This window comes from Verticillium nonalfalfae (assembly GCF_003724135.2).
Source record: "Verticillium nonalfalfae strain VnAa140/NRRL 66861 chromosome Unknown scaffold_80, whole genome shotgun sequence".
NCBI classification, from domain to species: Eukaryota; Fungi; Ascomycota; class Sordariomycetes; order Glomerellales; family Plectosphaerellaceae; genus Verticillium; species Verticillium nonalfalfae.
Window position 1 is genome coordinate 1 of NW_021167305.1, and position 134,586 is coordinate 134,586.

The 134,586-nt window shown below is 54.4% G+C and overlaps 43 protein-coding genes and 1 non-coding gene across 44 annotated transcripts; 25 read left to right on the forward strand and 19 right to left on the reverse strand.

The window, feature by feature from the left end:
* Positions 1-119: 119 nt before the first annotated feature.
* On the forward strand, positions 120-3,096 carry D7B24_008737 (uncharacterized protein; the record flags this gene model as incomplete). Its single annotated transcript, XM_028642822.1, has 2 exons — positions 120-674; positions 1,403-3,096. Coding segments are annotated over 2 exons (2,249 nt in total), but the record flags the coding sequence as incomplete, so codon positions are not given.
* Positions 3,097-3,267: 171 nt separating this feature from the next.
* On the reverse strand, positions 3,268-5,071 carry D7B24_008738 (uncharacterized protein; the record flags this gene model as incomplete). Its single annotated transcript, XM_028642823.1, has 2 exons — positions 3,268-3,419; positions 3,469-5,071. The coding sequence occupies 2 exons, from the start codon at positions 5,069-5,071 to the stop codon at positions 3,268-3,270; spliced, it is 1,755 nt and encodes a 584-aa protein (XP_028493466.1).
* Positions 5,072-6,430: 1,359 nt separating this feature from the next.
* Positions 6,431-7,412, forward strand: MAM33 (Mitochondrial acidic protein mam33; the record flags this gene model as incomplete). The annotated part of the gene is made up of 2 exons (XM_028642824.1): positions 6,431-6,783; positions 6,842-7,412. The coding sequence occupies 2 exons, from the start codon at positions 6,431-6,433 to the stop codon at positions 7,410-7,412; spliced, it is 924 nt and encodes a 307-aa protein (XP_028493467.1).
* A 1,242-nt stretch (positions 7,413-8,654) lies between these two features.
* Positions 8,655-11,122, reverse strand: D7B24_008740 (uncharacterized protein; the record flags this gene model as incomplete). Its single annotated transcript, XM_028642825.1, has 5 exons — positions 8,655-9,044; positions 9,116-9,799; positions 9,876-10,122; positions 10,307-10,467; positions 11,120-11,122. 5 exons carry the CDS (start codon positions 11,120-11,122, stop codon positions 8,655-8,657), a joined length of 1,485 nt encoding a protein of 494 aa, XP_028493468.1.
* An 8,795-nt stretch (positions 11,123-19,917) lies between these two features.
* D7B24_008741 (uncharacterized protein) lies at positions 19,918-22,564 on the forward strand (the record flags this gene model as incomplete). The annotated part of the gene is made up of 3 exons (XM_028642826.1): positions 19,918-19,931; positions 20,093-20,242; positions 20,317-22,564. The coding sequence occupies 3 exons, from the start codon at positions 19,918-19,920 to the stop codon at positions 22,562-22,564; spliced, it is 2,412 nt and encodes an 803-aa protein (XP_028493469.1).
* A 7,258-nt stretch (positions 22,565-29,822) lies between these two features.
* Positions 29,823-31,511, forward strand: NOP56 (snoRNP complex protein nop56; the record flags this gene model as incomplete). Its single annotated transcript, XM_028642827.1, has 3 exons — positions 29,823-29,992; positions 30,094-31,216; positions 31,272-31,511. The coding sequence occupies 3 exons, from the start codon at positions 29,823-29,825 to the stop codon at positions 31,509-31,511; spliced, it is 1,533 nt and encodes a 510-aa protein (XP_028493470.1).
* A 610-nt stretch (positions 31,512-32,121) lies between these two features.
* On the reverse strand, positions 32,122-33,517 carry VPS4 (Vacuolar protein sorting-associated protein 4; the record flags this gene model as incomplete). The annotated part of the gene is made up of 3 exons (XM_028642828.1): positions 32,122-32,343; positions 32,397-32,847; positions 32,898-33,517. 3 exons carry the CDS (start codon positions 33,515-33,517, stop codon positions 32,122-32,124), a joined length of 1,293 nt encoding a protein of 430 aa, XP_028493471.1.
* An 861-nt stretch (positions 33,518-34,378) lies between these two features.
* On the forward strand, positions 34,379-34,907 carry D7B24_008744 (uncharacterized protein; the record flags this gene model as incomplete). The annotated part of the gene is made up of 4 exons (XM_028642829.1): positions 34,379-34,433; positions 34,487-34,557; positions 34,608-34,732; positions 34,787-34,907. The coding sequence occupies 4 exons, from the start codon at positions 34,379-34,381 to the stop codon at positions 34,905-34,907; spliced, it is 372 nt and encodes a 123-aa protein (XP_028493472.1).
* A 158-nt stretch (positions 34,908-35,065) lies between these two features.
* On the reverse strand, positions 35,066-35,736 carry D7B24_008745 (uncharacterized protein; the record flags this gene model as incomplete). Its single annotated transcript, XM_028642830.1, has 2 exons — positions 35,066-35,675; positions 35,729-35,736. The coding sequence occupies 2 exons, from the start codon at positions 35,734-35,736 to the stop codon at positions 35,066-35,068; spliced, it is 618 nt and encodes a 205-aa protein (XP_028493473.1).
* Positions 35,737-36,909: 1,173 nt separating this feature from the next.
* Positions 36,910-38,666, forward strand: D7B24_008746 (uncharacterized protein; the record flags this gene model as incomplete). Its single annotated transcript, XM_028642831.1, has 3 exons — positions 36,910-37,047; positions 37,098-38,431; positions 38,483-38,666. 3 exons carry the CDS (start codon positions 36,910-36,912, stop codon positions 38,664-38,666), a joined length of 1,656 nt encoding a protein of 551 aa, XP_028493474.1.
* A 1,972-nt stretch (positions 38,667-40,638) lies between these two features.
* Positions 40,639-43,136, forward strand: D7B24_008747 (uncharacterized protein; the record flags this gene model as incomplete). The annotated part of the gene is made up of 2 exons (XM_028642832.1): positions 40,639-41,008; positions 41,065-43,136. 2 exons carry the CDS (start codon positions 40,639-40,641, stop codon positions 43,134-43,136), a joined length of 2,442 nt encoding a protein of 813 aa, XP_028493475.1.
* Positions 43,137-43,264: 128 nt separating this feature from the next.
* D7B24_008748 (uncharacterized protein) lies at positions 43,265-44,911 on the reverse strand (the record flags this gene model as incomplete). Its single annotated transcript, XM_028642833.1, has 1 exon — positions 43,265-44,911. The coding sequence occupies one exon, from the start codon at positions 44,909-44,911 to the stop codon at positions 43,265-43,267; it is 1,647 nt and encodes a 548-aa protein (XP_028493476.1).
* A 1,383-nt stretch (positions 44,912-46,294) lies between these two features.
* Positions 46,295-47,824, reverse strand: D7B24_008749 (uncharacterized protein; the record flags this gene model as incomplete). Its single annotated transcript, XM_028642834.1, has 1 exon — positions 46,295-47,824. One exon carries the CDS (start codon positions 47,822-47,824, stop codon positions 46,295-46,297), a length of 1,530 nt encoding a protein of 509 aa, XP_028493477.1.
* A 719-nt stretch (positions 47,825-48,543) lies between these two features.
* Positions 48,544-50,548, forward strand: D7B24_008750 (uncharacterized protein; the record flags this gene model as incomplete). Its single annotated transcript, XM_028642835.1, has 6 exons — positions 48,544-48,739; positions 48,821-49,319; positions 49,373-49,494; positions 49,645-50,184; positions 50,241-50,288; positions 50,493-50,548. The coding sequence occupies 6 exons, from the start codon at positions 48,544-48,546 to the stop codon at positions 50,546-50,548; spliced, it is 1,461 nt and encodes a 486-aa protein (XP_028493478.1).
* Positions 50,549-54,324: 3,776 nt separating this feature from the next.
* Positions 54,325-56,219, reverse strand: D7B24_008751 (uncharacterized protein; the record flags this gene model as incomplete). Its single annotated transcript, XM_028642836.1, has 2 exons — positions 54,325-55,068; positions 55,164-56,219. 2 exons carry the CDS (start codon positions 56,217-56,219, stop codon positions 54,325-54,327), a joined length of 1,800 nt encoding a protein of 599 aa, XP_028493479.1.
* Positions 56,220-58,720: 2,501 nt separating this feature from the next.
* Positions 58,721-60,469, forward strand: D7B24_008752 (uncharacterized protein; the record flags this gene model as incomplete). The annotated part of the gene is made up of 3 exons (XM_028642837.1): positions 58,721-59,658; positions 59,711-60,000; positions 60,066-60,469. The coding sequence occupies 3 exons, from the start codon at positions 58,721-58,723 to the stop codon at positions 60,467-60,469; spliced, it is 1,632 nt and encodes a 543-aa protein (XP_028493480.1).
* An 816-nt stretch (positions 60,470-61,285) lies between these two features.
* D7B24_008753 (uncharacterized protein) lies at positions 61,286-62,995 on the forward strand (the record flags this gene model as incomplete). The annotated part of the gene is made up of 1 exon (XM_028642838.1): positions 61,286-62,995. One exon carries the CDS (start codon positions 61,286-61,288, stop codon positions 62,993-62,995), a length of 1,710 nt encoding a protein of 569 aa, XP_028493481.1.
* Positions 62,996-64,242: 1,247 nt separating this feature from the next.
* D7B24_008754 (uncharacterized protein) lies at positions 64,243-65,763 on the forward strand (the record flags this gene model as incomplete). Its single annotated transcript, XM_028642839.1, has 2 exons — positions 64,243-65,289; positions 65,404-65,763. The coding sequence occupies 2 exons, from the start codon at positions 64,243-64,245 to the stop codon at positions 65,761-65,763; spliced, it is 1,407 nt and encodes a 468-aa protein (XP_028493482.1).
* An 891-nt stretch (positions 65,764-66,654) lies between these two features.
* On the forward strand, positions 66,655-68,889 carry D7B24_008755 (uncharacterized protein; the record flags this gene model as incomplete). The annotated part of the gene is made up of 1 exon (XM_028642840.1): positions 66,655-68,889. One exon carries the CDS (start codon positions 66,655-66,657, stop codon positions 68,887-68,889), a length of 2,235 nt encoding a protein of 744 aa, XP_028493483.1.
* Positions 68,890-69,377: 488 nt separating this feature from the next.
* D7B24_008756 (uncharacterized protein) lies at positions 69,378-70,150 on the reverse strand (the record flags this gene model as incomplete). The annotated part of the gene is made up of 2 exons (XM_028642841.1): positions 69,378-69,931; positions 69,994-70,150. 2 exons carry the CDS (start codon positions 70,148-70,150, stop codon positions 69,378-69,380), a joined length of 711 nt encoding a protein of 236 aa, XP_028493484.1.
* Positions 70,151-71,747: 1,597 nt separating this feature from the next.
* Positions 71,748-72,568, reverse strand: D7B24_008757 (uncharacterized protein; the record flags this gene model as incomplete). The annotated part of the gene is made up of 2 exons (XM_028642842.1): positions 71,748-72,447; positions 72,516-72,568. 2 exons carry the CDS (start codon positions 72,566-72,568, stop codon positions 71,748-71,750), a joined length of 753 nt encoding a protein of 250 aa, XP_028493485.1.
* Positions 72,569-73,341: 773 nt separating this feature from the next.
* Positions 73,342-74,867, forward strand: D7B24_008758 (uncharacterized protein; the record flags this gene model as incomplete). The annotated part of the gene is made up of 2 exons (XM_028642843.1): positions 73,342-73,624; positions 73,693-74,867. 2 exons carry the CDS (start codon positions 73,342-73,344, stop codon positions 74,865-74,867), a joined length of 1,458 nt encoding a protein of 485 aa, XP_028493486.1.
* A 762-nt stretch (positions 74,868-75,629) lies between these two features.
* D7B24_008759 (uncharacterized protein) lies at positions 75,630-76,438 on the forward strand (the record flags this gene model as incomplete). Its single annotated transcript, XM_028642844.1, has 4 exons — positions 75,630-75,952; positions 76,007-76,116; positions 76,169-76,339; positions 76,410-76,438. 4 exons carry the CDS (start codon positions 75,630-75,632, stop codon positions 76,436-76,438), a joined length of 633 nt encoding a protein of 210 aa, XP_028493487.1.
* Positions 76,439-76,829: 391 nt separating this feature from the next.
* D7B24_008760 (uncharacterized protein) lies at positions 76,830-80,559 on the forward strand (the record flags this gene model as incomplete). Its single annotated transcript, XM_028642845.1, has 4 exons — positions 76,830-77,053; positions 77,112-77,817; positions 77,902-78,503; positions 78,996-80,559. The coding sequence occupies 4 exons, from the start codon at positions 76,830-76,832 to the stop codon at positions 80,557-80,559; spliced, it is 3,096 nt and encodes a 1,031-aa protein (XP_028493488.1).
* Positions 80,560-80,771: 212 nt separating this feature from the next.
* D7B24_008761 lies at positions 80,772-80,844 on the reverse strand. Its single transcript has one exon. It is a non-coding gene; the product is annotated as a tRNA-Lys (tRNA).
* Positions 80,845-81,233: 389 nt separating this feature from the next.
* On the reverse strand, positions 81,234-82,049 carry D7B24_008762 (uncharacterized protein; the record flags this gene model as incomplete). Its single annotated transcript, XM_028642846.1, has 2 exons — positions 81,234-81,939; positions 81,997-82,049. The coding sequence occupies 2 exons, from the start codon at positions 82,047-82,049 to the stop codon at positions 81,234-81,236; spliced, it is 759 nt and encodes a 252-aa protein (XP_028493489.1).
* A 462-nt stretch (positions 82,050-82,511) lies between these two features.
* D7B24_008763 (uncharacterized protein) lies at positions 82,512-83,429 on the reverse strand (the record flags this gene model as incomplete). Its single annotated transcript, XM_028642847.1, has 2 exons — positions 82,512-83,087; positions 83,139-83,429. 2 exons carry the CDS (start codon positions 83,427-83,429, stop codon positions 82,512-82,514), a joined length of 867 nt encoding a protein of 288 aa, XP_028493490.1.
* A 589-nt stretch (positions 83,430-84,018) lies between these two features.
* On the forward strand, positions 84,019-85,247 carry COQ1 (coq1 putative hexaprenyl diphosphate synthase; the record flags this gene model as incomplete). The annotated part of the gene is made up of 2 exons (XM_028642848.1): positions 84,019-85,017; positions 85,086-85,247. 2 exons carry the CDS (start codon positions 84,019-84,021, stop codon positions 85,245-85,247), a joined length of 1,161 nt encoding a protein of 386 aa, XP_028493491.1.
* Positions 85,248-87,615: 2,368 nt separating this feature from the next.
* Positions 87,616-89,313, forward strand: D7B24_008765 (uncharacterized protein; the record flags this gene model as incomplete). The annotated part of the gene is made up of 2 exons (XM_028642849.1): positions 87,616-88,137; positions 88,189-89,313. The coding sequence occupies 2 exons, from the start codon at positions 87,616-87,618 to the stop codon at positions 89,311-89,313; spliced, it is 1,647 nt and encodes a 548-aa protein (XP_028493492.1).
* Positions 89,314-89,396: 83 nt separating this feature from the next.
* D7B24_008766 (uncharacterized protein) lies at positions 89,397-92,278 on the reverse strand (the record flags this gene model as incomplete). Its single annotated transcript, XM_028642850.1, has 6 exons — positions 89,397-89,420; positions 89,621-90,190; positions 90,271-90,504; positions 90,554-91,484; positions 91,537-91,856; positions 92,246-92,278. 6 exons carry the CDS (start codon positions 92,276-92,278, stop codon positions 89,397-89,399), a joined length of 2,112 nt encoding a protein of 703 aa, XP_028493493.1.
* Positions 92,279-92,661: 383 nt separating this feature from the next.
* Positions 92,662-93,859, forward strand: D7B24_008767 (uncharacterized protein; the record flags this gene model as incomplete). The annotated part of the gene is made up of 4 exons (XM_028642851.1): positions 92,662-92,872; positions 92,958-93,137; positions 93,184-93,349; positions 93,559-93,859. The coding sequence occupies 4 exons, from the start codon at positions 92,662-92,664 to the stop codon at positions 93,857-93,859; spliced, it is 858 nt and encodes a 285-aa protein (XP_028493494.1).
* Positions 93,860-93,934: 75 nt separating this feature from the next.
* D7B24_008768 (uncharacterized protein) lies at positions 93,935-94,384 on the forward strand (the record flags this gene model as incomplete). The annotated part of the gene is made up of 1 exon (XM_028642852.1): positions 93,935-94,384. One exon carries the CDS (start codon positions 93,935-93,937, stop codon positions 94,382-94,384), a length of 450 nt encoding a protein of 149 aa, XP_028493495.1.
* Positions 94,385-94,562: 178 nt separating this feature from the next.
* D7B24_008769 (uncharacterized protein) lies at positions 94,563-96,467 on the forward strand (the record flags this gene model as incomplete). The annotated part of the gene is made up of 6 exons (XM_028642853.1): positions 94,563-94,591; positions 94,645-94,654; positions 94,793-95,186; positions 95,236-95,350; positions 96,364-96,369; positions 96,431-96,467. 6 exons carry the CDS (start codon positions 94,563-94,565, stop codon positions 96,465-96,467), a joined length of 591 nt encoding a protein of 196 aa, XP_028493496.1.
* A 282-nt stretch (positions 96,468-96,749) lies between these two features.
* D7B24_008770 (uncharacterized protein) lies at positions 96,750-98,211 on the reverse strand (the record flags this gene model as incomplete). The annotated part of the gene is made up of 2 exons (XM_028642854.1): positions 96,750-97,569; positions 97,625-98,211. The coding sequence occupies 2 exons, from the start codon at positions 98,209-98,211 to the stop codon at positions 96,750-96,752; spliced, it is 1,407 nt and encodes a 468-aa protein (XP_028493497.1).
* Positions 98,212-100,331: 2,120 nt separating this feature from the next.
* Positions 100,332-102,520, forward strand: D7B24_008771 (uncharacterized protein; the record flags this gene model as incomplete). Its single annotated transcript, XM_028642855.1, has 7 exons — positions 100,332-100,562; positions 100,616-100,687; positions 100,728-100,859; positions 100,924-100,982; positions 101,058-102,103; positions 102,168-102,304; positions 102,359-102,520. The coding sequence occupies 7 exons, from the start codon at positions 100,332-100,334 to the stop codon at positions 102,518-102,520; spliced, it is 1,839 nt and encodes a 612-aa protein (XP_028493498.1).
* Positions 102,521-103,311: 791 nt separating this feature from the next.
* On the reverse strand, positions 103,312-104,989 carry BIO2 (biotin synthase; the record flags this gene model as incomplete). The annotated part of the gene is made up of 3 exons (XM_028642856.1): positions 103,312-104,235; positions 104,293-104,635; positions 104,907-104,989. 3 exons carry the CDS (start codon positions 104,987-104,989, stop codon positions 103,312-103,314), a joined length of 1,350 nt encoding a protein of 449 aa, XP_028493499.1.
* Positions 104,990-105,285: 296 nt separating this feature from the next.
* On the forward strand, positions 105,286-106,398 carry D7B24_008773 (uncharacterized protein; the record flags this gene model as incomplete). Its single annotated transcript, XM_028642857.1, has 1 exon — positions 105,286-106,398. The coding sequence occupies one exon, from the start codon at positions 105,286-105,288 to the stop codon at positions 106,396-106,398; it is 1,113 nt and encodes a 370-aa protein (XP_028493500.1).
* Positions 106,399-106,568: 170 nt separating this feature from the next.
* D7B24_008774 (uncharacterized protein) lies at positions 106,569-109,362 on the reverse strand (the record flags this gene model as incomplete). Its single annotated transcript, XM_028642858.1, has 8 exons — positions 106,569-107,189; positions 107,266-107,441; positions 107,504-107,777; positions 107,842-108,570; positions 108,730-108,779; positions 108,865-108,938; positions 109,001-109,123; positions 109,310-109,362. 8 exons carry the CDS (start codon positions 109,360-109,362, stop codon positions 106,569-106,571), a joined length of 2,100 nt encoding a protein of 699 aa, XP_028493501.1.
* A 4,016-nt stretch (positions 109,363-113,378) lies between these two features.
* D7B24_008775 (uncharacterized protein) lies at positions 113,379-114,267 on the reverse strand (the record flags this gene model as incomplete). Its single annotated transcript, XM_028642859.1, has 2 exons — positions 113,379-113,791; positions 113,856-114,267. The coding sequence occupies 2 exons, from the start codon at positions 114,265-114,267 to the stop codon at positions 113,379-113,381; spliced, it is 825 nt and encodes a 274-aa protein (XP_028493502.1).
* Positions 114,268-114,684: 417 nt separating this feature from the next.
* D7B24_008776 (uncharacterized protein) lies at positions 114,685-117,694 on the forward strand (the record flags this gene model as incomplete). Its single annotated transcript, XM_028642860.1, has 7 exons — positions 114,685-114,750; positions 115,053-115,523; positions 115,753-116,066; positions 116,132-116,990; positions 117,039-117,167; positions 117,218-117,309; positions 117,367-117,694. 7 exons carry the CDS (start codon positions 114,685-114,687, stop codon positions 117,692-117,694), a joined length of 2,259 nt encoding a protein of 752 aa, XP_028493503.1.
* A 133-nt stretch (positions 117,695-117,827) lies between these two features.
* On the reverse strand, positions 117,828-119,118 carry D7B24_008777 (uncharacterized protein; the record flags this gene model as incomplete). The annotated part of the gene is made up of 4 exons (XM_028642861.1): positions 117,828-118,406; positions 118,472-118,649; positions 118,726-118,790; positions 118,894-119,118. The coding sequence occupies 4 exons, from the start codon at positions 119,116-119,118 to the stop codon at positions 117,828-117,830; spliced, it is 1,047 nt and encodes a 348-aa protein (XP_028493504.1).
* A 2,477-nt stretch (positions 119,119-121,595) lies between these two features.
* D7B24_008778 (uncharacterized protein) lies at positions 121,596-123,296 on the forward strand (the record flags this gene model as incomplete). The annotated part of the gene is made up of 1 exon (XM_028642862.1): positions 121,596-123,296. One exon carries the CDS (start codon positions 121,596-121,598, stop codon positions 123,294-123,296), a length of 1,701 nt encoding a protein of 566 aa, XP_028493505.1.
* A 1,507-nt stretch (positions 123,297-124,803) lies between these two features.
* Positions 124,804-125,388, reverse strand: D7B24_008779 (uncharacterized protein; the record flags this gene model as incomplete). Its single annotated transcript, XM_028642863.1, has 1 exon — positions 124,804-125,388. The coding sequence occupies one exon, from the start codon at positions 125,386-125,388 to the stop codon at positions 124,804-124,806; it is 585 nt and encodes a 194-aa protein (XP_028493506.1).
* A 638-nt stretch (positions 125,389-126,026) lies between these two features.
* D7B24_008780 (uncharacterized protein) lies at positions 126,027-126,971 on the forward strand (the record flags this gene model as incomplete). Its single annotated transcript, XM_028642864.1, has 1 exon — positions 126,027-126,971. One exon carries the CDS (start codon positions 126,027-126,029, stop codon positions 126,969-126,971), a length of 945 nt encoding a protein of 314 aa, XP_028493507.1.
* Positions 126,972-134,586: the final 7,615 nt, after the last annotated feature.

Sequence of the window (134,586 nt, forward strand, 5' to 3'; positions counted from 1 at the left end):
GGCGAGGCGTAATATGAGCTAACATCCGTTTAGAAGCGGGGACGCATTTGGCATGTTGACGCCAAATATTGCATCCTATCAGGATAATTGGCCTCAGCTTCGCCCACTGCCTCTCACAGACGACGAGCTGGATCCCACCGGCAAGGACCTTGATCCCCTGGCGGCAGAGGATACCGCATGGCACGGTAACAACACGAGCTACATCCCCGGTCTGCTGCGTCTCAGCGACATATTCTGGGTCTGGCACGAGGCTCAAACTATCCCGGCAGCCATGCTTGGCGGGGCCGAGGCCGCTTTGGCGCGGTACTTGGCCCAAGTGCAGCAGGTGATCGACTCCTTACCACCGGAGCTCCGATGGCGCGGCGGGCTGTCAAGGCCGGCGCATGTCACCGAGGGACACGATGCTCAAGTAGTCAACATCTTCATCACGTCTTTGCATATAAGGTCCAACTTGCTGGAGAAATTCGGATCGACGTCCGGCAGTCACGAGGAGCATCAGAGGATCGTGGATGATCTGCTCGAGATACTGTATCATCTTCCCCAGGCCGTGTTCGACGCCAACGGGAGTAGTTTGGTGCCCAAGATTCGTGATATAGGGGCTTCGTACTTGGAGCAGGCTCAGAAGATCCAGGGAATGGGAGATGATGTCAAGGAGAAGATGGAGCGTTTGTCACGTAGGCTGCACGATCTTGACTGCTGGCCAGGCCATCCGACTGGGTATTAGCCACGACAACACGAAGATACGAGTCCAGACAAGCATCATGATTATCTTGATTCGCACACACACGGTGCTCGCTTTCGCAAAGTCGCCCAGCAGAACATGGCATAATGCAGACTAAATGAGCCGATAGCCGCGCATTCGTCCTCCTCTCGAACCACATTTCACAGCAGTGGGGAATGCCATGTGGCTCGGCTCTAAGCTGGAGACATGGTGGTTTTGTAGTTTCTGCGAAGTATTTGCGGCGCCAACCACATCAGGAAAAGGACGGTGGGTTCGACGTCGGGAGGCGGCTGTCGATCAGACCACGCGGACAGCCATGGCCAAAGGTGCCGGAGGCACTCGAGCCCTGCTTCCGATGATCTTGGCCGACAACGCAGATATGCGGAGACCTCGTTCGGACGTGGGGTTGTGAACCCGCCAGTTTTGGGGAAATTTAGAGTCAGCTCCGAAGTTTGTTCGAAGACGCACTTTGGTGTTCTCGGCGTCGGCGAAACATGCCCATTGCATTTATCATCTTCTTCTAGTCACGATAGCTTAAAACTGTGCGTCTCTTCTTGACTTTCAGACCTCGTAACAAGACAACATCTCTTCCCTTCTCTTGCTTTTTCTCCCAATCTCTCACGCCTCTCCTGTCATCTCTTGTATTGTATGCCATCTACAACATCATGACGGCCTTCGAAGATACACCCGTTATCCGGGCCCCAAGCCTGTCCTCCGACAAGCTTCCTCACTTGCGCCGCTCTGAGAACGGCAATACAAATCTCATTGTCAACGGCAAACCCTTCCTCATGCTCGCTGGCGAGCTTGGAAACTCTGCGCTCAGTTCGGCCCGCTACATGTCAGAGGTATGGCCCGCCATGAGGGCGCAGTCTATCAACACCCTCCTTGGCTCTGTGACGTGGGAAGACATCGAGCCTCGCGAGGGCCACTTCGACTTCTCCGAGCTTGATCGGGTCCTAGCTGGCGCCCGTGAGCACAACATGCACCTCGTCTTGCTATGGTTCGGTACCTACAAGAACGGTATCTCCACGTATGCACCGTCATGGGTCAAGCGCGATGTTAAGCGTTTCCCCCGTGTTCAGGTTCTTCAGGCTGGCGGCGTGAAGAAGACGATCGAAATGGTGTCGCCCTTCAGCGAAGAGGCTTGTGCGGCGGACTGCCGCGCCTTTTCAGAGCTCATGCGTCACCTTGCCCAGGTCGACGCTGAGCACAACACAGTCCTCATGGTCCAGGTTGAGAACGAGACGGGTCTCCTGGGCGATTCGCGCGACCGTTCGCATCGCGCAAACGCGGCTTTCGAGAAGCCTGTCCCGGAGTCGCTGCTGAAGCACCTCTCGACCGTTGATACCCATCCGACCTTCAAGGCCCGTTACAGCAATATTCCCTCATCGGGAGATCACTCGTGGTCCTCTGTTTTTGGCGCGGGCAACAACGCCAACGAAGCCTTCATGGCCCACCATATCTCCACCTACGTCGGTCGCGTCGCCGCCGCCGGCAAGCAGCACTACAACATCCCTTTCTACACAAACTGCTGGCTCAACTTCGACGACCCCTCTGAGCTGGACACGCGGGACTTTCCCATCGTCGTCGGTGGAGGTGCCGCGCCGGGAGACTACCCGTCCGGCGGGCCTTGCCCCCACGTCCTCGACATCTGGCGCCACAACACCCCAGCGCTCGATTTCCTGGCGCCGGACCTCTACTTCCACCACTACGAGTCCGTGTGCAAGGACTACACGCAGCAGGGCAACCCGCTTTTCATCCCCGAGCAGCGCCGCGACGCCAACGGCGCGCGCAGGTCCTGGCTCGCGTTTGCGACCTACGGCGCCCTCGGCACCGGCCCGTTCGGCATCGACACGGGCGCCGAGGCATTCGGCCGCGAGTACAAGCTTCTGGCGCAGACGCAGGAGCACCTCCTCGCCGCGGGGCCGGCCGACCGCTTCGGCTTCTTCTTCGACGAAGAGCCGTCGCCCGGCAGCACGGAGCGGTGGACCAAGGTCATTGGCGATTTTGAGGTCATCGTAGAGCGGTGCTTTGTCTTCGGTAAGCAGAGCTCCGGCGCCGGCATGGTTATTCACAAGGGCAAAGGCAAGTTCCTCGCCGTCGGACGAGGCTTCCACGTCTACTTCAAGAGCGTGAGGCCCGAGGCGACGTTCACCGGCATCCTGCGTGCCGAGGAGAAGGAGGTCACAGAGACGGGCGAGCTGAGGACACTGAGAGTGTTCAATGGTGATGAGACAAGGAGCGGGGAATTCCTCATGATGCCGAATGACGACCCTGACTATGGCGGTTTCCCTATCGCGGTGACGATTCCTGCGCGGACGTGCATTGCCGAGCTGGAAGCTTACTGGATTGCCGAGGCTGAAGAAGACAGGTAAAGAGCATGCCAAAAGTATCGATAGTTTTAAAGAGTTATATGCACAGCGGCCTCTTTTTTCAGAACACTGCCTCACATTAGCTCGCAATATTTCACGGAATGCAATCTGGCTCTGAAAGATCTCCATTACGCGCTCCACACCAACATCCGCAGAAGTCCTGGCAGCCATGCCTCACGCCCTCCCAGGGAGCGGATGCTCATCGGCAGGCACGAACACGTTGTCGGAAATGAGCTGAGCAATTGGCTCGTACCGCCATCGACTCACGTATGCCGGCGTCAGGTTGTCGCCCCCGTTGCTCGTAGCATACGCTCCCACGAGGGTTCCTATCATGCTTGATTAGCACAAGAGCCTGTTGTGTGAGACATGACGCACCCATGAACTGCCCCGAACCACCACTCATGAACCACGCGCTGACACTGCCGAGAACGATCTTGTCGCTCTCCTTGCCGTCCGACTCTACGGATGCAGCGTTGAACACGTAGTGCGTCTCGTTGACTGCTGAAATCTGCAGCCTGACCGGCTTACCCAGCCAGGCGCACGGGACCTTGTGGAGCGCCGGCTCTGGCTCCGAGGCGAGTGGCTCTCCTTCGTACCCCTCTTTGCCGGAAAGTTCATGCTTGAAACGGAGATACATGGCAAGACGACCATCGGGTGCTTTGAGGCGGACGTATCCCAGATCAACATGCTGGAACTGCGTCAAAAAGAGCGTAACGCCCGCTTCTTCGTTCTCTTCACTAGGGTGAAAAGTTAGGTCAACACTAAAGTTGAAGATGGTATGAGACTGCTTTCGCGCAATGAAAGTCAGGGGGTGAATGCCGGCGTTGGGGTCCCCGATGAGTTCAGGAGGTACAGCGGAGTCAAGAGAGTACTTTGTTGGCGTGAGTCGTAGCATGTTGGCATGATCTTCGGGAGAAACAGTGAATCGCTCGGTTCTGTTTTGCTGAATTCGCCAGTGGATGAGGTTTCTCGGGATGGAAGACCCGGGCGCAAAGTCATACTCGTCACCGTCCGACAACCAGGGCCCTTCGCCAGCTACATCGAGGTTCTTCGGTGGTAGAGGCCCCGACATGCGACCGCGGACCGGTGCGAGGACTGGCCATTCGCCTTCATCCCATGTCATCGGATACAAATGAGACTCTCGGCCCATGGGGTAAATCTGCCACTCGGGACCCGAGCGACAGGCCAAAGCGACACCCCACCAATTTCCTTCGACGTCTTGGAAGAAGTCGGCATGCCCAACGCATTGAATGTATTCGTCTGTGTTCTTGTTGGTTAAGATGGGATTGTTTTCATAACCCTCAAACGGTCCCTCAGGGCCTTTTCCGCGGGCAATGGTGACAGTGTGATTAGTCTCAGTACCACCCTCCGAGACGAGTAGGTAGTACCATCCATCCTTCTTATAGATGTGTGGCCCTTCTGGGTTACGACCACCGGTGCCGCTCCAAAGGCGAATAGGCTCGCTCGTCTCGCCAGTGACCATATTAAACCTGGATTGCACAATTCTATCGCCTGCTGACATGGACACGTACAGCGTCCCATTGTCTATGAAGAAGTCAGGGTCGATGGAGTTGGTAGGGTTGTCCATCCAGATCGGGTCGGTCCATGAATCAGTATCAAAAGGGTCGGCTGTCGAGACGACGAATATCTGCTGGAACCAGGTGTTGAACAGAATGTAAGGTGAAATGATATAGAGCCGACCTTCATGGTAACGCAAAGTCGGGGCCCAAATGCCCTGATGTTGAATCGAGCCGTCGGTAAGAAGCTCGGGCAACTGCGTTTCGCGAATCAAAGCATGGCTGACAAGCTTCCAGTTGATCAGGTCCTTGCTTGCATAAATTGGAATGCCGGGGAATGTCAGAAACGACGAAAAGGCGCAGAAGTGTGTATTGTCGAGTTCTGGGACGAATGTACAGGTAGGATCCGTGTGCCAGCCAGGAAAGACCGGATTATAAAATGTGGTGTTTTCAACAGCCATTGTGGCTCTGAGTGTCGTCAGGACCACGAGGCCAATGAATTGGAGGCGCATTTTGCAACTCATTCAAGAGACTGGGGTCTTATCACCTCTCACCTTGCATCCAGGGCTTGCCACGGACTATTTGAGAAGATCGTTGCAGCAAGCTCTGTTTTATACTTGAGGCCAACAATGGGCTCGCACAACGGAATTGGAGATTTTGAGCCGCTGTTCCCGCCAATTGCACTTCACACTTGCCAGTACGATCGGCACAATCCAGATGCCGGGCGGGCTTCGGAAAGCAACTCGCGAAGGTCTTTGCGTCACGCTGCGTCTTGGTCTGGCGAACTGGTCGACGGACTTGGGTGTCCGTAACGTTGCTGCATTTGAGAGGTCAGGATGTCAATGGGAGCCGAATCATTGACTTGAATACCAGACGAACACTAGAGTTTTGCAATAGTCCGAAACCTTCGGGGCGGAGTTTCTCGGTATGTCGCACTGTAAGGTTGGTCCGCCCGAACATATTACCCCGGATACTGAGGTGAGGTCCTCGTCCTCCAAAAGCGGTCGAATTGGAAGACTCCAAAGCCGATGAACTCCACCCATCCTCATTGTCAGATGCTTGCTGGTCAACGATGACCCCTCACGAACGAACGAGGGGCCCTGGCCAAGGCTCCGCGGCTAAAGAAGAGATCGCCCGAAGCAAGAGCCTAACAGCTTATCGACAGAGGTGTCATGCCTGAGAGGGCGCCAGACCTGTGAGGACTTGCAGGTCGTCCTCGTATTTCGTACCTGCGGAGGAACTAAAAACTGTTGTACGAGGCGTTGGCCAACTGAGTGACCGAGGCCGTCACATGGCTATATCTGCCTCACACAGACTTCAGAGGAGGACTGGGGCAAAGTGGGAGTAAAGTGACAGGAAGGCTTTGCTTCTGAATTGGGTTTACCCAGTTTCAATCATCGTACCAGTGACGAGGTAAAAGTGAGGGGGAACAAAAGAGAATATTCCTCAAGACCCCTTGAGTATTTCATCTCAAGCGGTGCTGCTCGAACTTGGTAGCACAAAATGCACATCGCTGGCAGGACAGGATAATGAAATGGATGGAAACAAACAGCAGGAGCAGGTCGCGGGAAGACTGGTCGAGAACAGAGTGGGGCTCGGTGAAGCTATGCCTTTGGGGTCGGTGAGCACTCAGCGATAAGAATGCTCGGAGACGGATTATCTTTCTGCCGGCCTTATCATGCATGAAATTTTGACAGCGGCATTGTTCGACAGCTACTTGCATCGCGAAGCTGTACCTTCTAGCTTTGTACATCCCGTCGCTTCACCAATACATCCATAATCATCCTTCCCACCTCATCACCGTTTCCCACTCCTCAAATATGCTCTCCATCAGAACCGCCGCGCGCTCTGCGCCCCGCGCCCTCGGCCGCCTGGCCAGGCAAACCCCCGTCGCCCGCCCCAACACCCTCTTCAAGACTTCCTCCCCCCTGAGCGCCGCGCTCCGCACACAACGCGCCTCCGCCTTTTCCACAACCGTCTTCCGCCGTGCCGCCGAGTCGGATGAGGAGCTCGCGGCAAAGCTCGAGAGCGAGCTTCAGTTTGAGGAGGAGGTCAAGCAGAACGAGCAGCTGCCCGCCAGCGTCAAGGACTTCCTTGACAACAGCCCCTTTGAGCTGCACGACACCCCCGGCAAGGAGGACGTCAAGCTGACGCGCACTTTTGGTGACGAGAAGTACGTGTGCTCACAGACGCATCTCGTCGACACGTTCAAAGAGACTAACCAATGCCAGGATCACCATCACCTTCTCCATCGCCGACCTCGCCAACTACGATCCCGACATGTACGAGCAGGACCGCGCCCTCGAGGATGAGGACGACATCGACGCCTCGGACATCCAGAACGCCAACAAGCAGGCCAACGTGCCCGCCACGGGTGGCGCCCGCTCGGCGCAGGCCGAGGAGGATCTCGAGGTCGAGGAGGAGGAGGACCTCGACGACGACGCCGCGCCCCCGACGCGCCTGTCCATCGTCGTCGAGAAGCCCGGCCGCTCCCCCGGCGCCCTCAACATCGACGCCGTCGACCAGGACGGCTCCATCATTGTCGAGAACATGTTCTACTACGAGGACGCCGCCCTCGCCACGCCCACCACCCCCGAGGGCGCCCAGAAGAAGGCCGACGTCTACCCCGGCCCTCCCTTCGGCAGCCTCGACGAGGACCTGCAGATCCTGATGGAGCGCTACCTCGAGGAGCGCGGCGTCACCCAGGCGCTGGCCGTCTTCGCGCCCGACTACGTCGACGTCAAGGAGCAGAAGGAGTACGTGCGCTGGCTCAGCAACGTCAAGGGCTTCATCAGCGCTTGATCTGGCACTTCCGGCGAAGCGAGGCGAACAAAAACAGAAGTTAGAAAATGTACGATGGCGGATAATGCGGGGGGGAGGGACGCAAGTGTATGATTGACGGAACTCATCTTTGAGGATTCTCACGGATGTCTTAACAAGCCTTTTCCACTCATTGTTGTACCATAGACCAGGACCTAATGTCCAACGACGGCTTGTCCGTAGCGAGAATACCAGACAATTCTCTGTACCCGCCATGCAGAACGGTGTCTAGATTGCTCCCTGTCATGGGAAGCAGCGACTCAGGACTGCCTCATCAGTGATATCATACTAAATAAAAGTCCAGCAGCTATACACGCGATACATGGTGATCGGTCGGCTGGCTAGAGTTCATCAATCGTCATTCATCATGCGTTCGCGGCCCCAGTTACTCAGGTTGGTCTGGCTGGACATCGCAACAGTTCCCGCTCGAAGCGTCACGAAGGTTCGCAAACGCGAGCTTCGAGTCCTACCTTCTCACTCGAGAACACCAATGACCTCGGTGGATGGTATCAACAGTGATAGGGATCCTGTGAATCAACATCGACCACCATGAAATCGCTCCCCGTTTCAGAACGACGTATAATCCGTCTCGAAGCTCCGGGCTGTCACGCTTCAAAGCGCTCCCAGCTTCCACAGCTTGCACATCAGTTCTAAATTGCCTCATATCAGGATCATCGATTGGCAGCCCAGATGCATAATTGGGCCGGTAAGGCAGGGCATTGCAACCCAGGAGTAACAATATACACCAAACGCCTGGGCGTGTCTTCTCATCCCCCGATCCCCTTCCCACACACAGCCTCACGTGTCCAGCGAAGAAGAAGAAAAAGCAGAACCATCGATGGAAACACAATGCCAATGTGGTAGTACCCCGTGTGCAAAGGGGTGGGGGGGCCTCTCCCCAAATCGCCATCTACTCAAAACGAGAGACAATAATCAGAACCTCAGCAATGCAACCAACTACACCATCGTTCCCCCGCCCAAACTTTCCCCTTCTATCCCAAGCCCTGAAGAATCAACAAATCGTGACATCCGCACTCGAATGAGACTGGCACCCCGCGCGACTTGATCGTCCAAATGAGCATCCCTCCCTGATAAATAAAAAAAGAGAGGGCAGAAAACGAAAGGCCGTGAGCTTATAACCAACCCTCTCGTCCGCTCTCACTCGTCCCCGCTAACCCCTACATGCATCAAACCCAAACACGCTGGAACAGATTCACTCTCGCTTCAGGCGGCGGCCGGAGTGGCGGCCGGAGCGGCGCCGACGACATCGTCAATGTTCCACTCAGCCTGCTGCGCCCGCTTCAGCACCTCCCTGCCCTTGTCCGTGAGCACTGGCTGGCCCCCGTTGCCCGTGACCTGCTGGAAGAAGACGGGCTGCCAGGTTGTGCCGGCAGCCTCGCGCTCGCGCGCCTTCTCGCGCTGCCTCTCCTCGAGCTCCTGCTTGACCTGCGTCGCCTTGCCAAACTGCTTGGCGTGGATGGCCTCGGTGACGCCGCCCCAGAGCGAGAGCGACTCGTACTCTTGCTGCCTGTCGGCAGGGGGCACGACTTTGGGGGCCACATTAAGTGGGAGGAGGTCGATGATGGTGAAGCGCGCCTCGGGTGGGTGGGAGTCCTGCGGTTACACGTTGGGTTAGACGTCTGCTCTGGTAGGAAGAAAAGAGTTTGACAGGGAATAGCACATACGATAGGCTTGGGTCCGAGGGTGAACTCAATCTTTTCCCTCCACGGCCCGCCGAGACGCGCCACAATGTCCGCTTCTGGCACATCCTTGATTGTCGTCTTGTTGTCATTCTCCGGGTCGTAGCGGAAGATGATGCCCTCGACACGGTTCGTCGACCTGCCGAGCCAGCCCGCCTCGATGTAGTGCAGGATGGTCTTGAGCTTCGTCTTGGGGCAGGTGATGTAGGCCATCTCGCTGACGCTGACGCTCAGCGTGCCTCGCAGGATGCCGCCGAGCGAGGCGGCCGGGTGGGTGAGCTGGTACGTCTCGTTGCCGCGCTTCTCAATGTCGATGAAGATGCCGAGATTGTGCTCGCCGGGCAGGACGCGGACGCTGGTGCCGGTGAACTTGGCGGAGATCTGATCAAAGCCGCGCGCGGAGAGACCGCGGTCTGGGCAGATGACGGCGTATGCACTGACGGGTGGGTGGTGGGACGTCTGCTCGGTCAGGTACGAGATGCGGACGGGGCGGCCGTCGGGGGTAGCCAGGCCGTGTTTTGGAACGGTCAGCGAGAGGGAATTTGTAGAGGCATTCTTGTCAGCCTTGACAGAGCGGATGCTCGAGGCGCTGCTGACGTTGCCGCTCGTGGGACCCTTGAGGGCGGTTGTATTGATCTTGGGCGCATTGTCCTCGGTTTCCCAGTTGCACTGCGGGGCAGTCAAGTCAGTACGCTGGCGACGAGACGTGGCTCGGGCTGGCACGATTTCGGCATGATCAACGTACGCGGAAGAACTCGCCGAGGCACGAGTTGTAGGGCTTGCAGGGCCTACCCTTGACGTATTTGAGGTCTTTGGTGAACCAGAAGCGGCATACCTCAAGCATGCGGTCGAGTGGCTCGTCGGCGGTGCCGATGGCGACGAAGGCGTTGGGTGCATCGAGGTAGGTCCAGTACTCGAGGTTCGGGGTCGGCTCGAGAAGCTGAGAGGGCAGCGAAAAGCGAACGGCAGCAAGGTCTGCGACGCCCATGAACCTGCAAGCCGAAAAGAGGTCAGCGCCGTGTTGCGATGTTGCGCTATCGCGATGCGATCTTGGAGTGTCATGAAGACGGGCACAAAGAGCCCCGTTGAGGAGAGGGCCAGGGATGGTACCCCTCATCCGCACGTCTCGCAGCACCTAGGCTCGGCGCCAGGACGGAAAAAGAAAGGGCGACTTACTTCCTCAGGATGCCGATAAACGTCTTCAGCTTGGAGGTGTCGCTTGGAGGCTCCTCGGGGGCGTCCACGACGGCGGTTGGCGGCGCTGCTGAAGCCATGACGATGTCGGAGGCGGGGCTGAGCTTGCTCGCTGGGCAGTGTGATGTAGGTATGGTAAGGTACTTGGGTCGTCGTCAAGAGTAGGTGGCAAGGGTAGAGGCTGGTAGAGAGTGCGTACGTTGGCGGCTGGCTCGCGGGAAGCGGACGGTGCTGCAACAAAGGAGGGGCAAGGCTATCTCGCGAGAGTTTCGGACAGGATTTGGGTTTTTCTGTTTCTGCCGCACGGCTGGGTGCGTCCGAGGCCGATGTTTGATGTTCAAGTGTCCGTGTTCGAGGGCAAAGTTTGGGATAGGGCGGTGGGAGAGACGAACCCCCGAGGCTGCTGCAGGCTGCGGGCCGCGGGCTGTGGGCCAGATGATGATGATGCTGCGGCAGCTCCCACTGCTGGTTCTTCAGGGCGCCGTGCGCTGTGGTGCGCGCTGGGACAACTACCTAGCCTGGGGCCTGGGGCCTTGGGCGGAGCCTGGGGCCTTGGGCCGGGCCTTGGGAGGGGGCAGCGTGGGCCAGGCTCTGGGAAACTGCTGAATGGTGACGTGAGGGCGCCACTTTTTTATTTTTTGACGGGCCGGCCGGTGGGGGACTTCGCCGCTGATAAGGTCCCCCAACTCTTTTGGATAAGCCGTTTGTTTCGTCACCGACTTCTTCCTTTTGCTGGGAGCGATGATGGAGGCATGAGCAGATCGTGCGAAGCCTTCACTTTGCTACGTCGTTTACCATGCGATGCTTCGAGCCCAAAGGAATATCTATGAGAGGGATGTCCGACCTCCTTCCTGATATCCAAATACACACACCGCGTCACTCACCTCGGCATCTGGGACCCCTCAACTGAGAACTCGTTGCTTCACCCATCTCTCCCACGAACCAATCATCCCGCCCACATGTGCCATACACCTGCGTCGACATGTCCGACTTGAGCCTTGCCGCAGGCGCTAACTCTTGCGTCCCCCTTTCCGTCAGAAACCTGTCAGCTGCACTGCGTTCGCTCGTTCTGGACCCAGCGCGTTTCCTGCAAGCCACCATCGCTGGCCTTTCGTGGCACAACGTGCCTCTCTGCTTCTGTGTCTCCCTGTCTCTCTGCCTCAGGTGTGCGCAACACTCTTGTAAACCGTGCCAGGCACTGACTGACCGACATGCTGAACATGGCCAGATGACAAGGCGCCATGACAGCCTGGCGATCGGACTTGTGACCCTCATGACTCCTATGTCGACATGCTTCCACCATGAGCGTCATCAATGTGAACGTTACAAATGCCGTTGTGTACGGCTGCTGTTCTGTTATTCGGGATAAACCTAGCCGAAGCCGACGAGGCAAGCCCCCTGGCAGGCAAGCATCAAAGCTGTCATGGTGTTGATCCATCCCTCAAATCGCACAAGGTACACCTCCAAAGTATCACAACTTTTGATACCTTTTTCCAAAGTACACTCCTTTCCAGAGGTACCTTCGTCGATACTTCATCTGGAAATAGAAACATGGGAGCCAGCATCATCCACTACCCTCGCATGGATATGTAATCGTCCCGCCCAGCGAGTGACCCCCTGAGCCAACTTTTCCATCTAGACAAACGCCAGTCGACGTCAGAATAGGCCCCCAAAACAAAAAGTACTCAGGGGAATAGAGCAGAAATCCGCATAAGCTTTTTTTCCCCTTCCCAATATTCGATAGCTTGTGGTGGGTAAAATGGCACCTTACCACCCGTCAAAGCTCGTATTGCCTCAGGGTCCACGAGCATCTTGGTCGATCACTTCCTACAACAGCACCGTCCTTGTTCAGGGTCCTGAGGCTGTGCAAGCCATCTCACCAGCTATGTCGCACCGAGCGAACCACGACTGTGTCCGGCCGGGTCCCCCCTCCGCGATCAGGGTCTTCGGGGCTTGAGCCACCTACCGCACCGCGCCGAAGCGTCACGCCTACCCACCCAACCACCCCCTTCTGTACGTCTGCCGCTCTGTGAACTGTGAACTGGGACGTCAGAGGAGGAGGGTCCCCCCTTGCCCCGGCACCGGTGCACCGCCCGACGCCGGGCTGCCGCCACTTTGCTTCGGTGGCGAACAACCTCCCGGGATCGAGGGCCGTAGTCACGGTGGTTTGTCGCCTCCCTTCCTGAGGAGAGACGAAAACGTCCACCCACAAGAGCCGTGGCGTGCTCGGCAGGCCTCCTGCCCACCTGACCACCGTCGATGACTCCCCTCGACCCAAGCATCCGGCTCCCGAGTAAGTCATTTGCATGAAGATGCTGTCTAGCCTCGTGTCATCGAGTCCAAGGGGGTCGGCCAGCAGCCACCCAAAAAGTCCCAACCCATCAGGACTGCAACAATGACCCTCCTCGAGAGCAACACCAGCAACGACACGAAGTCCCCCTCGCTTAGTACGCAGACCCAGGACCCAGAACTCAGGCTTTCGAACCCATGATCTCCTCCGGCATCACCTCCCATCCAGAGCAAAGATCGCCGCTTCTCCATGCTCGCGTGTGTTTGTCGATAGTCAGGCACAGCCGACCCGAGACACTTCTTGATTTACCGGGAAATCTACCCTCCCCCCCCTGGAGATAGGGGTAGAATGGACAAGAGGCAACGGGAGGGGTCCCCCTTTTCTTCGGTCCCCACCATCCGAACCACCGAAACCTTCTGTCGAAGCGAAGGGGACCAGAAAAAATTCTGCGGCACGTCCGGCGGCGGCGGCGGCGCGCCGAGAGGGGTCGGAGAGGCCACGGACCCCCCGTCAGGATGACTTCATGATCGCCGTTGCGGCTGCTCTCTTCGGCGAGCTTGGCCGCCAATAATTGAGTATAGCCGCGTGGACAGGCCCCCCCCCCTTCGTTCTTCTTTCCCCTAACGCCAGTATCGACTCACAATCCCGGTATGCGATCTTCCCAAGAAGATGCACGGTAAGGGTGCTGTTGTTGTTCCCCTGAAAAAAGAGGGGAGCCACAGAATACTTCCATTCATTCCATCGTACTCTTGTCGGCCGCGTGGTCAGCCAGAGGGGGACCTATGTTATCATGATTTTGAACCCCCCTCCGCTACATGCAGACCCCAGAACGAACCAACCCGGCTCGAGTCTTCGCGGTGGGCACACGATTGACAGGGCTACACATGCCCGCCCACACTTCTGTCTCCGGGTGAGAAGGCTCGCGGAGGCGGCACTTTGCATCACCAACAGACTGGGGGTATCTCGAGTCATGATCCCATCGATAGCACAGCATGGTAAAGGGATAGTTGTTCCAATAGAACCAATTCACCAGCTTGTGATTTGCGGCTCGGTCTCCGCTGAGGCGCAGACCTCAGCATATACTGACGCCATTGTGACCTGCACGCGGCTCCTGATTGTGTATTTTTTTTCTCGAATGGGCCAGCACTCACGTCCCATTCATCGTGGGGTATGGGAGGCATGCGGTAGCTCAATGGTGCCCTGTCGGCCGCTGAGTTGAGTTTGATGGCCCGCGCCTCAATCATGCTGCTTTTGCCTCTCTCAGATATCCTCCGCACGCCATCCTCATTCATGCAAGGGACCTACGAGTCATTCGCCGCATCATCGTATCTGACATGGCAGACAATGCCAGGCGCGTGCACTTCTCTTTGCGATGCCAGCCCATATGCCGTGAAGAGGGGGATGTCGACATCGAGATGGCGGTCCCGGTTGAACATCCCTGGTAGCTGGGAGAATGGGGCGTTGCCTGTGTTGGCCTGTGGCGGCGGTACTGCCCCAAAGCAGGCTGGTGCGCGGCGCCTCGACCGAACACGTACCCTGAATCACACTTTGACAGGCAAAAATATGGCTTACCCAACGGCTTACTGGAACCGTCAGCCATCAAATCGACCGCTCCTTACCACTGATCGCTCTGGCTCTCTTCAAGGGGAGGGACCCTGGCGCTTGAGCGCGACCGTTGGCACCAATAAAGCGTCCAGAACCAGTTAGCATCCCGATAGGGTTGCCGCGGGCAAGGCGGGGAATACCACCTCAGCAATCCTACCAGCACCCCCCGTAGCCACATCTTGCGCCTGTCTTTGTGCGATACAAGTCGATATGGACAAGCTTTCGAATCGCCTGCTCGCCTCAAGCTCGAAGCCATGCGACGCAACACGGGGCGGCGTAGCTACCGATGGGCCGATTCCACCCCAGTGGCTGTCCACGGAAGTGAACTTCTTGACCGCCAGAAGCGGCTCGACGAGGAGCCTTGAGTGCCTCGGGAGCCAACAGACTGCGTACTAGATGGTCGGCTTGTACCTGCCTTCGTGGGCACAGACGTGACATCGTGTGCTCACCTCCGCCAGAAATTCTTGGCGCCCATGGAGCCCCCATCACGCGTCGCTGCATGCCGAGCCTGACCTGGCCTCGTCGAGGAATTGCGGCGCCGACATCACGCCATGTTCCTCCACCGCCCAGGGCTCTCTGTTGGGCGAAAGGACGCCCGAGGAGGTCACCACAGGTTTGGCCGAGCGGCCGCTGTTGTGCAGATGGTTGATGTGCCTAGGCAGCCAGGCAGCTTGTGCAAATGGCGTGCGTGGGAGTGACAACAAGATACCCCGAAAGTGACGTTGTCGACGCTAAGGGAGGCATTCAGAGACCCCTCCTACAGAAAAACAACCCACATGACCCTTATGGATGGGCTCTGTTTCAGAGAAGAGTTGACACTAGAGCTGGCGATTGGTTGACGGCACAAGATCTCTCGCCTGGGTAAGCGTATGTTTCAAGGTGGTGAGTTGATGTCCTTCCTGAAGACATGGCAGCCATTGTTTCCCTTTCTGTGCCATACGGTATGGCCACGAGGCGAAACCGGTGCTTCATCGTGCACCATTATGACATGGTGTTAGTCTTGTAAGGATGTGGCTCGAGGGCCAAGGGTTTAGCTATCCCACCCCGAGACGCAGGGTACCTACCTACCTACCATACCTGATCCGAGTAGGAGCTTACGTAGATAGGTAGTCACATGGAGGGAGAGGAAAGACCCAGACCCAAGTGTGTCGCGCGCGAGGCTCGACCCGCCTGCCCCGCGCTGGCGCGCTTGGTTGAGTCACGAGATTGCTACCTGCAGTAACTCCTGTTGGGGTTAGCAGACACGCTGACGGATTTTGCATTGTGCCATCATGAGCACCCATCAGAACGGCATCCTTTCACAAGCGGCCGTGGGTTGAGAGGCCCAAGGTTTGCGGTGGAGATCTTTAGCTCCAAGCCATCTATCTCCCCTGGCCCGTGCCCACAACGACCCTTGTCTTTGTCGTGAAGGTATCCCAGGGCTTGCTTGCGATGGCCTATGACGTCATACCGTGACACTGGGTTCAAGGCTCAGTGAAGGTCGGAAAAGCTGCGTGGGAATGTGCTTCAGGATGCATACGCGGGACGCGGAAGGCGGCTGTGGGTCATGGTCAAGCCTCGACGTTGCAGTGACCGACCTCCTCTCTCCAGGTTCTGGATCGGAGGACCATCTGGCTCAAGGGGTTCGTCTTGTGGCCATGTCCGTGCTCGAGCGTTGTGTCTCATCTCGGATTGCGACTCTAATCTTCGGTAGCGAGCCTGTGAGCGTCGCAAGCTCAGAAGTCCCAACACACCCCATTCCCAAAGGGCAGATGCCGGTATCGCTATGCCTGTCTTAACTTGGGCGGTATTGATGAAATCTAGGGTCGGATATGGCAGCCGTTTACGAGCCATTAACGCGATGGGTGGGAATAGTGTGCGCTCGATATTGCTCCCCAAGGGCACGATGGCTGACTCGCACCTGACCATGTGCCGCGCCGGCTCAAGGTTCCTTTGACACACGTGAAAATGGACAAGTGAGGATAGAGCAGCGGCTGTTCCCTTACGTGTCTGTGCTGAAGAGATTGCACCACGTTTTAGAGTAAGCCAGATAATGACGTCAAGTCGCTACTGAGCTCAGTCCGTGATGAGTCGGTCGCGGAGGAGGGCTCCGAAAGATAAGGATTGGAGATTTAAGGGGGGTTCAAGCGGTGTCGCCGAGTGTTGAACACAAGATGATCGTTCAACCCTCGCTCGCCCTGTTGTTACATCGTGAGTCGCGTTCGTAGATCGAGGGGCCGGGCGACGCAACATGATCGCGATTTGATGATAAAAATAAAGCTGATGATGATCTGTGGTTGAGCCTGTGGTTGAGCCGAACACTTTGCACAAAGTAGGCCAACACAATGGTGATCTCGGGGTGCCCTAGGGTGGTTCGCCCCCCCGTTCCTTGGCAAGTTGTCGCTAAGCCACTGCTCGAGCGAACGACAAGCCGCCAGCCGAATAGAAGGGTCGTTCTAGAGCACACGATTCCACAGGCAGGTCAGCGAAAGGCAGAAGCACGCCAACAGCTCCAACGCCACGTGCATCGAGACGACTAGCGCTGGGAGATTGAAGAGGAGCAAAGCCGGCGAAACGGCGCGTGAGCTAGAGGGAATTCAAGGCTGGCGTGCCTCGACAGCTGCTCCTTCATTTCCTCCACCAATTTCGTGTGGAAGCAGTCAACTGGTAGCTTGGGCTTACCGCCGGAAGCCTGTGGCCGAGCTGATGCGGCAGGCTCTGGGCACGGGCATCATGTTCCTCAAACACACATTGATCTTCCTCGTCTGATCGTGATTCTCGCGGGTAATAGCATGCAAATGGTACAGTTAACCTCGACACCAAGCCAGCTGGTGGCTAACCATAATGAGATGGATACCTGGTGGAAACTCGTGATCCATTCACAACTCTAGCAGCCAGGGCGTTAGGTCGCAGATGCGACCAAAGTGCGAGGTGAGGATATCGTCGTTTGATGGACCAGCAGTAAAATATGGCGCATTACCCTCTCCTGTCATGGGGTTGGGCATTTGGAGTTTGCCATCAATAACTTGTGCACAGCCACACGGGCATGGCCGCCCTGCGTAGGAGGCTTGTGAAGATCAACGTCCCTGAATTTAGTTTGTCCTCATTGTGGTCACCATGTGCAATGCTGTTTGGCCATGTTGTGTGCTCGTCCGTATCCAGTTGTTGGCTTCCGAAACGGGTGCTTGGGGTCCTGCCATGTTGGGAAACTGCAGAGGAGCGGCTAGGACAGGGCGATTGAACATCGAGGCACCTCGGGGAGTAAGGGTCGTGGCAGCGAGGGAAGAGACATCTGTCGCACGCCAGATTGAGAGTCCCTGCCTCGGGGTAAACTCCGAAAGGTCAAAAGACAACATCACTTTGTGTAGTTGGAATGGGAAAAAAAGCAAAGCGTCCTTTGCTGTCATTGCCGAAAGCCACGAGTCGGGCCAGAGGACAAGTGCTAGCCTCCACAGGGGCTGTGGTGCATCTCTCCGTCCTTGATAGCCGATGACGAGCCCAAGTTCCGATGGAGAGGTGAACGTTCGTGTGCTCAGTGTCAGGATGGGGCCTGTTCGAACATGTGGAATACCCGGCTCAATGGGACAGGAATGGGTGTCGCGCGAGGTCTCGACAGCGCGCTGGCGAGGGGTAGCCTGCCTCTCGTCGTTTTCCCTTTGATCTCCATCTCCGCGTCCATCTCCATCGACTGCAGGCCCTGTTGCGTTGGTTTACCGCCTCAGACGACGAGGGCCTCGAGTGTGTCGGTTGATTTGCCATCATTGATCCGTCTGTTGCCGTGCCGCACCGCGGTAGGGTGGGGGGGGGGGGGGGGGGGGGGCTCGAGACCTGACGTGTACGAAGTCTTGGTAAGATTGGGGAGACCGCCGACGACAGTCTGGACCAGACAGGCACAAAGGCGCAACGACAGACTGAAGGGCTTTGGTGAGCCAGTGGACCGACCTACCGAGTCTTGAGCCCCGTGGTGGAACAGTGGGTTGGTGGGCAGCAAGCATCGCAGACAGTGCAGCTTGTGCTTAAGTCCATCGACTTGCCAATTCAGCATCCTGGGGCCTTGCTGCTTCACGCCCACGGTGTGAGTGTAAACACAGCGCCCCCGAGAAGGGGGGGTTCTCGCAGCTCATTTTGTGGCGAGGGTACTGTACTAACAATTTCCGTGGTTGGATTGCAAGGGGCTGGTGGGGTGGCTTGCCCAGCGCGCGCTCTGCTCATGAGGGGTGGGGAGGGGGGTCTATGCAGGAAGGGGTACATGTACCTGCCTGACTGTATGGGAGTTCCTACCCCCGCTCACTTGCCTCAAGGCTTCCTCCTGCCTGCACTTCGTCGGTCGCGTCTGCCCTTACTTGTTCGGCCAGCCAGCAAACAAGTGATGGATGGGCAGGTGCCTAGGTAAGGTAGGTTGGCAACCAGGCAGATACCTCGGTGCGTGATTGTGAAAATGGGCGGGGGGGGGGGGAGGGAGCGTTTTGGTTAGGCCCTTCTCAGTCGGCACAGGGGATGCGCTACAAGTGAGCAAGCCCGACCCGAATCGTTGTGACCCCCCGGGGTCCAAGGTACAAGTACAAGTGGGCTTCCATTTGTGCCCTTTTCCCCTTCCAGGCTCCACCGTCCCTTCTCTGTCCGCTCATCCTTTCTTCGTCGGGAATCGATGCCACCTAGACCCTCCTCTTTCAACGTCGACAGTACAAGCCCAAGTAGCCTTCTCAGTAGAGGTACAAGGACGCGAAGAACCTGGGTCCAAAGTACAGACCCAACGACGAGTACTTGCTTGGCGAAGGCCTCCTGCGACGGGCAAATACCTATTCGACAACGTGAAAGACAGGACGACGGCACAACAGGACGAACCGCCGATCCGACCTGCCAGCCTGCCTCGTGGGGTACATTACCGCAGCCATCCTTCAACCCTCGACCACCAATCTGGCCAGCTGCCGATTGCCTTTCTGTCTCGTCAGATACACGACAACGCCGTCTCGTCCGTCTTGCTCTCTCAGCCTCTTAATTATCATCAGGGCAGACCGTATACGTCTCCCCTCAAGCCCAGACGAAGCACAGGCCCTCGCCCGCCATTTTCTGTTCACTTGGGTCTTCATCTTCCACTAATCTGACCCCGAACCCCCCGAGAGAAGCGCCCACCCCCCCCGGAGAGCACGACAAGTACGCCAACCCGGTCTTCTCCACCACAAGAGGCAGCGCCAGAGCCACCAGAGGTCCCACACCATCCTCTCTGTCCTTCTTCATAATAATACACGCTCCCACCCGAGCCACCCCTCGCCAACAGCCTCTTCCCGCTCTACATAACTGTCTCTTCTTACTCTTACACTCCCCACATCTTCTGCCCTCGCGGACAATCTCCTGTCACTTTGACAGCTACTCTTCGACCGTACTGCGCATCGTACTCGTCGCACCCCGACGTCTCGTCCATTCGTTTGCTCACCGCGACACGCCCTCTCATACCGTATTGAGCATCACCAGCCTAACCCCCCTCCCCCCACACTCGAGCTACGCTCCTTCAAGAAAGAAAGAAGCCCAGCCAGAACTTAGGCGTCGCAAGCTACCGCAACACACGCACGACGGCTCTCTTTCAGCTCCCATTTTCTCGCCCACAGAATTTGGACAGGCGAGGGAAATCGAATCGGCTCCCGCAAGGCCCATTCTTGGACTCTAATTTTGCGCTCGAAACCGAAATCGCTGTCACCGGACAGCACAGCCACTCGCTCTGATGTTTCGCCAAAGGTACAAGGACCCTTCGCGCTGCCAGTGCCACCCACGCAAAACGCATCGCATCGCATCACCCACGCATGCGTGGGCGCACGCGACTTGCTGCATCTCGCGCAAGGCAATATTTATACTCGTTCCCGCAATCAACTTAACTGACACTTTGCGCTTTCTACCAGGACGAGCACCCAGAAGCCTGGGGACGAGTTTCTGGCCAATTTCAGACAGCAGTTTCCCGAAGCTGCGGTCGGCGCATCGTCTGCGCAAGCCCAACCCGCCCATACAACAACCACTGACAATACCGCTGTTGCCGCCCCAGCGCTTGAGAGGTACCTGCCCACAACACCCTGATGCTCAGGGGCACCGCGCCCTCTTTGTTGATCTTGACCACCTTCTAATGCAGCCATAGTGCCCACCATGAAGCTTTCCGCGACCAAGATCCCACGCCGAGAGCACAGCATGAGCCCTGGCGGTTCACGCCATCCCTGTTAGATCCTAACTCGTTCTCCTTCTCCAGCTTCGCCAATGCGCCGCCCGGATACTACACCCCTACCCCCGGCGGTACCAACACCATCTATCATCCCCAGGCCGGAGACCTGCACACGCCTACCATGGGTCTCGGTATGGGCCTGGGAACACCGCTGTCAATGCCGACGTCCGAGGGTGCATCCATGCCCCCATCCTCTACCATGATGGAGATGGCGGGCTTTCAGGCCTTGCAGCCTCACCAGTTTCACCATTTCAACCCCTTCATCCAGGCTCCTCCGCCTCAGCAACAATCCTTTGCGCCGTCGACGTTTGTGCATCAGGACACCGGTTACGAGACGATGGACCATGACGGCTCGCCAATGGATTCGGATCCGTCAGACGAACGTATGGTTTCCTTGGACGGCACATTACACCATGGGTCTCCGTTGGTCGGTTTCCAGCCCCAGCAGCATCCGCAACAGCGACAATTTACCGGCATGTCAATGGCCGTCCCTCTGCCGGCCTCGGCAGAGAAGTTTCGGTTCCACGCGACTCTGAACGCTCCGACCGCCATGATCAAACATGCAGACGAGATTCCAGTGACGTATCTCAACAAAGGCCAGGCCTATTCACTCTCCATCGTTGATACCAATGCGGCGCTTCCTCTTCTTCCCGGCACGAGATATCGGACATTTGTGCGCATTTCTTTCGAAGACGAGCAACAACGACTGAAACCCGGCGTTTGTTGGAGCTTGTGGAAAGAGGGGAGGGGCACGAACGAAGCTCATCAGCGTGGAGGGAAATTGCAGGCCGTTGAGTATGTCGAGACAAAAGATGCTGCACACGAAGGCGATGACAGGCGACCCCGCATCGAGCTGGATACCTCTTCATTCGACGGCTTCTCGGTCATATGGACACCCGGAGCGAATGGCGGGCCTGAATGCAATATTGCCGTTCGATTCAACTTCCTGTCGACCGACTTTAGCCACTCCAAGGGCGTCAAGGGCATACCCGTGAGACTCTGCGCCAAGACCGACCTATTACCCGCCGACTCTGCACAGCCTGCACCCGATGCGACACCTGAGATATGCTTCTGCAAGGTCAAACTGTTCCGAGACCATGGTGCCGAGCGCAAGCTTTCCAACGACGTGGCTCATGTCAAGAAGACTATCGACAAGCTGAAGCAGCAAATCGCTCAAGCAGAGAGCGGATTGAAGGACTTTGGGAAGCGAAAGCGGTCTTCGGCAGTACACATCAAGTCCACAGGATCAGAAAGGCCCGGTAAAGTCCAAAAGCATAAGCGAACCTGGTCCATGTCTTCGGCGAGTTCGGCAGGTGGCGGTGGAGGACGTCCTCCCGTTGAAGAGGAACTCCACTTTAAACTGCAGTCGCTACAGGATATGTTCACCAGCACTCGACCTGTCAGTGTCCTCTATCTTCGCGGCGAGGACCTCGATGACCCGGATGCGCACCCCGTCTCGCTACCTCAAGATTCTGCTGATCTCACCAAGGTGGAATCGAGAGACAGTGCTCAGTGGCAGATGCGTAGCGGACGCAGCTCCGTTGCGGGCTCATCGATGGTCTCGCCCTCGCCAAGTTCCCTCTCACTCGCATCTCAAGCTTCGGCGGTACCCAACCGACAGTGGTCGGGCTTCGACAGCGAGGGCACGGGCAGCGGGTCTCGCCAGGACAGCAACCAGCCAACAAGGGTCGCTAAGACAGACGACACAGGTGGCCTGAGCGGCTGGATCGAGGCTCTCGGTGTCGATCCTTCTTACAGACCGCCGCCGGAACGCGTCACCAAGCCCGTCGCTTGCTTCTACGTCGCGCAGAAGAAACCTACCGGCACTGAACGACGCGAACTTCACAAGGCCATCTACCTCGGCCAACGCACGCTCAAAGATTTCAATTTCCGAGTAGCCTCAAAATGGAACCTACAACCCTCAAGAGTCCTACGAACAATCCACGTCCTGCAACAAGGACTCGAGGTTGAAATCGATGACGATGTGATCCAGGAACTCAAAGAGGGCCAAGACATGACCCTGGAGGTTGTCGAAATTGGCCCAGAGGCTGCAGTCCAGGTTAAGCGTGAATGGGAAATGGCTGTCGACCAGAACGACAACGATACAGCAGCCTCGTCAACCCCACCTCAGGGCGGATATGAACTTCGACTATCATTCTGATGCAATACGACAAGCGAGGCTTTCCCTTTCTACCTACAGCAAATTAAGCACAGCGCGAGGTCCGCAACGGACCTCGTTCATGCCCCGTTCCTTATACCGCCATGTGGACTTTCCCGGCTGCAGATACACGTAATACCTACTTGCACATAGGTCGGTGGGACACGATTGATCACGGCGTTGCTCCCCATTTCATTCTTCTTTTCCCAAGATACCAAGTCCCGCCAGGGGCATTTATTCTTCTTTTCTAAGCGTCCTACGGGACTTTTTTCCTCGGAGTCGATACACTAGACGGACAACCATACTGCGGCTTTCTTTTTCCACCTTGATTATGGTTGGATAAGCACGGATGTCAGCTTATCAGAGCGTGAGCACAAGGCGATGGATGAGATGAGAGGACCTGGCAGAGACCTGGAAGTCGTGGACGGACATCTGATGCTAACTTTGCTGAGCTGCTGGGCAACATCAGGCGGTTCGGCGGCCGTCATATCCCTTGTTGTCACGAGCCTCTTGCATTTTTTGATTCCGATTTTTGGACACAATTATTTCATGTTTTCGTTCCTTTTGTATTACGAAGCAATCCGATATTCGATTTCTCGCTGAACATGATGGGAAACTGGGCGGAGACTCACTGGCAGACACGGCGGGGGCGTGGCCAACTGGTTGTCCGGTACATTTTCACGTTTGTATCTTTGGCATTAGGGGCAGTATACCCAGAAAGAGCGCGAGAGAACAAAAATGAGGTTTATTGAGTCGAAAAAGGATGCGCCTCCCCAGCAATGTGTGACTACGTGCATCAAACGGTCCGGGCCAGTGCTACGTGGTCCGTGATGGCGTCCTTTCCTCCGCACCAGCACGGGGCATCTTCTACTTAGATACCTTACCTCGAAATGCAGTGTGGGAAGGGGCGGGGGTATGTCTGGTTCGTGGCGCATTTCTCGACGAACGTTTGATGGAGAGTACAGTAAAGCGAGAGAGATTTGGCCGCTTCCTCCCATGGCTAATCTCGCGTGGGACGCACTGTTGCCAGGGTGCTTCACGATCGTGATTCGCTCCCGCAGGAGATATGTCCTGGCCTTACAGATAAATCCGGCATCAACATCTCCTTCACCCCCCTCTTCGCTTCAACGGCACGCGAAATCGGCGCAACCCCCCTTGTAGAGTCCGTTAGGCTGGGTTCGCACTTGCAACGTCGCGGGCAGAAATTTACCTCAGTCATTTCGTCGTCTAGGCCGTCGTTTTTCGGGGGGGCTAGGCCGGGGGGTGGTGGTTGGATGTTGTGTTTCTGCATGTGGAGGATGTTTCCGTGAGACCGGCTCGGCGGGTAGGGTAGAGAGGGGGGGTGCAGTTTTGGGGGAGGAGATTTGGGGCCTCGGAGGGCTAGGTAGGGGGCGGCTAGGTACAGCTAAGGTAGGGAAGGGTAGGTACCGTTGTCAGGTTGCATTCTAGATTCAAATGTGGCGCGCGCAACGTCTTTGTCTCACTTGCCACGCTACGAAGAAGGCCTGGGTCTGAGGGGGGGGGGGGGGGGGTCCCTCGGGTGCTTGTCTCCATGCTTCCTTCCTCTGCGGTCCGTCTCTTGTCTGTCTTTCTCTGAAGCGCACTGGCTAAATCAGTTTTCTGTGGGCTGAGGGAGGATTGCAATGGGATGGTTTACGGGATGACCGGACCTTGGCGACGAGATGCAGCCGGCGCTTGGGGAGGCAAGGGGAGTGAGCATGCTTGCGCCGAGGGATTGTTGATGTCAGTGACTGGTTGTCATGGTGGGGGCGGCTAAGCCACACTAGCTGTGGCGAGTGCTTGCGCGTCTGGCCAACAGCGCTACCATCTAGCTCGCTGTAGGATTGGAGATTGGCGCTATTCCCCTGAAATCAAGAGGTACTTTCGGCCATGTATTCGGCTCTAGCGAAGGTACGAAGCAATGGTCTTGGGATCTCGACCCCCGTGGGGACGCGCAAGCCACATATGTGGCTCAAAGATGTGGTCGGTTGGTCCCCTTCAGCCGAAGATGATTGGCGCCACATCTTTGACTAGCAAGTGTGGCTGATGACATCGGGAGCAAAATTCCAACGTCAGTCAGGCACCTGTGTAGATCACCAGGTAGGTCGGTTGTCTGCATGCTGTCGTCAAACTCACTGTTCGCGCACAAGAGGGAACGACGATCCCTATGCACAATTCGAGACTTGTCTAGCAATCACGACTTGGGCGGCCTCCCGATCGCCCTAAACATCATGTCGGTGATCATCGCTTGCTGCTTCGCAAAGAGACCGACCGAGACTGCCGGATCTTCGCGGTGACGCAGAACCACAGTGTTCCTCCGTTGAGTATCTTGTCCATCACAGAATCAGTGCGCCTGTAGTCGCAATGGCGGTGCCCCCTGTGTCTCAAGCTACATGTACGCAGTTGCTTTGGTTCACAGGTCGCGCAGTGCGTAGCAGGCTGACTATGCGTGTAGCGAGTACAAACTTTGAATACTAGCCAGCGATTCCATGCCGTGTCTCACATTCGCAATGCGGTGGCCTATGGGTATCATCCCTTAATGGGAGCCAAGGACGGGGCATATTACGACCCCGAGAAGACGGATAACAGCCATGCCTCGAACACGAACGATCCTCCTAGCGTCGGCGTGGGGCTCTTGGGCCCTTGATGGCCCTATACCAGTGTTAAAGGGCTAACTGGGGTTACCAGCGCACCGATCGCACACCATGTCGCACTGGTTGAGGGAGGTCTTCACGGATGGCGTGTGCAGATATGCAGCCCTGAACTTGGCCGGTCGTGGGCACGTAGAAATGAGCCACAGAGCCGACATTTGTACTGGTACTTCGGCCTTCGTGCGGGAGACACTCGCCACAATGCGGAGGGGTTTGGGGGGGCCACAAGCACAAGAAGGGAGGGGTTCATCGTGGCTTGACTGGACTGACTACAGTGACTTATGCTGGCGCAACGTCCAGTGGCGTCCCGATGCGGATATACAACTGCCGATCACCCTCACACAGGCGTCATCCCGCACAGCACCAACATATCACCGTCGCATCATGAGATGTGGTCACAAGATGAGAGGACGGCTAGGGAGCGAGATCACAGGCCGTTCGCTTCGTGCTGGCCGCTACGCGAGAAGACGATCATCACGCTCTCCGAGGTCCAGAACCTCCAACTGACATGGCCTTACGTGACACATGTGCGACTGTTTTCGGTCGTACTGGGCACTAGGCCAGTAGCGGCGAGCCGGAGCCTCACCGTTCATGATCATCCTCGGGCCTGGAGAGGCACAGCCACGCGTAACTTCCAGGGGAACAAGCCAATAGAAGTCGCGAAGTCACTATTTTCAGCTCTTCAGGGGCCCCGTCAGTTACATTGGCGTAGCATGGCGCCATGACAGATGGCGACGTACGAAACGTTGGGTTTCTTCGCCACAGCAGACGACGATCCTCGCACCTGATGTGGCTCACGCACCTCGCCACATGTCGGATCGAGACGATGGGAGAAAAGGGGGCCACAGAACAGCCGTGGCTGAACCCAATGGGCGCCGTCAACACGGCTTTCTGATTTACGCTTTCCTTCTTTGTGGAGGGAGCTCTCGAGAGGAGAGCCTTCTCTTCTCCAGCGGCTCCAGCCGCAGGCAGGTACTCGCCACAGAGCCCACAGGAGGGGTGTGTGTGCAGGGAGGGGGTACGGTTTCGAGCGGCAGCCAAGGAAGCAATGTCACTGTCTATCTCTACCAGCCCAAAGCCACTCATTGGAGCTCTGGGACCCCCGGCGCGTCCAGACTTTCGGGACGGACCTAGAGATAGGGGGGTGCCGCCCGCAGGTGGGCCGTGATCTTGGTTCCTGGCGAGCCACAGCCTGGCCAAGGGGGGGTGCTTTCGTCCCTGGGCGAGGAGAGGCTGAACAGGATAAAGAGACTCGATGTCCTCTCATCGACGGCATGTCGACTTGCTTGACGTCGGTCGCTGAGATGGCCTGCACGCGTCCCGACGCCTCGCCCCTCTCAATTTCACAGCTGCTCCCGATGCTGTTGGGCTCGAATGTCCTCCCCTATCCCCCTTCTATGCCCTTTCAACTTGGGAAGCCACGCGCCGACATAGTTCACCAGTCGATCGAGTTCTGTGACTTCAGCCACACCCACGCAAGACCCCTTGCCAGTCACCGGGGGATATGAGGCTTCACTGGAACCTCAACGGTGAACCAATGGCAGCGTCTACTGCATCTCGTCGCTTTCCCGATGCGGTAGTGAAGGGACTCGCCACACTGCCGTGAATGTATCGAAACGACAAGGTCGAGACGGTCAGTCAGACTCGAGGCAAAATTCCAGGAGGTTCGTGGTGGCGAAAGTTCCGTCCGTCACAAAGCGGGTAGCAGAGCACCCTGGGTCCTTCAGGGCTCTTACGGCTCCCGATGTGCTGGGATCACGCTCTCTGTTCCCTCGAGCCAGCGATTCCTGGCGGTGGAAGCCGTCAGAAGGCTGGCATGAGGGGGAGAATGCAGGATGTGGCGTCCTGTCCTGGGGCTGCAGGCTTCAGAGCACTTCTCGATCGGCAGTCTCCATCACGCAAAGGAGTACCATGGTTTTCTTCACGACGCCTCCGGAAAAGTCTCGCCTTCGGCCATCGAGTGATGTCTCTCGAATTTGTGAACTTTTCTTCACAACAAGCCTGAGGATGCTATATCGTCGCAAGATCTCCGCCATCCATTACCCGTCTGGGCCTCCATTGGACAATGGACGCTTCAGAGCTCTCGGGAAGAGCAGCGATCATCGCAAGCTCCAGTGAGCTGTCCCAATTGCTGCTGTATCAGGTCGTGGTGGCGAGAGACAATGCTCCAAATGGATGGGATTTGCGATTTTTCTAAGGCGGGGAAACGGGCAATCAGACGTGCCGGCCAAAAGTGCTTGGGATTTATGCGGTCGGGGATTGGACACGAGAGTCCACTGCCAGCTGCTTCACTGGCCATGTCAGTGGCGAAAGAGCATATGTTTTCCCTGGGAGCTGCCTCGCAGTTCCAATTCACAGGGCAAATTGGGCACACTGCATCAGTTTTGAGCCATGTTTGTGAGCACTCAGGGCAACTTGGCGGCCGCTGCTATGGGGTGGGTGTGGGAAGCGATGACGGCATGATTGGCGCCGATCGGCGCCGTCCGCCCATTCTGCGGTTCTTGAACCACGGCCGATGATGGTGATAACGATACGCAATTGAATTAAAGCTGTCCCGTCCCTCCAACATGTCCTCGGAAGTTGAAATGTTATACAGCGGCTGGCAGGCGAGGGATCATGGAATTTTGATTGTGGCCCAGCTACGGTTGTCCAATGTCGAATCAAGCGACCGCACCTTGGCATGGCCGGCGGCGTGGTGGTTCAGTATTCATAGCCCCCTAGCCGTAGGCTTCCTTGAGCTTTAATTCTTAGCATTCGAACATTCAGGTCTTAATAACTCTCTCATCTATTTTTCTCGACTCGTATCCATATCCTCATCAGTGGAGAAGGCATCACCCGCGAACCTGCCGTGAGGAATTACAATGATGCAAAGTTAACTCTGCACGCAATGCGTGCCCGAAAGATTCGAATGCACGTACATGTTCTCGGAAATTCTTCTCCCAAGTTATACCATGCGGATGAGTTATGGTCCATTTACCAAGTCACGCCCAAGTGTCGGGGGACATAGCTCCTGTACAGGCACCCAGCGTTCTGTGGCATGACCCAGCTTGCAGCGGAACGAACCACAAAATAGATCGTCTGGAAGCCTTCTGGTGAGCCTTCGGATCGAGAGTTCAAGAAACTTGGCACATACAATGGCGCTTCTTTGAGGCGACCTCTGAGGGGAAGCAGACAGACAAAAAACCCGACTACACAGACTATGGGCGTGTTTCATGCCAGTGCGATTCAATGATGTGCCCGTAAGTTAAAGACTCAGCCTTCCAATGAGACTGTATGAAGCCAATGTCGGAAGAAGTAGTAGATATCTACCTCGGGGACGTACTCAATGTCTTCACATTTGCGGTGTGACTTGCGGTTGTGAACAGACTTCATGGGAAAAGAAATGGCATGACCGGTTCTGCCGACTATCTTGTCAAGAACCATATCTTTAGGGTTTCAAAAAGTTTCATCGTGCTCGTCATTGTATTGATAGGCTAGAGCTCTGCTTCCAGCTCTCTGCTACCTTCCAGAGCGCGGGAGAGAGGCATCGCACGAGCGGGTTAGCTGCACGTGCCGACGAGCATGTGGCATTGTTGTTGAAAAATATGCTGAAATGAAAGGTTATCTATTCGCTACTTCATTTGGTTGCGCTTTTGGAAAAGTCTTTCACATGGAGGGCAAGTGAACAAAACTGGCCATAAGCATCCACCGATGTCCTCAAGCACTGATTGTGAAGATCTCACGAAACTTAAATCATGGTAAGACTGCCAACAGCCTCATTGGCAATGGGAAACGCTCGGATTATTCAGATCATAAAATCCGTACATATTCTTCAAAAAAAAAAAACATTAGTCTCCGATTGAACCGGTTTTTGGGGAAGCCGCCAGTAACCTCCAAGTGACGGTTGGAGACTGATCGTGGCCGTCTCCTGAATGGAGGGATGCTCGTGTGCGACCGCAACCAGCAGCATCGTCACGGAAAAGACAGATTGGGATTGCGAGCGACGGGAAGAAGTCGGGAAACTGGGTCATCGATGTTGTGGACTACCTGTCTACGGTAGATAATTCATGTCCTAAGAAGTATTCGGCCACTGCCACCTAGCCGGTTTGATGCTGCATTCTCGACAGCACTGCGAGTTGGGCGGTTCATGTAGCTTCCTCAAGAAGAAGAGAGGTTTGGATTTTCTTTCAGATGACGATAGATTTGGGGGGTGTAATTTCAATTCCAGCATGGTAACATGAGTTATTGCGGTGCGGTGGGCAATTCATGATGGCCTGCACTTAACTTGCGGGCCTGCCGTACGCAGCAGACGAACGACTAAGTGAAGCCCATTCTGTGGTCATTGTGTCTGCAGATTGAGTTGAGTCAGCAACTGGAGAAACAAGTGGCTTGCTCCTGTGGCTTGAAGGTATGGCTTGATCAGCACGTGACTCGGTGGGGGCAGTTCGCCAATTGCAGCATGGACCGTGCGTCGCGTGCAGCTTTTGGAGCTCCAGGAAAAAACTTCCCAGTCAGTGGGGGAAAATTCAGAAAAATCGACATCGTCGGCGCCCCCAAGTCCAAAGGTCGAGATCGGAACACAACGAATCCGCCAATCCACCACCTACAGCGCGAAGTCCGTCACAATCACAATGGCGAGCGTCAACTACGTGCTTTACGAAGCCCCTATGGGCTATGGTGTCTTCCAGGTCGAGCACCAGGCTGACAGCATTGGTCTTCGCTCCAAGGAGACCCAGGAGGCCATCAACGACCTGTCGCGCTTCGGCAAGATGATCAAGCTCCTCAACTTCACCCCCTTCCAGTAAGAGACGCTCCAAGGATCAATGCGCACCGCTGCATGCCATTGAGCACGCGGCAAGTGCGTTGGCGGAGAACTACAAGTCGGCTAACCCAGCGGAACAGCACTGGTAAGGAAGCGCTCAGCGAGATCAACATGATCTCTGAGGGTGTCATGTCCGACAACCTCAAGTCGATCCTCGAGCTCAACCTCCCCAAGACCAGCGGCAAGAAGAGCAAGGTCGTCCTGGCCGTCGCCGAGAAGAACCTCGCCAGCAGCATCAAGTCTTCTTTCACTGGTGTCGATTGCGAGACGGGCGAGACCTCTGAGGTCGCCGCCGACTTCCTCCGTGGTGTCCGCCTCCACGCCGATAAGCTCCTGAAGGGCCTGCAGACCGGTGAGACAGCACAGGCTGGTCTTGGTCTCGGCCACGCCTACTCCCGTAGCAAGGTTAAGTTCAACACCACCAAGAACGACAACCACATCATCCAGGCCAGCGCCACCATCGACTTCCAGGACAAGGGCGTCAACCAGTTCTTCATGCGTGTGCGCGAATGGTACGGCTGGCACTTCCCCGAGCTCATCAAGATCGTCTCCGACAACCTGACCTACGCCCGCCTGGTCATTGCCATTGGCGACAAGAGCACCCTCACCAACGATAGGCTGCACGACATCGCCGCTCTCGTCGAGGAGGATGGCGAGAAGGCCCAGGCAATCATTGATGCTGCCAAGGTTTCCATGGGTCTCCAGATCACCGCCCAGGATCTCGAGATTGTCAAGGGCTTCGCCCAGGCCGTCGTTCAGCAGGCCGAGGCGAGGCGTTCCACCTCCAGCTACCTCGAGAAGAAGATGGGTATCGTCGCCCCCAACCTGCAGTGCCTCATTGGCACTCCCGTCGCCGCCCGCCTCATCTCTCACGCCGGCTCCCTCACCAGCTTGTCCAAGTACCCTGCCTCTACCCTCCAGATTCTCGGTGCCGAGAAGGCCCTCTTCCGTGCCCTCAAGACCAAGAGCAACACCCCCAAGTACGGTCTCATCTACCACAGCAGCTTCATCGGCAAGGCCGGTGTCCGCAACAAGGGCCGCATCTCCAGGTATCTCGCCAACAAGTGCTCCATCGCGAGCCGTATCGACAACTTCTCCGAGGAGCCTTCAGTCAAGTTCGGCCAGGTCCTGCGCCAGCAGGTCGAGGACCGTCTGGAGTTCTACGCCTCCGGCAAGAAGCCTGCCAAGAACGCCGATGTCATGGTACGTACATGTGCCCTGCTTTTGTCATCGGTACACATTGCTAACTATTTCCAAGGCCTCTGTCCTGGACATTGTTGAGGGCGACGACATGCAGCTCGATGAGTCCATGATGGCCGCTCCCGTGGCTGACGAGGTCGAGAAGGACAAGAAGAAGTCTAAGAAGGAGAAGAAGGACAAGTCTGACAAGAAGGAGAAGAAGCGCAAGCGCGAGTCCGAGGTCGGTGCCGCTGAGCCCGCGCCGGTCGAGGACGGCGAGAAGAAGAAGAAGAAGAAGAAATCCAAGCACGATGATTAGGAAGGCATCAGCTGCTGAAAACGGGCGGACTTGCTCTTTTTCTTCTTTTTGGCGCCGCTGGGGAGTTTGCTGTTACGGACCTGCAGGGTAAACGGTCCGGCGGCTCTCTACTCCATTCGGCTTGTCTGTCTGTTGTCTGGATCCTGGAGTTCAAATGGTTTTTCGGCATGGGAGTTTGAGGGCAATGTTTGCATTGTGTCGTGTATGTACAGTCTGACGAAGGTTCATACCATATCAACGAGTTCAGAAACTTCGGTCGCGCCCCTCTCTTCGTTCGTGTGCTCTGTGTACAGTGATTTGATTTGCACCATTCGAGAGCTGGAAAATCGCAGTAAAGAACATACATACAGGGCCCTGCGCGACACGCAGTCGCGATGCAAGTTGCTAATACCAAGGCACCTCCCGCAGACAAGTAACGCCCCAAGACGCCGTCCTCTGCCCATATGCTGACACCATCTCAACGCGACTTGTGATGATGACCTACCTAGACTGAAATCAAAGTGTCTCGCACTAGCGGGCCCAATCAGGTTTGTCGTGAAAGCTTGAGATGCTCGTATTTCATGTGGTCAAAACCACAGCTGGCCCGACCCTCGATGAGCTGCGTGCCACATCATGCGCCCTCGCTTCCTAGCTCCTGCGTCCATTTCGTATGCGCAACAACATCTGTCATAGAGACGGTTGGTGGCGTCTCTTTCAGGGCATTCTTGAAGTCCTTAACATCCACTGATGGCGCCTCAAGCTCCTCCGACTGTACGTCATGCCAGCTCATCTCCTTCGCCGCTGGGTCTCCGGGTGAACATGGTGTCAGTTTCCTTACACCGTTGACCATGATCTGGATGGGTGTTAGTATATAATGATTATCGGTTGCGCTTCGTCTAAACATACCTCCTTGTAGTGCGTCGCCTGCACAATCTTCGCCACTGGTCTCATCAACGCATGCTGTACCACGTTCGCAATGTCACTGCCCGAGTATCCCTCACTCGACTTGGCCAACTCATTGTAGTCATTTGCCGTCAAGTCTGTTTCTGTATCGCCAACTGAAATTTTGAACATGCTCGCGCGGCCTGGTGCGTCGGGAAGACCGATGTGAATACGTCGCTGGAATCGTCGTCGAATAGCAGAGTCGAGCTGCCAGGGAATGTTGGTCGCGCCTAGGACTAGAACACCCTTGCTGTCCTTACCGACGCCGTCCATTTGGACGAGCAGCTCTGTCTTGATACGCCTCGATGCCTCGGAATCGCCTTCGCCACGAGGCGAGCAGAGGGCGTCGATTTCGTCAATGAAGATGACGGCCGGCTTGTTCTCGCGAGCCATGGCGAAGAGGGTCTTGACAAGCCTGGCAACTTGATTAGCATCGTTGCTCACACGTGGTCATGGATGACCTACCGTTCACTCTCGCCCATCCATTTACTGATGAGATCAGAACTGCTGACACTGAAGAAGGTGCTGTTCGCCTCCGTCGCAACCGCCTTGGCCAAATAACTCTTACCGGTTCCTGGTGGCCCATATAGCAGGATACCTTTCCACGGCTGCCTCTTGCCCTGGAACAAACTGGGGAAGCGGATCGGTATGACAACGGCCTCCTTGAGAGTCTCTTTCGCTGCCTCCAGGCCGGCGACATCCTCCCAGCGCACGTTGGGGCGCTCTTGGAGGATGGCGCCGCTCAACGCGTTCTTCAGCTTCTTGTCCTCGCCATCCTCGCCGTCCTTGTCCTCCTTGCCCTTGCCATTGGCGCCAACGGCGCCTTTGCCCCCTGATGCTTTTTTGGCTTCTGCTTCGTTGAGGTGATTTTTCAGCTTTTCGGCGCGGTCCATGTACTCGGCGGTCTTGGCACGGATGAGGTCCTTGGACTTTGCATTCTTCTCGTACTTGATGGCGAGGACGAAGACCTCAAGGGACTGCTTGTAGAGGTTGAAGGCCTTCTCGTACTCGCCCGCATTGTCAGCCTCAATGGCCTGCTTGACGGTATTGACAGCGCGGCCAAGAAAGTCGACGTTGTTCGACATCGTGCGTTCGTGGGGGGTGTGGTGTGGGCGTGTTGAGGGGTCGTCGTGTCGATATGAGGGGGAGGTCTAGCGCGGGGAAGTCGATCACGCACAGCTGCCCGGCGGTTTGTCGCTCAGCGTAGGCGTCGTTTTCGGCGAGAAATGAGGATGCGTAGCAGGTTCACCGAAAGACCGATTCCCTCCGTAGGCTTCAATCCGAATAGGCTCGAGGCAGCGCAAGACAGACCAGAGCGAAAGATGGGGGAAGGGCCGAGGTGGGGGTGTGCTGCCTGTTGGGCAAAAGAGGCAGAAGCAAGGCGGGATGGGGATCGTCGATGCCTGTGAGTGACGTTCGTTGCCTGGACAAACCAATGGGCCCAGTCCAGATTCGCGGGGGAAATACATGCATGTATGCCATAATCGCTTACACGGGATTATGCTATCACTGAGTAAGCCTCATTGAGCACATTTTGTATTCCTTGGCCTCCCTGAGGAAGAACGCAATTTTTCAAGAAAAAGTAGTAGGATCGCCTAGATAATTCTATCCTTTTCTTTGTTGCAATAGGTGGTAGGTTCTGGCTGTACACGGTGTAATTTAAATCTACCATTAAGGTGAGGTAACGATTTTCGGGGGACTTGCTCTTAGGCGGTTTGGTGGGGCAATCCCTCTGCTGGCGAGAAGCCGCCATGAACACAAGAGTCAGTCAGGCTTGGTCGCTCTGATCTCACCTAACAACTCCAGAAGTGAAGTATCAAGCCGAATCAAATTCGGGAGCCGATTTCAGATCCAACACATCATCTGGGAAGTACTTTCAGGCCCAATATCTGGTTATCACAATATTCTTCTCCTCATCTGTGAGATTTTCTCACTCTCCCCTCATAATGGCTCAGGCTCGACTGCAAGCCTTGTCGGAGGAGTTCCAGAAACTCCAAGCTGGCAAGTGACGCATTTATCCTTCATGAAAACACCGCTGACTGACTGAGAGACAGAGCTGCAGACGTCAGTATCTGCCCGCCAGAAGCTCGAGGCCCAAAAGCAGGAAAACCTCGGCGTGCAACAGGTAGGGTCGCCAAAGTACGCATGCACAGCTCGATAATAACTCGGCGTTAGGAGTTCGACGGGCTCAAGGAGGGCGAGCGGATATATAAGCTCGTCGGACCCATTCTGTTACAGCAGGATAAGTTTGAGGCGGAAGGCACAGTGAAGGGCCGCCTGGATTTCATTGATAAGGAGATGTTAGTGCCCTCACGGAACAGTTGCGTGTCGATGATCTAATGAGCAAGTAACAGTGACAGGCACGAAACCTCCATCAAGGACATTCAGAGCAAACTGGATAAGAAGAAGGGTGAAATCATTCAAATACAGGCGAGCGCCCAAGGCCAACAGCAACAAGCAAACGCGGCGGCGTGAGGTCGGCGATGAGCCGACGTCAAAGAAGAGCATGACTAGTTGGTTGTATTACAGCTCGCATTAGGACAAATTCTATACCCAGTGTCCCCCAAGCGCCATGGTCGTGCCCCCCCTTTCGTACTACAGCATGTCTCGTTAACACCGTCAAGTCCTCCGTCTCAGTTCAACGCGAGGATCGTGAAACCCCAAGGCAGTCCCATGTTCCTCGAGGGCAATTCGGATGCCCACTCAATCGCAGCCTGATCATCCTCTCCGAGACCAAGGCTCGCCGTGTCGGGGCCATCTTCAACAGCCTGGCAGATCACGTCTGCAAGCTGGCTCTTTGCGTAGCAGCGTGAGAAAACCTTGCTCTCTTCAATCTTCGCAGTGATCCTTCTGCACTGATCACTCTTGGCGAAATGCTGTACTTGATGATCGAAGACCTCCTGTGTGATCTCACCACGGCATGCAGACAGGTGCTCAAAGACGGCAACGACACCGGCGACGGCCCTGGCGAGCAGGCGCGCCTTGGCCGGACCGTTTAGAGAGTCGTCCAGAACATCGAGGTTTTCGGAGTGGCGGTCCAAGAAAGCTTGAGCCTCACGGTCAAAGGTGGTGTTCAGTATGCTCTTGAGACCAGCCTGACAAGCAAGGACACCATGGGAGTCTTGGAGGTTATATGTTTGGTTGATGTGGGAGTATGACCGGAGAAGTGTCTTCCACAAGGACGGCGATGTGATGGCGGCTTGGCCCATGCTTACTGTGAAGTAAGGCATGACGCTCTCCACGCTGTCTGCATGATAATTAGCTTCGCCAGACGAGAGATCGATCGGGCACCGTACTTCGACATGTTTGCGACATCATCCTGAAAAAAATGCGATGGGATTGGAATGCAGCTGCTGAGCGAGATTTGAACAAAGGATGGAGATCAATGGAGAAGGAGGGCTGTACATTGAGCAGCGGTGGGAGCGTATGTCCAGAACCTTTTAATATTTTCTGCCGGCAGGCATGGCGTTGAGGCCTTGCGGCCTCATCAGGAGATTGCCTGTATTCAGGGATGGTGGCAAGACCAGCAATGACACGTAGGTGGCCATGGCTTCCTCCCGCCATGCAGGAATAACGCCGTGATTGCCCAACGCAGCTCACATTCAACGGGGGTGTTTGATCACTCATGCATGACAGCTTCCGTCACATCCCTTCGAAGCGCACGATATACTGTAAATGAAGGTGACGTCCCTAACAAGACCGCGTGGCATGCTGCAGATGCAACTGAATCAAGACAGAAGATCCTCTTTTCACAGCAATGTGGTGGTTGGGTGACCGGCAGAGCGGTTGCAATGTTGTCCATGGGCGAGAGGAAGGGCGGACCGTCCCCCGATTGATGGAATCCATCGTTCCGGGTTCTCCCGGTAGGCGGCTGGTACGAGTCGGGTTGTAAACAGACCACTCGAGGATTCCGTCGTTGTCAACAGTACCCTCCGCAGAGCCAAGCCTCAAAGTGACTGGTGAATGGAATCAGAAGGGCGGTCTTATTATCTGGTGATGAACGGACGCTTCTCGGACATGATACAAGCGGCTCTTCCCGCAGTTCATTCAAGTCACCAAGGAAAATAAGATGTCATGGCAGCCAATGGAAGTGTACCTTAGCTTCGCAGCCAAAGTCACGTGCTGCTTCTTGTCATGTGACTGCCCCGCGATCGCGGGGTCATGTCTGAGGTGGAGACCAGGACCCAAGGGTGTTGGAGCTGTGTGCATGGCGCATTGAGCTTCGTCATATTCGCCAGGCTTCCATTTCCTGATATGTACCCTGCCAAACTTTGCCTCACCAATCCATCCCGCATCTTCGGATCCCTAGTAAGAAGGCGGGTACGACGCTCACCGTTTCCGTTTATCCACATGACTCTTAACTACCATGTTCCAAGTTTCTCGAGATACAACATTCTAGATCTGTTCCCGAGTGCACTTCCTAGATCTTCGCCAACAAACCAACAGCGCGCGTCGAAGTTGTGTCCTAATACCAGCCATGAACGGGACACCAGCACCGCGGCCTTCGCGGCCGACCAACACGAAGGAGCTTGCCGCAATGGGCGACAACTTCGAATTCCAACCTACAGTTCCCTTCAAGCACTGGGCTCGTTCAGCTGACGTCCTGTATCAAGAGGTTCGTCTTTCGTCATCAGTTCCGAAGATCGCGTAGCTCATCTTATCCAGGCAGGATTCGCCATGCAGGACCACGACTACAGGAAAGCATACGTCATGCTCTGGCGACACTCATCGCTTGTGCTGAAACACCTCGACACGCACCCTGACGCCAAACTTCCGGAAAACAAGGCCTTCACGAAGGCCTTACGGAAGCGGCAGGCGAATGAGGTCTTCAGGCGTCTCGAACAACTCAAACCCCTCATCGACAGTGAATACGACGAGTGGGCGCGGATGACCGCTGCGTCTAAGAAGGCCGACATCGAGCAAGAAGTCTCGAAACCCACGACCTACAATGATTTTGCAGCTCGTGACCCCTCTCTTGGTGGGAGAGCAAGAGTTCTGGACGCAGGCGACAACCAGGACTTCGCGGTCGACTTGGCGCAACGAGATTTCGTCCGGCGGGACACAATAAAGAGGGGAATCCGTCGTGCTGGTGTTTCGGTGGAGCAGGAGCAAGAGCGCCGGAGAGGTGGTGCATGGGATGACTGGCAAGGCGGACAGCCGGATACCACGAACGACGCCGAAGAATTGAGAAGACAAATGGAAGCCACTCGACAAAGGCTTGATGACAATCAGGGCGGGTACCAGAGAGTCGAAGACGCTTTCAGCCACACAGGCGTCTCACGACCACATCCACCATCGCCTCCTCCCAAAATACCGACCCAGCCGTACCACTACCCTTCCGTGTCGAAACCGAAGCCAGTGCACTGGGATTCTGCCCCACTGGAGCCTCGAAGGCCGGATGTCGCGGCACCATCAAAGCCTCCAAAAGAATTGGACATTCCGCCCTACAAACACGACGTTGTGCCGCCCTCTAGGCCGCTCAAGGAGTCTCTCCCGACGTACAAACGACTCCCTACACCTGAACCAGCAGCAGCAGCTGCCCCCACTCGGCCTCCAAAGGAACAGGAGGTGGAGGCACCGGCCAAAGAGCAGCGCGTTGCATTCCGCCCTGCCGCGTACTTGGAGAATGGGGATCCTATCCGGCCCGTTTTCATTCCCAGCGAACTGCGTCATAAGTTCCTTGAGATTGCTTCAGGAAACACGCGCAAGGGCTTAGAGATGTGTGGCATTCTGTGCGGAAGGCCGATTAATAACGCACTTTTCATCAGCTGTCTCCTTATCCCCGAGCAGAAATGCACATCGGACACTTGCGAGACGGAGAATGAGTCTGCGCAACTCGAGTATTGTATCAACGAGGATCTCTTAGTTCTCGGCTGGATTCATACACACCCAACACAGACCTGCTTCATGAGTTCGCGTGATCTCCACACACAGGCGGGGTACCAGATCATGATGCCTGAGAGTATTGCGATCGTCTGTGCCCCGCAACACCAGCCGTCGTAAGTTTGCCTCTCTCTGATCTTACATCATGTATGCTAACGTTGCTCCAGGCACGGCATCTTCCGCCTGACGAATCCGCCTGGCCTCCCGCATATTCTCAATTGCAACCAGGCGGCGATGTTCCACCAACATCACATTGACAACATTTACACTAAGGCCAGCAACCCTCCTGGACACGTGTTTCAGTCAGACAAGCTGCATTGGTACGTCAAGGACTTGCGACCCAAAAATTAGGATTCGAGAGGAGAACAGGTCCCGACGCAGCTGCGTCGCTCAAAGAGGATCGAGATAAGCTCCCGCAGCAGGAAGCTTAGTCCCCCGTTGCTAAGAAGGAGCGCTCGGGTCAAATCAAGGACGGAATCTCCAAACCAGGCACGAACACCGATCTCGAAATCACACCCATCCAAATCGGAGCGAGCTGCCAAGCGGGCCAGAAGCATGGCTGAAGAAAAGCAGCGGCTGACGCTCCCACACATATCGTCATATCATGCGAATAGGAGCCAAACCCGCGAGGCTATGAGATGACGAGCATGATTTTATGAGCGCAAAAAATGGAAGAGGAAACTGTTATGCATGGCGAGGCGTCCGGACGAGTGTTCACGTGATGCATTTTTTGCACGTATAGCGAAGCAAGGGGTAATTCATACGATTCACGGCACTCCATTATAGCAATACCATGACTATTAGCACTCTCCAGCAACGCCAGCTGTTTGACCGGTCCCAGCAATGACATCAAGCGTCTACATTGGTATACGTTTCGACATGGTCCGTCTCAGTGACCCCCTTCTCTGTGCCAACCGCGGTGCGGAAGAGGCAATAACAAACCTGCCCGCTTTAATTATTGCTTTGCATATTGGCGAAGATGTCAATCCTGGTAGTAAGCAGTCGCACTGCCCTTCCGTCGGGTTGAGTATGATGGGGATCATCTCGAGAGTTGCAAGGACTGTACTCGAGGTTGTCGAATATTTGGGGAGGGGAATAACTAATAGAGTCGTCAGCGTTCAACGAGCGCTCAGGACCCTGGCAATCAGTAGATAGGCCCGGCCTTCACCCGACAGCTCAACGTCGGCGAGACTGCCTTAGCGACTGTTATGAGAAGTAGACGACATGTCCCGAAGAGTGGACACAGCCATGGCCCTCGTGAAATGCGACGGATCGAAGGAGCTGCAAGGCAACCAGTGACAGTGGAATTCTTGATAGGATCTGTGCATACCTGGTGCCGATGATAACTTCCTGAACTCCACCTCCCCGAGTTTGGTCGGCCTGCTGGTCAGCTTCCTACTCGCTTGCAACTACCATCGCTAATGGCATCGTGACAAGTCGAAGAGGTTTATGCGCATTGAAAAGTAGGGCAGCAATTTAAGCAGTATTCTACCGAGTTCGAGAGTGTTCTCGAGACCACCAAAAGCTTCCAAGGTGTGCAGATGATTGCAATGCCGTACGAGGAACGCTTTCACTTATTGGAGGCGCAGTCCTATATTTCATCATTTCATCATCTGTATATCCCGCTGTGTAGGCTCTCCAACAAGCTGCCTTCATAATTATGGAAAGTAGCTTGCATGTATTTCATGAAGCCTGACTCCTTCCAGGAGAAGTGCTTCACGTCAAGGGGGTCAGAAGCTCACAATCCTGTGGCTGGGGAGCTGGAGTGACAAGTTCCGCCTGACTGAGGATAAAAAGTGTAACAGCCTTGATTGCTCCTAGTTTCTCATAGATCCTGCACTCTATTCCTAGAATACTCAAGCCGAACAACAGGCCTCTCTCCGAATTGGTACCAAACACCATGACCAACGTCAGCGGCCCACTCAACCCATCTTTTTGTCTTGCGCCCTGCAATAGCCACTGGCCACTGCCTCTAAATGTGAACCAGACCGGATTGTCGAGGAAATAGTCATGCCCACTTCTTTAAATCACACCATCGAACCCCTTCGTAACGCAAGTTTTCCGAGCATAATTCTTCGGCAGTGAATCCCCTATTTCAGAAAGACTCACCCTAACCTCGTTCGGCCCTGCAACCGACAGCCGAACCCCCCACTGACATCCGTCTGCTCACGTGGAGACAGGGGAGATGCTGGTTCGGGGATCGGGCTCGGGGCCAAGATGGGATGGATGCGTCACTGGACAGTTGGTTGCTGTCGGCGACAGAGCACGTCACTTCGAGAATCGGTATAGAGTCCTGTGCGAGAGAATATAAGGTCTTCCGACAATGCATTCATTGGCCTTTAGTGTGCAGAGTTGGTTCGCGGCCATCGTCTACAGCATCTTGACGGCACGATATCTTACCATGTTTCGTTGTGCCCTCACATCGCTTGCCTTGCTGGGGTCTGCGACTGGCTCCACCGTTGATTTCAGAAGGACATCCAACGGAAGTTTATCCTACAAAGACCCATCACTTACGCCAAAGGAGCGAGCACAAGATCTGCTCGAACGGATGACATGGGCAGAAAAAGTTGGTCAATTGGGTGGTATCCGCAGGGCCGTAAGCAGAACGAATGGCAAACCCGTATTCAATGAAACGTCCTTCAACGCGATAAGAAAGACACAAAACGGGCAACTCGGTAAGGAGGCCCCAGCGAGTATCTCACAAAAACAATGTTCGCAAATCAACAGTACAGGCTCTGACACCAAATAGGCCTCGGATTGCAGTTCAACTACGTCAATGACGTCCTCCCGGTAATCAATGACCTCCGCGCTCAACAGGTGGGTGAATCGCGTCTCGGCATCCCATACATCACGATTGCCGACTCTGTGAATGGCATATGGATTTCAGGCGGCACCCTCTTTCCCGGCACAGTTTCTATGAGCTCGTCTTGGAACCTGCCTCTCTTCGAGCAGGTCGTGGCCGTTATTCGTGAGGAGAACCTCGCCATCGGCGTGCAGTGGGTTCTCTCACCCGAGGTTGACCTAGCCAAGGACCCTAGAAATGGGCGAAATGGTGAGATGTACGGCGAGGATGGCTATCTTGTGGGCGAATTTGCCACCAAATACATCCAGACAATGCAGGAGAAAGACGAGAATGGATGGGTCAAGGTCGCGACGACAATCAAGCACTGGGTTTACGGATCAGGGAGCGGTGGTGTCAACCGCGCCAGCATGCAGGGTGGGATCAACCACATTCTGAACGACCTCGCTCCGCCATACGTCAAGGCAATCCGGGACGCCAAACCACTGGCTCTCATGGCGTCCTACTCAAGTGTGGATCGTATCCCGTTGTCGATCAACAAATATCTTCTACAGACTGTTCTCCGTGGCATCCTAGGTTTCAAGGGACTCATCATGTCGGACGCCAACGCAATCGATTATCTCACCACAGAATCCAAGGTAGCGAGCTCACGATCCGGCGCAGCTCTGAAAGCTCTGCGTGCTGGACTGGAGCATGAGCTCCACCCAGGAGGTAATGGTCTATTCACAGAGCTCATCAACCAAGCCAACGAAACGGATGTTGTAGCTCTCGTTGACACAGCTGTGCTCGCTCTGCTGGAGATCAAATTTACGACGGGCAGCTTCGACCGCCCATTTCCAACCCTCGAGCAAGCCAACAAGACGCTACGAAGCAAGGAGCACCTTGATGTCAACCGCAACATCACGCGGGAATCCATCGTATTGCTGAAGAATGATGGAATTTTGCCCCTGAAGCGGAGCGAGGTCGGTTCCATTGCTGTCATTGGGCCGTACGCTGACATTGTCAACGCCGGCATGTACGCAGCATGCAATGCCACGGATCCCGCGTACGGCGCTTCGTTCCACCGCAGCCTCGAGCGCGAGATTGGTGCTGAGAACGTTCGTTTTGTCCAGGGAACCAGCATCCTCCCCTCAAACGATACAAGCACCAAAGGCATTGTAGACGCAGCAGCGGCCGCCCAAGAGGCCGGCTTTGCTGTCGTTGTGCTCGGTTCCGGCTTGGGAACATTTGATCCTGCAACATTCAACAACGAGCGTACCGACGGCGAGGGCTATGCCCATGCAGACCTCGGATTTCCGGGGCAGCAACAACAGCTCCTCGACGCGGTTCTCAACACCGGAGTGCCAACCATTCTCGTTCTCAGTTCGGGACAGACTTTCTTACTGAGTGAATCGACACAGCGGTCGGGTGCGATCATGCACAGTTGGCTGAGCGGAGAGTTCACCGGCGACGCCCTCGTCGAGATCCTCTTTGGCGAAACGAACCCCAGCGGCAAGCTGACGGTCACGGTGCCGCAAGCCAACGGCGCCTTCCCCGTGGCGTACGACTATCTCCCGTCGGATGATGTGGGAGGTTTCGGCTCGGCGACGCTATATGACTGGCACTGGCCGCAGTCGACGCGCTACTCGCCGCTTCGGTTCGGGTTCGGCTTGAGCTACACAACGTTTGCCTTCGGAGAAGCCGAGGCACATAGCAGCGCGGCGACGAGAAGCTACAGTGCAACCTCGGTTGTTGTGACCACATCGCTGACGAACACGGGCGACCGAACTGGAAAGGAGGTCGTGCAGTTGTATTATCGCCCCAAGTTCAGCGTCATTGAGTTCCCGGTCATGAAGCTCATCCGGTTCACCAAGATTGAACTTCGTGCAGGTGAGTCAAAAGACGTCAGGTTCGAGGTGCCGAAGAGCGAGCTCGGGTATTTTGTCAACGGGGAGTGGCACGTTGACGATGGCGGCTACTCATTCTGGATTGGCAACAGTTCGCGGAAGGAAGATCTGGAGCTCATTGAGGTGACAGTCTAGGCGTCAAGCAAGAGCAAGAGGCCAGAGAGAATTTGTGACTAGTATATCAATTCCAAGTCCTGCCGTCCATGATCGGTATTTGGTTATCATTATCATTATGCAAACAGCGCCGACGAGTTTCATTATCATCAAGTCGCTCGACCAGACAGCCAGTCCCAGTCCTGTGGACCAAACCACGAAAGAAGCGGTGTGGTCATCTGCTCAATGCTGGGAGAGCTTTGCGACCCAGTCCTGGCTTGCCAATCAGGAACTTCGATTGCCGTGTTTTCGTTATGAGTATGACGGACTTGGCTATCAGAGGCAAGAGAAGCAGCGCTCATATGCCCGGACGCACGCGTGTTGCATCTGTGGTCATCTTGGTTCACAAAACCGCCACCCCTTTCAAGCCCCTGAGCTGAGGCTTGCTCGATGAATCCTGGCTCTCGATCGTGTTCCTCGTCATCATCGCCATCAGAGAACTCAGCCTGGCGGAGCAGACTATGTATGGCAAGTCTCTGCCGAGCGCGGGCAGCAGCTGAGAGTTGAGATTCTAAATCCCGATGACGTGTGGGCTCTTTGGTGGGGTCGAGTTTGAACGACGCCAAGTCGTCCTCTTGCTGAGAGAAGACGCCAATGCACCGCTGTAATTCTTCAATGATGGGTGCAACAAGTGCCGAGCTCGGGAAGAACCGCTTCAACGCCGTGAGACAAAGATCGGCTCGGCTGGCTGCAAACTCTGGCGCAGGCCGGTCAGGGTCTCTGCCAAATCGGGAAATGAAGAGCACTAGGCGAGCGGCATGGTAGGCGCAGATGGCAGTGTCAAACTCGAGACATTGGCGTTGTGTGCTTTGTTGGTTTAGATTTGTCAAAATTTGTATAATGGAGGTGGCATGGTCGAGGCATTGGCGCTCACCAGCAGCAAGGTCTGCCGGGTCTACTGCTTCAAGTACAATAGGAGGTGCTGCCTCTGGGTATCCGGAAAGCAGGATTCGATTGAGATCGCAGTGTGCCTGGTGCCAAGATATGTGCATCAGGACACGCCGTGGCAGCCAAGGACTCCCTAGAAGGCCGAGCGTTTGAGTTTCAGTCAAATGCGTCCCTTCTGGCATAACCGTGCCAATGTCGGAGAGGGACTGCTGATGATGTCGGATTAGCTTAATCAAAGAAGGCAGCGGCTCGTCTAAGGGGGCAACGCTGCGGTTCAACTTCATTACGTCTCGTCGAATGGTTTCGAGTCTGATCAAGAGACGATACGTGCCATTCTCGCCTCGACTCGTTACCTCGAACTGTTCCTCTGGGCTGGGAAATTCAAGGTAAATGGATTCGATGGGACAGAGCTCGAACTCGGGGAGGCCGATAGAGAAGTATCGCTCCATGATTTTGAGAGACCAGACAATCCGGCGACGGACCTCACGACTGATCGGGTCCAGGTCTGGGCGCTCATAGTTGAGCCGCATGGCCGTGGCAAAGCGAGCTGCCGTAGCCGTCAGCATGAAGGCTCGCTGGAATGCCCCAGTCTCCATACGAAAGTGTATGATGAGGAGCAGCGTCTGCAGTCGAGGGATAGTCGGAGAGCCGAGATGAAGCCAGATGCTCTGCTCAGCACCTTGGATCCAGCGAGATGCGAGTTGCCTGTCCCGTCCCATGTGCAGGGCGGCAATGGCGCAGACTGCCGAAGCAAGGGCCCGATGTACTTGAGCGTCCCTGCACCTTCGCTTTGTCGTCTCGGGGTGTAGGAAGGCGTAGGATGGCAGAGGGTATATGTTCTCAAAAAAGGCGTCAACGAGGACCAGCATCTCTTCTGTGATGGGATGGCTCGGACTTGGAACGCCTTGGATGTCTCCATGGCCCACAGGAGATGCCTGGCTCAAAGTAGAGGAGGCGACAGATGGTGTTGCATGAGTTCGCAGGGGGCGCTTCGAGGTTGGATAGGCACAAGAACGACCTTGACGCTTGCAGTTAGAACACTGAGGAGTCGTGGCAGAACACCTGATTTTTTTCTCGCGACACGCAACGCAAGCAACGCTACCACGTAACCTGCGAGGTTTGCTGCGAAGAGCTGTATGATCGAGCCCTTGTGGTGAAGCAGCCAACGAGCAAGCCAATCTGAGGCGCTCGCAATTGGTGCATGTGCCGTTTCGACGATCACATCGTACCTGGTGGAGTCAATAGTCAGAACCTGAAAGGGAGGGCACTTGAAAGGGAGGGCAAGAATAAGTGTTCGGTTCACAAAGCACGTACCTTGCGATACCTGCATTGAGAACAGGTCTCACGAGCAGTGGTCGATGTGCTGGAATCGAAACATCCCACGAGCGACTCCATCACGACACAAGACAGGGTAGGGTATAGGTAGGTGGGCGTGTACCCAGGTATCGTTGAGGGAACAACCCTTGACCACAGATCTAACTTCCCCAAACTGGTTTGAAAGGTGATTTGATGGCAAGCAAATTCAGCTGCATCAGCGAGACATGTCGTATTCGATAAGTAGGTCATTCGGAGGCCCACGCCGTGATGAATGATGAGCACATGGACGGCGTAGAAGAAGCAACTTGCGAGACTGGGGTTGAGAAGGAGCTCAGGGTAAGGTCCCTTGGGAGGCAGGCGGTTTGCAAAAAAAATGAGACGTACTGGATACTTCACCCCAACCCCTCTACCCAAAATGACTGCACAACACTACTACAAGACACCCACTGGTTCTAAATTTATAGTGGCTATTGAATATATAGACCAGTATAATATACCCTATTTAAAAGGGCGGTCTTTTGCTTAGTATGAAGATCTAGAGACGTTGTAGAAATGCAAGGCCGGATAGCTGGGTAGTAGGAGTGGCTATGGGGGAGAGACTTGGTACGTCTCATTTTTTTTGCAAACCGCTTGGGAGGTAGGTACGATTGTCGTGACAGTGGAGGGCAATGTCACCATTTTAGCGTCGTCGCCCTGCATAATCGCACTGTTCTTTGAACTGTATTTGCCTGCCAGAGTCATGGTTCAAGGCGCCACAGTCTCTGCGTTACAGCAACCCAAGTGGCGGCCAAACACAGTGCATTTCTGATCAGATTTCTCCTCACATTTGACAATTGTTGCCAAGCGGTTTCTTTCCCCTCCCAATTCATCTGTCATCTGTCATCTGTTTCCCTCGGTGACGGCCTTTTTCATTGTGATACTTCTTTCCGATATATTCATGGCGTTCCTAAGTGAACTGGATCATCGCCAATTTGCGCCATCTTGAGCTCCAGCAGCTTCGTCATCGCCGTCACTACAGACTGGTATTCTGTCTCGTGGTATACGTTGAAGAGCTCGAGAGGATCTTTCTCGCAGTCGAACAATTCCCACTCCTTCTCGTCTGCCGCTCCTGGCCTCGCGCCGGCAACATCCAGGGGCTCGTTATACCAGTAGATCAGCTTGTATCTCTGGTCTCGCACCCCGTAGTGCGCATACGCCTGGTGGATCACATCATTGTGCATCCAGTAACGGTGATACGCGACCTGCTGCCAATTCGACGGTGTCTGACCTTGCAATAGTGGCCGGAAGGACCGTCCTTGCATGTAGCTCGGCGTTATCAGCTTTGCGAAGTCGAGAAATGTCGGCGCAAAGTCCACATTGCAAATGATGTCGTCGCAAACCGAGCCTCTGGCGATCTCAGTCGGATACCGTATCAAGAACGGCATCTGGAACGACTCTTCGTACATGAATCGTTTGTCGAACCATCCATGTTCTCCCAAGAAAAACCCCTGGTCTGAAGTGTAAATGACCATCGTGTTGTCCGCAAGATTGTTCTCATCCAGGTAGTCGAGGATTCGACCGACGTTATCGTCTACCGACTGGATCACACGCAGATATCTCTGCATGTACCGCTGAAACTTGAATTCAGCGAGCTCTTTGCTGTCTTGGAAGCGGAAGACAGTTCCATCTTCCTTGTCGATAAGGAAACTTGCGTCGGTGGGAATCTTGCGCTGGCTGGAGCCAGACTCTTGAACGACCCTCTCGCCAACGCGATTGCCCCCATCTGGCTGTACGAGGCCGAGGTCCTGGTACGTCAAGTCTTCCGCCACGCGCATCTTGGCCACCTTGGCCGCTTTGGCGCGGTTCTTATAATCGTCATCATACGTCTCCGGCACGCGGATCGGTTTATCGGCATAAAGGCCCTTGTGCTTGTCATCACACTCCCACGACCGATGGGGTGCCTTGTGATGGCACATGACAAAAAAGGGCTTGTCCGTGTCTCTGGTTTGAGTGACCCAGTCGAGGCACTTGTCAGTGATAATATCGGTGACGTACCCAATCTCCGTCCGCTCGCCGCTCGGCTCGATGAACTCGGGGTCCCAATAGTCGCCTTGTCCCGGTAGAATGGACCAGTAATCGAATCCCGTCGGTTCATGAGCGGCGCCCTCGCCCATGTGCCATTTGCCAACCATGGCGGTTCGGTAGCCGCCGGCCCGCAGGTGCTTGGCAACATTAGGCATATGTTTGTTGATTTTGTTGTCCAGGGTCATAACGCCGTTGACATGGTTATGCGTTCCGGTCAGGATGGCGGCCCTCGATGGGGTGCAGATCGAATTGGTGACATAACAGTGGTTGAACTTCATGCCCTCAATCGCCAACCTGTCGATATTGGGCGTTTGGTTGATGCCTGCCCCGTACGCACTGATGGCTTTTGAAGCATGGTCATCAGCCATGATGAAGACAATATTGGGCCGGGAAGCCGCCATGTCGGGCAAGGCGATATCGAAGCTGTAGCCAAAGGAGCACGCAATGGGCAGCAGTTGGAAGAAGAAAGACTTCCTTGTCAATGACCTCAATACACTCATTTATTATGAATGTCTAGGAGATGTCATATTCCATGACTTCTGACTCGAATCCCATCGCCTAGTTGAGTCTTCCGGGCGAGCTGCGATGCACAAGCTAGCATTAGGGGCAAACTGTAGACGCATGCCTAACTTGACAGCCCTACGTGACCGACTACCGGTCCCGACGTCGGTAGTCGGCCCCGCTCTCAGAACAAGTATGGTGTTTTCAACGGCCGGGCCGCTAGGTCTATCTGGGACTCCCGGCCGACACCCGGGTCGCACGCCATGGCGAAACAATTCAGGTCCAGTCAACCACTGCAATCTCTTCAGCAATTCGAGATATGGCGTGCTCATCAACACGCCGGGGAGATGTCAACATGCAAGCCCTGGCCTAAACATTCGGGTTTCCTCGCCCTGGATATGTTGGCCATGACTGTTGAACGCAGGTTTACGGCTTCGAAGGCGACATCAACTGGGATTGGGAGCTTTCGGGCAGACTTCAAAAGGGAAGCCAAGTACGCAGCCAGGGGTGAACATTTACCTCCTGGACTTTAAGAGTCGATTTCGAACACCAAGGCAGCCAACTGTTTGGTCCAAATCGTGATCATAAGCTAGTTAATTTCGCGGCCGCTTCAGCCATCATGTCGACAGCTTTGGGCACTTTCAGAGCCGTCTACCTTGTCGCGCTTTGCTGTGTCGGCTCATTCTTGTTCGCGTACGACACAGGTATCGTCGGTGGCATCCTCACCTTTCCCAGTTTTCGAAGGGACTTTCGTTATGAAGAGAAAGATCGAGCAACCGTCGGGTCTAACTCTACCAGTCTTTTACAAGCTGGAGGTATGTAGAAGCCTTGAAATCATCCCCTGCCAACGTGAGCGGCAGCCCAAGAAGCAAACAAAATTAACAACACGTCTTCAGCTTTTTTCGCTTGCTTTTTCGTCTGGCCTTTCACAGCCCGCTTTGGCCGTCGTTGGTCTATCGTTCTTGCTTCGATAATCTTCAATATCGGCGCCGTCATCCAAACGATCAACACCCACTCGCTGGGAGCATTCTACGCTGCCCGCGTCATCAGCGGCATCGGCGTTGGCATGGCCACGGTCATCATCCCCATGTACTCGGCCGAGATGGCGCCCAAGAACATCCGCGGTACCCTCGGCAGCATGTTTCAATTCTTCTTCACCATGGGTGTCATGACCTCGTACTGGATCGACTACGCCGTCGAAAAGCACATGGACGACGTGACAGCGCAGTGGCAAGTTCCCGTCGGCCTGCAACTCGTTCCAGGCGCCATCCTTGGCCTGGGCATGCTGTTTACCAGAGAAAGCACTCGCTGGCTCGCGAAGAAAGATCGGATGGAGGAGGCCCTGGCATCCTTGGTCTGGGTTCGCGGAGGAGACTCTCCAGACGTCGAGGAGGAGTAAGAAGGGATTTCATGTGCAACATGTGGCGAGGAAGACTAACAATGTACAGATGGGCCGAGATCCTGGCGGGCATTGAAGAGGAAGATCGTGTCAAATCCGGTGTCACTTGGAAAGAGCTTCTGCAACCCATCAACAGATGGCGCGTGATTCTCATCATTGCTCTGCAGATTGGTGGGTCAACCGAGCTGGATCCTTGATCGATTCTGTTTGTTGTTTTATTAACGGCGATGTATAGGCGTTCAGCTGACCGGGAACACATCGATGGCCTATTGTAAGTTTGGCTAGCACTTGCCTTGTCCAATGCATCTCTAACGTGTCCAGACGCACCCCAAATCTTCTCGCTCGTCGGCGCCGGCCAGAACAAGCTGCTTCTTACTGGCTTTTTCGGCGTCTGCAAGGTTGTAGCCTGTCTCTTCTTCCTGTTATTCCTCGTTGAGCGCATCGGTCGCCGCGGCTCACTGATGCTGGGCGCTTTCCTCATGGGCATGTACATGCTCATAGTCGCTGTCCTGACTGTCACGTTCCCACCGAACCCAGACCAAGGCCTGACGCCGCCGTCGATTGCGTCCCTGACAATGATTTACCTCGAGGCCATGAGCTACAACATTTCATGGGGCCCCGTGCCATGGGTGTACATGGGCGAGATCTTCCCGACGCGCATCCGCGAGGCTGGTATCGCAATTGGTACATCAACGCAGTGGCTTTTCAACTTCGTCTTCTCGCAGGTCACGCCTCACGCGGTGGAAAATCTCGGCTGGCGCACGTTCCTAATGTTTGCCATATTCAACTGGGCGCTCGTTGTCTTCGTGTGGTTCTTTATCAAGGAAACGAAAGGGAAGTCGCTGGAAGAGATGGAAACTTGTGAGTCTACGGTCTCTCTCTGCCATATGTTCCCTTAGAATGCTGACCCATGGAAGTGTTTGCCCGACAAATTGGCGTCAAGGACCACGAGGCTGCGAGAGAAGGTACGAAGGTCAATGGGACGGAAGATCAATCCGAGCAGAGATAGGTCGAAGGCTAAGGAAGATAGATGAAGTAAGACTCAAGCCTGTGTTCTGTGACTACAAGAGTTGTGCTGCGATATTGTGTTGCGACAGGTTGCTGATAACTTGTCAACCTTCTGAAACTTGATTCAGTGGCATGTAGGACGTCCACCGCTAACTTGGCAGTTCTGGCCGCTCCAAAGCCTTCCACGCGCATAGCCATCGAGGACCTGAACACGTGATAGCACTCTTTCTGTCTTTGGTCTGCGAGGGTTGTTGAGTTCTTGGATCATTTGCCTGAAACAGCACACTTGTCCAACACCATTGCGTCTTACCGCAAAACCAACCTTTTCAGGTATAGGGTAGTCGGCGGTAAAGCAATCAACAGGTAGTGATCTCTTACCACATAATTCAATGGTTCATGTGAAGTGTCCACCTTGAAAACCTATCCTAGGCAGGTAACAACCCGCGGATCGATAGTAATGTATCAGTACCTCAACCAGCGGCAGTGAGGCGACCAGCTGAACGCTGTCCCGTACATGGGTACATTTAGGTCACTACCTGCCTACTTACCTGCCTACCTCCCTGCTTATTAGGCTAGCGCATTTACGTATCAGAAACTCTCGGTTGTTCATGAGGACTCCAATCCACCCTCTGATCTTGCCTGAAGCACTCATCAACACGAAGTCTTCAGGGCTTGCATATCTCTTTAATATCATTAACGAGCATGTTGCTTGGTCTATCAAGAGACAAGCATCTTCCCTGGGACCAATGAAAAAGGGTTGGACACAAAATAGAGACTTCGAACGAGGCGCTAAGGAAGATGAAGGCCATAAGTACGGGCTCTTTCCCAATGCTGGCATGCATTGTTACTCTATTCGACTCCTCGGCAGTTGAGCATGGAGAAATACTGCGCGCGAGGGCTACAGTCCTAGTCGCGAGCGTGGCTCGATCATCGGCAGACCCGCCCTCACACGACATTCGGCCTGTTCTGACAAAGTGAGCAGTTCTGGGCATGAAAGCGTCAGGCGTTTTCGCCACGCAAGTGACCCAATCACGCTGAAGATCAATTTGGAGTGCCTGTCGGAGATAGGAGACTACAGCACATCACTTTCTTTTAGGTCCGATTCTCAACCTGACATGGGACAACTTACTAGTAATTGTGACTGGCTAGGATGATGACTCTCGAGCAGTTGTAGTTGTATGCCGGAATTATATACTCGGTTGAACAGGCCCGTCTCCGCTGCGTCAGCAAAGCTGAAAACCGATATGCAAATTGTCGACCAAGATCAATGTAGAAGTCTCTCACTACTTTCACTGCCATGTGCGTTCTAAGTATTCTTCCGACCATGGTCAAGCCGCATGATTCAGTTCGCAGCCCAGGATTCTCTTACAGGCCAGAACTGCCGTGTTCTTCGCCTCCTCCTCTGTCGAGTGTGCAGAACCATTTTGCCAGCTGATGCTCACAACCTCAGCCTTAGAGTCCGACGCATCCTTCACGTATTCGTTGAGCGACTCAACTTGTGCGTTGATCCGAAATTTTTCTTGACAACCCCCGCTAAGGTGAACATAGACCACGAAGCTCCCGTTGTGGTTTGGGCCCTCCGCACGGGTCATCCATCGGTCTTCCATCTCAACGGGTGAGAATTCTGCGAGAAGCTTCGCAACATCGCTCATCGAGATGTCGAGATTCCAGGGAGAGACAATAGGATATTGCATTGGCTTCGTGTTCCACTGGTCGCCAGCCACTCTTCTGGCAGGAAAGGAGTGCCAGGAAAGGTGATATTCAGGAAACTCTTCTCCACCATAACCCTCATCCCTACGAGTATGAGCTTGCCGCCCTCGGAGGTATGGAGCTGCGACAAGTCAGAGGTGTAAGGGCTGTTCGTAGCAACCTAGTCGTGGGCGAGACAGAAAACAACCAATACAACCGATCTTACGATGATCTGAGAGGTGGAGGCGCTCAACCTCACCTCGCAGCCTTTCCTTTGAATCATGTCGCCTGGAGGGAACACCCTTGGAACCAGTACGCCCATTATCACCCCAGACCGAATTATGAGGTCGACGCAGAACCGGCAAGCAAGACGGACGAGACTTCGAACAAGGCCCGTGGTGTACCTAGCAGCAGGGATGAAATTTGTGGACCTGTCTGGACTGATAGACAGGCTCTTCAACATTATATGGACGCCCATTGCAGAATCAGCAGCTGTCAAGATTGCGGTTACCCGGCTGATACAGAGGCCGTGGATTCAAATCCAAGAGAGGCAATGGATAAGTCTCAAAGAGAGGGCCAGAAGGCAGCAGGCAACGGTGTATCTATGGTTGGGGTTCAAGCTAGAAAGGGGTCGTTGGTATTCTTCATTGTCCTTTTCCACCTATTACATATTTTCTCATCCGTCTAGCTGTTCAACATGGCTCTTCCTTTCAAATGGATGTTCTCCATGAAATTCGCTGTGGGAATACACCAAAACTTCAGGACGGCGTTTATGATCTGCTGCAGGCAATGCCGTGACAAGAAGCGGTGCAGCCCACGTCAATTGTATTATGATGTGAGGCCCTCAGGCTCGTGCATAATCTAGACATCAGACGAGACATGAATCAAATTGATGGGTCCTTCATATATCCTAGTGGATTTCCAAGTTCATGCGTTGGTACATGTAGTCCTATGAGTCCCCGTGGCGTTTCGTAGATGGGATGGAAATCAGTTTTGTTGAAAAAGGGGGGCTGGCCGGCTTTCGCATTGAGAGCAACTCTTCGACTCGTGTGTTCACCGCGTCCGTTTTGCGGCTGTCGCTTTCGCTTTGTCAGTGCTGCTCCTCGTTGCGGGCTCTTCGCCGGTCACAAGCTCGACTTATTTCTGGCTCGCCCTGAATACTTCCCGGCTTGGAGAGAATCTGGTCGAAATCACGCCAGTCGATACCTCGCGAAGCGACAATCCCCTTAGTCCACTATTCGAGCGTCTTTTCGGCGACCTCCGAGATGATCTTATCAATGGCTCAGGGGATGGGGTGCAGGATCTGCAGGGTGCATTGGTCGGAAATCTGACTTCGCGATTGGGAATACGGGACGCCTACGGTCTGTTCGTGCGAAACATATGCGAGGGAGATTACGCATCCGAGAGCGCCGGAAGCGCATTGGCGTTCGACATCTGTATACCATATGAGGAGAAGTCCGCGGGTACGTCATGCATCTTCGAAGCTGATGTGAGAGTGATGCTGACAGCGCAGGCCTTCGACGGATCGCAACCTCTATTCCCTCAACGTTTACCCTCGGACCCGCCAACGTTTCGATACCCCTTGCTGAAGCGCTGTCATCGACGCTGTACGCAGCCTTGCGCCTTGCTACAAGGGGTGCAAAGGCGCTGTTTGCGCTGCTCATCATCTCTGCCCTTGCGACGGGAACATCAGTAGTTGTGTCGACCTTGACCGTAATAGAGGCACCGCGGCGGTGGTTGGTGAGGAACAATTTACTTGCTTCTGTCCTAGGGGGTCTATCGCTGCCCCTGTTTGCGATAGTGACGACAAGGCTGATTCTCATCGGCTCTTCGGCGCTCAAGGAGGTGGGAGTGGGTGTTGGACTGGAGATCAGGAAAGGAGGAGGCTTTCTGGGTGTGAGCTGGGCTGCTGCAGTGTCATCCTTAGGAAGTGCAATTTGGTGGTTCATGGTCTGGTTTGTGAGCTTTAGGAAGACAAGTTTCAAGAGAAGAGCAAGGGAAGAGGATGAAATTAGAGATTGCAGAGGGATATTGGACGAGTTCTGGACTGATCTGAATGTTCCACGGGGAGAGCGAGAGAAGAGGAGGAATTTGGGTACCCGTAGGAGTTCACAAGCACCTGAACAGAGATTGCCAAGATTCGGTCGGGATGGCAAGCTTACTGGACAGAATCACTGTGAAGCTCGTGAACAGGGGCACACGAGATTGGCATTGAACCGATCAACTATTCCATTTGCAGGCGGTCACGATTCAAGTTCAGCAGTGGAGGTGATTTCATGAAAGCATGACCTAAACAGGTTGCCCTTACGATTTCTCGTAGTCAATCTTCTTAAGCCGCAGATACGCATGCTTCGGGATCCTTGTCAGGAAAACCGCTTCCTCGTGGTCTCGGTTGCGCGCCTCCGCGATGGGCCGCAGCTCAAACTGCCACAGCAGCATGACCCAGAAAAGACGCATCTCCAGCAGCGCCAGCCTCTTGCCAAAGCACATGCGCGGACCGTCCCCGAAGCTCAGGAACGGCGCTGCGTTGGCGTCAAATGTCTCCTCCACGACTTCGCGCCCGTCGACGAACGACGCCTTGATTTTGATCCACCGTTCCGGCAGAAAGTCAGTGATCGTCTTCCCGTCGTGCTCGCCGCTAATTTTACCCTTTGTCGCACGGGACGACTCGTGGCGCTTCTCCTCGTCCACTTCGATCGGGGCCGAGAAGTAGCCGGGCCCGTTGTTCGTGAAGGTCACGTTCGTTCCTGCAGGAAGGGACACGCCGAGGACGGTGGTTGGGACTTGCGCCTGGCGGCTCATGATGGAAAGGGCCTTGGCGTGACGGGTGCTCTCCTGCATGAAGGCCTCGAGGTAGGGGATGTATACCGTCGGATCCGTCATCTCTTCCAACGTCGGGAGCCGCCCCTCGGCCTTGGCCTGGGGCCACTGCTTGTAGAACGTCTGGCGAAGCTTGTTCTGCACGCGCTGGTCGGCGGTGGTGTATTTGAGGCCCCATTGCAGTACGGAGGATGTCGTTTCGTGGCCGCCGATGAGGTAGCCCAGAAGCTGCGGCGCGTTAGACAAGTTTAAACCGCGTCGATGATGGAGTGTTAGGGATGCACGTTGAAAAAAGAGCATCACGACAAACGAAAAGCACATACCTCATCCATGATCACCTCGCTGTAATAGTCCGGCTTCCTGCCCTCCTTCTTCGCCAAGACGTCCTCGCGGGCCAGTAGCTGGTCCATGGCACTGCGGTCCGGTTGTCCCGCATGAAGTCTCTCGAGGCTCTTGCTGATCTCGCGCCGCGCCATGCCGCGATACGTCTTGAGCGCCCCGCGCATGCTGGGGACGATGTTGCGGTAGAACCAGGCGTTGAACACGGGCACGGTCGACTTGAGGTTGACGCCGATGCTGTCAGCGATGGTCTTGCAGGCCTGCAGTTCCTGCAGCATGGGCGGGTCGTCGAACTCGAGGACCTCGTCGTCGCCGCCGCCGCCGGCCGCCTTGGGCGCGGGCAGGGATGCCTTTTCGCGCTGCAGGCTGTCGAGCTTGACTTGCAGCTGCGACTGGTGCTTCTCGAAGCCGAAGGAGGCGCCCATGATCATGTCGAGGGCGGCGTGGTGGACGTCGGTGTTGGCGTTGAAGAGCCGGCCGTCGGCGACGGCGGCCTTTTGCGCCCAGAGGTCGAGCAGCCAGAGGATCTTTTCGTGGATATGCGGGGCCGAGACCTGGCGGAGGAAGGTTGGCGTCATGAGCTCGCGGACGAGGGACATGTTCTTCTTGTGCTGGGGATTGCGGGATTGGAGGGCGAGCATCTGGTGCGGGACGGCGATGCTGAAGACATCACGCGTCAGGAGGCTCCGGTCAAACTCCTTGATGCGGCGCATAGAGATGTTCTGCGCCTCGCGGTGATCAAAGAGAAAGACGACAGGCGGACGAAAGGGGCTCGTGAAGAACTGGACCATGGGCGACTTGTGTTTTATGGCCTGGCTCACGAACCATTCGCGACGGTCGCCGGAGCCGATGATGTCCGGAACGTCCCCCAGAATGCGATTGGCTGAGTGCTTGTTGTAGGGTATGCCAGGAATAGGCCTCGGCAGCATGAATTGGCGAAACAGCAGGAGGAAGACGACTGCTATCAAGACCTTGGCCGCGAGGGCGACATGGCCCGGGGCTGTGAAGCCCGCGACGGTGACGGGGCTGGGCGACCACATGGTTCGCCAAAAGATGCGTTGTGTGAGCGCTTCTCAACAAGACGTGAAGGAAAGGCTAGACCGCCGCTTGTTGCCCAGATGTGCTGGGGCTCATCAGCACTTTATACACGCGGATCACCACCCTTGTTGTGCCCGGATGCTCGGGTCTGGTTCCCTGCAGTTGAGAGTTGTGGAAGGATTTCTTGGCCACTCATCAACCCAGCGACCACGCGTACAGCAGGGCTCGGTCGAGGCCCAGCTTACAGGACTTGGCTGACAGTAGCAGGCGTCGATTGGACCAAGTGCTCTGAAGGTTGCCTGTCTTACTGCATCTGACGTGAGACACGGATTGATCGACAAGGCAGGAAACGGAGGGTTTTCTACCTACCATACAGGTACTTTGGGCAGAATAAGTCGCCGAAATACGACTAGATTGCGACGTTGCCGATCGGAACGATCGCACATGTTTTATGCTAGAGAGCGGGGGCATGTGTCTCAGCAAGAGCGTGAGGAGAAGGTTTCCGTCTATTCGTGTCAAAGGCTGGTAGTTCATGATTTGCGCAGGGAGGTTACGTCGTTTATGCACGATGTCACGTTGGCGGCATTCGTTGAGAGCCCCGGAGCGGATGGGGCGCAGACTGTTGGAAGTTTGACCCGATTCATCTCTGATGGTGCAGCACGCTTTGAATTCAGAAACATGTGGTTGGATAGGAACAGTGCTCGCGGGGGTAGTTGAGCAAGGCACACAGTAGAGACTACCTAGGCCTTGGTAGCAAACGCGCTTGGGCACCTACTTGGCACGTCGAGGGTAACCTGCCTGCCCAGATTCATATCAAGATCTATCTAGTCCTTTAGGAATGGAAGAAGCAGCTCCAGGCGTCGGGGCCCCAGCTATGGACATCGAACCGGATCTGTGCGCGCTCCAGGCTCCGACGGTATTCAGTCAGATCAGGAAATACATAAAGCCACGAGGGGTTGTGAATGAAGATCAAATGAGATGGCGGCCAACCTCACGACTGTTCACGTCTTACTGTGTACATGTACGTCGACACAGTCAATGGCCCGTTGTGGTGTGCTGCCAAGCTCTGCGGAGGGAAGCCAAGCCAGCCAGGTACAGGGACGACAAGTATAGCTGGACCCAAGCAAGGCTGTCCTGGCTCTACTGCAAGAGTAAGTGGGTTTGCTCTGAGCGGAGGATTGCTCACTGATGCCTGGAAGCATGTTCGGGATGCGCAAGGTGTAGTCGTCTGGGCATCGGATTGGTCCTTCACTGGGGGTTCGCGACGTACACTATAATAGGGCACCTGGCCTCCGAACCCAGAACAAACCTTCATGTGGTCGCTATGTCGTATAATGGCAAGGATTCCCTATACCAAAGGCTGTATTTGCCCGCACTTGTAAACACAAGATTGGATTCCACCACAAGTTTGCACCATGATTCCCAAGCTGGAACTCATGTGATCGCCTTGAGTTGGTGGACCAAAGTCTAAAAAGCGAAACCGAGACGGGTGATGAATGCGACATTTGTATACAAGGACAGCATCCATGATCATGGTGCCTCGACTGGTGGACTGCCAGGATCTGATGGAGGTATGAGACTAACGGAGGATCGCCTGTTGTTTGATCGTAGGGACAAGAAGAGAGGACTAAGCGCAGCGAAGGGAAGGATTATAAAAAAGGTCAACGAACTACGATTTAGAAAAGGGCATCGAGTATTCTATTTTTTTGGAGACCCCCAAGAGACCAGCAGTTGATCCCTTCACTCGTTGCAGAAGATTCCTTGACATGAACATTGTATAGATCGTATAATTGGAAGGCGTGGTCTTTGACGTGAAGCAGTCGTCGTTATGCTACAGTACTAAAGCGTGGCAGCGCATCCACGATGATGCGCACTGGTTGGTCAATTGATGTGATCCCAGGCCAAACAATTTGACCAACTCCAAGCGATCAGGTGGGTGACAGTAAAGAACGCAAACGTAGTATGGACAAATGCAATTCTGCCACCTACACGATAGCTACCGAAATGCCTGCCAAGGGAGTTCTCATATCTGCACGACCGTGAAGAAGCCCCTAGGCTATGTGCTATGGAGGACCTGAAAACCCTGGACGTCTGTGTTATTTACTGGCACCCTCTTGACAATGTATATCAGGATTTTGGCGAGCTGGAATACCAGGGCATGTCTCGACATCACAACATGCCAACGCCTTGCCAACACACTCGCTGGACACAGATCTCGGGGCATCTCTGGGACATTCGGGGTAAAGGCGCTCGAGGGAACCCACACAGTGCATCGAGTGCGCGACAGGCTGTGGGAACTGTGGCCTCGGGACGCTGCACTTCATCTCCACCTTCACCACCTCACCTCCCTAGCATCTCGACCAGCGACTGTGACCTCACTCTTCATCGACATTCGCTGGAGCATAGCACGGCCATCTCCACCGCAGTCTTTTCCACATGGACACATGGAGCGAATCAGCATCCCTTAGCTCTCGACCCCAGATTCCCGAGAGCGTCTCGCAGCATGGCCGTCAAGAACAGGCAGCCGAGCGGCTCTCGCAGCCCCGATCGTGACGGACATGATGGTCAGGAACCGCTGATGCCCGCCGACTTTGTCGACGAGCGGGCGCCGCCCGACGGGTACGCCGACGCCTCGGACAAGCAGACGACAGGCGGCGAGGCGCGCTGCTTCGTCGTGACGGCGCAAGACAACGCGCGCGTGCTGCGGCGCATCGACCTCTACGTGCTGCCGCTGATGCTGGCCGTCTACTTTCTGCAGTCGCTCGACAAGACGACGCTCGCGTACGCGTCCGTGTTTGGGCTCATCGAGGACACGGGCCTGCAGGGCGACGAGTACTCGTGGCTCGGCTCCGTCGTGTACGTCGCGCAGCTCATCATGCAGTTCCCGCTGGCGTGGCTGCTCGTCAAGATGCCGCTCGGGCGCTTCACGGGATGCATGGTGGCGCTCTGGGGCGCCACGCTCGCGGCCATGGCGGCGGCGCGCTCGTTCCGGTCGCTGCTCGTGATGCGCTTCCTGCTGGGCGCCTTTGAGGCGAGCGTCGCGCCGAGCTTCATCGCGCTGACGCAGATGTTCTGGCGCCGCCGCGAGCAGCCGCTGCGCATGTCCTTCTGGTACGCCATGAACGGCTTCACCGCCATGTTCGGCAGCCTCATGACGTGGGGGCTCGCGCGCATCCCGTCGACGCTGCGGCCGTACCAGGTCATCTTTCTGTTCTTCGGCCTCGTCACCGTCGCCTTTGCCGTCGTCATGTTCCGCTGCATGCCCGACACGCCGGCCGACGCCCGCTTCCTGACGCCGCGCGACCGCCGCATCGCCGTCGAGCGCCTGCGTGCCTCCCAGGCGGGCGCCAGCAGTGCGCGGCAGTGGCGGTGGGCGCATGTCCACGAGACGATCCGCGACCCCAAGACGTGGCTCTGGTTCGGCCTCATCTTTAGCATTTCGTACGTCTGTCCTGGTGGTCGTTTTCGGTCTCTCCTAACCCCAAAACAACAGAGTCCCCTCGGGTGGTGTCGGCAGCTTCGGCCCGCTCATCATCGAGTCGTTCGGCTTCGACCCGTTTACGGCCATTCTCTTCAACGCGCCGTTCGGCCTCGTGCAGCTCGTGTCGACGGTCGGCGGCGCCCTCGTCGCGCAGCGGCTCCGTCGCAAGGGCCCCGTCATCGCGGCGCTCTGCGTGGCGCCCATTGTCGGGTGCTACGTGCTCATGACGACGCCGCGGTCGCCGGACCGCAAGGCGACGCTGCTGCTGGGGTACTATTTCATCTCTGTGTACCCGGGCATGAGTATGTTCTTTCTCTCTCTCTCTCTCTCTCTCTCCACAGTAATCAAGGAAGATGCTGACGGACAGTCCCCCTGATGTACTCGTGGTCGGCAGCCAACACGGCCGGCGACACGAAGCGCAAGTGCAACGCGTCGGCCATGTTCGTGGGCCAGTCGCTCGGCAACATCATCGGCCCGCTGCTGTACCGGCCGGCCGAGGCGCCCGAGTACTACCGCGGGCTCTGGTGGAACCTGGTGCTGTACCTCGCCGTCGTGGGGCTCGTCGGCGTGACGAGCGCGCACGTCGCGGCGCTCAACGCGCGGCACGCGCTGACGCGGGTCACGATGGGCAAGCCGGCTGTCGTGCGGGATCGGAGCCTCGAGGAGCAGGAGGAGGACGGCGGGGCGGGCGAGGGCGAGGTCGAGGTCGGTGCGCGGGCGGTCGACGATGCGACGGATCTGGAGAACGAGGACTTTGTGTTTGTCTTGTAAACAATACATCGAAAGAGAGGTCGTCGAGAATGGACCGGGTTTCCCAGCAGCCGGGGGCAGACGAGGTTCCTGGAGATGAAATCAGGCACTTCACATGCTGCTGTGACTGCCTGCCGCGGCTGGTGCTGTCTGAGGGGGGGTGTGTTGTGTGACAGCAAGCGCTAGAGCGAGCTAACGTCGGCAAGGCTGACGGTGCCAGGCTGCCTCTGGGGGCGCTCGAGTGAGGCCTGGAAGGGACTTGCCTGGCAAAATGGGTACCTACCTACCAAGGTAGACACCCGGGGCACCTGCCTACCTCCCTATGGTAGGTACATGTAGACATCCAAGGCACCTTGGTACCAGGCAGGGAACTTGTCCCAACAAATTCCAGGGCCCTTCCAGGGGTCTACAGGCAGTCAGTCCCAGGGAGTCCAGGGTCCAGGGAGTCCAGGGTCCAGGCAGTCCAGGCAGCCCCCGGCCTAGTGCCGTCTGCGCCACCGCCCCCAGGCCCATGGCTGCCAGCCTCAAGCCTCAAGCCTCGAGCTTCACGGCGCAACAGCACGCGACGAGCGCCTTCCACCAAGACGTGATGGTCCTGCGCTGCTTCGCTGCCATGTTGGATATAACCTGGGGTCTCCTCGCATGTTTTCAGGCCGTGTCATTTTCTTGCTCTTTACGATACGACATCATCACATCTGCTGCAGCATCACATCTGCTGCAGCATCACATCTGCTTCATCATCATCATCATCATCATCATCCCCGCGACATCACCCCATCTGCTGTATGACCCAGCAGCACCACCATCATCACCATCATCTAGCTGTTCCATACAACCATGCATCGCGAGCCGTCACCAGATGCTATGCCTCCCACACCCATGGCCGATGCACCTCCTTCTGCACCTCCCTCAGCGACGACACCAAGTGCCGTCGACCGTGCTCACTCCCCAGGAGCCAGCATCCACTCGGTATCTCAACCTCAGCCAGGCTCCCAACCCCAGCCTGACCCTCAACCCCGCCATATCCCCCGCCATATCCCCCTCCATGTCCCCCTCCATGTCCCCCTCCATGTCCCCCTGCCGCCCTATCCACACGAGCCCGACGTCCTGCCGCCCTACGAACCAGAGACCGACGAGTCAACGAGCCCCAACGATTTCCTCGACAGCCTAGACGCCTTCATCGCCATCTGCCCCGACCTCATCCTGCCCATCACGGCCATCCCGCCCGCGCCAACCTGGCATGGCACTTCTGTCCCAGCCGACCGCCCAGCCCGGCATGCCACCGACCGCGCCAACAGGAGCAACAGGAGCAGCAGCAGCAACGATCCTCCAGGCGCCCCCTCCCTTTCCCCCAACACCTACCGCCTCTGCAGCAGCATAGTTTACCACTTCTTCACGGCCATCGCCTCGCGCCAAGACGATGTCGTGCGCCTCTTCATCGCCCGCGGCCTCGTCTCCCCCGACGTTCCCTCCGTCACCGGCGAGACGCCTCTGCTAGCTGCCGTCCGCGCCGGCGACGGCACCACCCTCTGCACCCTCGTCGAGCTCGGCGCCACCGTCGACGCCTACGGCTCGACCCACGAGGCCGACGTCCACGACCCGCGCCGCCGCCGACGCGCGACCGATGCCCCGACGCGCCGCACGCCCCTGCAGTACGCCGCCGCCCTGGGCCGCCTGCCGCTCGTGAAATTGCTGCGCGAAGACTTTGGCGCCGACGACGCCCTCGTCGCCCCCGACGGCGAGATCGCCCTGCGCCTCGCCGCCCGCGGCCGCCACCGCGACGTCGTCGCCTACCTGCCCGCACGCCGCGCCGGCGCAGGCCTGCGCGTCAAGACGGCTCTGCGTCGGGGCGCCTCACGCGTGGCGCGCGTCGCGCGCGGCGTCGGCAAGGTCCTCTACGTCGTGCTGTGGCAGTGCCCGCTCATGCTGACGTATTATCCGCTGCGCGAGGCGTGGCGCGCGCGCCGCCGTTTCGCCGGCTGGGCGAAGCGCCAGATCGTCGAGGCGCCGCGGCGCGTGCTCCAGGCCATCAAAAAGACGCCCGACGCGGCGGTCGAGGCGTGCCGGCTCTGCGGACGCGGCGTGCGCGCCTTCGGCAGGATGCTCGCCAAAACGCCGGCGGCACTCGCCATTGCGTGGGCGTGGGTCGCGCGCGGCCTTCGCCGTGTGAGCGGCGCCGTGGTCGAGGCGGCCAAGCGGGTCGTCGGCGTGCTGCACACGGCGCTGGCCGCCGTCGTGGGCTTCTTCCGCTCCATCACGCCCAGGGACGTCTGGCACGGGCTCGTGGCTGCCTTGCGGGCTGTCTTTGTGGGGCTGCCGCAAGCCGTGTGGAGGTCTCTCGCCCGTTTTGGCCAGGTCAGCTGGGACGTGCTCACCAAGATGGCCGGCGACCTGGGCAAGGTTGTCTGGCTCCTCATCTGGTGTCTCTTCGCCATGCTCTTGTGGTTGCCGAAGCAGGGCTGGAAGATTCTGGTATCGTGCGCCAAGGTCCTCTGGGCGGCTGTCGAGGAAGTCCTCGTGCTGCTGAACCCGAAGAGAGTAGGCTAGTTCTCTGTACCATGTACAAGGCTGAAAGATAGTCTGCCCATGCATCGAAAAGTTGGCCCACCACGTTCGGAACAGGGGTCAGCGCCAAGTCGGCAGACAGCTAGGCAGACTCGCCTCGCCTGGCCCGTTGTTTGCAGAATCCACCCTCACCTACACTTCCGCCACACCCATGAAAGGCAAGCTCATTTTGAACCGTCATACTCTACCTTGTATCGGCTCAAACCTGATAAAAGTTGATGTGTCTTCAAATCCGTCGCCGATTATCTAGTACGTAGTACGCATAATTTCAAAGCCTTCCATCGAGCTGCGAGGTGGTGAGAGAGTTCTGAAGCTGGGGTGTCCGGACGATACCTGTGTTTGGCTTGACAGCCATCCAGCCCGTTCACGCAGGAATCCGGCCTTCGCGTGCAAGGTGCATGTCGAACGTGCAAAGCGACACACCCCGAGGCTCGAGCCTTTGACCAATACATCACGCCAGATCGGCGCCCAACGACCCATCAAGGCCAGGACAACGAGGCCACCCCTGCTCGGCGGGCAGACGGTTGCTCCCGCGATTGGGCTGTTGGGCGTCTTCCGTCGTCGTGTGGCGTCCCAGCTGATAGCTCTCCGGGCCTTGGCTTGTGTGGCCAGCGCTCTTGTATTTTTTCCACTTGCGTCCCCTCGTGCTGTGCTGGACGAACCCACTCTGTGACTCACTGGGCGCGCCTGTGCTCGTTCCCGTCGCGGCACTCCAGCCGTGCCGGTGATTGGTCTCTTCGATCGTGATCAGTGATCGAACGGAAGGGGGACCCTGTTGACAGGTTGACATGGCGAGCTCTGGCGTCGGCTCCAGTCGTCTGCGGCCCCGCCCTGTCTTGCTGCCGCCGTCACTGCCACTGTGACGAAAGAGCGGCAGGCTCTCGAGCGAGGCGGGAGACGGATGGACAGACGGGGGTGGACAGGTCGTTTCCAGGCACAGGAGCAGCAGGTATACCTGGGGGCCCTCCCCTCCGCCCTCTCGAAGACGACTATCGTTGTGTCCTATTTCGCTGCTACGAAGAGATGAAGAACTACCACTGCACCACCCGACGACGTCTTGCTCTTTTTTCATCATATTATTCGCATAGCGAGAGAGAGGGAAACAGCGAGAGAGAGGGAAACAGCGAGAGAGAGGAGAGCAGCGACGCAAAAGGAAAGAACGCGAGGGAGAGTTTCTGCATCTCGTGGCCGCCGGACGAGTCGACCGACCAACACCGTCTACGGCAGCCATGGCGCACACGGCGGCGGCGCTGCCGAAGGAGGTCATACTCAACGGGCCGGACGGGGCGTACACGTACACGCTGAGCCGCATTGACTTTCCGGTGCCGAAGCTCGAGGGCAAGGGCAAGGCCAAGGTCGGGCTCAAGAGGGGACGCGAGCCGGCCGGGCACGGCGTCCAGGGCGCGGCGGGGCACAAGGGCAAGCAGCGGCAACGAGAGGCGTCCGCGTCGTCGGAGGACGAGCGGCACGGTGTTTCTAAACGACCGAGGCAGCAGCGACGACAGCAGCAGCAGCAGCCCACAGAGAATGTAAAGGCTCGTCAGCCAGCCAAGGGCAGCCTTGACGTGCGACAGCCAGCCAAGGGCAATCTTGTGCGGCAGCCAGCCAAGGGCAATCTTCACATGCAACCACCAGCCAAGGGCCCCGTGCGGAAGATGGTCCCGACGAGGACAGAGACGCACCCGGGACCGACCAAGACGCAGCTGCCGGTGGCCAAGACGCAGCTGCTGCCGGCCAAGCCGCTCGCACGCCCGACCCAGCCCCGAAGACACGATTCCGAGAGGCCGCTGCCGTCAGCGCGGCCACCACCGACGAGGCCACCACCCGGCAGGCCAGGATCATCGGCAGGCCCATCGGCAAGCCCATCGGCAGGCCCATCGGCAGGACCATCGGCGGCGGCGGCGCGGTCACCGTCCCTGAGCCAGGCGCCGTGCGACCACTACAGCATCAGCTCGGACGCGTCGACGCCGAGCCGCGACCTACCGCCGCCCAAGGACGAGATCCTGCGGGTCAAGGGGCAGATCTACCGCAAGCCGCAGGACTTTTGCAACAACCAGAAGATCGCGTGCCTCGACATCTTCCACGAGGCGTCGCTCGCGTGCCGGCGGGCAACGCCGAACCAGGCGCAGGAGCGGGCGTTCCTGCACGGCCTCTTCGAGAACGGCTGGCGCAGCGAGCTGGAACCGCCGGCGGCGCCGAAGCTGGCGCGGCGGCAGGTGACGCGGACGCGGCGCGAGATTGGCATCATCAAGGAGGACGTGCTGCCGACGCAGAAGGTATTTTTTTTTTCCTTTTCTTTTTTTCTTTTTCTCTTTCTCTTTCTTTCCTTCCTTCTTTTCTTTGCATCTCTTGGGCGTCCCCCCGCGTCGTTCAGCATTGACAACGCACAGGGCAAGGCGCAGAGCGACGTGCGGCGCAAGGGCGCGTCCGTGTTCGCGCGGATCCGGGTCAGCGACGACGGGCGGCTGGCGTGGGGCTACAGCGACGCCAACAACCGGCCGGTGCGGTGCCAGCACGTGGCGTGGGGCACGGAGGAGGAGGGGGCGCGGGCGTACGAGGAGGCGATCGCGGCGTGGGACAGGGCCGAGGTCGAGCGCGTCACGGGGTTCAACATGGAGCTCGCCGTGTACCTGGCGCGGCTGTGGACGGCGCACTGGACGCGCTGCGGGTACCCGACGCGGGTGCCGGTGCGGCACGGGGGCGCGGGGTTTGCGGCGTTGGTGAGCATGGCCGAGCTGGTGCGGCGGTGACCTGGCCACGAGCTGGTGCTGGGTGATGGGCGGGTTGCTGCGAGGCGGGTTCTGAGAGGAGGGTTGCTGCGAGGAGGGTAGGAGGCGAGGAGGCGAGGAGGCGAGGCTGAGGGTGAAGAGTTGGGTGGTCTTCAGGGCAGCGAATTCACAGCAGGGACCTTGAGCACCAAGGTCCCTAAGGCACCTAGAGTCCCCAAGGCACCTACCTAGGTAAGGTCCCTAGGGTACCTACCTAAGGTGCCTGCCCTGGCTGTTTGGAAGACCCCTGTCACGCAGAGATCCATTGGCTGCCGTCGCTCGTCACGGCTGGATCAGGTAGAAAGCAAGCCCGCGCTAGGCCGCAACGGGGCGTGAGTAAACAAGACCTGGCCTGCGCCTTCGGTACACGCCGCTGGCATGCCCCGGCGTCCGAGCCCCAGGTACACGCCGCTGGCGATGCCCTGGCTGATGCCCTGGCGATGCCCTGATGCCCTGGCGATGCCCTGACTGATGCCCTGAGACAGCGGCCCTCTGAGACGGCCCTCTGCGTCCCTGCCTGGCTCCCCTGTTTGGCTCCCCGCGGCAGGCGTGTCGGTGCGCGTTGGGGTCGAGCATTTGTTTACTTCGACTGCATCTCGCCTCCGCCTGCCTCTTCTTTTATTCTTCCTCTCTCTCACATCCTCAGCCATCGACTTGAGGCCTCGACTCTGAAGCATTGACGCCAGGCCTCGACTCTGACAATTGATGCCAGGCCTCGATCACAATTGACGCCAGGCCTCGAGCTGACAATTGACGCCAGGCCATCCATGGTCGACGCAGCCTCACCTTGCTTCTTCTCGCCACCCACCCTCGCTGCCTATGACACCACCAACGCCTGCCCCTCGCCATCATCACCAGCGCCAAACCGCCACCATGGACAGTGATCTCCCCATTGCCCTGCGACGCACACGTCGAAGCACTGCTGGGCTCCGAGCCGTCCATGGCCCCTCTGCAACGTCCTCGACCGCCAAACGCCGTGTCCGCTTCTCTGATCCAGGCCCCATTCTCACCCACGCAACCCACGCCTCGACAGCTTCCTCCTCCTCCTCTTCCTCCTCCTCATCCTCGGCATCTTCCTCCTCCTCCACAGGCCTCACGCCCATGATTCGCCGCACATCTCTCGCGCGGGGCGTCACGCCAGCAAAGCGTCGCCACTCCACGCCCGCCCGCACCACTGCATCCGGCAGCGGCCTCGCCGCCGCCCCGGCCGCCTCGTCGCCTCTGGTCCGCGAGGTCCACTTCGAGCCGCTGCGTCAAGTCCTCGACGGCCGCGTACAGCGCCGCCTGCGCCGCAACGGCCTCAGCGAGGAGATGAACGCCATCCAGGACGAGAAGAAGGCCGCCGCCCGCGCCGCCCACGCCGAGATTGCCCGTCTGCGCGCCCAGCTGCGTGACAAGGATGCCGAGATTTACCAGCTCCAAAACGCCACCATCATCCTCGACACGGACAGGATATGGGCCCTCGAGAAGGAGCTCGACGACCTCAAGGACCAGCTCGACAACAAGACGGTCGAGAACAGCCGCACCTATGCCTGGACGCTGGCCGCCAAGGACCCTTTTGCCGATGACGGCATGGACACGGCGACTGACGACGACGATGATGGCGACGACCGCTTCGGCGACGACCGCTTCGGCGACGTGACCATGGCCGAACTGGCCTGCAGCACGCCGACCCGCGCGAGGACCTCGTTCCCGACGCCGCCCCTGACGAGCCCTGCCCTGCCGAAGACGCCCTCGGCCTGGCGCGCCGCCATCGTTCCACCGCCGACGCCCGACGCCCGTGACACGGCCGTGCAGGTGTCGCTGCTCGACCCGGCGAAGCAGTACCTCGAGGACGAAGTCGACTCGATGAGGCGGGAGATACTGAAGCTCACAACCACCCTCGAAGCCTACACGGCGCTGACGTCGCGCCTCGCATCCCGCCTCTCTGCCTTTTCACCACCCGACTCACCCGCGACGCCCCAGTCTCCTGCGACGCCCACAGACCGGTCCACGCACCACGAATCCCCGGCCACACCCGCAGACCACCCCCTCGAGGCCCAGCTCGCCCACCTCCTGCGCACAACAGCCGACCGCTCCGCCGCCCTCATCACCCTGACATCCTCCATCTCGAGCCTCGGCTTCCCCGGCGCCGACGCGGCCGAGATCGTGGCCTCCCTCTCCTCGGCCTTCCGCACCGCCCGCCTCGAGCTCGAGTACCTGACGCCCGGCGAGATCGCACTGCCGCTCTCGGCCCACGGCGCCGAGGTCCTCGATCTCTTGCTGACGCGCCTCCGCGCCCTCGCCACCAAGGCGCGCGAGGCAGACGACCTCGTCGACGAGTACCACGAGCAGGAGCTCTCCCTGCGCAAGCAGCTCGCCGCCCGCGTCGAGGCCATGGACCAGCTCGCCGCCGAGCTCGCCGCCGCCCAGACCGCCCTCGCCGATGCCGACGACCTGCGCGTCGGCAACGAGCGCCTGCGCGGCGCCGCCGAGGGGTACCGACGCGATGTCGCCGAGCTCGAGACCCTCGTCGAGCGCGTCGACGGCGAGAGGGCCGAGGCCGTCGAAGCCAAGACGGCACAGGAGGAGGCCGTCGAGGCGCTCGAGGCGAGGCTCGCGGCCGCCGTCGACGAGATGGAGGCGCTGTCCGACCGCGTCGAGGCCGTCACGGCAGCCAAGGCGCGCGAGGTCGCCGCCCTGAACCGGCAGGCCGGCAAGGCGCTCGCCGTGCGGGACGCGCGCGTCGCCGAGCTGCGCGATGAGGTGGACCGGGTCAACGGCGCGCTGCGGGGTGCCTACGAGACGATCAAGGATCTCCGCGTCGACAAGGCCGGCGTCGAGAGGGACCTCGCGCGCGAGAAGGAGAGGGCCGAGGGCGTCATGGACGCCATGCGCGCCGAGCTCGAGAGGGTCGTCAGCGCGAGCCGCGAGATGCTGTCGCAGCAGCCGGCGGCGGGCGGCGATGGGGAGGAGCAAGGCGTGCTGTCGTCGCCGCTGAAGGGCGGCGTCGACGGCCGCCGCGGGCGTCTGCTGTCTGGCGACCTCGCGAGGCGGGCCTCGGGGCGGAAGAGGAGACGCCATGACAGCGGCATGGGGCTGCTGGAGGAGGATGAGGTGGACATTTGAGGTGGCATGGAGGCGGTTCATGTGCCGATAGGCCGTCGGTAGACGTATGTTCTTTGGATCTTTCCTTTTGTTATTCTATTTTGGCCTGCATACTTAGGCGTTGGAGCTAGACAAGTCATACGTATGTTGATGTAGTGTGTGTAAGCTGCCTTTCATGCGTTGCATGTGTGGTGCGGCGCTCGAGCGATAATTCTGCTGAGGAAGGCGCAAACCACTGAAATGCGTGCTATCGTCGTATACTCTCTTCAGTATAATGCAAAGCTCATTTGATAGAGTGAGGGGAGATATCTGCCAGCAACCCATCGCCACCGCAGCCCAATGTCAGACAACGCCGCGAACTCCCAGCAAAACCACTTACTCCACTACCCATCATCGTCAGCAACAACTCCCCCCCTTCGTCAGCAATGACAAGTAACCGGCCTTCGTCAGCAACGACAAGTGACCCTCGTCGGCAATGACAAGGGACCCTCGTCGGCAATGACAACCCCCTAGCCATCCTTCGTCAGCCAGAGGCAAACAACCGGCTTCCCCCCCGGCTGCCCGTTCCTCGTCTCGTCCCAGCCAATTTCCTTGATCGACTTCTTCATCATGTCCTTCTCGTCGCCGCCAAAGCTGAGCCCCTTGTACCAGCGGCCGTTGCCGGCCTGCGCAATCTCGTAGCAGCGGTTCTTCTTGGGCGTCGGCCCGGACGCGCCGAAGCCCTTGAGGATCTCGGCGAGCGTCGTCGTCACGGGCACGTGGCTCGCGTGGAACTCGACGCCCGTGCTCGGCGGCAGCTGCCACGGCGGCGTCGGCGTCTTGAAGACGTGGATCTTGGTGTGCGCCGCGCTGAAGAAGTAGTTGTAGCCCGGCTCGCAGCCGACGCCGCCCGACGTGTTGGCCAGGTTGGCGGCCGGCATCGAGGGCGCGAGGGCCGGGAGGCCTGTCGCGTCGCGGCCGTACGTGTTGTTGGCGCCGTTGGGCTGGTAGTAGGGGTACTGGGCGTGGGGGGATGGGTACGGGTACGGGTACGGGTACGCATACGGGTAGGAGGGCGGGTGGCCTGGTGAATTCTTGTGAGCATGGGGTTCCAACGGAGAGAAGGGGAGGGGGGTTGAGACGTACTGTAGCCTCCGTAGCCGCTGTACGGGGTGTGGCCGAGGCCGTAGCTGCCCATGCCGTGGTGCGGGATGTAGGGCTGCCCGGAGGCGTACATCTGGCCGCCGAGGGGCGCGTCCGGGGGTGAGCCGCCTTGGGCGTCGAGACCGAAGCGGGGGTTCATCTTGGTGGTGTTTGAGTGTTGTATGTCAGTTGGCATGTGGGCGCCAGGTGTTGACCCAGCGGCGTGTTTCCGAGTTGTAATGGGTGAACCAAGACCCGCTGGCCTGAGGAGGTGCGGGTGGATAAGGCGAGTATGGAGATCTTGCAGGGCGAAGAACCAGAGGTTGGTGTGTGAAGGGATTCAAAGTAGTGGCACTGGGAGGTGTGGAATCAAACCGGCGTCTTTGATTGCTACGTGCTGCTCGCACGAAATTGGTGTTGGCGTTGTTGTTGTTGTTCTGGGGGCGTAAAGTGGTGTCTGTGCAAAGGTTAGCAGACAAGAAGTCAAAGACAAACCACCATTCTTATATGAAAGACGAGAGGCGCAATAATTCACGATCATCGACCCAGTCTGTGATTCGAAAGTCGCCTCCTCGTGCCGACACAGTCGACGTGAATCAGTCGCAGCACTTGACTCACTTAAGTACAAAAGGTGATCAGGGGGCTGCTGGCCCTCGTCAAACTCACCAGTCTCAGGACTGTACCCTCGAGGGTCGTTGTGGATCGCAAAAATCTCCGTGCTCCAGACCTTGTGGTTGTCTTTGTCGTAGAACGTACCTACGATAAGCCAGGCCCAGAAGCGTGGGCGTGTTGACAAATACAGATACTGGCCGATGATGAGCTTCGTAGCGGGGTACGGGAGAGATGAACCCTGAGAGCCGGGTCTCTGGTGGGAATCCAGTTTGTCCGGAGGGTGCCTCGTGACACTCGTTCCCGTTTGATGATTGCCCGACTTGAGTCAAGTATGATTGGTGATGTAGTGCAAATGTACTGGTGTAGATCTCGCTGCGGCGTTGTTCGTCTTGGCAAACCAAGCACTCTGGTATGTCCGTATGGGGGCCGTAGTTAAATACTAGTGCAATACCCTGGAGGTTCATGATTCACGATACTGACAGCGCCTAGTCGTCCCACGAGAGCGTGAATCGGAGGCGCCTCTTTCTGGTTGGAGTTGACGGTACGAGAATCGGCGACTGCACTGACGCCGGAGGTTTGGCAAGTTTGGGCGAGATCTTCCGATGGTGAGCTTCGAAGACCTGACTTATTTGCTTCCTCTCAGCTGAATGACATGGTGATATGGCATGGGACCCCAACAAGCAGCGACCATAGGAGCAGCCGTGGTCCCACTTGACACTTGGCATTGCCCACCGGATGCCCTGGCGAGACCTTGTCAGAACCATCAGATCATTTTCTGTTTGTCATGGTATATTGAGGCATCGGACATGGCTGCAGCGAAGAAGATAGACACTCGTATATATCATGTAGCCACATGTGGAGGCCCGGGCTGAGAGGCATTGATATGGCGAATCGTATTGCAAGCGGGTCAGCGACTCATTCTGTTGTGGTCATCTCATAATAGTCCTAGACTTTGGCTCTGTGCTTCTCACGGCAACGACATGGCATTTGTTGAGGCATACGTCTCCAGAATGCGGGCAGCCAAATTGGCCTCTCAAGCACGAAAGGCTGCATGTCCCGCATTGCTTGAGAATCGCAGGTGCTTCTCCGTATGGAGTTTCGCAGCTCATGTATCGAGATCGAGACGTAACCCGCGTGCTCGGCTCTCAGCCGTCATCAGGATCCTCCACAATCCTCACGGCACCACCCTTCTTCTGGCCCTCTGTTTCACGGCGGACGACCTTTCTACGCTCAATCTCCGTCACGAGGCCTTTCAGGTAAACCTCTGCCTGCACAGTGGCACTGTAGGAGAGAGCCGTCCAGCTCCATTTGTTCCTCCTCTCGGCATCAGCGCCGGCAGCGAGGAGTGTCCTGAGGACCAGCAGATTACCGTTGCCGCTCGCAAAGTGCAGAGCAGTGTTGCCATCGAGATCAGCAGTCTGCACGGCCTCTTCCGGGCCATTAGGCGCATACGTCAGAAGAATCTGCAGCACAGTATCGTGGCCGCCGCGGCTGGCTTCCATGATCGCATCTCGTCTGTGCGCATCCCGCCTGTGTATGACTTTGGGGAACCGCTCACAGAGCAGGTGGACGACCTCGGTGCGGCCGGCGCCGGCTGCGAGCATGAGAGCTGTCTGGTGTTTCTCGTTCAGCGCAGGGTCGGGGTCTTCGTGACCGAGGTCGAGGAGTACGCGGCAGACTTCGACATGGCCGAGGAAGGCGGCGAGGTGGAGGTTCGAGTTGGAGAGGCCTTCAGGGGAGGCATCGGGGCTGTGGAGGGCTTGGGGGTTCGAGTTGAGAATTCGTTTGACGAGCGATGCGTCGTTGGCAATGATCGCCCTGCGAACACGGGTGGTTGCTTCGATCCTAGGCGGCGCGAGTTAGCTGTGGTCATGGTCAAAAGGTCCGCGTGGTGCGATTGTGAGGGTAATTACGGACATCTTAGGGTCGAATGGGGGTGGCTGCCTGCAGTCGTGAGGGGTCGCATTGCGAGCAGAAGCCGCCTGCAGCTTGACAGTTTGGAGTGCAATGGAATTGAATCGCAATGACAAGCCTTCCGCCTGGTATCGAGTCGTGCGGAATGCCTGCGTCTAGGGGCACGCTTCCAGCTGGCGGACTTGATGACGGAAGGTCGTCCAGCGGCTGCGTCCTGATCACGAGCTTGGCCTGTGCTGGTGGGGGGGCTTTCCTCTCTGGAAGCCTGTGGATTAGGCGGGGGAGTGGCCCAAGCTCCCATGTCATCGCCCAAAGGTGCCTGACACACGTCTGAACTGTGATCCTTCAGTGGTTTGGCCATGAGGTCAATGCAAGGTTGCGTACCTTATCTCGCGGCAGGTTGTATTGTTTAAAGGATCAATTGCCCAGCTGATGGTGTTGTGGATGTAGTGGAACCCCCGCTGCTGTCGGCTTGTTTGATGATGGTCTCGTGCCAGCACCTGATAAGCTGCGTCGTCCATCCGAGTCCGTGAACACTGAGAAATGCCGAATGATACTTGTAGGGAGACTAGACTGGCTACTGCCAGCCATCTTGCCAATCCACGAGCTTACGCTTGTAGTTCTACCAAATGCCAGCACAATTACATGGCTTCCGCGAAAGGGATGCTACTTCTAATCGAATAGATATGCAATTAGACGGTGAGGCGGGGTCACTGCGTGGGGGCGGATCGATTCCGCACCAGTGCCGAAGACTCGAGCCAAATTCCTCTCGTCGGACCAGCCCATCTTCATCCCCATCAATCCAACCGACAGTCGAATTCAACAATGGCGAAATCCAAGTCTCGAAAGCGAAAGCAGACGGCCCAGGCCGACCTGCCGAACAAGATTCTCAAGACCGTCAGCACCATCACGCCACCTCCCGATGGCGCGACACAGGAGCCCAAGAGTCTCCAGACCGTCGTTTCGGAGGAGGAACTCGAGATCACCGTCGAAACCCTGACGGCGCTCGCCCAATATCCAAACTTGATCAAGTCAAAGTTCTGCAAGGATCTTCGAGTCGCCGCCTACGACTTTCGCCAAGCCTGTGCCACGGGTGTCAACAGCGCTGGTACGTTCGACAACGATGAGAAATGGTAGTTGTACGGTGGCGAATAAAATTACTGACGTACTCTGCAGCAGCAGGAACGAGTCTGACGGCGCGGATCACAGCTGCACTTACGGATGGCAAATATATGGATGCGAGGATCATGTTGGCGGAAATGAGAATCAGGGGTGAGGAGCCCAAATTGGGTGCTTTGTGTCGCTGGGTTCGCGACCTCGACATGATCAGTGGTCTGTCGACATTGCCAGCAGGGCAAGGAACGGAAGTTGAAAGATCAGCGAGCGAACTCGAGATCCTCAGCGTTATTGACGGCGTCCTTCGCGTCACAGGGCCTGTTGATGCAAACATGGACGCTGCCACGCACCCAACCTCTCCGATGATTCTTCAAAAGATCTGGGATCTTCGACCCTCGACACCAAGCCTCAAAGTTCGAGCCTCAGTTCTCGATAAGTCCATATTCGACTCGGCATCACCAAACCTGGCAACAGACCTGCGGGTCATCGAAGAGACACCAGGGCCCATGCGAAAGCCCCCAAACCATCATCCGGCAATCCTCTACACAACCGCCCCGAACGCGATTCCCCTCTCATCAACACCACATGCCATCACCTATCATGACCATCCTACTGTCCCAAACCTTCACCTCGCCACAAATCTTCTCTCTCCTGATGAATGTAAAGCCATCATTGCTGCTGGCGAAACCGTCAACTTCTTGCCTGACGCACCTCTGCGGGAGGACGGCGACATCAGTATCTTGGCTCACAACTTCTACTGGGTCATCGATACTGCGTTCCACGACATTCTGTGGTCCCGCATCTCTCCCTACGTACCGTCAGCGGTAAATGGGCGTCTGGCCCGCGGATTGAACAGAAGATTCCGCGTCTATCGCTACGTCCCGGGCGCTGAATATCGCACACATATCGATGGGGCCTGGCCTCCGTCGGGCATCCTTGCTGATGATACGTACGTGTACGACGCATCGCCTCAGGAGAAGAAGCAGAGCTCGCTCTTCACCTTCCTTATCTACCTCAATGATGATTTCGAAGGCGGTGAGACGACCTTCTTTATGCCGGCGCAGCGAGAGGGCACGCTCAATGCTTATCCTGTGAAGCCAGTGATGGGCGGTGTAGCAATTTTCCCTCACGGCGAGACGCGGGGGGCGCTGCTTCATGAAGGAACGGGCGTGAGGAATGGCGCCAAGTATGTGATCAGAACGGACGTTGAATATGATGTTGAGCCTTCGGCTTAGGGTGTCGGAATACTTGCTGGGGAGTTTGAAATGAAAAGCGATTCTTTGGTCTACCAAGCTGAACACCACCCTGCTCGTGATATCTTTCTCCGATGAGTATCATGCAGGTGCTTAAAAAGAATTTCCTTGTCCTGCATTGCCTCTACTTTCTCGCTTTGATCTGCGGTAAACTGGACGATTCGTCTACGGTAATGGATGCACCACGACCAGGCAGTCTGACCCAAGTGAAAAGTTTACTGTCAGGCCTCGTCGACGAGGCACGCGCAGCCTTATTCAACTCACTGATCCAGCACCAAAATCGCCCGTCAAGTAACGAATTTTGCTCCCACTGTTACCTTTCTCCCAGCCTGCCCTGCCATGCATACCCGCATCGCGCCATGATTGGGTCAGTCTCTGCGCGCGCAAAGCTTCGGGGCTGAGCTGCATGAATGTCAGCCGCTGTGCGCCAGGGGCATGTGGATTGATACAAAGCTGCAGCAGACAGACCATAAGTTCAGCTGCAGTTTGGGGGCCGAAGTGCCTGTGCAGTCGGGGCTTTGACTTGACCCGACTCCAGCTTCGGCGTCATTCCTTCCAAGACCCCTCATGCTTTTCACCACATCTTGTCATGGACTTATTCTCATCTCTGTGACCTGAGGAACATATCACTCGTCATGGATCCTCTGTCCATCGCTGCGAGCACCGCCGGATTGCTCACCCTCACGGCCCAAATCATAACGCGGGGCTATGCGTGTATGATGCGACTGAAGAGCAACGACGACGATGTCCGCACAGCCCGTCAACGACGTCTCTAGCTTCTCGGGGATCCTGATGGCAATCGAGTCGCAATGCAAAGAGCGCGGTGACGACATTGCCTCGCCTATGAGTCACCTCATCATCAAGAATCAACCATTATGGAAGAAGAAGGTCGATGAGTGCGAAGCGGTGCTGGTGGAGATGCTTGAAATCCTGGGCACACTCACCAAGGCGAACAAGGCACAATTGCTTGTCAAGGGCAACAGCCTTTGGGAGAAGCTTCAGAAATCTACCACTCAGATCGAGACGTCAAAGAGCTTCTTTATATTATGTTTGCAACTACAGAATAAGTGAGTGCGACTTAAGAGAGATTAGAGACCACTCATTCCGCTGACACGTAAAAGTGAGGATATCAGGTCCTCTCAGAAGATAAGCGGGAAGATCATGTCGTCACTAGATCGTCTACGGGATGAGCAAGATCGCGCAAGGCAGGAGGCCCAATTGAAGGAACGAAGTATGACCTGGCGTACCTGGTGACCATCTGTCTGGTAGCTAATTGTGAGCAGAGGAACAACAGCATGGGATGATGGAATGGCTTGGCTTCCCTGGCGAAGCGATGCAAGATGACCTAATCAACACAGGACACCCAGACTCCTCTCAATGGCTTTTTGAGCGCAAGGAGTTCATCGACTGGCTCACAGCTGATGGGCAGTCAAGTTTATGGCTTCGAGGTCCACGTAAGACTCACTCCGCCCCCTCTGGTGCATGGCTTGTTGGCGTCAGTCAAATTACTAAGGAATGAATTAGAGGGCTCTGGCAAAACCATCATTGTGTAAGGGTTCCATATCTCATTGTGTCTACTGTCATTCATAAGGGTGAGTTAGTTCACGAGTCATCGACTTTATCCAAACCCAGTGTCTAGACCAGGATGCGGTCCTACTCTTCCATTTCTGCAGATTTACGGACGAGGCAACGAAATCGCAAGACCAGCTTCTCGGGGCTCTCATCACACAGCTTCTTGATAACCTGCCAGAAGACTCGCCTCTTCCTGATAGCCTCACCTCGATGATGAAGCGATCTCGATTCTCGTCATATCCCCGCGTCTCAAGACTCAAACCGGTCTTCTTAGAGCTTTGCAAAGCTCATGCAACAGTCTACATCGTTGTTGACGGTTTGGATGAACTTGAAAATCTCAGAGACATCCTAGGTATCTTTCGATCTCTCAATATGTCACAGACCACTTCGATAAAGCTTTTCGTCTCCAGCAGACCAAACACAGAGCTGAAGACTGCCTTCGCATCATACATCAATGTTGAGATCTTGCCCGAAGATGTTGAGTCTGACGTACAAATGTTTGTGCGTGATAACTTGGAGGAACTCCTCTCTGGGAACGAAGAGGAAATAGACCCTGGTCTACTTGTTATGGAACTCGCCACGCGAGCTGGTGGCATGTCAGTTACGCCCGATATGTCCTTGGCGAAACCATACTTACTCAAGTTGATCATCCAGGTTTCTCTGGGCTGTATGTCAGGTCCAATACCTGTCGCGTATTAGGACCACCATCACCCCGGATCTCATCGCAACACTACCACCAGCACTCGAGAGTATCTTCGAGAACGTACTCATGACGCTCGAAGACAAGGACCGGAAGATGACTCTCCGCATATTGCAACTGGTCATGTTTGCAATGAGACCCTTAGATCTCTCCGAAATTGACGAGGCCATAGCGATTTCACCCTCCAGCAAAAGTCTAGCCGGGCTGCTTCGCCTGCGCCAGAAAGATGTCATACTGGAACTGTGTGGTTGTATGCTCTCTCAGTCGCCTCGAACCAAGAAGATCCAGCTTGCACACAGTTCAGTTTACGAATTTCTCACTCGGAAGACGACTGAGTCCAGTGCGGTCCACGACTATTTCCACTTCGACGACATGACTTCGCATAGAGAGCTCTTTGTGACTTGCGTTCGGTACCTCAGCATGAAAGATTTCGACTCGGACACATTTCGGGAGACATTTCGCCTCGCTCAAGATGGGGGTCACGCCGACTCAGATCTGCAGGCTTTTGCAAAGGCACCATTCCTCGATTATGCCGTCAGCCACCTCATTTCTCACATGAAGAAAATCGAACTTGCGAATGATTCCGATAACCGCGGTTGTATGGGTTTAGCCGAGAAGGTCTTCTTTGAAGATAGCTCCACGTTTATGTCTTGGCTCTTGGTTCGACAGTATCTTGATGGCACGTACAGAAACCCGCCTGGTAGCAACGCATAATACATTGCTGCCATTTACGGCATTGAACAGGTCTTTGGCTTGGGTCCTGATCAGTACGGCCTCAAAGCACAAACCTTAGACGGCAGAAATGTGCTGCATCTCGCACTAGAGAATCAGCAGTGGGAGATCGTTGACGCAATTCTGCGTCTGGGGTTGGGAGATCTCCTTAGCGACTTCGATAAGCAAGGACGCTCTCCTCTGCACGTTGCGGTTGAGCTCGGCAATACCTTCATGGTTCAGCGCCTCATAGAGGGAGGAGCAGACCCCAACCTCGCCAGTCCTCTCAACCAGGGCCGAACTCCAATCTTCATGGCTGTAGAAAACAAGTGGGATGAGCTCACCGAGTATCTCTCAGGCAAAGCCAATCTAGATATTTGCCTGGACGATGGACGCTCGCTCCACCACGTAGCCGCGCAGTCTGGAAGCCCCGAATGGATCACCGCGTTAGAGGGTAGTCATGGAGACAGTACAACGACGCCGAGCCCTGCCAACCGTGTCGGTAGCGTAAGACGCGACGATAACGGCTGGACACCTCTCCATTACGCGGCAGATCTTGGGCATACAGACATTATTCCCAGGCTCATGGCCAGTGGATATGCGGCTAATGAGGTGGACAAGAACGGTTGGACTCCGTTGCACGCAGCGATTCGAAGGCGCTTTATCAAAAGCGCTACAGCGTTACTAGATCGTACGGCGCCCATGCCTCCCAGTGACGATTCTGTCAGCAGACTCCTAACCGACAGACCCGGCTCCTCCATGACAGTTTCTAAGCCATATGGTTACTATGGCCTACAAACGGACACAAGCTCCTTCACATTTTCCAACCCTTCAGCGTCGCGGCCTTCAGCATCCGGAAAATATGGTGCTCATTTCAATCCGAGAAATGAGCCAACGTCTGTGGCCGCCAGTCAGCCACAACCAGCATACACTTACAATAGCCTACGCTCACAGCTCACCGCCCCAATCTCAGGTCTTCTGTCGGCTGTTACCGGGAGAGCAGCGCGGCCACCTGGGGGCGATCCGGCGACGAGTCAACTAAACAGAATACCAACATCGCCAGAGCCAGCGGTCAGCCTGCGGCGAAATCCACGACCTGAGGGCGGAGACGACAGGTTCCCTTCTAGCTCTTCGACCACGGAAGCTTTGCGACATCGAGCCTTGTCACCACTTTATGTGGCCGTTGCAGATGCATACACGGAAGGCGTCGAACTCCTCGTCAAGCATCGAGCCAAGCTTCCGGCCTGGGGCCTGACGGAGGAGGAAAAGGCCAAGTGTCTTAAAGTGGCGCTCGAAATATCCAATACTTCCATTGTCATGCCTCTTCTCGAGCTCTTTGGGGAGGAGAACATTTGGGATGCCATACCGCAGTTGATTGCAACAGGAAACGACGAAATCATTGGCAAAGTCAAGGCCCGTATCTCAGAAGAAACGGCTTACAAAGTGCTGATTGGAAAGGGCCTGCACACCAAACAAATCGAGATGGTTAGCTTCGTCCTGACGACGTGGCCGAAGCCCTTCGCGGATTTGGCTGTATTGGCAGTTGAACTTTGCGCTGCTAGTATGCCGAATCAGGACACAGCGACCTCTGAACTGCTTGAAACCATGGTCGAAAAGTACGTTGCTGATTTCATCCGTGACACCGATCAAGCCGCACAAGACGGGAAACAGTCATCGCTCCTGACACAAGCTCTGGAGGGGAGACATTTGAGGGCTGCGACAGTACTCATCGACAGGGGCGCCGATCTGCATGTTCGAAATAGAGAAGGCGAAACCCCGTTGCTCTCTCTACCGCGTGTCATACCCGCATATGCGAGCGAAGCCCACAACACTCGATACCTTAACCTAGCCGACCGAATGGTGATTCAAGGCTGTGATGTTAGCATGACCGATCTGAAAGGGCAAAATCTCTGCCACAAAGCAGCCACGCAGGGTAATGCCAAACTGATGGAATGGGCTCTGAAGAAAGGTGTAGCGCCCACCAGTCGCACCATTCATGCAAGGACACCTCTCGCCCTTGCAGTTGAGACAGGCTCAGCGGACTGTGTACGGACGATCCTAGACTTCCTCAGGACCGACGACAGCGCAGGCGCAACAACCTTATCCACGGGCCTAGGCCGTGTCGTCGATCTTATGGACTATGGGAAAATGAGAACTTCACCACTCCTCAGAGCCTCGGTTGACCGTCCCGAACGCAAGTTGTCAATTCTGGCACTACTCGTCGAAGCTGACGAAAGAGCATTCTCCGCGCTAGACCCGAGCCTTCAGTGTGACGTGGAAGGTCTCCGTGCTTCGCTCTACACAGAGGCGCTCTGCTGGACCATTGACTGCCGTTTTCCACAGGGCTTCGAGCTCCTCCTGCCAAGGATCTCAACATTTACCGCGCTTTGTCGGCGCAGCATTGACGGCGAAACAGTTCTGCACGGTGCGGTGCGCGCCAGTGACGACGACTTTCTGAAGACGCTTTTGCAGAAGGTTGAGGCTTTGGGGGAGCAAGAGAAGATCGCAGAGGTTGTCAACCTTCACGACACGCAGAAAAGGACGCCACTGTTGCTTGCCGTCGAAGCACGGTCTCTGGAGAAAGTGGCTGCGTTGTTGCGCGCTGGCGCAAGATCGGACCAGGCCATGATTGACTCGACGACGGATCCAGCTATTGCGACGATACTGAAGAGGTATTGCGTTGAGCTGTGAAACCTAGGGCCAAGTCTTGTAAAACCAGGTAGCTTTCACGATCTGCTTGCATATCAGAAAGTGTGAGGTTGCGCAGGGGATGACTCCATTCGAACACAGATTTGCTATGACCCCTGGAAGAAGTCGCCATTACCTTCAATCGTCACACGACAAGTACTCTTAGCCCACATGAGCAAAAGATGAAGTTCTCTTGCGAGATGCGTCAGGAATTGAGCCCAACGGGGGGCTCGAACCCCCAACCTTGAGATTAAGAGTCTCACGCTCTACCGATTGAGCTAGCCGGGCAGGCAGGTTGCTTGTTGTTGCATGCCGGGTTTGCAGCGGGCCTGATGGTGTACGGATGGGGCGGACGAGAAGAATCTGCATGAATTGGAAAAAAAAAAACTTCATGGTTGTTGTCGGGGCCTTGATGGCCCACTTCAATATCCGGAATCACGATGGCGAGACCTCGGAGTGGGGTTGTAGAAGGACCGGGGATAGTGGAGTCGGAATATCTGCCGATGGACGAAGAAGCGCCCGACGAATACGACAGGTGACGGGCAAGGGGGATCAACGTAGGTTGTGAGAATATCAATTAAGAACAGTGGAATTATAAGCATGTTCATGACCCAAACCAAATGCGGTATCCATGGTATCTTCGCTAGACCCGAAAAACGCCCCTCGCAATGCCACATTCATTCCCTCCCTTGGCTTCTCATAATTGCCTTATGTCTTTGTGTGTGGTATCTGACATCCTTCGGGTGCAATGGGTTATAGACGATATGGCACATCTTGCATTCCTCGAAGGCCGGCTTCGTCGATAGATTGATCGTTGTTTGTATGGGAGCGGACCTGGAACGGGTCGTCTTGACTTTTTGTCCCTCCTCAGCTTCCACAAACGCTAATTTGGTGTTGAGTGTTGTGTCTGGGGATTGCTGTAGGGTGGAGCGGACAGCGCCTGTCTTCTTGCCAGGCATCTGGGACGCCTTGCCCTTGTACTGTACGGAGCATTGCCTGTTCTCTTCGCTTACTTTCGGATCCTCCAAGTCTGTTGTCCCGAGTGGCGCGATGACTGGTGTTGGCGGTCGTAGGCGCAGCCGGCGCGGTGTCCTCTTCGTATCAGTGGGTGGTGGTGAGGATGGCGGAGTGGAAGACATGTGCGGTGGGTCTGATGAGCGGTCCGTCAAGCCGGCATCGCAGCTCGATAGACATGGTTTGAAGTAGTTCAATATCGAGCCCTTCGCGAAGGTGCTTGTTGAAGATGATGGAGATTGGCGGCTAACTGTAGATGGCGGTGGAAGTTCAGGCTCGGCTGCCGTGATGCGTCGTCGTTTGTCGGTCGAGGCGGGAGCATCGCTCGTCTGTAGGGTTCGCTTCTTGCCGTAGGTACGCAATGATCTCCTGCGACAAGGGGTTAGTTAGCCATGTAATTGCCAGAGTGCATCCTTGATTCCTCACTTCTTGTTGTCATTCTGGGGGGTGACAAGGCTGGACGCGTGAAGATTGTCCATGACGGAAGAGATAACCGGAGAGCAGGCGGCTGGGCCGCAATGCTTCGAGGTGTGTCACGATGAGTAGTGGCGGTCCTGAGTGATCGGTCTATATATGCGTCGGATGCCTAAATTTGCCAGGAAATATCCAAGAAGGCGAAATCTGGAAATGAGTGCAGTGCTGATTAGTTCGTCAATCGTGCGTGAAGTCGTATTATGGCAGTACGAGGCTGGTAGGGCGACCCTCGGAGGAATGACGATGCCCCACCACCAGAAATCGCGTGTTTACGCGCGCGGGCGCGTCTTGACGCGCTATCGCGAGGGCACGTGATGTAAGTGAAATCAGGATGGCACCGATGACGGATGTCTGTAAGAAATCCTGGAGCCTTATCTTATCGGAATCATTCGAGCCCCTCGTGAAAGCGACAACTACAGTGACATCAGGGCGAATATTCATAACAGGTTGGGTTGATTCACAACGGCCTAGTTTTCGCCCTTCAGCCGTCGTCGTATGCCCTCGTCAGCAGCATCATGTTCTCTTTTCGTGTCCAGTGAAATCATCTCCGCTGTTGACGCGCCCTCTGATGCCTTTTCTCCTGGTTCTGCCATAACCTCCCAGGTTTGCACCACCTCCCTGATCTCTTTCACCTTCGCCTGCTGCTTCTTCGCCTCGCCCATGCGCCATATGTAGCCAGAATAGACGGCGACTTCGGCGATGCCCACCACGAGAGCACCGCCCATGGTGACGAAGAGTCGCGCAGGGGTACTCCACCATCGCGCAACGACCCAGATTGTGCCGGCGACACCCAGGATGCTGACCATAAAGTTAAAGATGAGCATAACCTGACGGTGAACCTCTTCGAATGTCACCTCGTTGTCGCCTTCGTCTGACTTGTCGATTGGTCGGTTGACTTCGGCGAACCCTTGCACGGTCGAGAGGGCGGTTGGGAACTGCTGCGAGAAGGCCTGCATTCGGGACGGTTGCTTGAGCATGCGCTCGTACGTGCGTTGCTCCTCGTCCCGACGGAGGCGCGCCATGAGGGCCTTGTACTCTGGCGACTGGGGATGGTCAGCGATGGGCGGGGGAGGTGCTTGTGACGGGAATCTTACCGGTTCTGGTTTTGGTGGTGGGGGTGGGCTGTAGACTTGCGATCCTTGCAGAAGACTCTCCAGCGAGAAACCTTGATGGCTTCCACCCTTCAGCTCCTTCCACAGACGGAGAACCTGGGCATGTGTGATGGGGTTTCCAGGCTGAGGATCCTTCAGCGACGGTTCTGCATCGATGGCTATTTGGGTCTGGGGTCCGGCCGTCGGTTCTTCATGCGTCTCTCGAAGACCATCGTGGTTGTGCAGAAGATTCAGACCCTTCACAATAGAAGGCGTCATGATAAGGCGTACCATGTTCGAAAAGATCGATGTCGTTGATGCAGGTTTCTCGATCGAATTGTCGAGCCGCAGATCATAGTACATCGCGCCTCGCAAGCCAGTAGGCACCAGCGCTGCACCAGGGAGCTACGGATGGCCCCAGCCATAGCTTCAACCAATCACAACATCAGAACGCTCCACCCACGCTGCGCGGGCGTTCCGTACCGAGCCGATGGAGGGCCAGAGAGAAAAAAGCGAATCCATTTCATCATCATCAGCAGACAACCATCGACGGCAACCACGGCGACCACCGTCCATCGACACTTTCTGGCGCCTGTATCCGTAAGCCTCCGTAGTGAGCTCGCCAATTGACGTTCAAAGACCGACTTCAACACCACACAAAGGGTTTCAACGGAACCACTTTGGCGCCATGCAGCTCCGGCCAGGAGCCTTGGTGCTGCGCAACACCCACCAGGCGTCACGATCTCTCCTCTCCTCTACGTGTGCTATTCGGCCGAGATGCAGTCCAGCCGTCGATCCGAGATTTCCGTCGCACTTTGCATCATACCACAACACCTCGAGGAGGTCATCAGCATGGGGTGCCGCTGTCCAGGTCGCCGGGCACATGGCTTCCAACGCCATCAACCGTGTCACAAAGGGTGACATGCACATCGACCCTCTGAGAACAGTGGCCAAGGAAATGAAGTTTTTGACCGGCAATATTCGGAACCTCCTCGGCTCAGGCCACCCTGCGTTGGAAAAGGTTGCGAAATACTACACACATGCCGAGGGCAAGCACATCCGGCCGCTGGTGGTGCTGCTGATGGCACGGGCGACAGCCCTCTGCCCCAAGGCAGAACGACGAGCTCCGACGCAGACCTATGCGGGCATCAACTCGCCCATCTCCCCTGACGGTATCCTCTCCGACGTGAACCCGACTTCACCCTTCACCGGCCCGCCGCTGGACCCTCAGCAATCCAACTCGGACATTCTGCCGTCGCAGCGCCGGCTTGCCGAGATCACGGAGCTCATCCACACGTCGTCCCTCCTGCATGACGACGTGATCGACCACTCCGTGTCACGCCGCGGGTCCCCCTCTGCCAACCTCGAGTTCAGCAATAAAATGGCCGTCTTGGCGGGCGACTTTCTCCTCGGTCGTGCGTCCGTTGCTCTCGCCCGCCTGCGCGACGCCGAGGTCATCGAGCTCCTGGCCACCGTCATCGCGAACCTCGTCGAGGGCGAGTTTATGCAGCTGAAGAACACGGCGCAAGACGAGCGCAACCCGGCCTGGTCGCAGGAGGCCGTCGACTACTACCTGCGCAAGACGTACCTCAAGACGGCGAGCTTGATCTCCAAGTCGTGCCGCGCGTCGGCTCTCCTCGGCAACGCCGACGCGGCGACTGTCGAGGCGGCCTACGCGTACGGCAAGAACCTGGGCCTGGCGTTCCAGCTCGTCGACGACATGCTCGACTACACGAGAAGTGAGAAGGATCTCGGCAAGCCGGCGGGCGCGGATCTGGAGCTCGGCCTCGCGACGGCGCCGCTGCTGTACGCGTGGAAGGCGAATCCGGAGCTGGGTGCGCTAGTTGGGCGCAAGTTTGAGGGGGAGGGCGATGTTGCGAGGGTACGTCACTTTTTTTTTTTTCTTATGTGCAAACCCGTGATGGGAGGTGAAGCTGACACGGTCCATAGGCCCGCGAGCTGGTGCTGCAGAGCAACGGCATTGAGCAGACGCGCGCTCTCGCGCAAGAGTACTCGGAGAAGGCGATTGAGGCGATCAGCGGATTCCCCGACAGCGAGGCCAAGGACGGCCTCATCGAGATGGCCATGAAGGCGCTGCAACGGCAAAAGTAACGTCGCGGACGGAAGAGAGGCGGGGTCAAGGCCATGTTTGTGGGCGATCAACAGCAGCAGCAGCATCTTTTTGTACAAAATATGTGAAGGAAAGGGGCGGCGGGCAGAGGCGAAGGAGGACAACCGCCATGCGACTACCATCTGTACAACACCGACATATACACAACACACCACCAAGACGCTTTTCCGTTATTTTTTTCGGGCTACAGCAGAGGAAATGAGGAGGGACCGCGCGCGAACAACTCTTGGCGCAAACGATAGACGGCGGCAGGGGTTACAGGGTAGGCAAAAGCGGTGTTGGATGGTGTGCTTTGCAGCTCAATACCATTTATGTTCTGGTCGAATTGTCTGTGGCTCGGTGTCGTTGGTCGTGATGTTCGCCTCGACGTGCCATGGAAGATGCACACTGAACGTACCTAGGTAATGAACGTACCTAGCTAATAAGGAACGTACGTATGTAGGTAAGGTATCTAGGCAGAAGGAGCATGCACGGCTAGAACGATACACCGCCCTTCCCTCTTCCCGAGGGGCGTGCGTCGGCCATCGCCGGTGGTGCGGCGACATCCGGGCTCCGCTCTCGAGCGCGCCGGCCGAGGGAGCGGGTTTGGGGTTCCCATTACGTGACGAACAAGGCGTGTGGACGTGCGCAGGGCCCGGCGGCCGACAGGCGTCTGGTCGGGTACCTTAGCAAGCTTAGGTACCTTACCCAAGGGGGGAGGGGCGGGGCAGAAACGCACGCTGCGCGATGAGGAACGGGCCAAAGCTTGTCACAGCGATGGGAGGGGACCCTGAAATAGGCTGCGATGGCATCTCCGCGGCTGCTGGCTCGTGACGAGGACGGGAGCAGGGCAGGGTGACGACGTCTGGATGATGGCGTCCATCTTCTGTGGAAGAATCAAAAGGGCAATGGTCAGAAAAGAACCGTCGAGGAACGAGGTGACAACAGGCGCACAGGACCATGCTGGCCCTGTCGATGGCGACGCCGAACATGTCCGATTCGCGCGGCCTGGGTTGTGACTCGATGGTGTGTTGCTCGACGATGACCACAGGAAAAGCCTCGATTCGTGGTCGCGGCGGTTCATGAGAATGGGACCCCGCCCTGGCTCGCCCTTTCTCAGCATGGCTAGACACTCTGGGCAACATCGGCGCAGAACCCTCTTTCCTGCTAGGTTGCCTCTGGTCTCACCAGATTGCCTCTGGTCTCATCCGTTTTGCGCAAAGAAACAGATGCCGTGAAAACGACGTCGACCAATGGACAGGCGCACCGATCCGACTTTACTCGATGATTACTCGATGGAAACACGCGGGCCAATTGCTGAGGTAAGGCGCTGGCGGGAGGACCTTGACGAGGAAGGGCCGGCGTTGCGCTTGTCGAGGGATTGCGGTTTATTGGTACGGCGTCTGATTGGTGCGCTGGGGCTATTGACCAATCGGGGGGGCATGATAAGGGATCTCGGGTTTTGGTATGGAAGGGGCAGCATGATGGGCAGGCACGGCGGACAGCATGGGCAGGCACGGCGGACAGCATGGGCAGGCACGGCGGACAGCATGGGCAGGTACTAACGAGACGGTACCGCAGTACAGTACGACGGGCAGGGGCCTGGGCTGAGGGGATTCAGGGTCGCCCTCTCTGTGTCTCTCCCATCAGTGGACTACCTCCACACCCCTCCGGCTCGTCTCATGCATGTGCTTCTGCTTCGCGTTCGGGCGTCTGTCACTGCACCCCACCAGCGCCGAAGGCCAACCCGCCATGGACGAGGCGAGGCGATGCCGTTGCGATGATCTCGAGTAATGGCCTGGCCAGCTCACATGCCGCTTCCAGGACGCCCAGGCTGTCTGTCAGTTTGCCTAAACCCTGTCGTTTTGGCCAGGCTGTGTCCCTTCGCCTCCTCTCCCCGAACCACCGAAGGAAACACAGGACACTAAAAAGACACAGAAGCAAGACGAGAACAACGCACTTTCTAGAAGCCGTTAGAGTCTCCGAGCAAGGATTCCCCGGACACGCCCCCCTTCTCCGACTGCCAACCCGCAGACACGACGCAGCCAGCACCTTTCGCATCGAGTTTTGATTCCGATCCCACCCTTATCTCACCCGATTCCTCACCCCTCCCCCACCATCTCGTCCCAGATAAGAGCTTGTTGCGCCGCCAACTCAACTTCTTTCCGAGCTCGCGACCTTGTCAGCCCTTTTTCTCTCCCTCTCGCTTTTTAATTTTTTTTATCCCCGTTGGCATCCTCTTGCTCTGTCCGTCACGCCGTCCCCCAGGCAAGGAAAGGCGGTGCTTCAACCACACGACACTCGTCTTGCAGATCGACAGAGACCCTACTCGGAGACCTCCTGAAAGACCTCCCAGAGACACTCCTCGCCATGGCTGTCTCTGACTCTTTCTCGGCCGAGGGCCTTGTCGTCCTCGCCTCGACGCGCGCCGTCATCACTCTGCCCGACGATTCCCTCGTTCTCACGCCAGCGACCATTACTCTGTCGCCTTCCACCGGCAGGATTGTCGACATTGTCCACGAGGTCCTCCCCGCCTCGTCCTTTCCCGCCTCCACAACCTACGTTGACCACGGCGACAAGGTCCTCTTACCTGGTCTTGTCGACGCTCACGTCCACCTCAACGAGCCGGGTCGCACCGAGTGGGAGGGTTTCTGGACCGGCACACGCGCTGCTGCTTCGGGTGGCGTCACCACGGTCATCGACATGCCCCTGAACGCTATTCCCCCCACCACGACGCTCGCTGGCTTCAAGGAGAAGCTGGCGGCGAGCGAAGGCCAGTGCTGGGTTGATGTCGGCTTTTACGGCGGCGTCATCCCCGGAAACGCCGCCGACCTCCTGCCTCTCGTCGAAGCAGGTGTGCGCGGCTTCAAGGGCTTCCTCATCGAGTCTGGCGTATGTTTGACCACAAACCAGTCGAGAAGGCACGCAACTGACTGAGTACAGGTCGACGAGTTCCCTGCCGTTTCGTCCGGCGATGTTGCTCTCGCCATGGAGACCCTCAAGGGCACGCCTACGACGCTCATGTTCCACGCCGAAATGATCCCTCCCATTGCCGACTCGGTCGGTGACGCCGTCCAGCAGTCGCAGCCGCCGCTGGCCCCCGTCGGCGAGCTCACGGCTTACGACACGTTCCTTGCCTCCCGCCCACCCTCTTTCGAGACGTACGCCATTGACCAGATCTTGTCTCTTGCCCACATCGCCCCCGACCTGCACCTGCACATTGTCCACCTATCGGCGGCCCAGGCCATCCCCGCTCTCAAGAGCGCGCGCCAGGCTGGCGTCAAGATCACTGCTGAGACGTGCTTCCACTACCTCGGGCTCGCCGCCGAGTCGATCGAGGACGGCGACACGCGCCACAAGTGCTGCCCCCCGATTCGCGAAGACTCGAACCGCGATCTGCTGTGGGAGGAGTTGCTGGCCGAGGACTCGTGCATCCGTACCGTTGTCTCGGACCACTCGCCCTGCACGCCCCAACTCAAGCTACTGCCAGGTCATCTCGCGGCGCCGCCATCCTTCGAGGCCCCACCCATGTCCCTCTCCGATTCCGGTGTCGACGTCAAGTCGGCCCTTGATGACGAGGAGGCCACTCTCCCCAAGCCCGTGACGGCTGCGCCCAGTCCCGGCGTCAGCACAGAGGACGTGTCGAGCGGCGACTTCTTCGCCGCCTGGGGCGGCATCAGCTCCGTCGGTCTTGGTCTGCCCATTCTCCACGCCGAGGCCGCGACGCGGGCATCGCTGGGCAAGGGCGGCCTGACACTCGTCGACGTCGCACGGCTGTGCAGTCAGGCGACGGCCGCGCAGGTCGGTCTCAGCCACCGCAAGGGCGGCCTCCGGGTCGGTCTCGACGCCGACGTATGCGTCTTTGACGACCGCGAGGCGTGGACGCTGCGGAGCGGCGATATGCGCTGGCGCAACCGGTGCTCGCCGTGGGAGGGCAAGCAGTTTGGTGGCCGCGTCCGGGAGACGTGGGTGCGTGGACAAAAGGTCTTTGAGTTTGGCGGCCGAGGCGGCGGTTTCGTAGAGGGCAAGCCTGTTGGCGAGGCCATTGTCGAGAGGAGGACCATGTAAGCGTCACAAATGAAAGTTGATGTCAAGACTGCCATTGAAAAGTCGAGGGCGAGGGGAGAGGGGGCGATCCATCTTGGGTGGGGTTAAGGCCGGCCTCCACTCGAGGTCTGCCGTCATGGTGAGCGCAGTGCTCGATGATGAGGCAGACGAAACCACACAGGTCAAATAAAATGCATAATCTCAAAGCCAAGACTATCTTATGTGCTCGTGAGATGATTGATGTGTGCGATGTTGTACGCTCGTCCAAGTAAATGACTTGGACACAAAAAGACGCCGTCTGCTGAATGTCGACACTCGACAAACCCACGAGCACTCGATACTCGCCGTCTGGCGCTACCCAGCGAGCCTTCGCCTCATCATAGACGATTACGGCGTACTTGTCGATTTGTACTGTTGTCTGTGCAGTTTGCCCTGCTTCGATGTCAACCTTGGAGAATGCCTGCAGCTCCTTCACGGGCCTCTGGCGACCAGGGATACCAGCCCCCTCTGGGAACGCCACGTAGAACTGCACGACAACCTTGCCTCTCCTAGACCCAGCGCTCACAATCTCAGCGGACACACGAATCGAGTCGTTGGCGCTCTTCAAGGCACTAGAACCCAAAACGGCAGCACCGGTCACGGCAAACGTCGTATACGACAGCCCGAACTCAAAGGGGAAGAGAGCCGCCGGATTCCCGGGGCGATTATGCCGTCGACACCCGACAACCAACCTCTCGTCGTACCGCAGCACGCTGTCCTCCCCGGCAGGGAAGTTCTCAAACGAAGACCCGTTCTCTACACGCCGCGGCCACGGCAGCGGCAGCCTGCCGCTGGGGATGACGACGCCCGCGAGCACCGCCGCCAACGCATGCTCCGTCTCCTGCCCAGGGAACCACGCCTGCACGACGACGGCCGAGCGCCACGGGCGCGCCGGAAAAGTTGACGACGACGGTGCGCCGCGGAGTTCGCGCGCGCCACGGCCTCGACGAGGTCGTACTGCGCCGCCAGCGTGTCGCGGTCGAACCCCTCCGTCTCGGTCTCGTTGGTCGTGCCGACGCAGACGACGGCGTAGTCGGCCGCCGCCGCGGCCTTGGCGGCTTCGGCCTGGCGCGCGGCGACGTCGATTTCCTCGTGGAAGCGCACGGCGCTGCCTTGGAACATTTTGCCGAAGATCGATGCTGCGTTGAGGATGGCGGGGTCGCACGCCCAGGACTCGAGCGTGATGCCGTACCGGCGCCCCTTTTTTGAGCCGCTGGTGCACCCTCTTTTCGAGGTGCCGCTTGAAGAAGTAGAAGGATTCTGGACGCAGTTTGGTCTCCTGTCGACGGTCGAACACGAGCTCGCCATCAGTGTAGAGCTTTGCGCGGCCGGTGCTGATGACACAGAAGATGTGGTCGCCGGTCGAGGGCGCTAACAGGTCAAACGTGATGCGTGTTGAGAAGTCTTCGTCAAGATATTCGGGCCGCTTGTCCTTGGTCATGTACTCGGCTTGCGGGATGGTCCCTTTGTGGGCGAGATTCGTGCCGACGATGGGTCCGTTGAACCATTCCAGTTTCACTGGCCTCGACGAGCCAGTCTTGCGGTCGCGAGGGAAGACAATGCTCGGGTCGGCATGAGGGACGGCTCCGAATACAGGAAGGCCGCGGGCCTCGAGGTTCGTGAAACCAAGATTCCGGAAGCCCTGGATAGGTGATATCGCGTGCAGTGCATCAACGCGTGCGCTGCCGCCGCCGCCGAGCACGACAGACCACGAGTGCTGGCCGATCAGGGCTGCCGTGGATCCCCTTTTGATGGGTAAAACATCACCTTGGTTCTTCAGCAGAGTGATACTGTCTGCCCCGGCTTTTTTTATGAACCTGTCTCTGTCGGCATCTTCAACCGCGCGCTCGGGCGGTTCTTCAGGGTTCTCAAAGCGCCCGAGGCGGGCCAAATCAAGCACCCTGATAGTCCTTTTGTCGATGATATCTCCGGACAGTGAGGCGTCCTTCACAATCTGAGAAACAGATTCGTAGGTCCTCCATCTGGGAGGACCTGGCAGCTCAATGTCGACGCCGGCCTCAATGCCTGGGCCGACCGAGTACGTGCCCATCCAGTCCGAGATGAGGAGGCCCTTGAAGCCCCATTCGCCTCGAAGAACACCATTGATCAGTGGAGACGAGTCGGTAACAAATGTGCCTTGAACTCGGTTGTAGCTGTGTCAGGGTCAGTCACATCGAGGCAGGTCCCTGGCGGAGGCCAACACACCTTGTCATGAAAGCCCATGGCTCCGAAAGCTTCTGGACTAGCTGGAACGGCTTCAGGTAGATTTCTCGCAGGGTCTGCTCACCTATCTCAACGCTCAACTTTATCCGCTGGTTTTCGGCATCATTGGCGACAAAGTGCTTGGGTGTCGCGCCCACCGTACTGTCAGCCTGGCACCCGCGAACGTATGCCGCCGCAAGGTGTCCCAGAAGCAGGGGATCCTCGCTGTACGTGGCTCCTAGACAAGTGCCACATGGAAAACATGCTGCCTTGATGCCGGAGACGTAACTCTCGCCGCGAGCGCCATATGGGCCATCCGTGAACTGACGGGGATCAGCATTTGTTCTCTGGCAAGCCGATCGTGTACATGCCTTGATGTAAGGCATAAAAACACCGTCTCTATCGACTGTAGCTGTGCACCACCAGTTTACTCCACCCAATAGGGTTATCTTTTCCTTGAGAATGAGTTCGTAACGATTGAAGCTGAGTCGGCAGCCATATCGGAGATTTTACCTCTGGGTGCTTTTCTCACAGAGCAACCCTTGTTACTGCTGATCCGAGGCTTTTGTATTCGACGAACATAACTATGTCACTGATACAGACCGACTTCGATGACAAGCTATTGGTGATGAAATTTACATCCTCCGAGGTCGGTCTGATAGTCGCCGAAACTCCCTCGATCGGAACTGTGTCTGATTGGCATGGCGCCGACACTTCGGAGGCTCGTTGGCGCGGGCACTCTCATATTGGCCGTCTGCTGACCGCCGGGCAACTCTCCAATCCGCTCGGGCTGACGGAGAAGCCCCGGAGTTTGGCGAGTCGAGGTATCAATGATCCATGGAGTCTCTTTGAAGTATACTTCGTGAGGCTCTTGGACCACAACGAGATGCCAGCTACGTCGCCATTGAATGGCATCACGACGTAACATTTGACATGATGTGCTGATCGTGAGTTACCTCAGCCAACAGCGACTCGAGAGGTTTATATAATAAAACAATAATCCGGTCGAGTTGCACAGGAGATCTTCCATCAATCCTCCCAGGCTGGGTTGGCTGCCCCTCAGCTCTCGACCTATATCTGCCTGCCTCAGAAACGGCATTTCCAAGTCGAACGCCGCACGCCAACACCATGGCCCTCCAGGAAAATGACAAGGAGAAGGCTGTCTCCGAAATTGTCGTCGCTAAGACGATTGAGACCATCGGTCAGCAACTCACGCGACTCGCCAAAGAGACGCCGCCCTTCTACAAGAGCCACAGTCTCTTCATTCTCCATATGCTGATCATTCCAGGATGTCTGATGCCTGCTGTAACTCTCGGGTTTGACGCCGCCATTATGAACGGTCTGCAAGCTGTACCCGCATGAAATAAATGTAAGTGGCGCCCAAAGAGATCAGAATGACAGACAGGGGGCTGACCAGTGGCCAGATTTTGACAAGCCACGCGGCGCCATCCTTAGACTTCTCAATGCTGTCATCGGACTTTGTTGTATTGTCGCAACGCCCTTTATTAGTTTCGTTGCTGACCGCTGGGGCCGTCGTTTTGGCATCTTCTTTGGCGCTGTCATCATGTTGATTGGCGGTGTGATTCAGGGTGCTTCTATCAACAGTGAGCCTTGTCGCCAGCGCCTTGAATACTTTCACTGACGGAGCAGTCGCAATGTTCGTGGTGTCACGTTTCATCATCGACTTCGGGCTGGTTTTTGCCAACACGTACGCACCAATGTTGATTGGAGAACTGGCTCATCCGAAGGACCGGCAGGTCATCACCTCGCTGTACCAGACATCCTGGTATCTCGGTGCCATTCTAGTCGCATGGACGTGAGTTTTGCTTCAAAGAAAATGTTGATGATATGTATTGTCTGACTTCAATCCAACACATTCGGAACGTTCACAATCCCAAACGACTGGGCCTGCCGTATTACCTCCTACCTTCAGGCGGCCCCCGCATCGATTCAAATCGCAGGTGTCTGGTTTCTCCCCGAATCACCCCGTTTTTTGATCACACAGGGTAAGGCTGAGAAAGCCAGGGACTTCCTCTTCAAGTATCATTGCAACGGCGACGACGAGTCGCCCCTGGCCGATCTGGAGTATCGCGAGATGCGTGCCGTGATCGAGGCCGAAATAGCGAACAATACCGGCTGGCGTTCTCTGCTCAAGACCCCTGGTAACCGCCGCCGCATCCTCGTCCTTGTCCTTCTCGGCCTGTTCTCGCAATGGTCCGGCAATGGTCTCGTCTCGTACTATCTCGTGCGTGTGCTCGAAACAGCTGGCATCAACAACAAGCGCCATGTCAACATAACCAACGGCTGCCTCATGATCTTCAACTGAATCACTGCTGTTCTTTCCGCCTTTGCCACCGGCCGTGTCCGCCGACGCACACAGCTCATCATCTCGGTAGCGGGCATGCTTGCTGTTTTCAGCGCGCAGACGCTCTGCGCGGGGCTCTACAACGAGCACGGCATCAAGTCAGCAGGCTACGGCGTCCTGGCCATGTTGTTCTTATTCTATATCTTCTTCAACTTTGCCTTCAATGCTCTGCTGTACTCGTACCCGGTCGAGGTTCTGCCTCGTCCTATCAGGGCTAAGGGCTTTTCGGTCCTCATGTTCTCTAACAGAGGGTCAAGTTTCGTCAACGGATTCGTCAATCCTATTGGGCTGCAGGCCCTGGGATGGAAGTATTACATCGTGTACGTTGTGTGGCTGGTCGTGGAGCTGGCATGCGTGTACCCTTTCTTCCCCGAGACGTCTGGGTGCAGTCTCGAGGCCATTGCTGAGGTATTCGATGGGCCCCTTCTCGTCGATGCGGAGAAGACGCGGTACGACAACGGCCTGCAGGATATCAAGAAGGACTAGCTAGCTAGTTGGACGAGAGTTATACTAAAGCAGACGAAATGCAGAATTGGGGCGTGGCTGCAATCAATCCGTAATCCAGGTTGGCGTGATTCTAAGCTCCGATATCACCATCGACGAAATGGAGCTTTATGTCGTGTGCGACAGTCTGCATGACTCGCGGCCAACCTCAACCTCAATCATGCCTCGAAACGCCTGTACATCGTGCCGGTAGGTGCTCGACGATCGACTTCAACACGATACCGGATTCTAACCCTGATCAGCCTGAGTAAGGTGAGATGCCTCTCCCAGCGCCCCGGCGACAAGTGTAAAAGATGCACGTCTCGCAACACAGCATGCTCGTACGTCCACGCACCGCAACACTATCCCTCCCCTTCGTCGGCATCACCTCAGTCGTGCTACGCACTTCAGCACGAGACGGTCGGGCTGGACATTGGCCGCGGCAGACCAGAAGAGATACTACGCGAAGCTCAATTTGCACAGTCCCTCCTGCTTCTCTACTTTAGCAACTTTGGCGACGTCCACTTTCTCTTCGACGAAGAGGTGTTCCTACGCCGCTATGCTCTGAGCGAGGTCTCGGAAATGGTGCTTTTCGCCATGATGGCGCTGAGCATTCGATTCTCTGTGGCGCCATTCCGCGAGGCACTGTCGCCGGCCCACCGGGGTGAAATCTTGTTCGAACACGCGAGGAGCCTTGTCCAGGAGGAGTGGGACCGGCCCTCTATCGCCGTGGCGCAGGCATATGTGCTGCTTGCAACATACAAACTGGTGTACGGCGGGGCACGACAGGCGTTTCTCTATCTTGGTGGGTTTGGAAGTACTCTATCCTGTTGACTGGGCTGACCAAAGGCCAGGCTTCGCTGCGAACATGGTCAAAGTCCTTCGCTTGCTAGACACAAGTGCAGAAATTGACCCTGTCCGTCTTGAGTGCAGCCGCCGACTGGCATCGACCGTTGCCCTCATGGATCGGTTTGTGTCGCTCATATTACGCTTCACACCGCATCTAACAGAGAGAATACCCACAATGATGGCGGACGACGACTTTTGGGCGCTCAAGAGAAGGGAGCCGATCATGCTTTGCCGCAAGACTTCAGTCAGCCAAGAGATTGTCAATTTGTCCGAGCTTCTTGTTGTGGTATCGAGACAGAACAGTAACTTGGCCGACCTCAGGACCAGCTTTAGGAATCGGTGGGCCGATGAGCCACTTCAACAGTACACCACCACAAATCTCGAATATCATCAACAAAAAGATAGCCTCCGCAGTTTCTTGCACATGCACATATTATACCATCATATCGGCCAATTGCTCTACTTTTCCAATCTCGGGCACGAATGCCACGCCCACGCTCGAGCGACTGCGGATATTGTTGAGTATGCCTGGAGGCAAGGGGATTTTGATATACATAACTACATGGCTGGGCAGATTTTGACCCTTGCTTCCATCGTTCTTAGTCACGCACTCCTTATCGAGCCTTCTACGGAAGACGAACGACGGAAGGTGTGTATCAGGCAGACTGTCGCACGCGTGAGGCATCACACGCGAATGTTCAATTGGGTGGTGAGGATCCCCGGCTGTGGTCTCGTGAGGACTACGATGATACTGACTGGTGTAGCATCAATGTCTGGACGAATGGGAAGCAAAGACCACGACCTTACAAGTATTTGAGAAAGATGGTCTGCTGGATGAGATCACATTTCTTGGCAGCCAATTCGAGAAGCTTGATTATCGTAATGCTGGTAGGTACTCTGGCTGAACAGCCAATGCTGAATGCTTCATAGCTCACGCAACTAGGGTATCGTCATGGACCCCCGCACAATCATGTGATCTAATGATGTACATCAGCATCTATTTTTGGGTTGGATTGAGCGGTTACATGTATGTCTTCTGGTAATTTGAATGACGAGGGCACCTCAAGCGCACAAGACAATAGTTTTGCTTTACTCAATATGTTTAAGCCATCATAACTGACATCATCCCGAAGTCTCTGGTATGTATCCCGTTACAAACCCAGTCTCACATCGGCATCGAGATTGCTGGCTGTCACCCAGCCTCAGCTTCTGGGCACCGAAATGGATGGTCGGCTGAGGCGACCGAATGACAGGTTTATCGAAAACTGGGGAAAGACTGGGGAAAACCGTAGCAGATGCTCCGCGAACCATGCATGACAGGACACGCAGAAGGATTGATGCGGCTCTGGCCTTGTAGGTAACGTCATTCATCGAGGCAGTAGGCCCCGGATCATATTCATCTTGGTATCAACGCTCGCTAACTCCTCCATTTCCCCTCCCGGTTCCCATTGTAGTTTTCAACATGCAAACGTCATCCGTCTAAGGTCTTGTAATAGCCGTTCTCCGTCCAAATGTATCTCTAACCAACGACCCGGCGCCACAGCTCCTTACGCAGCGCATCCACCATCTGATGTGTCCTCTCAACAGCACCCTTGTTCTCGATGGCCCGGCGATGCAGGTAGCCCAGGCACTCGGACACGGACCCCCAGGCCATGTACTTGAACGCCTTGGGCACCTCGGCGGCACTCATTGTGCCCTCGCGCGTGCACTTCTCGTAGTTCTGCACGAGCTCGCAGCTCAGCTCGTCCGCCATGCCGACGAGCTGGCCGCACTCAAGGCGCGCCGTCGGCAGGCCGGCGCGCACCCTCTTCATCTGCGTCTTGAGGGCGAGCATGGTGCTCGGCCCGTTGTGCGTGGCCAAGAACAGCGCAGCGGCGGGGAACTTGGCGTCGGGGGCGCAGCCGTTGGGCATGCGCTGCGTCAGGAGCATATCGGCAATGTCGTCGAACATGGCGTCGGTCTCCTCCTTGGTGTCGTGGATCAGGGAGCGCGTCTCGTGCTCGATGTAGGCGCCGCGCACGAGCTTGATGCCGACAGCCCAGCCCTCGGCCGCGGCGAGCCGGATGTGACGGTCCGTGTTGGCCTTGGACGCTTTGAGGTAAGCCTGGATCGTGTTGAAGACGAGCGGTGCGGAGAGACCGGCATTGTGCTTGCGCATCAGGGCGATGGTCCACTTGTCGACGCCTGGCTGGAGAACCTGTTGCTCGGCGTCGATCCAGAGGTGCGAGCCCTGGGCGGCAGTGGCGTGGCAGATCTCGTCAAGGGCGGATTGAATGGCGGCGGGGATGGGCTTCCTGGCGCGGAGAGCGTCCACAGCGATGGGACCGGCACCAGTGAGTCTGCAATGATGTTAGTAGTCTTTTCTCGTCGACATAGCAATGGGGAAGAACTTACTTGAGAGCGAGGAAATCTCCCTTTTCGAGCATTGGCAGGGTGGAGAGGGTGCCCTCCTTCCACTTGGTGATCATCTCATAGCACTCCGGCGCGTACTGCTTCTCGCCTTCGGCTTCGATTGCCTTGGCAGCATCGGCACTGAGGACGATCTCCTTGGCGTGGTTCAAGATGATTCCCTGGTACCCAAACTTCTTGAACTCGGCGACTGATCGCGCGACCTCTTGGCGGTTCGTGCCAGCACAGAACTGGTCGTAGATGGTCCATCGCAGGATCTTGTTGAGGATGGGGTTCTTGTCGGGGTTAAGTAGTGGTGATTTAGACTTGACGATGAGGTTCATGATGGCTAGTGATGGCCGCATGATCCATTCCGAGGACATACAGGATGTGAGAAGGAGAGAGCGGATGAGAGTTGTCGTGGGCATGCGTGAAAGCGCCGGTGGTTCGGCGGCTGGTGGCGTGCTCATCAACGCGTGGTGAGACTCTGGTGTGTTGAGCATGTTGCTGATGAACCTCCTAGGCTCACTCTTGTTGAATGCCCTTGATAGGGGAGCGCCGAGGCGCCTTGGTGCAACATATAGCGAAGACATGTTGTGTGTGACAGGTTTGGTGTGGTTATGACGGGAGCATAGTGGTGGGGGGTGGGCGCCCAAGGGGTCTTCTATATAGCCCGGGTGGAGGCATCATGGTCACGTCAAATTCGTTAGCCTTTTCGGAACTGAAAGATAAGACGGTCTCGGTCTCGTTGTTTCGTTTGTGCTTGTCACACAAACAAATGGCGGCGGGTGGCCGTCACGATCGCACCGATGGGAGCCGATAGCAGGACAGAGCCACACTCGGATCAGCGTCCCGACTCTTGCAGCCCATCTGTAGTGGGCTTGATAAGCTCCGATCGGAGCACACTTCCGACCACACGTAACGCCGCGCTGAGACAGCGCTGCAGGGACCCTGCGTCGGGATCCGATGCGCGGCCGAAGGCGAGGGAGGCTCAGAGTCAGAGAGTGCTGGATCTGCTGCGTTGCTTGGTCTTGTGACACCCACCACGTGGTACGAATGTCCCAATGCCGCCCTCAGAGGCCCCTGTTTGGCCCCAAGTTCTGCGCCTCAAGCTGTCTATCCGCCCCCTGGCATGCTATCTCCCAGTCGCCGTTTTCGGCTGGGGGCTGGGGATGTCTGGCTGAATGAGGGAGGCGACACTTGGAAGCGTCCTGTCAGCGGCATCCGCATGATTCTAGCTGCCTATCTGGCCAGGTCCCCGGCAATGGCATCCATGGAGAGACCGGGATTTGCGGACCTTCCCTTCCTGAGACTGCTTTGGCATTCGGGATGATGCGCTTTGTCGCGGCAGGTTCTGGGGCAGAACCCAAAATTGGAGGCATCGTGACCTCGAAAAAAAGTGCCGAGCTGGGTGGAGGCATCGGGATCGGAATGCTAGGGCGTGTGCGCCTCCGACCTTTCCCCAGAGTTTACTTAATTGTTTGTCTTTCCCCATTTTGGACGACCCAGGGCCCTCAGTCCAAAGGCCGCGAGCTCCGATCGTAGGACATTCTAGTCCGGCCACCCTGTGGAGTGGCAATGCTACATTTTAGCTGTCAAGCACTTGGCTAGCGAAGATAAGAGTGACGCCATGACGAGACCACCTTGGATGACGAAGAATGCGACGTCAGCCCTGTTGTAATTATTCGCGACTGCTGCAGAACCCCTATTGACCACGCTGGCTCGGAATGGCACTCCGTGAAGCTTCCTACCACAGTGAACGACTGTCCGAATGGCGAACACGGCTTTCCTAGCCATCCATTCAGATGCCCAAGACCTACCAGAGATCGACCTTATCTTCACCCGCCAAGTCGAAGGAATCCTTAGCCCGAAACCTGGTAGCGTAGGGCTGCATGCAGGTTCAGAGCCCAGGTGGTAACGCCAAGGTGCTGCGATACCAAGCTTCTTGCTCTCTGATCAGTTACGTGACGAGTCCAGTGTCGCGCCTGCTACTTCGCTCTCGACTTTATGGTCGTGTATCCGACACACGAATGTAGGCACGAAGCCTTGTTCTAGGTCTGCCAACATCTAGGTTCGTCAAAGTGGCCAATCATTTATTCGCTGATTCGCCTAACCTGTGACAGCTGTGCATGCTGTGTCCTGATTAGAGAAGCCTTATCATCACCGCTGTTCCATCACCCTGATTGACTGTCTCAGACCTGTTGAGGTGCTGAAGGGGACTGATAGATCGACCAGATACGTTATCTTTCGTTGTCCCTGATCCTCTGTGTGTCTCTGCTCGATCATTTCCCATCACATCCTCACACAGGGCCTAGATTGGCGGATTGGCGCCGTGTTACGAGCTTGGCTGCCGTGGAGGTCAACCACGGCCGATTGAGCGCAGATCTGAGGTCGAAGTAGATCTCGTCTTATCTCCTGAAGCTCGCTGCAAGCCTCACCCGTCTTGGGTGTTCAGCTCCCAGCTCCCAGCGTTCAGGCCTCCTCAACACCGTGGATATATCTGGCTTGCGCCAATGATAGGGGTCTACCACCTGCTGCAGCGCTAATCCCAAACGAACCGTCCTCTGCCGATCTTGTCCATCGAGTGTCCCGTGCTCGCTGAGCGAGGCATCATGCCCAGATCAGACCCTGGATTCTTCTCCCCATCTGCTTCTTGCTTTCGTGCCTCCAACAAACGAAGCTGTATGGTTCCTCGCCGATATCTAACGTTGCAATGAGCGATAAGTGCGCGCCTCTCCCGACGATGCGAAGCCCGCGCGACAAGCCTGGCCCAAAGCGATGGGGTAATCAGCGGGTCGGCGCCGTTCTGGCCATCGCGTCGGTTGCGGCCTTAGTGCTATTCTGCGGTCAGCGGAGTCCTTTCGGCTTGGTAGTGGCCCCTCTGGGTGGTACTGGTTCCCCTGTTTCCCCAGGCCCACGACCTTCTGGGTGGAGTTGGTCGGACGTGAGTTTGTGCCTCCACTGTTTGCTGTCCCCTGTGATTGATGCCGTTGTCAGATCGAGCCGAGTCGGACGCTAGAATGGCATGCCTGCTTCGAAGATGGGCAGCATGACTGCGCCAGATTGGACGTGAGTATCCTGCTGTCCTTAATCGACGGCTAGCTATTAGGCTGCTGATCTGGTGAAGGTGCCGATGGACTGGCAAGACCCTCGAAGTGAGCGAAGGGTTGTGTTGGCGATTGCTCGAATACGTGCCACGGATCAAACTGATTACCGAGGGCCCGTCATCTTTAACCCTGGTGTAAGTTGGAAGCCCATCTAATCACCTCTCCATGGCTGACCGCACAAGGGTCCTGGCGGTTCAGGAGTGTGGTCATTGCGGAACCACGGCAAGCTGCTTCAACAGATTGTTGGTGAGAATCATGTAAGTGGCCTCAAATGCATCGTACCCTTCCAGTATTTTCACACATCCATGCTGAAATGCGCAGGACATCATCAGCTACGATCCTCGCGGTGGTCAGTCAAATCCATGTTCCAATTTCTTCTCAATTCCAGGGGACCTAACATTGTCAGTTGGCGCATCCACGCCCCGCCACCAGTGCTGGGAAACTCCCGAGCAAGAAAAGTCTTGGAATCTCCGCGACCCCGGCGTCTTCGACTCTCATGCCGGCATCATTTCAGATCTCTATGTTCGTGCGACTGCCTACTCCCAGGCCTGCGAGCGCGCCATGAACGACTCAGAACTTCTGCGGCATTCTGGCTCCGTCTCTGCCGCCCGGGACCTGCTCGAGATTGTGAACCAGGGATCCCACGACAATCTCAGGTATTGGGGCTTCAGCTACGGAACAATTATCGGTGGCGTTTTCGCTGCCATGTACCCTGACCGCGTAGAGAGGCTGGTCAGCGACGGCAACGTCGACTACGAAGAGTGGTTCAACACGAAGCACCTCAACTTTGTGCACGACACGGAAAAGGTCGTCGAGGCCTTTTACGACTCCTGTCACCAGGCGGGGCCCGCCAAGTGTGCGTTCTACGAGGACACGCCGCAGGGCATCAAGGAACGGCTCGACCGTCTCTTTGCGGCCGTCAAGCGGCACCCCGTCATCATCTCGCCCAGCGACGAGGGTCCTGCCGTCCCGGAGCTGGTGACGTGGTCGGAGCTCAAGCGTCTCCTCTTCTCGGCGCTGTATCAGCCCCAGGCGCAGTTTGCCGACTTTGCACGCATCGCCGCGGCTCTCGAAAAGGGCGACGCGCGACCATTCTATAAGCACTATCAGCCGGAAAAGCCCTCTTCGGCCCCGATATGCGCTGGCGCGCCAGTCTCTCCCTTTGAGCCGCTGCCGGATGTCACGGAAGGGACGTCTGATACCTTTCCAGCAGTGAGATGCGCGGATCGCAATCTTCATGGACACAACGCCACAATGGACCAGATCCTAGAGGAAGCGAACGCGATGCTCGAAATAAGCCCTGCGACTGGGGCTGTCAATGCATTGCATTCTATGGTCTGCCTCGGGCGAACGGTCAAGCCAAAGTGGCGATTCCAAGGTAGGTCTACGAGTTCGCCAGCATGAGTACATATGGCAGAAGCACTAGGCTGATAGATCACCAGGTCCCTTTACGGGGGAAACGAAGCATCCCATTCTCTACATTGCCAACATGGCCGATAACACGACGCCCCTCATCAGCGCGCGGAACAACTCGGCTGGGTTCCCGGGCTCCGTGGTGCTGGTGCAGAACTCGTACGGCGTAAGTATGGGCCTTGGTCGCAGTACGAGCAAACGTCGGTGTTGACGATTCTAGCACACATCGCTTGCGGCGCCTTCGAACTGTACACAATCGTATATCAACACTTACTTTCAGGAGGGGACGCTTCCGAGTCCGGGCACGGAATGTGACGAGCCGTTTCTGCCATTCGAGATGGCGAATTCGCCTTCACCTTGGGTACACCAGCCTCCACTGTGATCACCTGAAAGAAGGGCTCTCTGATTTCAGTTGAGCAATGTTGTGGACTTTGTAAGCCGTCCTTCAGCGGAGCTAAGCTGGCGTGGTTCTTGTGCCCATGCCACTCAGTTTGCCAGCAAGGAATTCGAACTAGGCACCCCAGTGAGCGTTACTATGTATGAATTACTTCTTTAATGACCAAGCATGACTTACACTGTATTTTCGCTCTCGTTCAACAACGAGGAATTGTGGTGCACCAGTGGAGACTGCTAGCTGTTGGTTGGCAGAGACAACACGGCCCGGATGTCGGTGCTCTTGGCGGGTAGCAGCTCCAGTTCGACATCTTTTTCCTGCTCACTTAATGAGAAGCCTACCGCTTTCAACATTCAGCCAAGGCTCAACAGAACACGATTTCACGACTGCTTAGGTCCCTGTACTTCTTTGAATGAGGCAAGCGAATCAAGGACGACACACAAACGTTGCGAGACAAGCACCGTCCCCGGAACGTTTCCTCCAGTATGGCCGATATCCGCTCGACCAGTCCAGCATTTGTTTAAGACCAGAAATCTTGAAATCATTTCATAGGGTCGCTATGCGCGCCAACAAGGAGGATGCCTCCAATATGACGTATGGCGACTCTTATCTATGGATCGCTTTTAAAGTCTGTCCGCGGTATCGATACATTGGCCTCGCTGGGAGCGACAGATGACACACACCATCGCGAAGCACATGCTTGGAAACCACATCATTCTGGACCAGGCTTCAACGATTGAAAAGAATTCGCATTTTTCTATCTACGGCTCTGCTATCCATCACGCAGCCATACCGATATCGGCAGAGGGCTGCTTCGACTTTTGGAAGCTCTTCATGGGCTCGAGGCCCCAGCGGCCAAACATGGCGTTGTCCTCATCCCAGCCGTTACAGTCGGTAGTCAGCATCTTCTCGCCGGTGAAGATGGCATTAGCGCCAGCCATGAAACACATGGCCTGCTGCTCCTCAGACATGGTCTTGCGGCCAGCAGCGATGCGAATGATGGTAGCGGGCATGAGGATGCGGGCGGTAGAGATGGTCCTCAGCATGGCGGTGAACTTGACAGGCTCGCGGTCACCGAGAGGCGTGCCCTTGATGGGCACGAGAGCGTTGACGGGGAAGCTCTCAGGGTGGCTCGGCAGCGTGGAGACGGTGTGCAGCAGGCCGACACGGTCCTCGGAGGTCTCGCCGAGGCCGAGAATGCCGCCAGAACAGACGCTGATGCCGGCGTCGCGCACGTGGGACAGCGTCTGCAGGCGCTCGTCGTAGGTGCGCGTCGAGATGACGGACGGGTAGAACTCGCGGCTCGTGTCGACGTTGTGGTTGTAGGCCGTCAGGCCGGCCGTCTTGAGCTCGCGCGCCTGCTCGGCGTCGATCATGCCCAGCGTCACGCACACCTCCATGCCCATGCCCTTGACGCCCTCGACCATCGACTTGATGTTGCGCAGGCTGTTCTTGCGACCGCGCATGTCGCGCCACGCCGCGCCCATGCAGAAACGCGTGCTGCCGTTGGCCTTGGCCTTGGCCGCCGCCGCGAGCACAGATTCGACAGTCTCGACACGCTTGGCCTCGAGCTTCGTCTCCTTCTGGTATCGTGTCGACTGCGCGCAGTACGAGCAGTCCTCGCTGCAGCCGCCGACCTTGATGTTCATGAGGGTGCAGAGCTGCACCTCGGCGGGGTTGTGGAAGCGTCGATGGACAGAGCCCTGGGAACGGTCAGTCAGTCGGCGGTTGAATCAAAGCTGGTGCATTGGCAAACGTACCGCTTGGTAGGCGAGGTCCATGAGGGGCTGGTAGTAGATGGCCGAGATCTCCTCCCGCGTCCAGGTGTTCCTGGGTTCCGTCGCCGCCAGGGCGTCGCGGAAGATGCGCTGCGCGTCATGTTTTGTCGTTGCGGTGGTGTTGTGACTCGTGGCGGCCGAGGAAGGGGGAGGGGTTTGCGGCAGAGGGATGTCCTCAACAACGGCGGCAGCAGCGTGCATTTGTCTGTGCCATGCTCTCGAGGCGTGTGCTCTGGGCGTCTGGACAGCCTGGAGACGCAGAGCGCCCAGGCTGCGTGAGATGCTGCTGCTGGTCCTCATGATGAATTGACCGTTGTCGATACGTCTACAGAGCTTTGGGTCAGAGTGTTAGGAAAGCAGACGAAATGGGCCGTTTCGGTAACGGCCCTCGAGTCTCAAAATGACTCCCCGCTCTACAAGCTGCTGCAGGTTCACAAGCCAAGCGGCTAATGGCGGGAGATGCCACAGACGAGGGGCAGACAGGGGGCGTGGACATTGACCCTTCAGCTGAGGCACAAGGCTACAAGGGTTGAGCTTCGTCTCTCGGGCATAAGACCCACGACATTGCCAATTGCCGGACTACCATTGGAACCTACCCCTCATCGCCTGTTGTTCTGGGGCTCCTCAACAGTTCGTTGGTGGATTGGTGGGTGAGCATGTTTATGTTGTTGATCCGCATGCTTAGCAGACGAGATCGTGCGACGCCATGCATGAGACCATTCCGAAAGCGCAGACGTGCCGAGAGTGCGCTGTTTTGACTTGCCCTCTGTGACCCTGTCTCGCCTCTCGCTGTCGCGGTGCACATCTCTTCCGTGCAAGCAACCATCCTTATCGCGCTCTGCCACACCACAGAGCAGTGTCTGGGATTAAACCTTCCTCTCAACGAGCTTCCAGATCAAGCCACCCGAATCAGCCGAGCCGAAGGCCCGAATCACACCTTAGCTTTGACCCTAACCCTTGGTCAAGGCCATCGAAATGTTCACAGTTCTTTCTGACGCCGCTGTCAAGGCCCTTTTCGACGCCTTTACTCCCGAGGATGTGTCCTACATGTCCGCCGTCCTCCGGGAGGCCTTCCGGGCCTACTCCCGCGACAATGAGGCCGAACACCAGCCCCACCGCGCCGCCGTCACTCGGCCTAACGGCCAAACGTCCCTCTTCATGCCCGCCACCACCCCCGACGGGCTCTCCGTCAAGATTGTTGGCGTACCTCCTCCCAGGTCTGCTGACGCCGGTGCCAGCGGACCCCCGTCGGCCCTGCGCTGCGTGCTAACCATCTGTGACGCCGAGGGCCGTGGCGTCGGCGTCATTAATGCCGAGGCCTTTACTGCCTTTCGCACGTCCCTCGGCTCGATCCTGCTGTACCAGCGCCGACGAAGAACAGCTCGCATCGTTGCCTTTGGCGCCGGCAAGCAGGCGCTTTGGCATCTGCGACTGGCGCTGCTGCTTCGGGGCGGTGACATTGAGAGCGTCACCGTCGTCAACCGATCGAAAGGTCGCGCAGAAGAGATGATCACGCAGTTGAAGGGGATGGGAGGAGGAAGCCAGTATGCTGACCACGTTCACTTCATCGCCATCGAAGCGGATCCTGAAGCGACGGCAGAAGCGCCTGGACTGAAGGACGCGGTCGTTGGTGCCGACGTCATATTTTGTACAACGCCTTCCAAGCTCGAGCTCTTCCCTGCCGCGTGGCTCACTTCCGAAGAAGGCCGCGCGAAGAAGCGCTACATTGCGGCCATTGGATCGTACAAGCTCGACATGAAGGAAATCCCGCCTGCGTTCCTGCGAGCCATGACTGAGACGGATCTGGGTGGGTTGCTCGTCGTCGACAGTCGCGAGGCTTGCTATCTTGAGGCAGGCGAAATTGTCGAGGCAGAGGTACCAGCTGAGAGGATCATGGAGATAGGTCAGATTGTACATGCCCAGCAATCGGGCGACCAGCGTGTAGTGGAGACGCTGTCACAGAAGCTGGAGGACGGACTGGTCGTCTACAAGAGCGTTGGCGTCGGCATCATGGATCTCGCATTGGGCAAGGCCCTGCTCGAGCTGGCTAGGAAGCACGACGTGGGAGTTCAGGTCCCAGACTTCTAGGCCTTCACTAGACTGCAAGGGTTCCTTGAGATATTTTCCTCGTGAACGTACAAGTTCCACCGATCATGAGGCATCGCAACGTCAAAAGAAAAATGTCTGCTCGAGCAGCATCTCATTCTCTCCAGCGCATCAGACAGGCTGAGCAGATGCGCAATTTACTGCACTCTACTCTACTCATCGACATGCCCATACGGGCTGAACATGCTCTCGGCGCCCAATTGCTCCGCCAGGTCGAGCATCTCCCGCGGTGACAACCCAATCATGCAGTCCGCCATGAACATGTCCCACCCAGCCTCATCCGCCTCGTCGTGCGTCTGCGCCGCCTCCTGCTCATCATGCTCCACCGCTGCCGCCATGGGCTCCTTGGTAAAATCCCCGACGTTTCCAGTCGGGCTCAACACGGCAGTGACCATCTCAAGCTGGCTCAGCTCGAGCTTCCTCAGCGGCGCGACTATACTGCCCTTGGAGATCATCTTGTCGAGAACGCTGCGTATGTTCTCGGTCCAGTTGTTATCCTGGATGAGCGCCGGCGTGATGGCGCGGATGAGGTAGAGGATGAAGGCCGAGGAGAAGGCATCCTCGAGCTGAAAGGGGAGGAAGGCCTCGAGGAGGTCCTCATCGCCAATAACGCGCAGCGTGTGCAGCACCGTTTGAGCCGAATCGACGCATGACTGCATCAGCGAGGCCACGGGCGGCGCGAGTGCTATGGCTTGCGAGTTGGGCGTGTCTTTTTGCTCAATGTGCATGTGCAGGGCGCACATGACGAGGGGCCGCGTCGTGAGGACGACGCACTATTATTTGCGTCAGTATGCTTGTTTTTCCAACCCGCGCGCACAAGCGATGAAGCAAACAGGGAGAGGGGCGTACATAGTGGTAAGAGAGGATGAGACGAAGGGCGATGCGTGAGGTTTTGCTGATGGTGCCCTGGAAGTGTGTGTTGAGGTGGTGGTTCAGGTCTTTCGACAACTGAGCCAGGTCTCTCAGGATCGACTTCGTGTTCCTCACAAGCGACCCGTCAAACTGCTTGCCGGCGCCGTAGACCGCTGCGTTTCATATTCTTAGCAAATTTTTCAACAGGCAGATAGTTGATGAGGCCTCGACTCACTGGTCAAGATGCGCGCCATGAGCCGCGAAAGCCGTACTTGCAGCCCCATATTCAGCATGTCAATGGACGAGAACATTTCGGACGGCGACCTGACGGTGATGTCCTCGTCGCGGATAGAGCTCGGCGCGCCGATCAGGGCCGAGAACTCCCTGTCGAGCTGGTAGACGACCCAGAAGACGACGTTGCACTGCTGCGAGTAGGCCTCGCCGACGACATCTTCGGGCATGTGCCGGTGCATGCCCTCGATGATGCAGATGCGCAGTGCCTGGCCGATCTAGAGTAGTGTCAGCCACGCTACGGGCGAACATTGTCCAAACTTCCATGGTGCAGAGACTCACGTGCTGAAACGCGGCAAGCCGCATGTCGACTGACTGCAAATACACAGCGGCGAGGGCCAGCGCCTGAATGCCCGAGATCTGATCAGAGTCGAGCCCCGACAGGTCCGGCAGCATGCCCATAGCCCTGACAGCATACTGGTACCCGGCCGGGCCCTCGGGTGAGCTCTGGTTGACGATGAAGGCCTTGCCGTACGCCAGTACGAACAAGTACTGCGCAAACCAGCTCCTACACGCTGAAGCCTTGACGACAGGGTTCTCATAGAACTCGTGCAGGTTCCTCAGGAACGTCGGCTCGTCGATGATGTAGAAGACGAGGCCTAGGTAAAACTTGACAGTATTGAAAAGAAACAGGGCGTAGTCGAGAGGCGGAAGGTTGGAGACATCGGGTGTCTCGTCGAGGGCGACAGGTCGCCAGCGAAGCCGCAAGGCTTTACCGTCGAGATGCCAGGGGTCCGGCGCCAATGTGCCCTCGGGGATGCGCTTCCCGATGAGGGCGAGGACGCGGCGGCAGAGGGCCCAGGTTGATGAGGGGCCCATGTACCAATATCGGCCCTCGACCTTGGCGAAAGTGTAGTCATTGTCAACGAGGGGGTTCTGCCAAAAATTGTGGTTCACTGGATGAGTCGGCGACGAGGCGCGGGTGTGGTTGTCTTCATCTTCGTGCTCGGGACGCTGGTCGTCATTGTGCTGGTGTGGGTGCTGGTTGTACTGAGTTTGCTGGCGTGCAGGCTGCCGCCGCTCATCAGCATGCCTTGTGAGCCTGTCGAGCTGCCGCCGGGGACTTGGGGGGCGATAGCTCGAGGATGCTGCATAGATTAGACCATGTTGATACTTCAATCACAAGACATCCCCAACATGTGCTCAGGATCAGGCAATGCTGGAACGTACCATGGCGTTGAGGTGGTACATAATGGTCAGTGTAAGATGTCCGACTAGGACTCTCACTCAAATGAGTTGAGATAGTCCTTGCTGCAGGGCTGGTCGTAGGAACTTGGCTCGGCGTCGGCAATTGGCCGTTTCTACTTTGCAAGTCTCGGAGGTAGCTGTCGAGAGAACCATAGTAAGTTCCAGGATCCATAACACCAGGACGGGCGAGACTGAGCGACAAAAAGAGCAAGAGGCAAAGAAACGCAAATGGATGCGTCGAGCAAATACTAACCTCTCCGACACGGACACCCGTTTGGCTTCTGGTGCAAACTGGCAGATCTTTTTCGTGCGGGTACATCGGGCGCAAGGTTCGGTGCCGGAGCACTTAACCTTCATCAATCGGCATCGCTCGCAGCTGTAAATGATGGCATCATCAGTTCCGCTCGGTGATCCGTGGGGTTATGGATCGATCAACACGGTTTTGCGACGATTGGCCGGAATCCGTGTCATGAACTCAAGCCTTAAAACTTGAGTCTCCAACTCGAGTCGAGGCAGGACTCGAAGACAGGATATGGTACCAATGGGAGAGAACCGAACTCACGCCTGTAAAACCTTCTTAGTCACTTTATGCTGCTCCTGATGCAGAATTGGCATTTTTGCTGGGCTCGGCTCGTGCCAGGCCTCGTTCCTTTTTTTTCCCTCTTGTCTTCGCTGCAGAGTCGGAGTTCGGGATGGGTGGCACGTTGTCGGAGGGCCGAATGGGGAACCGCTTCCAGTGCAAAATGTGACAGGTCGGGGTGGGCTTCCGACTCTTTATTATGGTCGGTGTCGGTCTACGAGGGGTCTCGTTCGGGAGGCATGGAACCAAATGACAGATCCATTTGTTCATGGCGACACGCCTTCTGAGTCTGACTCGGTCGCGCTCGGTCTACCCCGCATCCATCGTGATGTGTGCACAATGCGCTGGCTGCCGCGTGCGTCTTTCACTGGGGATGTTCGACCTGGTAACGCCTTTTCCCATTCCGAGCATCGGAGAGCTTATCTGTCGGAGGCTTGCGCCGAGTCTGTCGAGCTGGGCCACCCTATCTAGGTCAAGGTAGGGGTCTACTGCTTTAGCTCAATGAAGTGAGGCGGCAGTTCTTTTTTTTTTTTTTTTTGCTTGACAGCTGACCCTCTCGCATGTCATAGAAATGCATCCATGACTGTTTTCTAGAACAATGCATGGTGGGCGTCGAGCACGCCCCGACGAATTACCCCGGACGCTTTACTCCTTGAATTAGATTACCCGCTATCATCGAGGTGCTGTTAGGTGATAAAATGTAGATCAGACTTCCCGGAACCCCCACCCCCACCTAGACTTCCCATTCCTTCAGCTATTTCGGCGTAGTTCTGGTCTGCCGATACGAATATTTGGTCTGCCAAAGTTCCTGCTGTCTTCTACGAAGGACCACTCCATCCGCATTTCCCCTTTTTCTCACAGAGCTGTGGTCACCATATGGCCTGACAATACCGCCAGCAGCGTCGCTATTCGTGCACCCACGCGCTGAAGTCTCTCCTGCTCAGGACCACAGCCTAGAAATGGAGATCACAATCGAACTGATGAATAAATGGCATCACGGCAATGGAGCTGGCAGAATGGTCGTCACTTTAACATCACCTGTTGCAAAAACTTCCAACGAATGAGCACTAAGTCTGGATGTTTGGCGGCCAAGACGTGGCCAATGATGACAATCTGGGGGGCGCCTCTAACAGGACGACGTACGCCGAATCGCTGTGACACCATGACTTTAACCCGACTGCTCCGAAATCTAGGCGCAAATGCACCGAAAATTGGAAGCACAGGAATAGAAAATGTCGCCGAGGTTACAAGCGATGGGACCATCATGATTCGCAATAACTAATGGTGTTCATTAGTGCGATGCAAGATGGCAGGTCACGATATGACTAGCCGCGTACATTGCATCTGAGCCATAAAATAAGGTGGAAGAAGTCTGTCCTGCGGGACTTGCCGAAAACAATATTCTTTGCTTTCGTTTTGTACCGCAAGACATGATGACTGTGTTCTTCTTCATGAGATCGAACATCGTGCTGAATCACATCCTCTTTCCAGCTTGCCCTAGAGGTTGGCATAAACCTGGCTTTCAAGCTTCGCGATAATTGAGACGATCCTTCTGAATTTGACTGGGAGGCCGTTAAAAGCTGTCTCGTAAAAGATTCGGATCGTGGCCTAGCTATGTGAGTTTACTGAACCTGTGTAAAGAGAAAGGCCCAGGTGAGCCCGGATGTGACAAATGCGCTGAAGCGAGCAGTTGGCCGCCAACTTGGAACTTCCTTCAGAAAAATAGACGTTTTGCATGAAATAGAGCCTCTCCCATGAAAAGGTTGCCTCCAAGAACTGGGGGGCATTCAATGTTGACCGATGGGAAGACTAGATACTTCACGCAAGCAGCAACACGTAGGGCACACAATGGGAGTCAAGCTGCATTACTCCTTCGAAGAAGAGCTCTCCAATTCGATCTTTCATATCCAAATTGGAGTGCTTTTCATGCGGCCAGAGAAGTAGGTCCTCGTTTCTCCATGATCAGAAACATCAAACTTTCTGTCCAACGCCTTCTCTCACGCATTTCGCCTCTGACGACTGTACCTAGCACGGCCGACTATTAGGCTGGATATCAGGGCCAAATGACGGCAAAGTGGTCTCGCACATATGCTAGGGATCCCTCGCCAATGGTGAAAACGATGAAGACGGGGTCCGGGGTTTCATCGGTTCTATTTACAAGTAGTAGTACATCCATTCTCGCATGATTATGGTTCCGGCTCCGAGCATTAGGATGAGAAGACGTTCGACTAGCAAGAATTGTTCTTTGAATGCTTTTGACTAAAAGCTTTGCCTATACTTCTTGGACAACTGGGATCATGATGGAGGTTCACAACATGATGCATGGGAATAAAGGTGAGGCCTTACATCTCGAGTCACCACAGTTGTCTGTTTTTGACGCGTAGACCGATAATCCAGGCCCTAGAGACGCCGGATGTATGGGCTTTTAATTGAGAGAGCGCATGAAATGCTGGCTTATGACGGTGGTGGAACTTGGTATCCGGTCCTTATCTTCAAAGTCTCTCAGAGTAAGCCGCGATGAACCATTGCAAATGTCGCAAGACTCGCGGGTGGCATATTCAAGAAACCAAAATTGTGTGATACGTAGAAAACTAGGTAAAAAAAAATGGTTGACTGGTTTTATTGCCAAGTATCGACGCTCACCTGGTTGGTTGCCAGGAGTACAGCAAGACTAGCAACATTGCTTTCCAAGCAATTCCCAATCTCACCCGGCGCATCTGGAGCTCTCGGTTGCATACATGAATCGTCCAAGGAAGAAGTCATGCATGCGTGCATACTCGTATCATCCTGAAAAGATCTCTGGTGACATTAGCACGTTTGCTTGTGTCAATGGAGGGATGGCAATATCAGCTCGTTGAGAAATCCTTTCCAAAGGTATACGGTGGATCTTATTCCACATCTCGAGAGCCCATGGAAGGGGAGTAAGCCTGCGTAAAAGGCGGATGGGGCTGGCTTGATTGCGCAGCCGCTTTCCCCTTGCTATCGAATAGCAAGCGTATTCCCGAGTTTTGCTACAGCTGACAGATAGCTGGTCCTTAGATATAGACAAGACGTCATGCTTTCTTCTTATGAATATGGGACTTAAGGATGGAAGTAAGGATGACTTACCATATAATTTTTTTGAGATCAGTGAATAGTTCCGATAGTTTGGCATTGAGAACATAAAAAATGGGTGCTCCTTGAAACCCCCGGTGATTGCTGTAGGCATAAGCTCGCGACCAGACTTTTTGAATAATGGTTGGAGCCCAAACCTAATTCTTTGACTTGAGGATCATGTATAGAATTCTTCATAGGATGCAATTTGAACTGGCTTTGTAAGTCTTATTTTGAGACGGGGACGAGAGTTATGTCTTTGGAAGCATGAAGAACGACAGAGGGCTATTGCCAGGACCCTCGCTCAACAATAGTAAAACTGGGGGATATTAGCTGTTGGGCAAGGGATTACAATGCAGAAGGGAGGACTGAGCTATACGAGGGACTACATTATGTATAAGAAGGCTCACCGCTACATAGGTAGTCTGAGAAGAAGGGTATCGGTTATTCTACTTGATCAGAGACCTCCAAGAGACCAACAGTTATTATCCTTCACTCGTCGCAAGAACTCCTTGACAGGTGTCAACCCCCCCCCCTTGTTTCTATCTGATGTTCTGACATTACACGACCTGCCAGAGCGTGCTTTGAGCGGAGTGAAAAGGTCTTCCACACTAGTTCCGCAGGCAATAGGTATAGGGGTAGAACACACCTGAGTTTTGGCTCTGCGCAGTCCTCATACACACGTTCTCGTAGTTCTTGGCCCCTAACCTGCCCCTTGTTCCGTGACTCCGCGCGGGCCTCCTGATACAATACAATCGCCTGCAAGAAATCTCGTGGTTGTATCTTCATCCTCACCTGCAAGTTGGGTGATCGATTAGAGTTCCGTCTCCTGGAGTTGCAGGATGAATTACGAGAGAAGAATAGCGAAGCAACCTGTCTTTATAAATGAAACTGCAGAATAAAGCCTCCCCATAGCGCTGGCCCAAGCCTTTGACCACAAGGTTGCCCTGTCGGCTATTTATCTCTGATCTCGATACTCCAGTCGTCGCTTGACCTCTCCAACAGCCTCCCTGAAGAGCAGCATGGCATAGAAGTTGTGCAGAGGGGCCATGAAGTCAGGCATTGGGAGCTTGCCACCATTCGGGTTGCAGCTGATGTGTGCGTATCTGACACGGGCTTTTTCAGGGTGTCCTTTGGTTCTGAGGATACTGAATTGATGGGTGCCGCTAAAGTTACCCTGACTTGAGCCGAACACGAAATCAACACTACTCTCCGTCTCCACTGGATCGGTGGTATTATCCCCTGGGCGGTGGATTTGACTATCGCTTATCTGGAAGGCGCCGAAGAGAATGGTGGTCACGGGCGGCAGCTCGTCACCGGCTAGTTTGCTGACATGCCACACCGGCGATACGGAGGCATTACTCTTGAGACCTGAGCCTTATCAGCAGTGTTGATGTGATGACCGCTCTAGGGTCAGGGTCTCGGGGAGACTAACTGGGATAGTTCAAGAGGTTGAGTTTGGCAATCTTTAGCACGGCCCGCTCAGGGGCAAAGACCATTCCGCCAAAGAAACCCCGGACGAAAGCCGCAAGAAGCACTTGATCGGCCAGATCTCTGGCATATTCCGGGATCGACACGTCCATGTGACGGCAGTCATGTAGCGCCGGATGAACATTCGGGTTGACATGCTGGGTGACGGTAACGGATTGTAGGAAGGACGCGGGATTAACGTCGACTTCAGTGATATTCCGTCGCGGGGCGGCAGAGATTCTCGCGTAGACTTGCAAGATATGTTTGGCTGCGATGATGGTAGGCAAGGCTATTGCTGCCGCCGCAGCAAGCTTTATCGGGGTGGCCTGAGTGCCCATGGATAGAACTGGTGCTATGACTGGTGGGGCGATGTTCATTCGTGGACCTGACAGTACGATGTGTCTTGGATTGGACTGCCATGATATTTATGCGGTGTTCACACCTTGTCCTTTCTTGAAATCTCGCTTGACGACGGATGCCGATTTCTGTCACTTGAGCATAAGAGCCGGGCTCAGCCAGTTCATCGTTCCGGCTTCGCCCGCCGAATCAGCCACAGTCGCCGTAAGAAGACACTTGGCAGTGCTTTTGCAAATGGCAATAGCCAACACAGGCAGAAAAGAGTCATCGCCGTGTGTGTTCGAGTGAGCGGGCATTGAGCGACATTTCGTAAAGGTCCGAAAAATCCTCTTGCAGACCCCATGTTGGAGAGGTCAGGAGACTGAAGGACACATACGCAAGTCGTTCGCCGACCGCCGGACAGACTCGGGACCCACTTGAGGCTGATCGAGTACCTCATGACAGAGAGATTTGACAAGGATCCTGATTGTGCCCTGCTGCTAGAATATGATATCATAGGGCTCGTAAGGTAGTGAGATCAGACGACTGAATGGGGGAATCCTTAGGCTGGAGGCGCGCTCGATGCAGTGCAGCGGCCGGCCGGTAGTTGGGAGGAGGGGAAGGGGGGTGGCCGAGAGCGCTTGAATCATGCCGATTGCCTGGGCGGGCAGTCGCCGTTTGAGAGGGCATCGAGGTGCCGGAGCTAGGACGAATGGAAAAGGTCATTCGCGACACTAAACAGTCGTGATTGAGCGAGGATTCGCAGCGATTGCCGAGTAAGGTATAGCTACCATGGCGTTGGATACGTCGACAAAGGCATGGGAAGAGGGCTAAGACACTGGGGATGGCCTCAGGGAAGAGGAAAGCCAACGGCAGGCCCGTAATTCTGGCTTCCAGTCATACCTGGCGTCCGAGCGCGGTAGAAGCCGCCACCCTTCCTGCTGGGTCAAGAACGATCGACAAAGCTCCTCCTCAGCCTGTCCTTTGCCCCACTCTCCTCGACTCAAGCCTGCCCGGCCAAGCAGACCAAGCACCAGGCGAAGAAGGACCCAAGGGCCCAAAGACCCACAGTGCGACTGACCAGGCAGGTTCGTTCGCTCGTGGCCCTGCACCTCCGCAGGTGTCCGTGTTCCGCAACTTCCACCCTCTCGTTCAGCACCAGCACCAGCACCAGCACCAGCAGCTCCTCCACACCATCTTCCCCAGTGCGTTCCTCCCCGGACGGCTGGCTACCGGACGACCTGCATATCAACCCTGGATCTTCAACGACAACTCTGCGATCGGCACTTCTTTTCTCGTGTACCGTTCGCCGTCAATCACTTCTCATCTTCCTTCGGGCTTGGGCACCAACCAGCACTCGCAGGCTTGGGCTTCCGTGCCGGATGGAACGTTCAGTCACCAACCGCCTCATGTCATGACATTGGTCCCCACGCTGACCCCCTCTCCCGCCATTCTATCCATCCATCATGAGTTTGCCTGTCAAGCATGAGTCCCCCGACTCTGGACGCTCTTTTGATCACGACAAGCCCGTCCTGAAACGCCGTCGGATCACCAAGGCCTGCGACTTCTGCCACCGTCGAGGCCGCAAATGCAAGCTGCCCTCCACCACGAGTCCGGACTCGGCCACCACGGTGACATGCCTGACATGCATCGAACATGGCGCCACTTGCACCTGGGACCGTGTTGCTGCTAAGCGAGGTGTCAAGTCCAAGGGCCCTGAAGTCGTGAGGAAGGCTTCCAGCGTCGCCGACGAGACTTGGATGTACGATGTCGCGAGGCATGGAGAACGAGGGCTCATCGGCGCACTGCTGCGCGTCTTTTTTGATACCGTGTATCCTATGTGAGTTGTGGTTCTCATCTCACAACGTCAAACCTCAGGGGTAATGCTGACAACGGGCCTCAAAGCTTTCCTTTCTTCGCTGAATCGGTTCTTGTCGATGAGTGGGAGCGGACGAGCCTCTCGTCGAGTCGCCCTGCCTTTGCGCGGCTCATGGCCATTTGTGCCCTCAGTTCATGTCATGTTCGCGATGGGGCCGTCTTCAGTCTGCGCATCGCCCCCACCGTCCCTGCGAAGCACCAGCAGTCGTACCTCGAAGATGCGAGGAGGGCCATCCCGAGCGACATTTCAGCCGCTGACAGCTTCCAGTATCTGCAGACCCTCGGCACCCTGTCGTTGGCCGCCATCCAGCTCGGAGACGCTCCTCTTCTCCACGAGACCCTTGGCCTCTATCACACGGTCATGGCCCAGCACAACTTCCAGAACGAGTCACGCTGGCCCTCGAGCATTGACCCAGTCGAGGTCCACGTACGCCGGCAGTTCTTTTGGTCCATGTACCGCCTCGAGGTGCATTCAGCTCTCATAATGGGTCACTCCATCCGTTGTCCGGAAATGCAGGCGGCCGTCGCATATCCGGCTGTCTCGGACGCGCTTGTGGACCCCATCGCTGCCGCCGCCGCATCTAGGGGCGGCTTCCCCTCAGGTGGATGGCTCATCGGGTGGAACTACATTACGGACCTCTACCGCGTGCTCGAGCATGTGATCGTGCGGTTTCGTTCGCGCAAGACCACGCCTGCCGACCGAGGCCATATATACGCCGGATACGGCTTCACTCACATGCCACCTCCGATCGACGATATTCTGTCCGAGGTCTTGACGCAGAGAGACGGCCTGCCAACCTATCTTGCTAGAGCCCAACCGCCGTCGCCCAACACCGAATCGAATCTGTGCGGGTTTCAAGTGGCCAATATTGCTTGCACTATCCAGGTACGCGGACTAGAATCTGCCTAAGCACGACTGTACTAACGACAACAGCTGGTGAGAATGACATCATTCTCCTGCCAAGACGTCACATTTCGAGATGCCTGTCATACAGCTACCCAGTTGATTGAGGAGATGTCACTAACGCCCGTCGATTATCTTCGAGCCATTGGTTCCCCTATGGTAAAGATATACACAACTTTGCCTCGGAGACTAGCTAACATGATTTCAAGTTGCAAGAGCTCGCCGGCGTGGGCCAGATGCTCACGAGCTTTATCGGCCGCCAACTTCATCCCAACGAATACCGTCACCTCAGAGAAGTCATGTAAGAAATCCACCAGTTCCTTGTCAGCCGCTCTTCATCATGCTGACGATGGCCCAGTCGGTCAATGGCCATCTTCCTCGAGAACCTAGGCCCCTCGCTACCTCTGGCTGTTGAGGCTGGCCAGAAGCTCCTGCAGCACATTGGCCGGATCGACGAGTACCTCGAGCGAACGCAACCGCAGGATACGTCCATTCTGAACGAGCCAGAGCTCACACATGCAGCGCATGAACCCCGAGCTGAGATTCCCATTCAGCATTTCGTCGTACCGCACAACTTCACCATTCCCATGGAGTATCTCGATCATATCCCTTGGCCTAGTCCTTTCGGCGCCCTGCCAACAGAGACGGAGTGGACCGGCAATTTCAGTGTGTACAGCGCCACCTAAGGAATGTCCCAGACGACCCTTTGGGTCGTCATCAACTGCAGCATAGTGATCTGGCGAGTGGAGCTTTGCATTCCCATCCAGCACTCAATCACCAGCTTGGACTGATGCCATTCCAACAAGGACAACGACAGAATCAGCTCTTGGCGTAGGTCGCACGAATGCGACTTGTCAAGTGTTCGTGGCTCGTCACAGGTGCGGCGCTGGCGTACCCCTTGCGCTTGAGGACGTCAAGGAACCCTGCATCGACGACAGCGGGCTGTCCCTTGGAAGTGCCCCCGTCTACCCCTATCGGGGCCAACACAACATTGCGGTCAGGCTGGATGAAAACTGGGATGCTCAGTCTTGCCACGTTCTCCTCAGCGCTGCGCGGGAACGCCACCCTGTGGACGGTTGACCGCAGCTGTCCTGCGGTCCAAAACTCCAGGGCGTCGCCAATATTGACGACGATCGCATTGGGCAGACACGGCACATCGATCCATGTCGGCCCAGCCGAGCCATCCTGGCGAAGCACCTGGAGACCGCCTTGATCCGAGGGTTGGCGGAATAACAGAGTTAGCGAGCCATAATCGGAATGTGCGCCCGCACGAATGTCACCGCTGTCGTCATTGACAGCATCTCGTGTCGGCGACTCGCAGGAGACAGCGGGATAGTTGATTAGTCGCATGCGGCAGCTCTCGCCCGTATGAGCCTTGGAAAGATAATCTTGGGGCACCTGGCAGAGAGAGTCATGAATTTCAGGGATTCAAGCATTGGAGGGGACAGGGGCCTGTCACTTACCCCCAGTCCTATAGCCAGGGCTTTCAGGAGTTTCTTGGCCAGTGCATCACAGTCATGAAAGAAGGCGGCCAACTGCTCACGGTGGCGGTCGAGTCGTGGAGGCAGTGGCTGCTGTGACGTGCCGGGGTCTGCGAGATAGAATGATTCCTTGACATCACCGGGTCCTTTCCCCGAGAGCCTCCAATATCCCACAAATGTCAGTTTCGACAGTCTCGCTTGCATGCACGGGCGGAATCTGTCAACGCGAGGCTTACGTTTCTTCCCTCATGCCTGTATAGCCCTGCAGCAAGGGAAAGGGGGGGCTGCTGTCAGCTGAAAACTGTCCCATTCAATTCCAGGGAAACCAAAACGAACCCTCCCCCGAGACGTAGTAGTGAAGTTCCAAGATTCAGAATGATAGTGACATGCAGTGGCAAACTTACCAGATCACCGCTCCCATTCCCATAGGCCAGCTTCTCCTCCGCAGGTGCATCGAAGAAGTGCTGCGCCAGTTTGAAGACATGCGACGCAACGTCGTCACCGAGGTCGTGGCCTACCACGTAGAAGAAGCCCGGGTTCCTTCCCACGCGCATGAGCTCGGCGCCCAGGTCCTCCGCCGAAGCGAAGGACGCCAAGTCGACGATCGGTAGCGCAGCGCCCACGCCCATGGTGACGGGCGTTGCTTTCTCTGGAGGGTGGGAGGAGGGCGTTTGGGTTCGTCCCGTGCGTCGGGGTGACGGGCTGGGCGGGCGGTGGTGGTGGTAGTGATGCAGGCTGCCGGGGTGGTGTTAAAGCGATCGGCAGTGCCTTTGACTGATTGCGAGCGGAGGACGGCAGTTGGCGGTCTTGTTTTCACCCCTGTGTTGAGGGGCGTGTATGTGTGTGCGTCTGTGGTGCTGTTTCTCTGCGATGGTCAAGCAAAACAGGTATTCGACGGGGAAAAGGGGGGGGTTGCTGTTCCCGGTACGGGATGCTCTAAAGGTACACCGAGACGGGCTTGGGTTGGATTGGGATCAGAGGGGGAGGGTGCTGTTGGGGGCACCGTCGACGATCAGACGGGAGGGGGGAAAGGGGCAGCAAGGGAATATTGTTACTTCTCGCGAAAGCGAAGAAAAAGGGGGGAATGCGCTCAGCACCCCATGAGTGCAAAACAGAGTGCGCGTATGCTTCTTTTCTATGTCTACACGATTGATCGCGGCCTGGCCCGACGGGCGATTCCAGATCCCTTCCCTCTTCCGCCAGTCCGTCTGCGACCCCGCGCGCCGTGCCGCGATGAACGCCCCCCTCGTCGATGAGCTGTTTTGCAGTGTTGTTTGAGGGTTTAAGCTGGTAAACGGCTGGTGAAGCGGTTGAATTCGTGCCGCTGGACGTGGGTGGAGGTCACGCATCCGTCGCGAGACAGGTAGGCAGACAGACTCTCTGGGTAATCAAGGCGGGCGGATGCCCGGGAGACAGATGGTGAGCGTGGGCAGCAGTTTGTCAACGCTTGAAGAGGTGAGAGGTCCGCTGGCAGCGGAGAGGAGGGTCGGGTAGCTGCATGCATGCATGCCGGCTCGTGTTTGAAAGCCGAGCACGTCAAGTCGAACGCGTGCATGTGAGTGAGGTGGTGTCGCTGGCAACAGGGACTGGGCATCTCGTTATCCTTGGCGGCAGACTGTGCCCAGCCTGTTTTCCTGTTTCTGACTGGGTCGGGGCAACCCCCGGCTCTGCTTCTCTGAAGACTAATAAAGAGAGGGGGATTGATTGTGGGATGGTGAACCCACGTCATCACTGACTCGACGGAACCTTCTGATTTCTTTGAGCACAAGACTAGCGCGCTGCGCTCCGTTGGGTTGGCGGGTGTGATGGCGTCTGGCCCAAGCGAACCTTGCGCGTGACGGTGGCTCCGATAGTGCTCATCCCTCGGAGTGAGGGATGCCCTCTGGGCCGGGGTTGGAGCGGGTGCTGATGGCGCTATCTGGCTGGTGGGTGTCATGAGCTGGGAGAGCGAATGGGTGGCCCTCGAGCCCGTGCCATAGGACCATCCACGAGAGGGACATGAATTCAAAGGCGCCGTGGCTGCCGGTAGATACGACAAGTCATGTCGTGGTACTGTAGCAGTTGAGGCCGCTTGGTCATGGCGTGGGAAACGGGGTCTGGTCTCACCGGTCTTGCAGTAGCCCCCATAGCTCGACCCTCTTTCGGCATCCGATGCAGGTGATAGAGTGCTGAAGAGACAAGCAGCTTGCGAGCCTTGTTGGCATTGGGAAATGATCGCCTCGTCTTCTTCTTTGATCATCAGGGCCAGACTTCTCAAGCTCAAGATAAACATACAAACTTGGCGTGGTCCCTCGGCCGCAAGAAGAACTGGCATGCCTTGGAGAATTCAGGAACAGGGTCCTGAAAGACAGCTGCAGACGCACGCCTCGCCGAGAATGAGACCTTTCGACTTGTTGTCCATCAATTTAGTCTACTAGCAGCCGTCAGCAATCGTCTTCCTCACGACGAGACCGCCACCCATCTCGCCTACCTCAACTTTCGAATAAAAGATCGGTCTGCCACGAGGTTACTGGGGGCCTCAGGAACCTCATCCGTTGATTCCGAACCTACCAAAACCCCAGTCTGACCCCCAATCGAAGGGGCTCTAGTGTTTCCGGTAGCTGTCAAGAACACCACCTCGACCGGGGACAGGTATTGCGAGTGCCAACCGCTTCCCGCCCGACCCTAAAAACGCCCCAGCAACTTGCTACTGGTGTTTCGTGCTCTCTGGCGGAGCTTAGTTGCTCTCACCGACTTGCTGAACCGCTGTCCGCCCAGTCCAAGCCCAGCCACGCCCTACCAGGCGTTCGAACCCTGAGGCCGGGATATGACTCCATCGCCAGGGGTGGCTATCCATATTTAATCAAGCGAGTGGCCCAGTACCAAGGGATCGGGATCCCCACCAGTTGTCTCGTAGTCATTGACTGTCAACGACCGCGACGCCTGTCACGCCAAGCAAGCGACGACCAAACCGACTACTCCGGTATACACAGTTGGCTGTACTAGCAGAGGGGCCTTTGGTCAGCCGGCGGTTGATCTCACCGAGCAATCTTTTCCTTTGCATGATTGCTCTCGCCTCTACAATCTCCTCCGATATCCTTCAAGTCAAACGACCTCCGCTGTCACCATGAGTTCGGCTGTTCGACGGGCGTTTCGGCGCATCGAGGTTCCTCGCGAGACGGATGTTTCGACAACGGCCTACATGAATCACGATACCAGACCACTGCCACCATCTCGCCGTACGTATGGTCCTTGGCAGTTCGTGGGGCTCTGGGTCGTTACTGGATCCTTCAACATTGGCGGGTGGACCACCGGCTCTGCCCTGATCGCACTCGGACTCAACGTATGGCAAGCTATGCTTACGGTCATAATTGGCCACTGTCTTGTCGGCCTCATCTGCGTATTGACCGGCGCGCCGGGCGCAAAATGGCATATCGGTTTCTGCATCCTCCAAAAGTCGAGCTGGGGCATGTGGGGAGCCTTCATCCCAATGGTGCAGCGCATCATGCTCTCCTTCATCTGGTACTCGACCCAAGTCTACTGGGGAGGACAGTGTGTGCGGACCTTCATCTCCTCCATCTGGCCCTCTTTCAACAGGCTTGACAAGCCGCTGGCTGACGGCACTATGACGGTTGCCGACTTTACGGGCTTCATCATCTTCTCGCTGCTCTGTCTGCCTCTTATTTACATCCGTCCAGAGCGCTACCACATCCCATTTGCCATTGCCGCCCTTACAGTCATCCCCACCGTCGTGACCATTTTTATTTATTGCCTTGCGACCGTGGGCGACCTGGGCCCCATGGCCTCCGATATCACGGCAACCGCCGGTATCAAGCAGGCCACCGGTTCTCATCTCGGCTGGATGCTCTTGCTCGGTATCTGCACTAATATTTCCGGCATCGCCACCCATCTGTACAGTCAGTCCGACTATACGCGCTTTGCCCGCAAACCCCGCGACCAGATCCTCGCTCAGCTTCTCTTCGTGCCGACTAACACCATCTTCGTCGCCTTTGTCGGCATAGTCTGCACCTCGTGCGCCGCTGAACTCTTCCCCCACACCCGCGGCACCCTCGTCTGGGAACCGTACCGTTTCCTCGACGCCCTGCAGGTCCACCACAACGATTCGCCGCGCGCGCGCGCCGCCGTCGCTTTTGCCTCGCTGGCCTTCATCCTCGCGCAGTTCGGCATCGCCGTCGCGCAAAACGCCCTCTCCAACGGCATCGACCTGTCGGCCCTCGCGCCGCGCCTCTTCAACCTCCGCCGCGGCGGCTACCTCACCGCCGCCTGCGCCTTCATCCTGCAGCCGTGGCGCCTCATGAACGGCGCCAGCAAGTTCCTCACCGTCATGGGCGGCTACGGCGTCTTCCTCGGCTCCATGACCGGCGTCATGTTTGCCGACTACTACTTTGTGCGCGGCCGCCGCCTGCGGCTGACGCACCTGTACGAGCTCTCGTCGCAGAGCTCGTACTGGTACTGGCGCGGCGTCAACTTCCGGGCCGTTGCGGCCTGGGTGCTGGCGACGTGGCCGCTCATGCCGGGGTTCGTGTGGCGGGTTGAGGACCCGACGAGGGAGGAGACAGGGTGGTCGCATCTCTACTACATGGCGTGGCCGGCTGGGCTGTTCCTTGCCATGGCTTTCTACTGGAGTATGTGTAGGATCTGGCCTGTGGAGGGGGCTGGTCTCGTCGATGATGAGGATTACTTTGGCACGTTTGGCGAGGGGCACAAGACTGTTATCCTCGGTAAGAACGCGCCCACGGAGACGTCATACGAAGTCGAGAAGGGTGTTACGAATAGGCAGGATGGGGCTGTTCAGCAGGTTTTGTAAAGAGAGCATCACGTTGAGAATGAGAAGACGTGTAGCTCTACTTCAAGAGATTCAAATGGGTTACCTTATGTCTTATTTGCACTGCCTTAGATATTTGATTCACCCTCCTCATAGTGTCAGTGTCACGGCGCCTTCGCGCAACCATGTTTCATCCCGTCTGCTTGGTGTTCTGAAAACCAACCGGACGCAGGGGCATACGTCGTTTTCAATCAAAGTACATGCTGAATGGTCATAGAGCACATTGACGGTGTGCACTCTATTACCACAGCTACTGTACCTTATAGCTACACTGTTTTCAAGGTCGATCTGGCTGTTGGTGCTATTGCAGGATTTTGTAGTTCGAATGTGTCCTGCAGGGCCACCGACGTAGCTTTTACACGAGCCACACTTGTCCGACATTTCAGCTATTGTTAAAGCAGGTTGAGTCTGATGGCACTGATTAAAGCGTTTTGCACGGCGCAGGTTTTGCCTCGGGAATGCTCACGGGGCGCGTTGACATTGTGTTCGTGAGACGATATTTGGTAAGCATCCTGAGTCCCATATGCTATGAGTCTTCACCATTTTGGAATCTTTACGGGAATTCTGGGAGGCTGCCTACTCATGCTTCTGGTTCGCTCCAATTCTTTCCTTTTGGTCTGCCACCTCCAGAGCCTGATGATGCATTAGGCCCAAAACAGTTGGTGGGTGATGCGGCGGATATGTTGGTGTGTGCACTTTTTCATATTCCTCGCAGCCTCGCCGCTCCTCGCCTGGCTGGACTAACCTACCCGATGACAGAAGCGCCTTGTGACATGGATGCTGAAGTATCATTTGCTAATGCCAGGCAACACACTTTGCTTCAGCTGTGCTGAACCACAATAGTGCGTTTTATGGTACAACAGAAGGCTGACCTCCAGTAGTTGTGCAAGTGGAGGCATCAGTTGTCCATGGACGGGCGAGGAACTGCTAGCCGAAGCTCACCTAGCTTCACATCAAACATCGTCGTACAACAGAACTGGCCATGTGAGGAGAAAATTCAAATGTGGCGGTTCTGGCGGGCAATGATACTATTCGAACGCGCGGATACTGATTCTCCTGGAGCTTGAACGAGGGTGACCAATACCACATGACAAACTTATCACAGATCATTGGTCAGAACTCGCCTCAGCCCGAGGCATCTTATCCCCTCGGTGGGGTTTTAGCTCCAGCGTCTGTGCTAGTCATCGATGATTCAGGTACGGATGGTGTACTATGTCCAGAGTCATTGAGACACATCGACGCGCTCACGACACTCACATATTGAACGTTCTCAGACTGGTCCAGTAGAAGTATTTGATAGCTCGACGTTGCGTTTTCGGGTACCCACTGTAAATGAATGACCTCATCACGCTCAAGGACACCACCATAACCGCCCCAGTCAGCCCTTGACAAGTCCTTTGAAGAGGTTATGATTTCGACTTACTTAGGCCCTGTTACTGCTAAAAGATGATCTCAGTGGCCCTCGTGTCTTAAAAGGCAATCAAGGGTTTTACTGGAGGATCTCGTCGTTTACCCCCTCTGAGCCATCCCGAGAGCCCAAATACATTATGTCGTGAGCAATTTGTGCCCATTTGTCATTTTCTTTGGTCCACCAGTACTGCACCTTCACCAGCAGCCCCAACTTCTCGCCCCCCTTGCCGGCCCCGCCATCAGTCCACATGTCAACCCTCATTCCGACCCATTTTCGGTCGACAGCCATATTCATCATTGTTTCAGAATCCATAAAACCTCGCACCGGATCCCCAGGAACATTGCCAAAGCTCAGCTCTCCTTGTTTTAGAGGACGAATGGTATAGTATGCCTTGGCGCCGGGCGGGACATCAGCTTGCGATTGGAGAATCTGTTGGATGGGTGTTGGTGTCTTATCATAGGGCCGCTCTCCTGAGGCTTCATACAAGAGTTCGAGAATGGCCCGGCGATCAGAAGCTCCATACGAAGGGTGAGGGCGGCATATTTGACGACAGTGGGGAGACATGAAGGCGGCACGAGCCTCGATGCCTGGAGCATGCCGATAATCAGCGTATTGTCTTGATAGCACTGCTGCGAGAACCTCATCTGAGGAGGCGAACGCCATGGCTGAAGGTGTTCGTGTATTATCACGAGGAGTGCCGCGGCTAAGAGATGTGTGGAAGGAAGGGAGCGTCACAGGATCGATTTGATTTCATGTTATTCAATTGCTGTCCAGACAGTCTGTTTGTACTCCGACTGGATATCGACCTTGGTGGTAATCTGACATGGCCAGGCTGACCGCATATACAGGCCGTCTGCGATGCCACGCACCGAAGAGGACACATCTTGGCTTGGACAGAATCAAATACAGGCAGACATGAAACTTTCAACGCGGTTGGTCAGCTGTCGCAAACAGATTGCTGAGCAACTAAGCCTTTCTCATTGGCAATGCCTGTAGATGGACTTTTGCCCTCATTCCATCTCATCTCATTATTGCCCGCTGGCTGGTCCACCTGCCAGCAGCTGCCTACCCCGCGATGAGGGTTTGACGTCACGGGAACATATGACCCCCACCCACCCCGCCCCCGGCCCCTCTGACTGGCGGCAATACGTGGGGGATGGTTCGCCGGCATCGCTTGATTTTAGGCCGAGGGCAAGATGAACGAACTACGAAGAGAGATTTCACCATCAACATCACCCCTCGTAGATCCCTCGACCAAAATTCTTTTCCCAATCATCATCCAAACCTTGCAATCAGTCAATATGAAGCTCCTCTACCCTACCTCGCTCAAGCTCGACGTTGACAGCCTCAAGGGCTTCTCCGTCGACCTCCAGCCCTACGATGTCAAGCAGCTCATCCCAGAGGAGCTCATCGACGCCGAGATCCTCGTCACCTGGACAAATACGGCTGAGAACCTCAAAGATGCCGCCGCACGCATGAAGAACCTTCGTTGGATTCAGTCCCTGGCGGCCGGCCCCAACGATGTGCTCAACGCCGGTTTTGACTCGTCCAAGATTGCCATCACCACCGGCTCCGGCCTCCACGACTACACCGTCGCGGAGCACGCCCTGGGCCTCCTGCTCAACGCCGCTCGTCGTTTCTACGAGATGCGCGACTACCAGCTCCAGGGCAAGTGGCCCGGCCACCTCGGCGGCCCTCAGCCCGACCGCCCCGCCGACCGCTTCACCTCCCTGCGCGGCGCCAACGTTCTCATCTGGGGCTACGGCAACATTGCCAAGACCCTGACCCCCCACCTAGTCGGCCTCGGCGCCAAAGTCCGCGGCGTCGCGCGCAACGCCGGCGTCCGCAACGGTATCGAGGTTTTCGCAGAGGACAGCCTGCCCACACTCCTCAAGGAGACTGACGCGCTCGTCATGATCCTGCCGGGCTCCGACTCCACACGCCACGCTTTGAATACCGAGCGTCTTGCTCTTCTGCCCAAGCATGCCTGGGTTGTCAACGTCGGCCGTGGCACGTCCGTCGACGAGGAGGCGCTGTTCCAGGCGCTGACGAAGGAGGAGATTGGCGGTGCGGCGCTCGATGTCTTCGACACGGAGCCGCTGCCTGGTTCGAGCAAGCTGTGGAAGGCGCCCAACCTGATTGTGTCGCCCCACGCTGCAGGTGGTAGGCCGCAGGATGCTGAGGCTCTGATTGCGGATAACCTGAGGAGGTTCTCTGCGGGCCAGCGTCTGAAGAGTCTGATGTAAAGTAGAGACAGGATAGAGACATAAATAGAGCAAGAAATGATCATGATTATGAGGAGATACGTCTGATAGTCAAGAAGCGTCAATGGCTTCGCCTAGATTGTTAAATTCGGTGTTAAATTCGGGGTCCTTGAGATAATCTGTGTGAAGCTCTGTGGCACGTATATTCTAAAACGTTAGAGGATGTAAATTAAACATCCATTGTCTAAGTGCGTTTTCATGCTTTAAATGCATTGAACTCCCCTTGTGGCAGTATGAGAGAACAGATGAACAATATGGTCCCTAGCTGTGGAAACCTTAGTATATTATTCGGTAATATTGAATTTAGTAATGGAAATATCAAGGAGTCTTATATAACGAGTAAAGGGATTAACTATTAATCTCTTAAGGGTCTCTAAGAAGATAGAATAATCGATATCGTTCTCTAAATCTTAGTCTATTAACCTTTCTTATAACTATTCCCTTATTACGCTTAGTCCTCTCTCTTTAATTCTTACGATTAAATAATAAGCGATCCCCTATCGGTCTTATATTTTCTTTAGGTCTTAATATAACTCCCTATTTCTCTCTTTACTTCGTCCTAAAGTATAATATAATATTTAGGTTAAAGGTCCCTATTAAGTTCTTAATAATTCTCTTTTTAGTTATTTAATATTATTTAATCTAGTAATATTTATATATTTTAGGTTTCTATTTAGTTCTTAAATATCTATCTTAATAAATACTTCTTATTAATTAATTAGGGTTTCTAAGTTAGTTCTTTATTATTTAATAACTATAGTTTAGTATTTCTATATATCTTTTTTCTTATTTTAATTCTATTTCTTATTCTTTTATTATTCTTATTTAGTAATTTAATAAGCTTCTTCTATAATAGATTAATAAGTAATAATTTATTAATATAATTTTATTATTCTAATATTCTTTTATTCTCTTTCTTTATTTTTATTCTATTTAATTATTCTTATATTATTTTATTCTTAAATAATAATCTAATAAGCTTCTTTTATAATTAATTAATAAATAATAATTTATTAATATAATCTTATTATTCTAATATTCTTTATTCTTTCTTTTTTTATTAATAAGATTTAGTAAATAGCTATTATTCTAAAATAATTTATTATAGGTTTCCTATATATTTATAAAAGGATTTCCTAATTATTATTTCTATTTTTTCTTTTTCTTTAATATTAATAATAATAATAATAATATTTCTCCTTTCTTTAATATTATCTTTATCTTTTATAGTAATCCTTTAGCGATTAACTATTATATAATTATTAATTAAATATAGTTCTTAAATCGATTCTAGTTTTCTAATTATTTAATAAAAATAGTTTATAAATCTATTAATATCTATTTATTAATTATCTATTAATTAAAAATAATAATACTATTATTTAAATAATTTCTTATTTATAAATTACTTTTAATATTTCTTTTATAGTTTAATAATTAATTAACTATAAAATAATAGCTCCTTTTCCTCTTAATCCTTACTAAGAGCTTAAATAGGTATACTCTATTAGAGATCTACTATACCTCTATTATTATAATTATATATATAAATAGTTTAATCCTATTATAAATAAAGAGTACCTTTACTATAAAGAAGATATTAATAAATTAATTACTATTTAATAGTTAATTATTAGCTAATCGTTTACGTAATTAATTCTACTAAATACTCTTATTATAGAGTAGCTTAAGGAGGTAAGTTATATTTTACTATAAATTATTATTTTTTTATCTCTTTATTATTTAGTAGCTAATCCCTTATAAGTACTTATTAAGTACTAGGCTACTATATATACCTTTAAATTAGCTATTAAGGCTATAGTTTAGAATAGCTATATTAATATCTTTAAAGTAAATAGTATTTATTTACTAGATACTTATTATAAAAGTATTAATAGATTTCTTTTAATTAATTTTAATATAATTATAATTATTAATTAAAAAGCCCTTTAAAAGAGTAAAAACGATAAAGCGTTAAACGCTAAGAAACGTACTATTACTAATTAATAAAAAGCTAATAAGTACTCTACTCGCTATTTTACTATTATTAATCGTCTCGCTTAAGCTATTAAGCGTTCTACTATTATTATTAAGGTCTCTATTATTACTTTATAGTAAATTATTAATTCCTTTAACTATATTAATAAGAGTATTATAATTCTAATAGATTATTAATAGATAAATAATAATTAATTAATAAACGATTTATAATTAAAGTATAATTCTTATAGATCTTAGATTAAATAGTAATTAATTTAGTAATAAAAAAGAGGATAGTAAGAACTAGGAAAGTAATAGTAAAATAATAGCTTAAGAACTATTAATAATTTATTAATATTCCTTTATTATTTAGTTTTTTCTTTTACTTTTTTTTTATTATTATTCTTTTTTAAGAGTAAAATTAAAAGTTAGACTACCTTTTAAATACTAATTAAATTATTATTAATCCGCTATTACTCTTTCTTATAATTATTTATATATCTTAACGAGGTCGTTTATTATATTCTACTAAAGTTCTTACGAATTCTCGCTTTCTAAGTATCCCTCCTATTTAATAAAGTATTATTAATTATATAATAGTCCTCTATAATTAACTATTCTCTTAACTATATATATATCTTCTATTCCTATAATTAGTAATACTTTATTAACCTATAATTAAAATAATAATTAGTTTTCTATATTTTTCTAATTTTCTAAATATAATATATAGAATATATTATATACTTTATAATTAAAGGGTAATTATAGCTTATATATTAGACTATAATTACCTATCTTCTTAATAATTTTAAATAGCTTTAAGTATTTATTAAATAGCTTTTTATTAAGTTTTTACTATTTAATCGTTTTTATAGAGAGGAGAATTAAGTCTCTTACTTTATATTCTTTCTAAATTCTTTTTTAATTATAATAATAAGTTTAGTATTTATTATTAATCTCTAAGAATCTATAGATTATTTTTCTATTAATTATCTACTAAGCTACTTATAGTTCCGCTATCTCTAAATTCCTTTATTATCGTATAGCTCGGCCTAAGTCTTTTAGTCCGGCTAGGTTATAACCTATTAATACTTCTATTAATAATTATTAGATTATTATATAGAATAATATATTATATACGAATTCCGCTATAAGTAGTAAGGAAATCTAGTCCGTTTATTCGTAATTATAGAATATTTAGAGGTAATATTCTAGGTTCTAATTCTATTATTCTATTTAACTATTAATCTATAAATAGAAGGCTATTAAGAGTCGTCTCTTTATTCCTATTATTTTATATAAAATTATCTAAAACTTACTAATAAATAGTAACCCTCTATCTAAGATTATATTTTTTAAAAAGCTATATCTCTTAAATATATAATCTTATAGCGTAATTACTAAATTAACTATTATAAGTCTACTATTAGTTAATATATATAGAATATATTTTATAAAGCGGTCTATAATAATTAATATAGCGTTTTATTTATTAACTTTAAAGAGTCTTATAATAAAGTCTATAGATATCTCTTTAAAGGGACTATTAAATAATAATAAACTATTTAATTAATTATATAGCTTATAGTATTAGGGTTTTATTATCTAATATATTAAATATATAGGGATATATTCTTTAATATCTTTAATTAAGTTATTTTAGAAGTATATATTTTTAAGCTAAGTAATAGTCTTCTTAACTCCTTAGTACCCCGTTATTAAGCTATTATAAACTTACTATAGGATTTCGTTTCTAAGGGCCTTATCTTATAGAATAAAGATCTTATTTTTAAAAGTTAATAGGCTATTTACTTCTATTTACTAATTAAGTAGCCTTTACTTTTTTCTTATCTTATAAAAGCTATTATTTTCCTAAGTTTCTAAGATAGCTTCTTTAATAAGTCTATTATCTAGCTATTAATCTATTATAATAATAGTTTCGACGATATTAAGGAATTATTTTATTTATAATAATAAATAATATACCTTTATTTACTTTTATTCTTCCTAACTTAACTTATAATCGGGCCTCTTAGAGAGGCTATCTACTAAGTTCCTATTATTTACTTAGTATTCGATAGTAAAGTCGAACTCTAATAATACTTATAATTATCTTCCTTATCGTCCTAAGATCTTCGGTTTTTCTATAAGATATTTATAATTTAAGTAATTTATTAGGATTTTAATTATTAATCTACTATAAATAAAGTATTATCTCTATATCTTAAAAGACTCTACGATTATTATTATTTCCGCTTTTAATATATTATATTATAACTCTATACTTTTAAGCTTTTTTAAAAAGTACGTAATTAATTTCTAATAGCTATTCTCTAATTAAGAAAAGACTATTTTAATTACGAAGTTTAATATATTAAGTTTAATTCTTATTTTTAATTTATTATCGAAGTATTAGAGGATAGGAGCTTTCGTAAATATAAACTTTAATTTTTAGAAAGCTATTAAGTTAATAGTATTTAACTAGAAGTCTATTATTAATTATTTAGTATTCTTATTAATTAAAAGGGCTACGATTTTTAAGTAGTTTTTAATAAAACGCTTATAAAAACCTATAAACTTAAGAAATCTTTAAAAGTCTTTTAAGGATCGGGGGGTTAGCTAATCCTTTATTATAGTAATTCGTTCTTCTATAATATATATACTTATAGGGGAGATTATAAACCCTAAGAACTTTACTATTATTATACTAAAATCGTATTTTTCTAGATTTATATAGAAGCTTTATTCTTAAAGTCTTCTAAATATTCTTTTAGTATTCCGTTAATATTCTTTTAGTATTATTAAATATATTAAGATATCGTTTATATAAATAATATATATTATATCTATAAAGTTAATTAATATTTTATTAATATATATTTAGAAAGTAATTAATATATTTATAAAATCGAATAGTATAATAAAGTATTTAAAATAGCTATATTTTATTATAAATATAGTTTTCTATTTATCCTTTATTTTAATATATAATTAATAATAAATATCTTTTAAATCTAATTTTATAAATAACTCAACTATTATTAACTAATTAAGTAATTTATAGATAAATAGGAGGGTAATATAGTCTTTTTTCGTAATCTTATTAAATCCTTTATAATTAATATATATCCTAAGTTTATTACCCCTTTTTAAAATAAATAATATAAAGGTATTAATAAAGCTAATAGAATATATAATTTATCCTTTTTTTAATAAATCGTTTACGTATTCCTTTAATATTTCTAATTCCTTTTCTATTAAAGTATAAATAGGTCTAAAAAGTAATTTCTTTCTATCTTTAAGTTCTATCGAATAATCCTATTAATAATACTATAGTAAAGTTATAGTTTATTTAATATCGAATATATCCTAAAACTTATAATATTCTATTAAGATTATAGTAAATAGCTTATTTCTCTTATTATATTCTTATAAAAGTATTATAAAAGGAGCTTATATATTCTATAATATAATTAAAGTTATTATTAAGGATTAATAGATTATACTTTTAATTTATTTTCTTATTAATATAATTCTAATATCTTATTTCTTAATAAAGTATTTCTAATAGCTCTATAATTAATTATTTATTAACTATATTTAAGCTAGTTAAGGTCTTCCTAAGATAATATTATACCTATTTATAATATTATCTATTATTATATATTCTATTATTATTATATACTTTATTTTAAAATTATCTATTATTTAGCTATTAATCTTCTTCTTATTATAAATATTTATCTCTTTATTTCGGAATACCCCCTTTAGCTTACTTTATTTTTACTTTAATTATTCTCTAGTTTCTTTTAAAAGGTCGTTATTAATAATATTAATATTAGCTCTTCTATCTAATATTACCTCTCTTTTAACTTAATTATTATTAATATATAATTTAATAATTACTTTATACTATTTTAGTTTTAAAAGTAATAGTTCTTCCTATTAAAGGTCTTTTATTATTCTTCCCCTAAATAGTTTATAGTTTACGATTAAATATTATTTATACGATTTATATATATAGCTTTATCTTCTATAACTTATATATAATACTTCTAAATAGTTATTAATATAATATCTATATTTATTATAATTATAATACTTAATATTATTTAGGGCTTTAAGCCTTCTTCTATTTATTTACTATTATTTTATTATTCTTTTATAAAATATAGTAAATTAACTTAGTTAATCATTTAGTTTTTAGTTATCTCTTCTTTATAATTATTTATTAGCTATTCTTCGATAAATCTTATTTTAAGTCTATTATAGGTTATTTTAGCTTCTCTCTTTATTATTTTAGCGTTATTTTAGGTTTCTCTTAATTTATAATAAAATCTTTACTCTTTTAATTACTTTATTTAATTCTATTCTTATATACGGAATTCCCTAAATTATAATCTATTATATAAGATCTAAGTTAAGTTTTATAAATAAAAGTATTACTTTATAGATTTATAGTAAAAGTTCGGGTAACTCTACTTCTATACTATCGTAAGCGTTTACGAAGACTTAGTATTTCTAACTAAGGGCTTAAAACTATTAATCCTATTTATATAGTTTAATAATTATCTAGAGTACTCGGGTATTATCGTTATCTACGTCTCCCTTTAGCTAAGCCCCTATTACTCTCTAAGTAACTTTATAGATAAACCCGTATTCCGTTTATATATATAATATCTATCTCTATTATAAAGTATTAATAAAGTAATTATTTATATATATAACTTTATCGATATCTCTATAGAAACTCTTCTTATTAAGCTAGAATCGTATATTTAAGCTAAATAAGAAAGTATTAAGTTCCGACTAAGATATCCATTTATATTAAATAATTAATAATTATATCTTTATAAAGGGCGTACTTTATAATTCTTTATAAAGTATTACCCTAAGTATTAATATTAATTTATTAATTACTCTTAATAGTAAGTTTATTATATCTCCTTTTTAAATATAGTTAATTCTTCGTATTTCCTTTTCTTTATAAGTTTATATTATTTTTCTTTTAATTATTAATTTAATTCTTTATTTATAATTAATAGTAAGTTATCGAATATATTATTCTTAATATTTTATCTTTATTCTATATTAAGCTTTAATTATATTAATTCTTTAATATTCTCTATCTACTATCCTATAATAGTTTATCTTCTAGTACTCTATATATCTCTAATCGATATATTATTTTAATAGTTATTGCTCCTTTAAAGGTAAATCGATTATTATATTAAGGAGTCTTATATAACGAGTAAAAGGATTAACTATTAATCTCTTAAAAGTCTCTAAGAAGATAGAATAATCGATATCCTTCTTTAAATCTTAGTCTATTAACCTTTTTTATAATTATTCCCTTATTATACTTAGTCCTCTCTCCTTAATTCCTACGATTAAATAATAGGCGATCCTCTATCGGTCTTATACTTTCCTTAGGTCCTAATAGGAAAGTAGATACGTAATAAACGAATAACTTTAGTTATATTAAGGGAGAACGAAGATTATTATATATAGTACGTATATAGTATACTATAAAGACCTTTCGCTACCTCCTAGGTCTAAGACCCTATATTAGCGCGTAATATATCTTTCTACGTCTTATTATAATATTATTTTA